Source organism: Lissotriton helveticus, chromosome 10 (genome assembly GCF_964261635.1).
Source record: "Lissotriton helveticus chromosome 10, aLisHel1.1, whole genome shotgun sequence".
Taxonomy (NCBI): Eukaryota; Metazoa; Chordata; class Amphibia; order Caudata; family Salamandridae; genus Lissotriton; species Lissotriton helveticus.
In genome coordinates this window covers 12,058,341-12,201,682 of record NC_136071.1, presented here as the reverse complement: position 1 = coordinate 12,201,682, position 143,342 = coordinate 12,058,341, and the positions used below count along the sequence as shown (strand labels likewise).

General features: G+C 50.7%; 1 protein-coding gene across 2 annotated transcripts; it reads left to right on the top strand.

Moving 5' to 3' along the window:
- The first annotated feature begins 47,332 nt into the window (after window positions 1-47,332).
- PHF8 (PHD finger protein 8) lies at window positions 47,333-138,072 on the top strand. Of its 2 annotated transcripts, none has more exons than XM_078664563.1 (21): window positions 47,333-47,914; window positions 60,314-60,399; window positions 61,312-61,432; window positions 61,528-61,688; window positions 62,733-62,874; window positions 63,160-63,346; window positions 63,439-63,601; window positions 64,240-64,327; window positions 64,743-64,849; window positions 70,061-70,152; window positions 85,263-85,352; window positions 92,867-93,130; window positions 96,585-96,694; window positions 99,668-99,849; window positions 100,907-100,992; window positions 104,799-104,932; window positions 124,444-124,772; window positions 124,957-125,052; window positions 125,246-125,355; window positions 125,685-126,021; window positions 133,743-138,072. In XM_078664563.1, the coding sequence occupies exons 1-21, from the start codon at window positions 47,817-47,819 to the stop codon at window positions 133,829-133,831; spliced, it is 3,072 nt and encodes a 1,023-aa protein (XP_078520689.1). In that variant the 5' UTR covers window positions 47,333-47,816; the 3' UTR covers window positions 133,832-138,072. The 2 variants fall into 2 exon arrangements, with proteins under 2 accessions (XP_078520689.1, XP_078520688.1); XM_078664562.1 differs by having other exon boundaries at window positions 47,667-47,914; window positions 60,314-60,400; window positions 61,307-61,432.
- Window positions 138,073-143,342: the final 5,270 nt, after the last annotated feature.

The following is a 143,342-nucleotide window of genomic DNA, read 5'->3' as shown; positions in this document are numbered from 1 at the left end:
GGCACTGCTTCTGGACAGCTTGTGTGAAATCCGGAAAGAATGTAAGAGTGGTATTTTCTTATTTCAGGGCCCCCCCCCAACCTGGAAGCCTGCAGGATAGCGTATCTGTCCCTGAAGTTAAGCACCCTTGCGATCATCGGATGAGGGGGGGCTGCAGGCCTTGGCCTCCCCCCGGGATCCTGTGCGCCCGCTCGATCGTGAAGAAGTTACTCAGCCCCTTGGGCTTGAGATGATTGAGGATAATGTCTTCGACTAACAGGTCTGGGGCCGGGCCTTCGGCTTTCTCCGGGACACCAAAAATACGAACGTTGTCCGTCTGGCTCTTTCTTTGTAGTCATCCAGCTTTCGATTCGTGAGGACACTAGTTGCCTTGAGATCACGAACCTCCTGCTGAAGCAGTGCCACGTCGTCTGTTAGGCTAGCAGTATTGATGTCTAGCGACTTGACTTTTTCCCTGGCTTTGGTAAGGTCGGCACGGATGAGATTGACCTCGATGGTTACCGTATCCAGTTTATTGTCCAGCGACTCCATCTTTTGTCCGAGGGATGATTTGACACCATCAATGTCCGCCATCACGTCGAACAATGTTGGCTCCGGTGGAGGTCCAGTGGAATCCCCTCCTGCCCCTTGAACTCTCTTTGACTCCGGCAGAGACCCTCTGGGCATCATGTAATGGTCAAGCTTGTTGGTCTGGATGGGACAAGACCCCCTGGAAGATTTGGAGTGCTGCTTATCACCCTCGGATTTAGTCACCATCTGCTAATCTCTTCTCCGGCCCCCTGGCCTCCCAGTTCCACCGGGTGTGGCGATGCCGCACCAGTTACCCCCGAGTGACACTGGGTGGCCTGACCGCACTCCCACTCAGCCAACGTACCCGAACGTGGGCCCAACAACAATCAACACAGAGATCGCAGTCCAGTGGAGAAGAGGGTCCACCGGGGAACAGCCGGGCTAGAACAGAATAGTCTTAGGGCCAGGAGATCTCAGCCAGCCAACGACCATATAGCCGCCCCAATGAAGGGGGAGGTGGAGACGTAGGTCAAAGCGGCTCCTGTCCCACTCACTTGGGTCCACTGGAATCGGTCCCCAGCGTCGAGCCAGTGCTCGATTCTAGCTTGCCAGTAGGGATCCCTGACAGAGCTAGTTGTCGGTGTAGCTGTGGCCTCAATACAAGCCTCCCGCCAGGGGTACACTCCCCACTGCGCAAGGTGCTGATAACAGAAGGCAAGGCGGATGTCACACCTCCGAAGGGTCCGCCGCCGGGGAACCCGTCCTTGTCTTTGCCGCCGCCTGCGTCACTCCGCAGTCGCCTCCACAGTGGTTCTCACATGGGCACCCGGCTGGGTTTTCGGCCCGGGGGCTGTGCCATCATACAGAGCGGGAGTCCCAGCACCCACCAGGCAGCAGGCAATCCACTCTTGCCCTGATGGCACATACACTCAGTCTGGGCACCCCGCCTCCAACTATTCGCCCTCTGCCGCCCACCGGGGGTGCGCTCCCCACTGAGCAAGGTACAGATAACAGAACGCAAGGCGGATGTCACACCTCCGAAGGGTCCGCCACCGGGGAGACCCCTTCGCTGTTGCCACTGTCCGCGGCACTCCTCTGTCTCCTCCACAGTGATCCTCATATGGGCACCCGGCTGGGTATTTTGCCCAGGGGCTGCGCCCTCAGAGTCCCAGCCCACACCAGGCAGCAGGCGATCCACTTTTGCCTCTGTGGCTCATCCACGCAGTCCGGGCACCCGGCATCCAACCATTCACTCTCCGCCTCTGCAGAGGGCTCTCCAGCAAGTTCCGGGGGGGCCCTGGGCGAGCCAACCGTCCCCCCCTCGACACAGGCAGGCCCCAAACAATCCAATACCCCCTGTAGGGGCAATCCGTGCGCCAAAGTGCTGTCGACCACCCTCGGGGTCTTCTCCTCACCTCCTCCGCCGGTACAGTGCCTTCCAAGGAGCTCTCCCGATTTCTGCAGGCGGGGGGGCTCTCGCAAAGGCCCGCTCCCCCGCCGCAACACTTCCTCCCTCAACGCGGATGAAATCGAGTTAACACCCGGTCTCGACCAGCGACTTCCGGTCTCGGCCCCGGGTGTTGAACAACTTGCAGCCGGACCCTTGGTGCACTCGAGTCCCCGGCTCCAGCTGGGTGAGCAGTCCCGGACCGTCGCAATGTGTATCTCCAGCCCCCGATGTCGCAGCGGGGCCGGAGTTTCTTGAACCTTCCGACAACAGGCGGCAGGGTCAGCGCATCAGGATGTAGGTCAGAATAGTGGGATAGGGGGCCGGGGCCGGCGGAGCTGCGCACCTACTCGGCCATCTTGGACGCGCGCGTGGCTCCTCACATTTATTTACTTTTAAGAACCCTTGCCCAGCGGCTGCTGGCGGTCCCCCCCCCGAGGAGTCACTGCTCCAGCATCAGGTGCACAACCGGTTGTATGTACTGACATCACAAGAGCGGGTCACAACAATTGGTCTCAGCCCCATCATTCCCCGGGGCACCCAGTGCACACAGTGCACACAGACTCTTGTGCTCTGCTCCAGGACTCTGCATCTGACATTAGGTGATGGGGCTGGAGCATTCTAGCACATGCTGTTCCTGCTGACACCGGTTCAAGTGCACCGAGCCTGAAGCCACGCCTGCTCCCCGTGTGCACACATACACCGAGTGAACATGTGCAGCACAGTACTCTTCATGTGCAGAGCCAGCCCCTCAAAATAACTTTATTTCACTCACCAGGGCCATTAAAGTGCAAATGCACATAAAATACATAATAAATAGATAACAAGCATTGGCATAGCCAATAGGTCTCGCCTTTGGGACCCTATAGGTGTTTAGCCATGCAACTGTTGATGTTGTTGCACCAAGGATATTGTGCTGCATAACTAAATACTTATAAGGTCTCTAAGGCGAGACCTATTGGCTATGCCAATGCCTGTTTTTAAGGCAGCCTGCACCAAAGTTAGCAATACAATGTAATCATACAGGTGTGTTTCTATACATTTCTTACACGTCAACATTACACACACATATGCATGGCACATTGATATGATATTGCTTGTGGGAGAGATTTAAAAATGCACAAGTCCATTGCAAATGTTAACAGACAAGTCGAAAGGTAAGAGGTAAAAATGGAGCTTACCTTCGATTCCAGTCACAACGGGGTTGATTTGCTTCACGGTCAGGCAGCAGCAGCACAGGCAGCACTTGTATGATTAGATCCATGACAGTAAAGGAAGTGTGTAAAAGAAAGAAGGTAGGTTTCTGCCTTATACCGTTCCAATACGCCAACTCAAGTGTGGATGTTTAGCTACCACATCACGTCGGCAGGAAGGCACAACGTGATTGGCCCGGTGGACAGTGGCTGCACTCCCTCTGACAGCCACTTTTGCCTATGGTGCCGTCGACACAGGTGAACATACCTGGCGGAGTCTGTGACACTCCTTTGGTCTTTCGTCCATAGACCCACCAGCATCTAAATAGAGCGGGGGACCACCTAGTAGACGGACGGGGAACCCAACGGAAAAGCAACGGCAAGACCGTTACCGCCAAGATCTAAATCAGAACCTATGTCTTAGCCACCCAGGGTGCTTTACTGAGTCCAGTGCAGCAGTGGTGAACTGTGTCCTGCAGCTACATATCTATGGAATGTGTTCCCTAACAACACGACCATCACAGAGAGGTTGCACCACCAACAACCACAACAGCATTAAGTGGTGTTTGCAGTTCAGTAAGCTTGCATTAGCAACTGGTTCCTGTGATTTCAGAGTGCGGCACTACCCGTGAGTCACACATGGCCAGGGGAACACAAAACCCACTCCACTTTCTTATGTACGACGATACTAAATTCTAAACATGTTGAAACATATCTAAAACATATCTACACATGAAGTGTGAAAAACCCACCCGAAATACATAAAAATGCATTGGTAACGGTTGTACACAAAAATAAGCATAGGTGCTGTACGCATTTAAAGCAATGTTTCATTCGAAGCATAGTCGTTGACATTTGAATGCTAACTGAATGAATCACGAAAATATACATTAATGAAAGGGTTCATAAATACAGAAGAAAAAGGTGCTAAAACCATTTCATGTTAGATTACATTAAACTGTTTGTATGTGGACAAGGTCAAATATTGTCTCTGGAAGTACTCATAGAAATATTTTTCTCTATGAATAGTTCTACTATAAGATACTTGCATACAGCAAGTGACCCTGGCTGACACAGTTACTAGATATGGCATGCCTGGCAACATGCCACAGCAGGCGTGATCATTCAACATGAGGTAACTCCCATTCGAGAGCTGTCCAAAAACTAGATCAATCACTGCAGCTGGTGAACCTTGCAGGTAGCAGGATAAATTGTTCTAGGAACCATCACAGGCCCCGTGTAAGTTTATACCCTGACAAAGGAGAGAACCGCTTAGTGCGTTTTCACATTTTTTTCCGCTAATAAACACTTTACGTCCCCCACTCCAAAATCTATGAGTGTACGGTAATTCCCAGGTTGTATTGATGTATTCTTTACCCAACCTTTCATATGTGCCTGCTGGTATATGTTTTAGGCAATACTGAAAATGGAAAATTGTAGCAGGCAGAGTGATTATTACATGTATTATCCATTCAATAGCTGGTTTTTCTGCTACCGTAAATGGCAATCTTTCCAGTTTTTCAATGCTCAGCACCGTATAGTCTGCTCCCCTTTGTGCCAGTTTGATCTGTTTATCAGGGAGATTGAATTCTGAAAACAGTGACATGGTATTGATTAAACGCCAAGGCACAGAGCCTGAACAAAGGTTTTGCAACGTCCAGCCTAATAGCATGATAGAACGTAGTTGCGACTGACCATGTTGCAGCATGACCAAATCCTGTTCCATGATGTCTCTGGCAGAAGACACTATGCTGTCCAATGAGTATATCCTGGACGACAGAGTTGTTAACCCATTGTCAAACACAGAGAGTTTTCTCTAAATTAATATGATCAGTTTCTCGTAATCTTTCTGCAGTCTCTGCTTGCGTAATCTTCCATGCTTCATTATAAGCAGCATAGATACCGGCATATATAAAACATTTATGACGCGGTGTTCTTGGTCCTAGCAAGACTTCCCTTCGGTCTGTGCCATCTTTAAGTAAAGATAAGTGTTGTTTTACACCCTTAAGTGTAGATCTATGTAGCCAATCAAGGCACAGCTTCCCTACACTGTTTGTTGTTACTATTCCAGGATGCTGTCTTTAAACATATCTTGGGTCTGGCCTATTGAATGTGAAACCCTGTGTTTTGTTCCGGAATCTATCTTGACAGTTGTTTGTGTCTGTGGGCCAGATCAACCATTTATTCCAATTTGGATTTGTTTTGTTGTGAAGCACAATAGTATGTACGTCAACCTCCCCCTCTGAAGTGTTATTGCTCTCAGGTGTAGGTGTTGGTATGGACAGTTTGTTCATGTCTTTGATCTTGGCTAACCCAAAGCAAGACGTCTGTTGGACAGTGTCATTCAAAAACATAATTTGCTCTGGGTGATACAGGCTCTAAACATAGCTTCTATACCCTGTACCTGCCAATCTTTTGTGCCCCAGACAGTTTTTGTCTCAATATTGTCTTTGAAAAATCGAAACCTAGTTTAGACAGTTGGGCATAAAAGGCTGCAGAATAAATCTGTTTGGTATCTGTTAACATACTTTTCATTCCTGTTTTGTTTACATTTTTAAAGAAAAATTATTCTGGATTGGATACATTGAACCCTAAAAAGTACAAAAATGTCATTGCAAATGTTTTAGAGCTACCCTTTGGTGGCGTAGGACAATCTTCCCATTGGTTATACATTGATACATTTCTAGGATTTGCAGATTTGTGCAAGAAATGATGACCATAATGATTATAACAATACATTTGTTCATAGTCTGATGAACCTTCTAAATATTCATGATTTGTAAATACTGCAGACATTTCTAGGTCTAACATCATATTATTAACAGTCTCGAAGTCCCAATCATCAGAAATGGTACTATATTAAACAAAGTCACTTAATGAAATCTTGAATAAGTGTGGAATCTTCAACAGCTCCGACGGGCCAAAAATGTCATAATCCGTTTTGTCCCAAGCTATACCACCAGGTATAGGAAAGGCTGTGATATTCACTGATGACAAGTCTCTTTGTTCACGATGGGACGATTTGTGTGGCTTGAGTAGTAAGTTGACGTTCTTACTTGCTGTGTCCATTTTGACATATCTTCCATTTATCAGCACACCCAGAGTTATTACCAGAGTCAACCAAAGTAGAAGAAAAAATATACCCAACACAATCCAAAGTTCAATCCATGGTGAGATCAGATAAGTCTCTTCCTGGGGATGAAAAAGGTCTGTTGCTTGTTCTTTCAAAGTTATTTTCGCTGGCGTTGATTCAGGTTCACTGGGATCCTCAGAAAACGTATCAAAGTTAATGAAATATTCAGAGGCAGTTCTGTCAATTGTAGGGATTGCATCAGGATTCGTTGAAATCGCTGGAACCACAGGATCACTTGTTACGTTTGTGTAAACAGATGCTACTTCGTTGTAGACAGGTGTTTCTTGACAAACTGTTATTTGGGTTTCAAGAGATACTAGTTCCATAGCTTTGTTGCTTAGTCCTTCATTTCGCACTGCAGATTCTTCAAAGGTGATGAGTCTCTCAGTTTGAACCTCTTGGATAGTAGCTAGAGCAGGGCGTCTGCTACATTGGTGGAGTCCACTTGACCTACTGCTTATTATCGGCCACATAATGTGGTTTGACCAGGTCGAGAGACACAAACCTGTTCTCCTTTTTACCAGCAAGGGGCGGCAGTAATACTGTTCTTGATCCGTGGATTGCTAGGACAGGTACTGGTTGTCTGTAAGAAGGCCCAATTCCTTCTTGTCCGCGATCTTTTCTCTGACTAGATCACCAAGCTTTGGGATCCAGACAGGCCATGCTGGGACGGTCGAATTTCCTCAGAGGTGGTTGGTTTCAGGAGCACGTTGCTTTGTTTCGTTCTTATTTAATTTAAGTTCTGTAAAACAGCCAAACGATCTTTGATATCATAATCTTTTTGGTTCACCACTGATGTCTGACAATCAAGGTCTGCAACCAGCATTCTTGTCCCAAAAAGGACCTCATATGGAGTGATACCCCCTAGAGAACTTCTTGGCAAGTTGTTAAGACTGCGTTGGACACTTATTAGATGTTTAACCCACCCGTCACCCAAACCTAAAACCCTAGCTGTTATAGATTGCTTTATGTCCTGTTTTTTTCTCTCCACTACCAAATTTCCCTCAGGATGGAATGGACTAGAGTACCACAATGCAACTCACAATTTGGCCATGGCCTCCTTGTAAGCTTGAGAGCTAAACTTAGGACCCTGGTTAGAATGTAGCGTGCCGACTGCGTATATGCCGATAAAGACTCGCAAATCTTTTATAACAGTTCGAGCGTCAGCCGAGCGCTGAGGCCACATCCAAATGAACCTTGAACATGAATCCACTGCGACCATGATATAATTATAGTTACCATCCCTTTGTAAGGGACCGCAGTGGTCCAGGTAAACGCAAGCTAATGGTTTATCTGCAATAAACAGGGGCGCCTGCGCAGGACATTTCACAGTAGAGACTTTTATCTTTTGGCATATTTCACATTACAAAATATAGTTTCTGGTTTGTTTCCGCATGCGTGGCCACCAGTATCTCTGTTTTAATAATGATACTGTGGCGGAAACACCTGCATGAGCAGAGGTGAGCCCTTCATGTGCTGCTAAAATTAGTCCTAATCTATGTTCCATGTTTGGAATAACTCTATCCCCCACTCCAGGCATTGGAGCAAACTGAACATTATTTGCATCAGTTATATAGGAGTATTTGAGTGGAAACCCTTTAGGTAACGTTTTACCACTGTCTTTGCTAGAAGCATTGACAGCCAGCATTATTTCACTGTCTATTTTCGTTTTTGAACGAGTGATTGCAGCTAAGGAAGCCGTTTGTACAGCTGCCTTCACAGCTTCATCAGCCAATGAATTCCCTTCAACGTGAACACCATCACGTTGATGACTCAGCGTGTGTATCACGTGAGTGTTTTGTAGTCCTTGACGTAACTGAACTACTTGTTCCCAAAGCGTTTTATGTTTGATTGTGCCACCTTTTGCATCTTTGTAACCGTTTTGCAAATATTCATTGTAAGATTGCACATAATAATATGAATTGCACACTATGAGTGTGGGGAATTCGCGGTCCGTATTCTCAAGTGCCATCTTGAATGCTTGTAGTTCAGTTCACTGAGCTGTACAATCTCCTAAGGATTGACTTTTAGTGACCATTGATCTAAATTTGCCATTGTGCCAACGACCTTTATCGATTGCGCATGCCACACTATAGGCTTGTTTACACCATGTAGCGGGTTGAGCTGACCCGTCAGTATAAATTATACATTTATACTGCTCTAGAGGCAGAATTTCAGTAGGCAGAGGACATTCTTGTTCGTATTGTACAAATGCTTGTATTTTCAAATAAGGGTCAAACACGTATTCAACATCAGTTGCAGCTAAAGAATGAACCCATTGTATCCATCTCGAATGTAAAGCTTTAGCATTTGGAATGCTCGCTTTTGTCACTGCCTCTAAGGCAGGTACAGGTGTAACAACCATAATGCGCTTACCCTGTGCGAGGGCTCTCTCTTTTGCTACAGCAATTTGAACAGCTGTCAGAATTTTTCCTGTTGAGGTAAATTTCATTTCTGCTTGTTTGTATAAGTGTGATTCGTCAGCTACAGGTACTCTTTCACCTTCGTTAAAAGTTAAGTATGTGAATCTGCATTGTCCTGGAATGATTTGGATCACTAAGTTGCATACGTTTACGCGGGTTTGCAAATATTTAGTTGCTAACATGTCTGTTTGGAGTGAACGCAAAATTTATGTGTGTTTTAGAGTCCAATTTACTGTTTAAAATCAGGTTTAATTAATTCGTAGAGAGGTTTAACCCTTTCTGCGTAATTTAGAATGTAAGTTTTTCCGAAATTCAGGGAACCTAGAATTGACTGTAGGTTTCTCAGCGTCTTTGGTGGTTGGAGCAGCGCATATTTTTCTAAAAAGTTTGCTGCCAGGCTTTTGCCTTCACTTGAAAATTCATATCCTAGGAAAAGGACGTTGAGCTGGGCAATTCATGATTTCTTAAAATTGAATTTGTACCCCTCAGAGGCGAACCCAAGTATTATGGTGTTTACCCTGGTCAAGTGCCTATCCAAGTCATTGTCTGTCAGATGTATATCATCGACATATGACAATGCCTCGTCATTATAAATTTGTATTAACTCTGTTACCCTTGCTGAGAATAACCCAGGACTATTCTTGAATCCTTGAGGGAGACGACAGAAGTGACTGTGTGTCCCCATTATCGAGAAAGTGGTCAAATACCTACTTTCTGGTGCAATGTTTTGACAAAAGAAACCATTTGATATGTGTGGCGGGGAGTCAGTAATGGGCTGGGAACGAGATTTAGGTAAAGCGGGTTTTATTTTCATATACAACTTCTTTTTACGAAATGTCAGTCTTTCTTTGGCGAACTCGGCTGAATCCGTGGTGCCTCTTTGGAATAATGCTGCTTAGGAGACAGTCTCGCCCCTGGTTTGGGCTCTTCGGGGTTGCACGTCTCTCTCGTGGTGACCGGAAAGAAAATAAACAACAAAAGGTCCGATTACAGTCTGACCTCGTTTTGCTTTAATTCCCAAGGGAACCGTGGAAGTGAGGGGACACCTCATGTGTGGCGCTTTACCGCTGCTGTGTCTCGTTGTGAAGGGGAGGGAAGCTATAAGGACGAGGAAGGTGAGGGACGCTAAGGAAAAGGGTGAACTCGCTAACGTGGGAATACACCCCGACGTCCCACCCAACTTGCGAACTTGTCCCGTACCTGTCTGAGCCACACTCCTCCCTCGGGAGTGTGGCACGGCGCAGCGCGGTCCCGTTGGCCTCCTGGCTCGTCTGCTTCGCCTTGCGGCGCGTCTGCTTCTCTTCCTTGTTCTGCGTCCTCGGACCCTCGTTCTCTCCGGCTCTCCTTCTCGAACTCCTCTCCTCTCCGCTCTCCGCTTCCGGTGATGTCACACGCTATTCCCGGGATGTCCGGGTTCTTAACCAATGTCCCGAAGCAGACGTCATCGTGGGAGGGGCCTTCGTCTGAGACATACGACCAGTTAAGGGAGCCATGCACATTTCCTCCTGTCGTCGCGTGCCAGGGAACCTGTTCGTCCTGTGTGGAAGGAGTAAGGGAATCCTCGTCATTAGGAGTCCACCAGTCCTCTGCATGTTCCATCCCTTGTATACTGGGTGCCGTGGGTGCCGTGTTACACTCCTCCCCCCCTGGCTTCTCCCGATCGGGGAGAGAAGGAGACCTAGACAAAAAGTCTGCATTACCATTGTCCCGTCCTTTTCGGTGTTTCACCACAAAGGAAAAGGGTTGTAGGAATAAAAACCATCTGAGGACCCGGGGATTTTGTGAGCTGTTCTGTGCATCCATTGTAAAGGAGCATGGTCCGTAAACAAAACAAACGGACGTCCCTCTAAATAGTACCTCAGTTTATCAACGGCCCATCGAATGGCCAGGCATTCTCTTTCTATGGTTGGGTACTTTCGTTCACGGGAATGCAATTTGCGGCTAAGGAACAAAATGGGATGTTCCTTTCCATCTTCCCCCTCCTGTGACAACACGGCCACCAGTCCTGTATTCGAGGCATCTGTGGCTAACGAAAAGGGTTTTTCGAAGTTGGGGGGTATCAGAACGGGACTCGTTGTTATAGCCCTTTTGAGGGTTTCAAAGGCCTGCTTAGCTTCGAAGGAAGGTTGACTCAAGTGAGTGGATTTCATCGTTTTCTTCAATAGGTCGGTCAGTGGACTTGCAGTCACCGCAAAGTTCTCGATAAATCGCCTATAGTACCCTATGAGACCAAGGAAACCTCTCAGCTCTCTTTTGGTGGTTGGAAAAGGGGTTTGCACAATGGCTTTCACTTTTTCCTCCTGGGGGGCTATTACGCCCTCACCGAGTAAGAATCCAAGATATTTTACCCTGGGAAATGCAGCCCTTGATTTTTTTGCATTTATATGCAGACCTGCTTTTTCGAGTGCTTGCAATACGTTCTGAATGTGGGCTAGATGTTCCTCCCACGTTTTGCTAAAGATAACAATATCGTCCAGATAAACGGAACAATATCTGTTGTGATTTGTTAGGACGTTGTTCATTAATCTTTGGAACGTGGCCGGGGCCCCGTGCAGTCAAAATGGAAGAACATTGAACTCATAAAGTCCTTCTTCTGTGGCGAACGCGGTCTTTTTCCTGTCCTCTTCTCTCAGGGGCACTTGCCAGTATCCTTTGGTTAGATCTAGCGTTGTTATATACTTTGCCTCCCCTATTCTCTCCACTAGCTCGTCCACCCGTGGTATAGGGTATGCATCGAAGGCCGATATGGCGTTCAATGCCCTAAAGTCCATGCAAAAACGCGTGGACCCATCTGGTTTTGGAATCATAACTATAGGGGACGACCAGTTACTGTGGGAGGGTCTAATTACACCTAGTTTGAGCATGTCCTGCACTAATCTTTTAACGTCTGCTCTCCTAGCAGCAGGAATTCTGTATGGTCGTTGTTTGATTATTTGGCCTTCCTCTGTTTGAATTCTGTGTTCCGTCAAATGAGTCAGTCCTGGAGTATCAGAAATTAGAAGAAAAAGGACCGATTGCCTTCATCAGGTCGTCTTTCTCCTTCACTGACAAATCAGGGTTAATCGGTAAATGCTCTATTGTGGTTGTATTCTTGTTTACTGGCAGACCAAAGTGTGCCGACTGAGCAGGGAGCCCTATCCATTTTTTTAGAAGATTGACGTGAAATGACTGATGTCTGGTTGGTGATAGTTGTACTCTATATGTTGTGTTGCCAATCGTTTCCACCACGGGATAGGGGCCTAACCATTCGCTTTTGAATTTTTGAGAGGAAGAAGGTAGCAAGACCAATACCCAATCACCCTTTTCTAGTCTTCGCCATTTCATCCCTTTATCGTAATGATGCTTCTGTTTACGTTGGCTTTGTTCCAAATGGGAATAAGCCAGATCTCTCAGTTTACCCAACTTGGACCTTAGTTGTTGGGTGTAATCCAAAAGAGAGCGTTTATCCTCGGAATCCTCCTGTTCCCATGCCTCTTTGGTTATCTCTAGTAGCGACCGAGGTTGCCTACCATACAATAGCTCAAAAGGAGAACATCCTATGCTACTCTGTACTTGTGCCCGCAGAACATAAAGGGCCAGGGGTAGGACCTTATCCCAATCCTTGTTTTCTACTGTTAGCATTTTTTTCAAAGTAGTTTTCAAGGTGCGGTTGTATCTCTCAACGAGACCATCCGTTTGAGGGTGATATGCAGAGGTTCTGATTTGGCATAAATCCAACATCTTACATACCTCTTTCATCATTTTCGACACAAAAGGAGTACCTTGGTCTGTGAGTATCTCCTTGGGGAAACCTACCCTAGAAAACAACTCAACCATTTTATCTGCTACATTCTTTGTGGTGGGTGCTCTCAGGGCAAACGCCTCAGGGAACCTGGTGTGGTAGTCCACTATGACTAAGGCGTAGGTGTGTCCCCTCGAGGAACGGGGTAAGGGTCCTATAAGGTCCATCCCAACCCTTTCGAATGGTTTACCAATGAGTGGCATGGGTTGGAGGGGAATGGCTTGGGGTCGCGTCATGTTTTTCTTTTGACAGATCTCACATTTCATACAGAACATTTCGGCCTCCTTGTAAATGCCGGGCCAATAAAAATGTCTTGTTATGTTTTGGGTATTTTTTTCCGCCCCTGAGTGGCCTGCTGTGAGATGGGAGTGTGCATAATACAAGATCTGTTCCCTGAAATCAGAGGGCACTACCAATTGTGGGGAATCTCCCATTTTTCCTTCCCTATAGAGTAGGTCATTCTTTATCAGAAATCTGTGGTAGGTGATGGATGTGGCTGTCTGGCCGGCATGTGCAGATTCCCAAGCATTAAAGAGAGTAGTGTTGTTGGCCTGTGCGAACCTAAAACTTCTATCCAGGACCCAAGGCTCCATGGCTAACAATGCTGGGACCTGTTTGGAGGGACTCTGGAACCTGTCTCCAAATAAAGACATGAATTCAGGATTATCTACTCCTAATATGAGGTCTTCTGGCAAGGAGTCTATTACACCCACTCTGACCATGACGGGGGTTCTGTTTTGGGGTTCTATAACCAACTGGGCTACTGGATACGGTTTTACATCCCCATGTACGCACCTAATGTGCACCTGCTCCTTGGGTATAATCTGAGAAGGCAACACCAACTTCTCTTGAACCACGGACTGGCGGCATCCTGAGTCCAACAACCCCATTATGTACCTCTCGTTTATTAGTATACGTACATAGAAAGAAGGGCCCATCTCTGCGGTATACATGACAGCCCTGGGGATGTATCCAACCTCCATTGGTTCTTCTGGAGGTTTCCGTTTTGGGCACATCCGGGCTATGTGGCCCCAGTCCCCACAGTCGAAACACTGGGGGCCTTTGAACGGCATACTGTCCATCTTTTGTTGTCGTGGTTTCAGGGGAGGAAGCGGGTCTGGTTTCTTTTTGTCTACAGTTTGTGATATGGGTGCCTTGGTGTTCTTATCGGAATCCCATGCAAATGTCCTAGGTTGGGCTCGGGAGTAGTTTGTGGCCATCTCTATGGCTTGTGCCACTATCAGACCTGAATGTTGGCGCAGCCATCTTTGCGTCCCATACGGCAACGCTTCCATGAACTGTTCTAGGATGATATTGTCCATAATCTCCTCCTTGCTTCTTTGATTCGGTTTTAACCATTTCTCGGCTGCCATCTTCAGTCTTAGATACAGAGTTTTGGGGTTTTCTCCCGTTATGCCTCTTTCTTTTCGAAACCGGACCCGATAAGCTTCAGGGTCCAACCCAAGGTGGTCGAGGATAACCTCTTTGATTTCTGCATACGGGGTGTTCCCTGCATGATTGGCTACTTGGTATGCTGCTTGAGCCTCTCCAGTCAATAGCGGAGCTAAAAAGAACGGCCACTTCTCTGGCGGCCAGCCGCAGGCTTGTGCTGCTCTCTCGAAATTGGAGAGGAAAGCGTCTGGGTCTTCCCCTGATACATACTTTTGTAGTGCAACTCCCGAGGGGTGGGGAACAACTGCTTTGCGCTCTGCGCTGGGGCCAGGTAATTGTGCAACTTTCTGGATGCTGTCTATTTGGGCACTGATAGCGTTTTTGAAGAGTTCTCTATCTGCATCCGCTGTAGAGATCTGGGATTTTATGGCCCACTCTAATTTGTCTTGTCCTTCTATCAGGTGTTGAATTACTTGTTCCATCAGTGGTTGCTGGTGGGGGTCAGGTAATCCCACTTCTGACACCAGTTGTGGCGGTGAGTCAGTAATGGGCTGGGAACGAGATTTAGGTATAGCGGGTTTTATTTTCATATAAAACTTCTTTTTACGAAATGTCAGTCTTTCTTTGGCGAACTCGGCTGAATCAGTGGTGCCTCTTTGGAATAATACTGCTTAGGAGACAGTCTCGCCCCTGGTTTGGGCTCTTCGGGGTTGCACGTCTCTCTCGTGGTGACCGGAAAGAAAATAAACAACAAAAGGTCCGATTACAATCTGACCTCGTTTTGCTTTAATTCCCAAGGGAACCGGGGAAGTGAGGGGACACCTCGTGTGTGGAGCTTTACCGCTGCTGTGTCTCGTTGTGAAGGGGAGGCAAGCTATAAGGACGAGGAAGGTGAGGGATGCTAAGGAAAAGGGTGAACTCGCTAACGCGGGAATACATCCCGACGTCCCACCCAACTTGCGAACTTGTCCCGTACCTGTCTGAGCCACACTCCTCCCTCTGGAGTGTGGCACGGCGCAGCGCGGTCCCGTTGGCCTCCTGGCTCGTCTGCTTCGCCTTGCTTCTCTTCCTCGTTCGGCGTCCTCGGACCCTCGTTCTCTCCGGCTCTCCTTCTCAAACTCCTCTCCTCTCCGCTCTACGCTTCCGGTGATGTCACACGCTATTCCGGGGATGTCCGGGTTCTTAACCAATGTCCGAAGCAGACATCATCGTGGGAGGGGCCTTCGTCTGAGACATACGACCAGTTAAGGGAGCCGTGCACATTTCCTTCTGTCGTCGCGTGCCAGGGAACCTGTTCGTCCTGTGTGGAGGGAGTAAGGGAAACCTCGTCATTAGGAGTCCACCAGTCCTCTGCATGTTCCATCCCTTGTATACTGGGTGCCGTGGGTGCCGTGTCACAATATGTTTAATGTGGTTTTATATTTTTTATGCACAATGTTATTCATTAATGCTGTACTGTGAGCATTTTGCACTGCAAATGTTTTGCAACAAGAGTTTAGATGTCTGTAATCCAAAACTAGACGATATGTATTGTCTGGTTTGGAGACAGGAAACAAAGGATTGTTCATTGATGAGGTGCATGTTTCAATCACCCCTTGGTATTCAAGTTGATCTAATATCTCCCTGACCTGTTTCTTAGCTTCAAGCTTAACTGAGTACTGCCTTTGTGCATTGGTTGATTTTTTAACTAGATTGTATGGTGAGGAGAATCCTCAACCCATCCTACATGATTTTTGTATAATGCTGGGGCTTGGGGAACTGCCCATTTCCTGACATAAGTATATTTTAAATGAATTGGAATATGATTGGAGAAGGCTGGCATAATGATGTCTTCTCCATGTGGGCACTCCCTGACAAATTCTGCTGGCCAGTCTTGTTCAGCGAGAAGAATGTCATAATCCTTAGAAAGTCACTCCCAAAAGAGTGCTCTCACTTTTCTTGGTATGTCTCCCCCCATCCGGAGTGTTATTTCATATAACTTATGTGGAGAACTAACCCAGGTATCTGCAGTTTCAACTTGAATGAATTCATTTAAGTCTACTGTCTCCAGATGATCCTTCAGGTTCTGGCAAGCTATTGTGATCTCTGCTGCACTGTCCAACATTGTCTGAGCCCATTCTCCATTCTTGAGTTGTGTCCTCAAGATCCTCGGCATGTCTGATTTTTAGACCTGCTACCTTCTTTTTGGTGAATTGAGTTTTCTTGTTTTTCTGAACGTGTTGATCATCTTTGGACTTCACGTGTTCTTCCTTGTTTTCTGACCGTCCTCTTCTTTTGGATTTCTGTGACGAAGTTTGAAAGTTACGAGAGAAACGTGTATCAGTATCTTGATATTTATCAGGTTTTCTCAAATTATCCCTATTCCTGAGGTTATACCTCCTTTCAGAGGGCTCCTTTTGAGGAGACCTACCTCTGGAATGAAAACGCTTCTCTTTAGAAGTTTGTTTGCTATTTTCCCGCTTCTTTTTAGAAAGAGTAGGAGTGTTTTTAGTAAGGACCTTTTCAGGACTTTCAGACAGTTGGGGTTTCACTGGTTTCCCACCCAGACTGTCTCTACCTAATTCTTCATAGGATTTTTCATTCATTCTGGGTAGTTCTTGTGGTTGCTCAGTTACATCAAATTCCCTTAACTTCTGGCGGATCGCTACTGAAGCTGCTTCACCTTTATTATTAGCTACTATTATTGCTGAGACCTGTTTGAAATCTTTCAGTAATTTCATACCCAAATTTAAAGCAGGCTCTGCCCCGTATTCATTTTGAATCTGTTTCAGGAAGTCTGGTATTACCGCCATAGACGGAACACTGTGTGTTTTAGTGTAAATAGCTGCAAAGACTGTACCCCAAGTGGTGCAGTCCTCCAGATGTGGTGTGATCCCCTTTGGTAAACAGATTGTTAAAATTCTGTGTTTCTCATGAGGGCTAGTATTAGGAAATACAGCTTTGATGTGAGTAATTTTTTGAGCTATCCAGAATGGAATTTGTTCCCGTTTTGCAGGTAATTTACCAATGAGTGTAGAGTCTGTGGTGTAAATGTTAGTATATTCCCCTGGTGAGAGGTTTGTTGTGGAATTACTATTACAGATTGGACTGTGAGAGTCTGCATGACATATTGAACCAATTGTCTATAAATTTTGATTAACTCTTTGAGTTGAGCTAGTAAGTTTACATCTGACATTTCATTAATGCCAGGATGTGGTGTATAGCTGGCCAAGACTGGCCATGTAGCTCCTGGTCTACCTAGTGGACCGAGCCTGGTAATGTGATTTAAATGTTCTAGGGCGCCTTTAAACGAGCGCTCATGCTCCTGGTGTATGAGTGGAATTGCAATATCCTCGAAAAGAATGTATTCCTCTGGTGGATCATCTTCTTTGTAGAAGTGAAACACAGGTGTTATTGGATTTGCTTCAGGGAAGACTATCCATAAATTAAATACCTCTGTCTAGTGATATTTATGTGCCTCTATCACAAAAAACTGCTCTATCACCTCTCGATGTTAGGCCATGTTTTATACGTTTTATAGTGATGGCTTTCCTTAAATTTAGAGGAATGCATATAGCATCCTCGTCGGTTTCTTGGAAATCTGTGAAGTTAAAAGCTGCATCGGCTTGGTCAGCCGTAGCTCCACCGGCTTCGGTGTTGTTGCCGTTATTCGACATTGTTTAATGAAAATTGCAGAGCAAGTTTCAAGGAAACAAAGATAAGGTTTTAGAAGACGGTATCCTTCAACGTTGAACAAACTAAAAAGCTAATACATAGGATTTTTTGTCCTACTCAGCTATGGCGGATATTATCCTTTTACCCACTCCAGACGTCTATTGGAGTTTTATGACCAGGGGTCTCTGAGAAAAGCACGACTGAGTTACTCCAGTATCTAGCGTTAAGTTAGTGCTTTACCAAACTGTTGGGCGCCATGTAGTGTAGTTCCTATATTCCCAATAGGCTCTGCGTATTGGAATAATATACACTATAGATTTGACATAGGACTGAGGTCTGTATGGCTCTATCGAGTATACTAAACTTTACTGTGTGTGCCAGCTAACTCAGAGGTCACTAGAAACTTCCTGAGTAAATAAGAAGGGATTCGTTTCTGACAACCGCATAAACATGACAACTTTGTTTCCCCTAGAATCAAAACATATTGTATTGTATTGTAATTGCATTTATATAGCGCTTTTATATAGCGCTTACTACCCCGGACGAGGCGACAAAGCGCTTTTTCGGCGAGTAGCACGCTACTCCGGGACCCATAGAGGATTTGTGTTGAATTAGTATAGTGAAACATGCAAGTACATTTTAAGTGGTGGATATGTTAGTCAGTTATTTGGATTTGGAATGATTGCAGAAGGATAGGAGGACGACAAAGGCTTTGTATTTATATAGCGCTTGTTGACGCACGCTATTCAGGAAGCCTTCAAAGGATTAGTGGTGAATTAATATGGTGAAATATGACGTAATTTCAGTGGTGGATATTAGTCAGTTACTTGGAGTGAGAAGGATAGCGGAGGGATAAAAGTGGAAGAAAGATTTGCATTCATATAGCACTTGTTACCCTTGATGGGTGTTGAAGCGCTTTTCTGGCGAGTAGCACGCCACTCCGGAACCCATAAAGGATTACTGTTGAAAATTATTATAGTAAAATATTAAGAAATATGAGTAGTGGATATGTTATTCAGTTATTTGGGTAGTATATTAGTATAGTTTAACCCCTTCAGTGCTCCCATCGGCCGTTGGCCGACGGGAGCCCTCCCTCCCCAGTGCTGCCAACGCAGCCCCGCCCACCCTTTAGAACGCCCGCACCGCAGCAGAAAAACCGCAGCAGTTAAGGTGTTAAAATGGAATTTGAGAAGTGAACATGTTAGTCTGTTAACTTTTATTGAAAAGGACAGTGGAGGGATAAAAGAGGTCTTAGCAGTAGGAGGAGGCTTTTGGATGAGTAAAAAGGAGTTTTGGAGGCGAGGACTCAGAGGGAAGAGTTTAGAAAGGTTTGTTTTAGGGGATCGGTATAGTAAAAGAGGTGTCAGATGATGCAAGGAGGGGTAGAGTAGGAGAGAGTCTAGAAAGGGTTAGTTTGGCAATCATAGTAGTGGTATGGGGTTTGGGATGAATGAGAGAGTGGATGTAGAGGATATATTGATATATGTATAGGATGAGAGATAGGGTAGTGCATTGGAAGGAGTAGTAGAAAGAAGTTTGAGATGAGTCAGAAGGTTGGGCTAGAAGATATATTGAGCGAAGTATAGGCTGAGAAATATTGGAAATGCTAAATTATAAGAGAGTGATAAATATATAGATCCATAATTACATTGAAAGTATATAGATACATAAAGGAGGTAAGTATATGTAGATTAAAGATATTGATAGAGGCACCGGATGAAAAATAGGGTAGTGCATTGGATATGCTTTTTCAGGAGAAAAGTAACAGACACACAGATCCAATTACATGGAAGGTACATCGATGCACAATTGAAGTATGTACATGTAGACCAAAGATGATTTTTATTTATTTATTATAATTTTTTCTCTCAACAACATAATTATTTTACATGTTTATACAAAGTAATACACAAAGATAGGTACATATCTATAGTGAAAACAAATGCTTGTATACAAAGGGATATGCTGTAAACTTCTGTTTGCGTATTGTGCTTATGTGGGGAAGAGACAAATCTTGAGTAGTTTTCTGAAGATAAGGTGGTTGCCGGTGGACCTTATGTTGGGGGGTAAAGAGTTCCATAGTTTGGCTGCTTGAACAGAGAAGGATGTGCCACCTATGGTTTTTTTCTTGTATGGTGGGATTTTGAGGCGAGATGCTCCTTTAGAGCGGAGGTTCCTTTGTTGAATGTGTTTGGTGAATCTATTCCTGATGAAGAGTGGTCACATTCCATGAATTGCTTTGTGGGTGATACAAAGCAGCTTGAACGTGGATCTTCTGGCAACCGGTAACCAATGCAGGGCTTTCAAGGCAGGGGAGATGTGGTCTTGTGGTTTGATATGCAGGAGTAGTCTGGCAGCTATATTCTGAATCCGTTGTAGTCTTTTCATGGTCGTTAAAGGTGATCCGTGGTAGAGGCAATTGGCGTAATCGAGTTTGGACAGAACAAGGGAGATGGTAGCTTGGACCTTGTGTGGAAATCCCAAATGAGGGAAAATTTGTCTCAGCGTTTTTATAGTAGCAAAGCTTGATCTTGCTAGTTTATCCACTTGGGCATTCATCGACAGCTTGGAGTCCATGGTCATTCCGAGGTTTCTTACTTTCTTTGATACTTTAGGCAGTGATCCCAGTTCATAAGGCCATGCGGCAAGCGGGTTGTGATGTTTCCAATCGCCACACGTGAGTATTTCAGTTTTTGAAGCATTTAATTTGAGATGGCTCCAGGTCATCCACTGATCCATGTCTTTGAGACAGCTGAAAATTTGTGATTTTCCAATGTCTTTGGGGAATTCCAGTTGAAGGAGTATTTGCGTGTCATCTGCATAGTTATAGCACGTGGGGTGAAATTTATTGATCAGTACTGGTAATGACTTTGTGTAGATGTTGAAAAGCATGGGCGAGATGATAGAACCTTGAGGGACCCCTGCTTTTGTGGAGTACGGTTTGGACGAGAAAGGTGGGGTATGGATGACATTAGTTCTGTTTCGAAGGTAGGACGCGATCCAGTCTAGAGCAGTTCCCTCTATGCCGTCTTCATAAAGTCTTTGTTTCAGAGTGTCATGGTCAACCGTGTCAAAGGCAGCTGAGAGGTCCAAGAGGAGTAGCGCAGCAACCCCGTTGCGGTCAACTGTATTCTTTAGGTCATCCCAGATGGCAAGGAGGGCAGATTCAGTGCCTCTTCCTGGACTGAATCCTGTTTGGAAATCTGAAGAATGTCATTCTCTCAGGGCTCGACAAATCTAAAAAATCTTACTTGACCTGCAGGTCGAGTAAGTAGACTTTTCTAATCGACCTAACATCGGGGGCCGATTAACATCAATTGCACTCGACCCACAAATTGGCACCTGGCACTGCAACTGCAGATTTTACTCGCCAGCCCGGTCAACTAGGCCTGAAAATTGTCTCGCCCTTGAAGAAATTCACTCGCATTTGCGAGCGGTCGAGCACATTTGTCGAGCCCTGTCTCTTCAATGAATTGTGACATCTGGGTGAACGCTGCTCTTTCTATCAGTTTGCCCAGGAAAGGTCCATTTGTGATGGGTCTGTAGTTGTCGGGGTTCAGCGGGTCCAAGTTTGTTTTCTTCAGTAAAGGGAGTATGTATGACTTTTTTGAGTTCTTCTGGAAATATTCCAGTAGTTAAGGAATCGTTGATGATTCTTCTTACTGGAGTGGCAGCAGAGGTTGTTAAAAGAATTGTCTTGAAAGTTTGCAGTGGACATGGGTCAGAAGGGCTGCTGGCAGACCTGCTTGCTTTGACCAGGTCCATAAATTCCTTGTGTGAGATGTGTTGAAAGGAACGGAGAGGCTTGGTTAGAGCATTCTTGGATTGTTGGTTTGTACAAGGGTTAGTGCTGGTGCTTTGTTTCTGTTTTAAGTACGATTCCAACGTGTCTGCTTTGTCCGTGTAATGATTTGCCCATTTGTCTGTGAAATCTTGAGTAACAGGATGAGTTCCTTCTAGGCAATTTGGTTTGCGAAATTCATTGAGTATTTTATAGACTTCTTTCTTTGCACATTTAGGGCCAGATGTAGGTAATCTCGATTAACCTACTCTTAAATACCGAATCATACCGATTCGATATTTAAGAGTAGGTAAATGGGATGTAGGTAATTTCTCTTTTTTATTTACCGAATCGGTAAGATTTGGTAATTACCAAATCGGTATTTACCGATTCGGTAATTGCCATTCATTCCTACGGGCCTGGAGGCCCATAGGAATGAATGTCAATTACTGAATCGGTAAATACCGATTCGGTAATTGGGGGAAACAGTGAAGGGTGGCAGGGTGTCACTTTGACACCCTGTTGCACCCCTCAATCGTGTATGGGTGCACATGTTGCAGACATACATGCCCTAAGGGCATGTATGTCTGCAACATGTGCCCTAAGGGCATGTATGTCTGCAACATGGCAGCGTTTGATAAGCACAAAAAATGCTTTTTCAAGGCTTTTCATTATTTACCACCAACTTCTAGTTGGTGGTAAATAACGAATTCTTAAAGCCCTGTAGCACTGTGCTACCTACATCTCATATTACAGATTCAGTAATTTTTCCGAATCTGTAAAATTACCGAATCGGTAAAATTACCGAATCAGTATTTTAGGTGGCCCTACATCTCAGTATCCAAATACCGGTCGGAAATTCGGTATTTTTGACCGTTACCGACCTGTATTTCGATACCTACATCTGGCCCTCAGCGTTTTGAATTCTGTCTGAATAGTATCTTTTCTTAGCTTTTTTGATAGCCGACTGGGAAAATAAAATCATGGGAGAGAACATTAATTTGAATATATGAATGAAGTAACCTCATAACTGGTATGGTGTGATGACCTCTCCTCATCTTTTGACCAATCAAATTGAGGGAATACACAAACTTGCAACATTGGGGGGTGGTACACTGCCCTGGAAAATGGTATATCTAAGGTAGGCTTAGCTAGTTAGATTGTCCGACTTGTCCGAATAGCTGACCTGTCACTGACCCAACATACTCAATAGGCGATCGAGAGCAGAGGTGCTGGCGGAGCACTCTGTCAGAAGAATCGATAACCCAATCGGGGTTCTGGAAAGAAGATTCGATAACCCAATCGGGGTTTTGGGAAGGAGTTCGATAACCCAATCGGGGTCCGACTGTTAGTTGCAGAGAGGGTGTGACGCTGGCGTTGCACTTTAGCTGTGGGTGCCGGTCCTGGCCTGCGGTGGTCCTGTCCTGATCCAATTTGGTCCGTACTTGTCCTGATTCTGGTCTGCAACTGTACTGTCCTGTTGGCACCTGAACTATCGAGGGTCCTGTCCTTTATCCCAGTCTGTGGCTAGGGTTGGTCTTCACACCATTCTAGGTAAATATACATTTGTGTGGGTATGTTATTGTGCTGTTTCCTTTTTCTTACTCTTCCTAGGTTTCAATGCTTAAGGAAAGTCTCGTAATATTTTCACCTCATCTTGCTTTGATTATATTCTTCCTAATTGAACGAGCTTTAATTGAATTGGTATGGACTCTGACATTTAGGAATTTACATAGATAAAGTGTTTACATCTTACCCGAGTCTGTGGTTATTTAGGAGTGTAAATGTTATTTACTGCCTATTATGCTAACTCCCTTGATCCCTTAGGACTCTAGGTACCGATGACTGAAATTGGTAAGTCAAGGGTATAGGTCCTAAATGGTTAATTAAAATTCTGGTTGAGCATAGGTTTACCTGTTAAATTAGACAAATTGCTTGCTGGAAATGTGGGGTTAGATCGATTAAATACATTCAGTGAAGATGAAGTGTTGTTTATATGTCGGAATATAACTCAAAATACAAAAACTTTCCGTGAAAAATTTATGAATTTGGCTTTGGAAATGGGACTTGATATTGGAAAATCTAAAGTTTTGCAGATACCTTATTGAGCTGAATTTTCTGACAAAGATTTAGAAAACATGAATGTGTCAGGACATAAAGTGCAAATAAAGGAGCAGCTACTGTCACTGTTGCAAAAGTGGGGTGATTTAGATAAGTGGAAAGCTAGATGGACAAAGAAAAAGGAGGAAGCTAAGCGAAAAGTACTGCAAATGAATATTTATTAAAAGTTTTACTCAGTCAATCGTGCATGCTTCGTTTCTACAAAGATTTTTTTTTTTGTTTGAATTTGTTTATTGGGTTTTAGGTTGCATTTACATGAACAATACGACGTTGATCAATCAAGACAAACGAGCATTACAAAATAAGGTCATAGAGATACAATTGTAGGCGTAGACTCTGTTTGGAACTTCCCGGTTCGGGGTTGTTATCTGTCGATCGCCCCTATCTGTGTGCTTGGTAGCATGTATCACGTGGCGTCCCACCATAGCGTATGCGCCCCCGCGGGATGGGACCGTCTTGATCATGTTAGTCTGTCAACTGCACCCGTGGGGGGGTGAACTCGTGTTGTGCCAGGCGCTGTGGGGGCGGTGCTAAGGGCACCGACTACGTGGGCGTGTTTCGCAATAACATGTGGCATCGTGGTGTCCCCATTCGTGAGGTCAATCAGTGAATAATATATACGGGTAGCACTCTGTCTAAATAGAGCTTGCCTTTGTAGGAGAGTAGGGTCTGCAATCCTATGATCACCCAGATTTTTGCTTTTTGCTTCACTGGTTTACGACTTTCCCTGGCTGTGGGCCTGCTAATCAGACCCACAGCCTAGCTGTTCTCTCTATTCCAAATTGTACCCAGGTACTGAATTGGCACTGGGCCCTCTCCAAGTTCCTGTACCCAGGGCAGAGGTGCACCCAGAAGTCTCCCAGGAGCTGCAGCATGTATTATGCCACCCCGGGGCTGACTAACTAAACAGACACAACTGGCTGCTTGACAGCTGGGAGCGAGGTGGTGTAATCACCCCTTGCTTTAGATATAGTATACCTATATCTAAAACCTAGAATGGGCACACAGATCTCCTATCAGTCACTCCTATGGCAGGCCTTAACAATCCTGAAGGCAGAGTGCTTGGAATCGTGTGAGATGGTGCTCTGGCATGAGCTGAGCCTGTCTGCGGCTTTCGGGATCTATCCCTTAGCCGTTTCCATGATAGCGTCAGACCATATACTCTTAAGTGCCTTATAATCCTCGCGGTTATGGTAACTTTGGTCTGACATTATCTAAACATGTCGTGTAAGGTGTCATACGCTTTGGAATACTACCCCCTCGCCAGTTCTGGCGACGGGGGTAGCATTCCACCCCTCTAGAGGGAGAAGACATGTTGGTAGCCTGTAACCCCGGTTAAAGTTGAACATAGCCTCAGCTCCACAAAATGGATGCTGCCAGCGAGACACAAGTCTGACCTCCTGCTGCTGGGAGTCCTTCCAGCGAGGAGTGCTTGGACAAAGGGTTTCCTGTCAGGGGCGGTGCTAGCACCATCCCAGACAGGGTTTTGTGTATCCCAGGTAGGCAGGGCTATAGAGGAAGGTGACTGCAAGTGGCACCCCAGTGCTCACTGTGCATAGGCCGGCTCAAACCAGTTCCTGGGGCACACCAGCCCCTGAGCTGGGGAGAGACCGGACAAAGGAGAGGGGTGTAACCACCCCCCTCCTAGTCCCACCCATAGGGCAGGACTTAGTCGCGTGCCAGCCCCTTTTCTTAGTATAAAGATAGGAGCAGGCCCCCTTCCCAAATTAGATAATTCTGAATCTTGACTACTTTCCACGAAAGGACTCTTGAACTACTTCTGAAGACTCTCCCTTGTGGCTAAGGAGTAGCCACCCTGCACCCGCAGGCACCATCCAAGCATCGCGGTTTGCTGTAAGTCTCTCCTCCGGATCAAGACTGCCCAGCTCGACGAGAACCGGCTTCCCTGGCACCTCTGACCTCTACCTGCATCATCAGCCCAGCTGAGATTCGTGGGTGTGACGAGACCTCGAGGGACCGGCCATCTTCAAGACTGCACGACGCTTGCCCAGCACGACCGCCGAGGGATCCTTGAGTGAGTGCTTTGGGGTTTGAGAAGCCCCAACCCTGAGCAGCTCCAGCACCGAAGTCCTGCCCTCCAGCATCCACGAGATCTGCGTGGGGCCCTTCTGCTCTTTGCTGCTCACTGCGTTGTCCAGGTCACTTGCCCGTTGGCTAGTGGCCCTTCTGACGACGAACCACGACGACAACACCGCTGGTCTGGTTGCTCCAGACTGGCCCTTGCTCCCCTCCAACAGAGGAGCACCCCGGACCCTCCTGGTCCACTCCAGACGCCATTTTGAGTCCACCGTGTGGGCTTGCATTTGCCAAGAGTTGTTGCCCCAATCCTGGGTCCAGCGACGTCGACAGCAGATACCTTCGTGGGACAGCTCGCCCCTCCATCCTGGTCGCCGACAACGCCTCCTGGTCAGAGAGACTGCAGAGCCCAGCGTCGCCCACTCACCTGGTCGAGGTGACTTCGTCCGGTGCCATCCTGGTGCCCACCTAATCACTGGCTAGTGATTCATTACTTGGTCCCCTCTGCTTACAGGTATCCATCTTCATCGATCCAGGCTTGGATCACATCGAACTTCATCACTGGTCGCCTGCCAGCAACTTCTTCTTTCAGGCTCCATAGACTGCAACGAGGATTCCCGACGTCTTTTCAGACCTATGAAGCCGCAGCCCCTGGGCTAGGTAACCTGAGCATTTCGGTGCTCCAGCATAGCTTAACTATCTAAGTGTCCAGATCCTTTTTCGTTTTCAGCCTATCTAGTCGGATTCGTCTGATAACTGTAACTTTGCATTTACTAGCCTCCATAGACTGTGTTCCGCATCCCGTGTGAGAGTGCACACTCTGCACCCGATCTCCCTAGGCCTCCTGCTCGTAATCTAAAGGTTCAGTAGTCTAGCCCTAGCGATCCCAAAGCCTCTGAGAATAGTTACTTACCTGCTAGTAATTCGCATTACACTTTTGTAGTATATGGTTTTTCGTGCCCCTCGGGCATTTGTGTAAATTGTGCAACTTAAAGTGTTTTCTTAAGAGTTTTGTATTGTGCTTAGCTCCCTGACTCAAAGTTCAGGGTAGTCTTGTTATAAATAAATATACTTTATTTTCATAACAACTTGTGTGGTGTCCTTTCACTTGGTGTTCAAGGGGTAAATGTGATGGTAAAACAGCTGGCTTAACACGCCCTCTAGAGTTTAGCCTAAAGACTGCTCTTGTCCATGCTACTAGGATAGCTGGTCTATCAGGTTGACTTACAACCAATCATCAATAAGGGTTGTTTGGACTGATACATAGTGATCACTAGAATAGTGAGCACTGCATATCAGGCCAACTTCTCACAGCCTTCTTACCCAGGAACTATGGGGGTGAACCGATTAACTTGGGAGAGGGGTGGAAGTAAGGGAAAAGGCGGGAGGGAGGGGTTCTAGGTCACCGTGTCCAAGCACAGAGTGCATATTCTCAGGTCGTTTGGTGTAAGCATATAGCGAGCGTCGTTAATTTGTGTCCGGGTGTCGGAGGGTCGCTGAGTGTGGTCGCTCACGACAGGTATGTAGAAGCCGTGAGATGTTTATGTATGCGTGGGGGTCGGTGTTGTCGGTCGTACCTGGGATTGCGAGGTTGTGGGTGACTCCTGAGGGCGTGTCGCCTGTGTGAAGGTATATAGTAGTTGAGCCCACTCCAGGGATATGGGATGTTTGCGGTGTCCCCGTACCTCCTCATCCCGGAGTATCTCCTCCTCCGCCTTACCCCATTTATTTACCGCGCCGATCCATGCTGCCTCCGGTGGTCCCGTGGGGGCCCTCCAGTGCATGGCGATACCACGCTTTGCCAGGAGGATTGCTAGTGATTGGAATCGGCATTGCGTTTTCTCAGTTTTCCGTTTGCGGAAAATTCCAAGTGCGCATCCCTCCCATGTGTTCATGGTGGCAATGGTCGTGACCTCTTCCAGGGTTCGGTGGACCGTGTCCCAGTACCGGCGGAGGGTGGGGCAATCCCAGAACATGTGCCTGAAGTCTGCCCCCGGGGTTCGACATCGGGGACATTCGAAGTGAGTGTCCGGGAAAAATCGTTGGAGGCGGCCCGGTGTGAGATAGGCCCTATGGAGGACGTTAAATTGTATGTTGCGGAACCTTGCGTTTCTGGAGACTTTTTTGGGAAATTCCAGGGCTGACCTCCATTCCCCGTCATGGACCTCTCTGCCGAAGTCTGTCTCCCACTTCTGGCGTAGAGACTGGAGGGATGGGAGGAGTAAAGAGCGCACCGCCCTGTAGAGCCATGTGACCAAGTGTCTCCCCACCCCCATGTGCATGATCGCGTGAATCACTGGATGTGTCGCGGGTTCACCGGCCTCTGGGTTCCAGTGCGTACTGCTACTATCTAGTAATTGCCTATGGAGCAAAAACTGTCCCGGGGGTAGGTCGTATCGATCCATCATCTGCGCAAACGTCTGTAACTGTCCGTCTTCAAACAGAGATCCGACCGCCGTGACCGCCAGCTCTGTCCAGACCCAAAGCGTGCCCGGGGAATAATATGAATGCCTGCGAGGGAAGCCCACCAGTGGCAACAAAGGTGAATACGGTGGCAGTGTTTTGGACATGCAGTGTATACGCATCATGCACGTTCGGGCGACGGACACTTGCAGGGGTCGGGTCCGTAAGGGTTTAGTGCCTGGCAACAAAAGTCTGACGATCGCGGCTTGCGAGAGAGGACCAGTAGCTGTGATGGTTTCCCCTGTGTGGCTTCCCGCCGTCCAGTAGGACAGCCACTGGAGCTGGGCCGCTAGAAAGTATGCCTCAAAGGCCGGCGCTCCCAGTCCTCCCTCCGTGGTGGGCAGGTAGAGCGTGGATAGCGCCACCCGTCTTCGACCCCCTCCCCATATCAGGTCTATCAGGAGAGTGTTCAGTTCTCCGAAGAATGATCGAAGCGGGATCACTGGGAGATTCGCGAAGCTATACAACAGGCGGGGGACCATAATCATTATTGCCAGGGCCACTCGACCTATAGGCGCCAGTGGGAGTGTCTTCCAGAAGTTGACCGCTGATCGAAGAGCAGCCAACGTCCTACGATGATTCTCTATGTACAAGTCCTCCGGGGTGTGGTACAATCGTACTCCCAGGTATCTGGGGGCGTCGGCATTCCAGGCGAGTGATTGGGTACCCATTCGAATTTCGAAGGGGGCCACATGGGGGCTCAGCGGGTATATGGAGGATTTCCCCCAGTTGACCCTTAGGCCCGACACATTCGCAAACTCCTCCAGCGTCCTCCAAATGCATGTCAGGTCGCTCGTGGCATCTCTAACATAAATCAGGAGGTCATCTGCGTACAGAGATACGCAGTGCCATGAGTGTGCTAGGGGGATACCCCAGTCTTCACCCTCTCGTCTTAGGCGTATCGCCAGGGGTTCGACCGCCAAGGCAAACAAGAGGGGTGACAACGGGCATCCTTGTCTAGTCCCTCTGTCCACGGTGAATTCCGAGGAGATATAGGTGCCAATCCGGACCCTGGATTTGAGTTGTGTGTAAAGGAGCTTGGTGTAAGCGATTAGGCGGGAGCCGAAGTCGTTCTTAGCGATGACTTCGAACAAATATGGCCATAGGAGGGTGTCAAATGCCTTCTCGAGGTCTAATATGAGGCATGCTGCATTCGGGAACTGGGCTCGAGTTATGTCTTGGACGTGGAAGAGCCTACGGAGATTTTGGGATGTGTTGCGGTGTGGCACGAATCCGTTTTGGTCAGGATGGACCAATTGGGGCACGACCTGGGCATACCTCATCGCTAACAGTTTACCTAGGATTTTACAGTCTGAGTTGAGTAATGTGATTGGCCTGTAGGATGATGGGAGCTGGGGATCCCTGTGTGGTTTTAGGAACGACACTATTAATGATTCTCTGAGGGAACGTGGGAGGACTCCCGCTTTGAGTGCGTCTTCGAACATAGTCGTTAAACGTGGGGGGAGGTGAGCTAAGAAAGTCTGGTAATATTCGAGGGGGAAGCCGTCCATGCCTGGGGCCTTGTTTCTGGTAAGCGTCCCTATCGCTGCCTTAATCTCGGTCTGTGTTATTTTCCTGTCTAGGTCCTTCCGGATCGCTGGCGAGACTTGGGGGATAGGCAACGGGAGGAGGAAGCTGGACACCGCAAGGGGGTCGTCTTGGCTGGAAGTCTGGTATATGTGTGAGTAATATGTGTAAAAAACTTGCATTATCGCTATCTGGGATGTTTGGAGGTGACCGGCCCGGTCCGTGATTTCCGTGATAGGTTTCAAGTCGGGGTCCTGTCGAACTAACCATGCTAAGAGTGTGCCGCCCCTGTTGCCCTCCCGATGTACCCTACTGGCGTATTTTCTGAAGTTATATTTACGTAGGTCCCGCAGTGTCTCAGCGTATTTTGTCTTAGCCTCTGCTATTTGCAGCTGGGTTACCTCGCCGCGGTCATCCGCTTGCAGCATGGTTGCCAGCTCCTGTTCTGAAGTGTGTAATGCGCGTTCTAGTACCATTCGTACCCCTAGCACTTGCTGAATGCAGTGTCCCCTCGCCGTCGCTTTGTGTGCATCCCACTCCCCAAGACTGGAGGACGCCGAGCCCGCATTGAGCCTGAAGTGTTCCTGCAGGTGTTCCCCGTGATCATGTGTGAATGCCTGGTCTGTGAGGCCCTCCCGAGGGAGATTCCAGGTCGGTACTGGGGGGTGGGGCGGTTTCCATCGGAGGGTCAGGGCATGGGCGTCGTGATCCGATAGTACTCTGCCTAGGTAGTCTGTGTGTCTAGCTTTGGCGTGTATAGCAGGTGAGCATAGAAATCTATCAAGTCTCACACGAAGGTCGTGCGGAATGGAATGAAATGAGTATAGTTTCGTCGTGGGGTTCAGCGCTCTTCACGTGTCCGTCAGTGTCCAGTGTCGAACCCACTCATTGAAGAGCTCCGTCTGTCTGTATATTGGTGACCGTGGTGGCGGGGGGTGGGATCGGTCGAGGGTCGTGTCTAAGATACTGTTATAATCCCCTCCCAGTAGCCAAGGGGTGTGGGTGTGGTGTGCCAGCGTGTTCGTGAGGCGAGACCAAAAGGCGTCCTGCTCCACGTTGGGGGCATAGATACTGCCTATCAGGATAGGCTGTCCATCCAGTTGTCCTTCCAGTAGTACATAGCGTCCCTCCTTATCCACCACCCTGGACTGTTCACGGAAGGGAACTCCCGGTCTGACCCAAATCAGTGTGCCCCTGGCGAATGCGGAGTACCCCGTGGCACAGATCATGCCCCTCCACTTCCTCTGTAACTTGCCCGCTTCCGCTGTCGTCAAGTGAGTCTCTTGTAAGAGGGCGATATGGGCCTGCTGTCTCTTTAGATAGGCATAAACTGCATAACGTTTGCTCGCCGTGTGCAGCCCTCTGACATTTAGGGTGATAAAGGTAACGTCCGTGTTAGGGGGTTTTGTCATGTGAGAGTGTCAGTTGTGTTGGTCGGTGCACCCGCCACCCTCCGTCTATACCCAGAGTCACTCTTGCTCGCATTACTCCCCTCCATACATGGTTCCACTGTGACCAAATGACCATCTCCCGTGTAGGTATCAGGGTTAAAAGGGAAGGGGCGTAACATGAAAACAACATACGGGAAACAGTCCCAACGGAAGGGGCCCATTGCAAGGCACAATAAGCCCAAACTGTACATCTCGTACTGTCTCTAGTTCGTTTGGTGTGAGGGGGTTGTGCAGCGGTGGAGCCCTGATCGCAGGTCAAGGCCACCCGCCGCATTGTGTCTCTGCGTGTGTGTATGCTACCACCCATACCTTAGGCGCGTCCTCTCGGCATCCCGCGTCGGCCAGCTTGCCCCGTCATCTCAATCTTACCGCTGGTTGCGTCAGCCGCCATCAGATGAGTGTATCCGCCGTCTGTGGGGTCACCAGTGGCGGGGAGGCGGAACCGTCTCTGGAGGTGCGGACGTCACTCTGACCCTCGTCCTCGGATGTAAAGATGTGGGGGCCTCGATCCATCTCCTGTTCAGTGTCCAGTTGCCCGACCTCCGCCGCTGCCTGAATGGCTCTCCGTCGGTCTGCTATGATTTGTTCCAAGTCCGGGACACGTTTGATGCTGGGCGACGGTGGTCGGTTCATCTGTGTGAGAGTGACCTTTCTGGATCGGAGTCGCCTCCGTTTGTTGGACGCAGAGCTCGGCGGTGTATCTTCGCGGTCTGATCGGGGCTGATTGCGATGATCCAACCAGTGTCTCGCCTCCGCGGGGTCCGTGAAGAAGTGTATCGAATATTCATAGATGATCTTGAGGCGGGCCGGGAATAGGAGGGCATATTGTATCTTATGTTGGCGCAGGGTTTGCTTTACTGCCAGAAACGTGGCGCGTTGGCGTTGTACTGCTTGAGAATAGTCCGGGAACACCATCACATTTTTGTCTTCCACCCTGAGGACTTTCGCTTGCCTGGCCGCTCGTAGGATCGTGTCTCGGTCCTGATAGTGCAGAAGCTTCAGCAGGAATGGTCTGGGCGGGAGGCCAGCCTGAGGTCGTCCAGTCGGGACCCTGTGTGCTCTTTCTACGGAGAAGAACGGCGTAAGGTCTTGTGTCCGGGTGAACGTTTTTATCCAAGTCTCTATGTTGTGAATGGGGTCTTCCTTCTCCACTCCCTCCGGCAGGTTGATCAGACGTATGTTGCTCCGGCGGGAGCGTCCCTCCAAATCGTCCGCCTTGCGTTCCAGGAAATTGACCTTCTCTTGTAGGTCCTTGATGGCTTTTTGATTGAGCTGGACCTGAGGTTTCAGTTCATGGAGCATGTGACTCTCTTGCTTCACCTTATCTGCCAACTTCCTATGGTCGTCGCGTAGTAGGGTGATGTCCGAGGCCAGTTCCCCGAATTTGGTTTCCATGGACACTCGTGAGTGCTCGATGGCCGCCAGGACTTTGTCCAGCTTTGTGGACATGTCCGATTCCTGCGGAGGTCCTCCGGTCTTCGAGCCGCGTGAGGGGCCCGGGGAGAGTGAACGTCTCTGGGCTGGCGCCGGCGCCGCGGGCATCTTCCGCTGTGATCGCCCCATGGGTGGCGTGGATGACCTATCTGTCCGATACGGGCTGCCAGAAGTGATTCAAACCCCCGCCTGCGGCGCCGCTGGGTAGACAGGGCTTCTGAGGTCTCCTCCGTGTAGTGTCGCTCCACCAGGCGGGTCTATCGTCACCCGATCGTGGGGGGTCTGTGGTGTGCCCTCGTCAGGGGAGCTGGGAGGCTCTCTGTGTGGACGTACCTCTCACTTTCTGCTTCTCTGCTGCACTGCCGGAGTGGCCTGGGCGCTCCCCCCACTGTCACTCGTTACTCCCGGTCCCGCCGCTGCCCATGAGGGCAGTTATATCAGGTCAGTGATCCCCAGTGGGCCTCAGACAGGTCGCCGGGGGCCCCGAGTCGGGCACTGAAGCGTGGGGTACCCCCACCTCGGGGCGCACGGGTAGTTGCTCCCTGGCAACTATGGTGTTGGCTCTGGTCGTCAGTCTCAAGGGTCCCTGTAGGTCGCAAGTGCCGTCCTGCACGTCTTTCTCGCTGAATCAATCAGGCGGCGCCATTTTAGGTTGGGGAATTCCTAGGGTCATCTGTTCAGTGCCTCACCGGTGTCCAGCGCTGATCGTCCGGGTCCGCACCGGCATACGCGTGCATCTGCCACGATAGGTCGCAAGGGGGCCGCCCCCGTCTAGGCCCCCGGTGGCGGTGAGGGCACGCGTAGCTCCAGTCCGTTGTGTCTTCTCGGCAGGCTGGGGGACCACGATTCCTCCGAGGATACCGCTGCGTCCGGTGTTTGCCAGCGCACTCCGAATGTGGCGGATGGCCGACGAGATGTGCAGAGCGCTCCCTATCTCGGCAGGTAGAGGGATCGCGCCGGTCACTCGGGACCTCCCGTGTTAGTCCCTGGGCGCCGCCATTTTGGGGGAGGTTCGGCTGAGATCGTCCGGGGCCAGTGTGGACGCGTCGCGGACACACCGTCACTCTCCGAGGCTCCCTGGGTGGTCTCGGGAGCCCCTCACAGCAGCTGGAGGTGACATAGGTACGCGGTGGCAGTTTTCATCGTTGGCGTGGCGGGCAGCCGACCGGAGCTCTAAGGAAGCCCGTCCGCCATCTTGGCCAGCTTAGCCACGCCCCTTCCGTTTCTACAGAGATACATAAAAATAGAGAGACGGGTGTTTCAATAAAAGGGTTTATTGAACAGTCTTCTTTCTCATGCAAGAGAGGTGAACTGCTACAATTGTTAGACCAAATGTGAAGTATAATGCGTACAGCGTAAACAGTAATATAAAATAATACTGTGATAGCATTGTCTGGTGCTATGCCATATAAAAATACATAAATAACATAGGATAAAATACTCAACTGGTGCTTCTAAAATACACCTACCCCAGTGTACCTAACCTAGGTCTAGTACGAGGGAAGAAGTAGGTGCTGTCTTTAGCATAGGTTTAGTTTTGCCAAGAATTGCCAAAGGTTTTTCTAGGTTCTAATCCGCTCCATACCTTAGAATGAGAGAGGTTGGTATCTCTTTCACGGACTTGATTTCCCAACACCCCGCAAGGGGAGTCAGAAACACTGGAGCTGGATTCTCGGCAGGAGGATGACAGCTTCTGGTCAGTGCGTCAGCTGGAGAGTTGGCTTCCTTCGGCACTTGCTGTAGTGAGCTGCGTCGTGCAAGTAGGTAGTTGAACTGCACTGAACCACACCATGCTTTGCTATAGCAAGTTACGGTATTATCCTGAAGAGACTGTCCGTATGGGCTGAAGAGAAAAAGATCATCTCTGACATCCAATACGGGTTCCGTAGAGGGCATTCCACCATGGCTCAGTGCCTTAACCGCTACCTACTCCTGGGAAAATATACCATTGCACGTCCAGGTACAGTCTACATGGCCTTCATGGACCTCTCCTCAGCCTTTGACTGTGTTAACAGGGGAAGGCTGTGGCGGTCCATGGAGGCCATGGGGGTAGAGCAACATCTTGTGAACTTCCTAAGGGACCTACACAGGGACACCAAGGATAATGTCAGATACACCAGGGACCTTAAGGTCACACAAAGTGTTAGCACTAGTCACAAGGCAGAGAAATAATAATACATTGTCATGGGTCCATGCGGGCAGAGCTCAAGGGTAAGACCAATACAGTACAGTCGAATAAGGCAGGGGTAGGGGCAGGCCAGGAGACAAGCGACATAAATATCAGTAATAATGAGTGAATGCCAATTAGGGGGACAAAGACACATCAGTGGTAAAATCGTGAGGGGGAGTACATATATTGCCCCGATATGCATTCCATTGGGACCAAATTCGACCCCATTTCTTGGGACGTCCCCGGGAAAGGTACACAGTCTTCTCCCGGAACATACACCAGTCCATATTGTCTTTCCACGTGGACAGGGTAGGTGGTCTATGTGAACCCCAGAGCTGGGCAATATCCCTCTTAGCGACCATGTTGCCAAGGGTCGCCCACGTAATTTGCGCGGAATTATAGTCGTTAGGCTCCCAAACATTCAACAGACAACGCCTGGCCACGGGCAGCAGGGACACACCCGTAACACTTTTCATGACGTCATGTACTCGAACCCAGAACCTGACCATCTCCGGGCAGTCCCACAATATGTGTAGAAAGGAACCAGACATACCACAGCCACGCTTGCATAGCTCATCCAAGGAAAACCCCATTTGAACCAAGCAAGGCCCAGTGACATACACTCTGTGAAGTATCTTCAGTTGGACGAACCGCAAGCGAGCAGGAATAGCGACCTTCTTAGGCGAGGACAAAGCCGATTGCCAGTCCTCGTCATCTAATTCCAAATCGTCCGCGCACCACGCAGCTCGGAGGCGGATCAGCAAGTCAGCTCTGTTAATAATGAGTTTTTTATAAATTAGGGAGATCGTGCTGTCGGGCATATGGCCATCCAGAATGCGGTCCTCCAAAGGGGAAGACTCGGGAATGTCGGTGCCCGCTGTTAACACCGACAACAAGGCGTGGCGGATCTGGGCATACCGAAAGAATTCAGTGTCACCAAGTTCATACTCCATACGCAGCACGTCGAATGACTTAACAGTACCCTTCGACCACAAATCACCCACTCTACTAATACCAATCATGTCCCATTTACCAAAGCCTTTCGTCTTCCACAGATGGCCCAAGCATTCCGAGTCATACAAGGGGGTGGCCTGAGTAAATCTACCACACCAACCGAAGGCCGCAGTCGCATCACGCCACACTCTCACAGCAATCTTAGTGGGACCGGTCAGCGCTCCGCAGCGATCACTGGAGTACAACGCTCTGCCAAAGGACCCCCCTGGAAGGATAAACCTATCCATGGAGAACGCCGGGGCGGGGCCCGGTGCGTAAGTTGCATGGTTAATCGCACTTAGCTGGGATGCCCAGTAATAACGTCTGATGTCCGGGAGGGCTATACCGCCATCGTACCACGGAAGTGTGAGTTTGGAAAGGGCGATACGGGCGCGCCCATCCCAGACAAGTTGTCTCTGCAGGTTTTCCACTTCACGGAAATAGCCGGAAGCAATCGGATCGAAGGAATTTTGAAGTGCGTACAAAAAGCGGGGCAAAGACATCATTTTAAAGAGCGCCACTCTACCGAGGGGCGATAGCGGCAACTTACGCCAGCGAGCTACATCAAGTTTAAGCCGCTGAAGGGGGGGTAACAAGTTAAGCTCATAGCGCCTGGAGGGGTCCAAGGAACTATAAATCCCCAAGTACTTGAAACCGGTCTCCGTCACTTGAATCGGAAATCTACGTGGCAGTGGAGGGAGATCTCCTGCCAAAACGTATATGCAGGATTTAGCCCAATTAATAACAAGACCGGAGTTCTTGCCGAAGGAAGCAAGTACGTCAAAAAGCACATTGAGGGACTTTTTGGGGGAGGTGAGATATAGGAGGATATCGTCTGCATATAGCGAGACTCGATCCTCAAAGTCAGGGGACCATCGGATGCCCCGCATAGAAGGTTCCCAACGGAGCCACTCCGCCAGTGGTTCAAGAGCGAGAGCAAAAAGCAAGGGGGACAGCGGACAGCCCTGCCGGGTGCCCAGTCCAAGCACAAAAATGCAAGAAACTCGTCCGTTAACCACTACCTGGGCTAGGGGACTCTCATAGAGAAGCTTCACCCAGGCTATAAAGCCTGGCCCAAACCCGAATTTCGAGAGGGCCGCCCATAGGTAGGGCCACTCGATGGTGTCGAAGGCCATGGTAGCGTCGGGAGAAGCCAAAATGGCCGGTTCAGTAAGCGTCTCAGCTCTCGCGAGAGCCCCGTGGAGTCTACGCAGGTTTAAAGCAGTGTTGCGGTGCGGGATGAAACCGGATTGATCCGGATGGATCAGGTCCCCGATCACAGTAACCAAGCGATTCGCCAGAGTTTTAGCCAAGATTTTGGGTTCGGCGTTAAGCAAGGAGATGGGCCTATAGGAAGTACAATGATCTCGAGGCTTACCCTCTTTAGGAATAACAACAATGGTAGCGAGTCGTTGGTCAGGAGGGAGGGAGCCTGACTCCAGGGCCTCGAGAAACATGTCTCGCAAATAGGGCGCCATTTTGTCGGGTCGCAGCTTGTACAGTTCAATGGGCAAACCATTGGGGCCCAACGCCTTGCCCGATCGGAGGGAGCGGATAGCTAATGCGATTTCATCCACTGCGAGCGGGGCGTCCAAGAGGTCTCTATCAGAGTCAGAGAGGCGAGGCAAAGCGATGTCTCGCAACAGCGAACAGGAGTCATCCTCATCCCTGTCACAGACGGAGGTGTACACAGTCTCAAAGTGATCCGCAAAGCACTGAACGATCCCATCAGGGTCCGTGACACACTCACCATCAAGCCTCTCAACAACGGGGACCACACGATTCACTCTCTCCTTCTTATCCAACCACGCTAGCAACTTACCCGCTTTATCACCCACATCATACAGTCGTCCCTGCTGCTCCCTGTACATCACTTTCGCCGCATCTGTAACAAGAGCCTTATAATCCGCCTGTTTCAAAGCAAGGGAGTGCAGATTGGCGCTGGATACACCAAGGCGGAGATCGTCCTCCAAATCAGCGATCTCGGATTTCATGCGCACAACCTCCACAGTGGTAGCCTTTTTAGCAGCAACTATAAGGGATAAAGACTGACCACGTATAACAGTTTTAAACGCTTCCCACAACGAAACAGCAGAGGAGACAGACCCCACATTTTCATCAAAATAGTTCTCGATGGCTTTGACAAGGCCGGAGCGGGTCTTGGGATTATGGAAGTACCACGGGTTAATAGGAGCTACTCTACCCTCAACTCCCACCCCGACCTCATACCGGAGCCACAGTGGGGAGTGATCTGAAATTCCCCTAGGGAGTTGACGAATTTCTCTGATAGAGGAAGACTGGACTGCTGGCATTAAAAAATAGTCCAATCTGGACAGACTGCCATGCGCCCCAGAGTGGAAGGTGTACTGCAACTGTGTAGGGTGCAGCAGCCTCCAGGCATCAACAAGCCCAAAAGTCTCTAACAAATCGCTCAGCCACCTTTGCGCCCGGGGTAGGTCCCTGGGTGTATGTCGATCAGAGGTGCCAGAGAAAACTGAATTAAAATCCCCACCCAAGATCAGAAGCCCTTCAGGAAGATCTAAGAGGATGCTACACAGGTCAGTGTTGGTTAAAGTCTGCAGGCCAGGGGGAACATAAACCGAAAGTATGGACAAGGTCTTCCCCTCCCACCTGCCAGTGAGTACCGCATAGCGCCCCCTATCATCAAGTTTAACCTCGTCAACTGCGAAAGGGAGAGAGGACCGAATAAGAATACCAGCCCCCCTAGACCCAGAAGTAAACCCCGCGTGGGCCACTAGTCGGTAACCACGTCTATTAAGCGCCAGACAAGCGTTGCCTATCAAATGCGTCTCTTGTTGGAGGACAATATCGGGGGAATGACGCCTAAGGAATCGCAAAACACTACCCCGCTTAATCCTGTCCCCTAATCCATTGACATTCCAGGATAAAATTCTCAACTCGCCGCCCCCCATCCCCGATGCATAGAAAGAGCAGGAACCACATAGAACACCACAATCAATACAAATAGAAAAAACAATACGATGCCTCGTGAATTAACAAAAACACACAAACACCTCCCCACCCCCCAACTTACCCATGTTACTCCCCCCACCCTGCACCCCTGCGTAAGACTAAGAAGCCACCCCAACTTGCAGTGTGCCTGTCGCCCCATAACTAAACTAAGCTACGCAAAGAACCCAGGAGGAGGAAGAGTCCCCATTCACCCCCCGCCACCCCCGGGCAGATCAAGGCCTAAGAAAGACCCAAGTCCAAACTCAGCTGATGCAGCAAAAAAGTTCAGGTGCCGGGATCCACAAGCGAAGTCCTCATTCAGCCGCACCTCCGTCAGCGCCTCCAGGGTGCCCGGTACGGTCATGTCTCATAGGCAGGGAGTCGAGCCAGTCACTAACATTGTCAGGGCGGTCAAAAAAGAATGCACGTTCCTGATATTCAATCCTCAGCCTGGTTGGGAACAATAAGGAGTATTTAAGACCCAAGTCTCGCAATCGCCTCTTGACTCCCTGAAAGCCAAGTCTTTGCTTCTGGACAAGTGGCGAAAAGTCAGGATAAAAGGAAACAGAAGCATTTTCAAAGTTAACTGGGCCTTTATCCCGCGAAGCCTGTAGTACTGCGTCCCGGTCTCGAAAATGGAACAACCTGGCAATAATGGGTCTCGGAGGAGCACCCGGCTTAGCCTTTCCGCCGGGAACGCGATGAGCACGTTCAACCGCAAAGAACTTACTGAGTCCCGCGGGAGACGGATGGTTGGCAATCAGGGCCTCAACCAGGAGGTCAGCCCCCGCAGTCTCGGAATCCTCCGGGACACCAATAAGGCGCACATTGTTGCGGCGGGCCCTATTTTCGTAGTCCTCGAGACGACGAGCCATTTGGTCATGCGAGGATCGTAGATTGCCGATCTCAGCTTGGGCATCCGTGACATCAGCGACAAGACTAGTAGTCTTCAAGCCCAGTGACTCAACTCTTTCATTAGTCTTCGAGAGATCCGCTCTAATCAGCTGATATCGATGGCCACCGTGTCAATCTTAGAAGCTAAAGCCTCGTACTGCTGTCCCATGGAGGCCTGCAAGTTGGCTATGGCTCCCATGACGTCTTGCAAGGATGGGTCCGAGGACGCCGGAAAGAGGGTCTTAGCAGTGTCCGAAACACGGCCCACAGCGCCAGGCGACCCCTTGACTTGTGAATAGTGGTCCATAATGTTGGTCTGGTTTTGGCCACCACGGAGAGGTGCCTTAGTCTTCCGCTTCTCGAGAGGCTGCCCGGTAGCCATCTTGCAAAAGGGACCCCGAAGGGGTCTCTGCGACCTGGTGAAAATGGCCGGGAGCAAGTGTCCAGACAATCAACAAGACCAAATGCAAGCGTTACGGGCACAAAGAGGCCGAGTCGTAGACAGGTAGCCAGGCAGCACCAGGCAGGAGGGAGAGCAACGGGCCAGCCGAAGGTGGTGAAAGGCTGCACCCCTGCCAGTCAGAGCCGGGAGCAAAATCGAAACCGAAAGTCAGAAGGGGTCGACCGGGAGGGGACCCTCGCAGCCGTTGTTGATCAACTACTCCACGGCCTGCTCAGCAACCGAGCCCCCGGTCTGCCTCGGGGTGGGCCTCAAAATGTAGAGACGATGTAAAAGTGGACCCCGGCGTCCAAATTCGAATTTTCAAAGTATTTGATGATCAGCGAAGATATGCGAACAAAAGCCCGTCCTCGAAATCAGGATGCTGCCAGGATAATCGTGAGGGGTGGCACGGGTCCGGGGAGCTCTGTGCTCACGCGACCATCTTGGATGCCCGCGAAGCTCCTCCCTCTCCGCCCCCTTTCTTTTTAACCTCTATATCAACGACCTAGAAGATCACCTGGTTAAGACGGGGGCCGATTATCTATATGTGGGTCGACGGGGCCTACCCGTCTTACTATATGCCGACGACGCCGTCTTGTTAGCTCGTACCCCCAAAGGGCTTCAAACATTACTGGACGCCTTTTATGAATTTATGTTAATACGAGACCTGCACATAAATAACACTAAATCTTATGTATTGCAGGTAGGGAAGGCAGCTAGAAAACAACACTTATTTAAGGGCAATGGTAGCAGGGTACCAACATGCACCTCATTCTCCTATCTTGGGGTACTTTTAGATAAAAAACTGAACTGGGTTGCCTGTATGAACAGGAAAAGGGGTGAAGTAGCTAGGGCTAACGCCGCGCTCTTCGGCTTTGCAGCCAGAATGGGTAATAGACCAGTGGCAGCCATGCTGAAAGTGTACAGGTCTAAGAGCATTGCTATAGCTTCCTATGGGAGTGAACTCTGTGGCTATAGAAATCATGGGTGCTTACAAACAGCGGAAAATTATTTAAAAATGACTATGTGCCCCACAGGGAACCCCTAACCTAACCATACATGAAGAAACTGGCATGCCTTTTTTAGGTGATATTCTATCCTTGCGTCCTCTTTTGCTCTGGATGCAATGTTGGCTTAACAAACACCTAGGACTAACACATAGCTTGCTAACAGAATCTCTTAGCCTAGACAACATGTCTAAAATCCCTTGGCTGAGTTATCTCAAAGATACTTTTTGTAAAGAGGGCAGATTAGACCTTTTCTTAAATCCGGAAAGTATAACAGTTAAAGATCCTATACTGATAAAAGAGTCATTTATCACCCGCAAAAAGATGGATAGAGAGGGTACGGAGTTACTGAAGCCCAGTGTGCGCCTCCACCTTATGCTTAAAACGTCACCTGAGGAGGAGCAATATCTTCTCTGGCCTATATCAGCATATGATCGTTTTCTTTTAATCAGGTTCAGGTTTAACTTGTTTCATCTTTTATTGGCAGTCCCTAGGGGTTGCCACAAGGGAATGGTGTTAGCAACCTGTGGCTGCGACCTTCAGTCTCCACAGGATATGCTTCACTTTATGTTTTTTTGTAAATACTATGAATTCCCCAGAAATATCTATTTAAAACCTATTTTAACAAGCATTTACAATGCAATGGTTTCGCCTTTTGAAAAGTTTGAGCTATTGGCATTGTAAATGACAACATTTGTATTTATGTGTGGGTTTTGAAAACATAAATAAATGGCATTGTCATTTACAATGCCAATAGTTTAATCTCTGCCAAATGCCACACAAAAACACACAGACCCACCCACACACACAGACCCACACACACCAACAGAGCCCCACACACACACTTTTACACTTTGTGTAACTACCCATTCCACCCCGCCCACACACACATAGTACATCTGTGTGACTACCACACAAACACATAGTACACTTATGTGACTACACATTCCACCCCCGCCCACATACATATTATAATTTGTGTGATTACCCATTCCACCCTCGCGCACACACACACAAATATTACACTTTGTATGTATTTTTTCCAATCCACTTTGAGCGCACTGAAATATATTATTACATATATACCCTTCGACCCTCAGTGCGTAAATGAAAAAAAGCAGCAATATGTACACGCCAACCCACACCAACACAGAGAAACACACCAAACACAAAACACAAAAAATAAATACTGGCATGGACACAATACCACACAGATGCATATACACCCAAGCATACAGAAATACAAACTGAAAGAGAAACACGTGCGTAGAAATATACGCAGGTGAAGAGAAAACGCACAAAACGAGACACACAAATATAACACTGACTTCAAACGTAGGCAGCCCGCGATTAAAAAATAAAAGCAGAGAAGTACACACACGGGTCCATTTAACTTGCATGTCCAACTCTTTGCGTAGCCAACTTCCTGTCAGAGCCTTCACCGGCGAGGGGAAGTGGGTTCCACCCCTACAGGACACTGGCTCTTCTCAAATGAGCCTAACTTTTATGGCCGATTAACAAAGGAAAACTGCATCTTGTATTGTTCTGTTGAGTCTTTTAAACATCCACATTTATACAGAAATAAAAGTGACTCAACCTTTTGGCATTAACTTGAAACTCCCCCTGGCCTGGGAGGGATACAGCGCTCACAGCCACTAACTTCGTGGCCGTGAAATGTCTGGGTAAACACTGAAAACACTTCCTCGGGGCAGCGTCTCCCGCCACCAGTCCAAATCGAAACTAAAAGTGCAGAACGGGCTAATTTCAGTGTTTGAACTTGTAAATCTTCGGAGGAACGCGCTGGATGGGCTGGTTAGGCCCCGTTACCAGCTCACATCACACGCCGCTCGGTGAACACAACGAAGTAAGGAACGCGGCCATATTACAGCTGGTGCCATTTTCAGGCAGTATCTAATAACGGGTCGATATTGTTTCTGAAGCAGCAAAGGGGAGCGATTATCGATGAACTGACGGAGGGGGGCCCTCTGCTTTACACTACTAGCGGGAGGGGGACGGGCACACGGACAGCGGGATGGTGGACGGGCTCACGGACAGCGGGAGGGGGACAGGCTCACGGACAGCGGGAGGGGGACGCGCTCACGGACAGCCGGAGAGTGGGATGGGCACACGGATAGGGAGGGGGGCGGGAACGGGAGTAAAATATGCCGCTTACCTGCTAGCAACTCGAAATCGCGCAGCCCACCCCTGCAAGGCACACTTTGGTAATGAAACCAACATGCCGATACGAAGGGAAAAAAAAGCACCGCCCACCGCCGCATGACGTGGGCAAAATGCGAAAAACTGTCATGAACGCCCACTAATCTGGTCCGGCCATGACGAACAGATCTCTGTTCCAATGGCTAGCCTCCATTTATGGAGCTAGCCAATGGAACAGAGAGGCGGCACAAACATCCATACTGTAACTCATAAGATTTCGCCTGCGCGAAAGTCTGCTGCGCAGCTTTCGGCGAGGCGAAACCTAAAAAGGATGAACCTTGTACAAGCCCGGCCTGCACTATATCATTTACTAATGCTGAATCCAGAAAACATACCCCACGTGGCGGGCTTTTTAAAATGTACTATGAAGTATAGGAAATGTTTGGATCTGTAAGAATCTTTTAGAGTTAATTCACCTATTGCTTTGTTTCTTTTATTAGTGCAAGAGTAGAACACTGTATGTAATGAATTAAGGGTTCCCTGTATAATGTATTTTATCTATAAGCTTTTTAACAGTAGCACGGAATGCTATTTTTATTGTATTGTGAACTTTTATGGTTTTGTTTTGTCAAAAACCGAATAAAGTAATTTTGAATTGAATTGAAAAGTGAAGGTATATTTATACCTTGGAAGTGTTTAGGAATGCCAGCTTTGACGTAAAGTCGGGCATATGAATGTCATGAATGAGCCCCTAAGGAATAAGTGTTCATGCATAATAAATGATTTCTTGGAGAAATCAATATTCAAGCAAGGGGAAGTCCCTAGCGGCTTAAGAGTCTGGTTTTCCAAGAATTCGTTGTGACGTCGATGAACGGATGGAAGTAGCCATGCCTGTATTTGGGCAGCATGGGCTATGCCTAAATAAGCGGTACAAAAGGGGGTGGTGATGGACGTAGCATCTGAATCAATCAAACACTCACACCCAGTCAAAAGATCTGGGTTTAATCCATCACCGTTCTTTAGCCCACTCTGCCACCCCAGTTCAGACATGGCTATATGCAAATCAGTCTGACCCTGTGCCTCATGGGAACAGTCCAGCCCGAACTGCCAAGCCATGCCTTCCCTGGACCGGAAACAAGCTATGCCTAAATAAGGACTGGATTTCTATGCCTATATAAGGGCAATGTCAATTGTACCTATTTAAGGGCATTAATCTGGAAATTCATTCGGAATCTAAAATCAAACACAACACAGGGACTGACCAGTGAACACAGACGGGACCCCTGCAGCCTCATTTATCCACTACCATCAGCGAGGCCCAGGGCCCTCGGTGCTTCAAGTGAGCAAGGGGGTGGGGGTGTTTGTATTGAGTGGCTGAGCCCTGCTCATCCAGGGACTGACCAGTGAAGACAGAAGGGCCCCTGCAGTCTCATGTATCCACTACCATCAGCCAGGCCCAGGGCCCTCTGTGCTTCAGGGGAGCTGGGGGGGAGGCCCGGGGGTGTTTGTATTCAGTGGCCGGGCCCTGCTCATCAAGGGACCCCAGGCCCAGGGCCCTCTGTGCTTCAGGGGAGCTGGGGGCCCGGGGTGTTTGTATTCAGGGGCCAGGCCTTCATCCAGGGACTCCAGGGCCCTCTGTGCTTCAGGGGAGCTGGGGGGGCCCAGGGGTGTTTGTATTCAGGGGCCGGGCCCTGCTCATCCAGGGACCCCAGGCCCAGGGCCCTCTGTGCTTCAGGGGAGCTGGGGGCCCAGGGGTGTTTGTATTCAGGGGCCGGGCCCTGCTCATCCAGGGACCCCAGGCCCAGGGCCCTCTGTGCTTCAGGGAGCTGGGGGGTCCGGGGGTGTTTGTATTCAGGGGCCAGGCCCTGCTCATCCAGGGACCCCAGGCCCAGGGCCCTCTGTGCTTCAGGGGAGCTGGGGGGCTGGGGGTGTTTGTATTCAGGGGCCAGGCCCTGCTCATCCAGGGACCCCAGGGCCCTCTGTGCTTCAGGGGAGCTGGGGGCCCAGGGGTGTTTGTATTCAGGGGCCGGGCCCTGCTCATCCAGGGACCCCAGGCCCAGGGCCCTCGGTGCTTCAGGGAGCTGGGGGGGTCCGGGGGTGTTTGTATTCAGGGGCCGGGCCCTGCTCATCCAGGGACCCCAGGCCCAGGGCCCTCTGGGCTTCAGGGGAGCTGGGGGGCCGGGGGTGTTTGTATTCAGGGGCCGGGCCCTGCTCATCCAGGGACCCCAGGCCCAGGGCCCTCTGTGCTTCAGGGGAGCTGGGGGGCCCGGGGGTGTTTGTATTCAGGGGCCAGGCCCTGCTCATCCAGGGACCCCAGGGCCCTTGGTGCTACAGGGGGGGCCGGGGGTGTTGAGGGCCCAGGTCCTGCTCACCCAGGGTCTGACAGTGAACACAGAAGGCCCCCTGCAGCCTCATGTATCCACTCCCATCAGCCGGGGCGCCCTGTCTCTCCGCCCAGGGAGCTCGGGCTGCTCTGAGCCTCTGCTCCCTGGGGTCCTCGCCGCCTTTAGTGGTAGATGAACCTTTTCTATGTGTTGTGGTCGTTGGGCCCTTCTTTGTGCCCCCCCCCCCGTCTTGGCACTGCTGTGTTTTATAATGAATGCGGGGGGGGGGGGCTGGCATGGTATTATCGCCCCCTTTAATGTCCATTCATTGTTATTGATAGGTTCTGCCGGTTATAAAGGCGGGTCTTTCCCTCACCCAACATGGCGGCCCGCGCCGCACGCAGCACTCGAAGTCAGCGCTCTAGCCTTTCAAGACCTTTCATTGTTTATTGCTACCTTCTGCTTTTTACAGACGGCCTGTACGCGTCATGGGCGGGTCTTTGCCTCACCCATCATGGCGCCGCACGCAGTTTGTGAGGTCAGCGCTCTAGCCTTTCTCTGTTTCCGCCCGTCTCCCAGCTGCCCCACTTCCGCCCCCTCCGTCGGGCCCACTTCCGGTCCGCGCGTCACTTCCGCCGTGAGTTCCGGGGCCTCTTCACCCAGCTTTATTGTTCCCGAGCGGCGCAGCGGAGACAGGAGCGGCCGAGGCCCGGGGCGCGGAGCCGGAGCCCGGGGAGGGACGGACGGCGGCCGGCAGCGAGGCCCGGGAGAGAGGGGCGGGACACCGAGGCGCTCCAGGCCCCACCGGGACCGGGCGGCGGACCGGGGGTGGAGACCCGGGCCCCTGCAGCCCGAGAGCGGCGGACCCCCCACTGCAGCCCCTGGGGCGTCCAGCAGACTCAGAGCGAGGCCTTCCGAGCCTCGGGTGAGCCATCAGCGCTCACTGTAAACACCACCGGGCACTAACGGGACGTTAATGCCCAGGAGGAGGCCGAGCAGACTGCAGGATCCTGGGGTTACCCCCCTTGAACGTCACCGGTCAGTTATTGGTCGTTAATGCCCAGGAGGGGGCGAGCTGTCTGCAGGGGCCAGCCTCTCATTGTAAACATCACTGGGCAGTTATTGGTCGTTAATGCCCAGGAGGGGGCGAGCTGTCTGCAGGGGCCAGCCTCTCATTGTAAACATCACTGGGCAGTTATTGGTCGTTAATGCCCAGTACGGAGCTGAACTGTCTGCAGGGGTTCAACCCATTATTGAACATCACTGGGCAGTTATTGATCGTTAATGCCCAGCAGGGAACCGTCTGTCTGAAAGATCCTGCGGTTGTCCCACCCTTGAACATCACCGGTCAGCTACTAGTCGTTAATGCCTAGCAGGGTCCAGGGATCCCGCAGCCCATCACCTATTCGTGTCCAGACTACTGCTGATGAAAGCCGAGCCTAAAGCACCAGCAACAAAGGGTTAATCCCAGGCAGCCGTCGGGCGGATAAACACTGCTGAGCACTGTCTGCGCGCCAGCGAGCCTTAATCTCATATTAACGGCCCTGCTGGAAACTCGCCTGTCACCAGGAGCCACCGGGGGATCATCTCCTGTCAGCTCTCGACTGAGTGACGAGCATCCCTGGTCTGACGTCCCCGGCCTGGCATCCCTGGTCTGGCTTCCCCGGTCTGGCATCCCTGGCCTGGTGTTCTTGCTGGCAGGACAGTGACTGGGTTTCAAGAGCTCGGTGGGACGTCGCCTGGAGGCTGCCGATGAGTGTGGCTGCATTATGAGGCATCAGGACCCTGGCTGACGAGCAGCCGGCCGGGGGAGGCCTGTGCACTCTGCACCTTCTACCTTCTGTCTAGATTAAGCAGCAGTCCCCCCCAGTACTTCAAGAACAAGCCCCTGTGCATCCATCACCAGGCCTGGCCACCAGCAGAAGGGCTGCCTAGTTAATCCAGCCACCAGCCAGTCCACATTGCTCATTGATGTTCTGTTTTGTGGTTTCTTGCTTCGCTGTCACCCAGTTGAGAAGTTGAGCGTGGGTGAACCATCACCGACCCAGTACCTGTCCTCGATCAGACTTTAATCATGTACATCACCGACTGACTGCAGAAACCCTGCCTGCTTGATCTGTTGCCTGTTAACCCAGCCCATAGCTTCTAGTGGGATTACTCCATGCATGTCAGCTCGCCCAGTGACTAGGAGAATTAACCCGGAGCAGGAGGTGTTGAGGCCTCTGTGGGTTGAGGATCACAGCTGATCAGCCTCGGTCGGGGTGAAGTTAATTGTCATCATCTGTTGTTACCAGAAGTGCCCGGCTCAACCTGAGAAAAGAGCCGCGCGGTGACCCTCGCCCTCTGCCTGGTGGATGACAGACCCCGGGGGCTGCAGGGCCATGCTGGGCTGGGCCCAAGAGCTGCTGCTGTGGGTGTGATCTGGAGCCCCCTCTCTGCACCCATGCCCACCCCCCGTCTCTTGCACGAGGCTCGCTCTGGGTAGACAGGACTCCCACCCGCCCCCAGCATGGCATCGGTGCCCGTCTACTGCCTCTGCCGCCTGCCTTACGATGTCACCCGCTTCATGATCGAGTGCGACGCCTGCCAGGACTGGTTTCATGGCAGGTGAGTGGTTGAGCCTTCCTCGAGCCCTCTGGTGTGATAGCCTCTGTGCCACAAACTGTTTGCAAAGTGAATCTTGTCAGCATTAAATAACGTCTCTTCTCTGTGTAACTGGTTAACAGTATTGTCAAAGTATTTTTTCCTTTTCCTTGGTACTTACGTTCGTCATAAGTGGGATTTTTTTTTTTTTTTTAAACCTTACCTCGTAAGTCACGTCTCTAGGATTCTCTGTAAGTTCCACCTGGTTTTCGTGACACCTTTCAGTTGTCCTTCCCATGAGGTGGCTGTGTCCAGGCCAGATTGAAGACTTGTGAATGCCTTGAAAGCCTTAGAAGGAATGAAGCTTGTATCATGGGAAGTGGTGAAAACAGCTGACACAAGATGGGGTTACTTGGTAGAAACTCAACACTCGTGAAGCTTATATGTAAACTCAATACTGCTCAGCAGGAACTAGTCGGGCAAAGGGAGAGAGATCACATCTGGTAATGTGGCTGACACACCGGCAGTAGGAAGCTCTACCGTGGGAGTGGTAGATGTGCTCGTACATTCTCTCCCTACCACCCCCATGATCTGCTTTGCCTGTGCTGCCTGACATGCCCTGCTGAACTGCAGCCGAAGGGTCCTGGGTGATCTCTGTTGATTGAGTCGGTGGAGGTTCCAAAGGAAGTCCCAGGCTACAGCGGCACCTGAGTGCCTGGCGGGAGCTCCTGGTGTGGCGTGCCACTATGCGCTGTTAGAATAAAACACAACAAGAGCATGGAGGGATGAATCATTCATTTATTTACTTCCGTCTAAGGCACCATCAATTACCCTGACCATCTCAATAGTTTATATTGCTACACATACTATTGATTCAATTAGATACACATACCGTTGGGCAGGTCTCCAGCACATCAAATGATAGAACATAAATAAATCGCAAGAACACAAATGAGAATCCATATATACATTTCACAAACCAACATACAAATGTACATATACACAATATCTACAGTACCCTGACAATTACACGTACTCGTGTGCACTCATAAACCTGAGTGTTACACCAAGAGGTAGTCCTCTTCGCACGTGAGGTATCTCACCTCTCTATCATTTAATTATGTGCGCATATAATATTTTAACCATGCTCAAACTGATTGGACTCCTCAATTATAGCGGTCGACGGGGTCACGTTTCACTCCTCAATTCCTTCCGGCTTCCTCAGGACAAGGGTATAAAATATCAACAATAATAATGGAAGCTTCCAATGACATATATGCACATTATTTATGCACTTGCACCAAATCAAATAAAATGAATAGTGAGGAAGGGGGTGCAGGTAATTATGTGTGTGGATCTCGTGCATTAATAGACGCTAGAGTATTTAGCCGGTTCCAAGGAGAGTCCATTTTTGACTCCTGTCGGCCCACATTGTACTTATAGGTTTCTAGATTGACCATGGAACCTGATTATGTGGAGGGCGTACCCCCTCAGTAGTGGATTGGTGTCGACCCCGAGAGCTGAGATAAGATTCTAGGTATTTAGATGGTAGGTGATTAGCTACTCCTGGGGAGCACTGATGTAGTGACCTTTAGAGGGGTTGTTTGATTTTGTGCACCCCCTTCCTCACTTTTCATTTTATTTGATGCAGGTGGTTCTGCGTTTTGGGTGTTTCCATCACCACCTCGGAGTACTGTGTGGGCGAATATGGGATATGTTAAAGATATGTATAAATAATGTGTGTGTGTGTATGTATGTATATGTGTGTGTGTGTATATATATATATATGTATATATATATATATATATATATATAAATTGGAAGCTTCTATTATTATCGTAGATATTTTGTACCTTTGTCCTGAGGAAGTCGGAAGAAATTGACAGCTGAAACGCGACCGCGTCGACCGCTATAATTGAGGAGTCCAATCAGTTTGAGCATGGTTAAAATGTTATATGCGCACATAATTAGATGATAGAGAGGTGAGATACCTCCTGTGTGAAGAGGACTACCTCTTAGTGTAACACTCAGGTTTATGAGTGCACACGAGTACGTGTAATTGTCAGGGTACTGTAGATATTGTGTATATTTACATTTTTATGTTGGTTTGTCAAATTTATATATGTATTATCATTTGTGATTTGTTATATGATTTGATGTGCCGGAGACCTGCCCAATGGTATGTGTATCTAATTGAATCATTAGTATGTGGAGCAATATAAACTATTGAGAGCGTCGGGATAATTGATGGTGCCTTAGACGGAAATAAATGAATGATTCATCCCTCCATACTCTTGTTGTTTTTCATTCTTGAGATGTTCCATGCCCACGTATAGGAGGGTGATTTGGGCAGACCCCTTTTGTTGTACATTATGCGCTGTTAGGTCACAAGTTGAGCGGGGCGATGGCCCCAGGACAAGAGAATAGAGGTGAAAAGCCAGATTGGCCTCATGCTGGCATTGACTCCGGATGTGGACCTGAAATATAAATGTAGCCTTGGTGCCCAGCTCAAGTTAAAACTGTAGATGTCCTACAGGTACATTGAAGAGCTGTTCTTTAGGGTCTGCCAACCTGACCGATGGTCTCTGCTGCAGATCCTTGGGTTAGGCCACTGGGGCGCTGAGCAGGTAAGTGGGGATTCTCATAGATATCAGAAGGCATTAAATATAATAATTGTGCTTAGTGAAGCCTTCAATGTCACCATATGTTGGCGAGCTGGCAAATAATGTTTAGCGTACAGTGAATAGAACAGCTGAATTGATTATCAACAGCGGTAAATTTTGCCAGCCCAATCTTTGCTCTATTTCTTCTCAGCTTAGGAGTGACGTTCTCTTCTCCGGCTCTTACTTCTGGCCCCAATCTCTTGTCAGTGAGGGGTCAAGACAGGTGTGTGGAATTTTATATAGAATATCTACTTGTCAATGGGGCAGGTTGCTTCATAAATCGACTTGTCCTGTAACAAAATCCACTGTCTGTTAATTTAGCTGTCACACTGTACCAGGGCTGGGACAGTCCAGGCCCACTGAACAAAGGAGACAGCGGAGCCAGCAGAGAAGGGGTTCCCTCTTGAAGTTTTGGTGGGAAAGTCTGTGGCAGTGATGTCAAGTAGGAGTAGAGCTAGGGCCCTCAAAGAAGCTGTGCACATAGTCCACTTGAAGGCGCCATATTGGATTGTCTGATAATACTCTCCAGGGGGGTTGTAGGAGTGATGTGGCATCCTAGAATTTGCCTGGGGTGCCTGGCAACTAGAACCTTTCGCCCACACTTTTAGACTCATGCGCGAGGAAGAGATGGGGTCCAGGACCCTGGTCTTGGACAGCAACGACAGCTGGAAGGGCAAACCCCCTGATGAACTAAGCACTCTGTCTGCAGCTGACCACAGGGCCAGTGGGGACCACTTTGGGGAAGACCTGGGCTTGTGCATCCCTGCTACAGGCGAGGAACACCCGGCAAGCAAAGGAGAAAAGCTGGCGCAGGGACCCAGTGAAACCAGCTCTAAGTAGAGGAGGCCTTCTGAAAATGTTCTAGGTGGTTGGGGCTCACCACCAGGAGGATTATGGGGGTCATGACCTATTAGGGGTCAGATTAGATTTTAGAATGTCCGTAAAGGTATTTCCTCTCGTGTGTATTTGTAAATTGGTTTGTAGTATTTAGTAGTTTGTGTGTAATCAATGTACTTTTCCCTTTTCAAAGAAAAAGAAGAGGCAGGCCAATCAATTATTGAGTTTTGTTATTGCATGCCTGCTCTGCTTTACTACCCTGGGAGTCTGGCTTTTACAATTGGGTGCTTTGTTCCTAGTGAGGAGATAATTGTGGACTGATTCCTTGTGCTGGCCTCACATCCTGCACAACGAATAACCCAATTTCTTACTCCTCCTATCTTGTAGTTTGTGCATTAAGCTGTTTGTCATTGAAGCGATCGAACTGTCAGACCCAATTCCTGTTCACTCTCAAAAATTGCCAGAATTATAAATTATCGCGCAAGCTTCGAGGGTGATCACTCAAATTTAGGATGCAGGAACCGCTCGTGTTTCAGTACCCAGTGCTTTTAGGATTTAATGCATTCTACTAGAGAAGGCCGTGTACCCTACTGAGCCTGTTAATCCTTTATTACTAGGTTAGAAATTTGACTTTTGTCCAGTGGAGTCTCGTGCAGATTTTTGTCAATCCCCTAATTCTCCAATAGGGGAACAGGACATGCCATAATGCTTTAGAAGCGTACCTCTGAACCAATCTGTTGGTCCTATGCCATTTCTTGTTCTTCAAAAGATGCCTCCTCCGAGGATAATAAGTGAAAGGCCCCTCCTAGTGGCCAATCTCCATAGTTAGTGGACAGTGGAACCTGAGTGTGCAACAAGCACAGTAGTGTGAAAGAGGAGGGATGTAACTTGTACTTCATCTCCATTTCTTCCAGAGGTCAAGGATCCCCTCCCGCCTGACTGCTAGTTAAGCAGCAGAAGCTTCTCCGAAGAAGTGATCTGTTTTCCTTAGCTAGGACCTCCACCCAGGGGAGGTAAATGAGACTCGCCAGCCTCCTTATAGAGGGCTCCTGCGCCGGACCCACTTACAGTGCGTTCGCTATCAATGCTTCATACGTTGCTGTGACGGCTGGTAGCCCGCCTTATGTCAAGCCAGGCACATGTTAATAGTGCCCGCTCTGTAAGCTGGGCTGTTTCATTTGAAAAATAGCATGTGGGGGCAGCCGGTGCAAACGTCCAGTGTGGCCCAAAGCAGAAGTATGAGATCACTCCATGGCCACTTTTTCTTTTAATGTGTGTTTTGTTGAGTTCTGCATACCACCTGGAAAGTAGTACATTTGGGCGGGCGAAATGCATAACCTAAAACTGGAAAAGTGAAGTTCAGATCAGAGTATAGTTTCTGAAGTGGACGTGTGGAATAAGGCGGCAGGAGGTTAGCATCTAAATGTTCATAACTCAGCGTAAACCATACAGCAGACGGCAGGATGAAGAAGCCTTACATTACTTCCAGGGCTTAGGGAACAGCCTAAAGAGATCTGATTTCTTACAGGTGAATGTAAGAGTAAGCTGGAGGCAGTGGTAAGATCATTTCTGTTTAGTGCTTGGTGGAAAATGTAGGCCAGTCGCATGAAAGTAGCGCAAGGTTTTGTAGACCTTCTAAAGTTCTCTTCAAGTTTCAAGGTGAGGGGTAATGAGTGCAGAAGGGTCGCCCCTGAAAGTTGCAGTGTTGTAGAACCAGTTCGTTTTTTAGGTCTCGCGTGGCGTACTGTGCACATGCGTAGTCGAGCTCGCAAGATTTTATGTTTTAGAGTGTACTTCACTAGCGAGGGTTAAGCCCCGCCCCTCTTGTCCATTGGCGGGCCTCCTAAACGGTTGCCAGCTATTGGAAAAGAGGTCCTAGTGACGTTCTCCTTTCTCTCTAAGCCCCATCCTTTTCAGACAGGGCTCCTGGACTTACTGCTGGCATAAAAGCTTTTTATCTTCTTTATGGGGTCAACAGATCCCTGCACACATTTACATTTTGCAGTGATATTGCGAGTGCGGCCTGCGTGCGTGATGGGGCTCACCATGCACGATTTAATAACCTGAGTGCACGATTAATGGATAAATAAGAGCCGCGAAGGGCTGGAGTTATGAATGGCTTGATAACCCCCGCAGAGCCGGGGTAATGGGGAGTTAAGTTGTCGATGGAGTAAGGTTACGCAGAAGGATAATCGGGGAGGGGGCGCAACAGTGTGCAAGAAATTCATTGCACGTGACCCGGAGCAGAGAGGTGGCACAGGTGTGCATTACAACCTAGTGCCTAGAGGCACGCTTAAGATCCTTCCCTCTGTGTGCGCCCTGGTAGAAGGCGTCACGGCATGTTGTGTTATGCATTTGTTAAGCTGTGTCACGCCATTTTGTCGTATGGCATGTCTAGTTATGTTGTTCGGTGTCATGCCACGTTGTCTTATGCCATGCCCTGATATGTTCTGATTAATTCCATTTGCTACATGACCTGAAAAGGATTCTGAATTGCCATGCAGTGCTGTGATGCACGCATTAGACAACATATAAAACACACGAAACAGAGCACGCCTGAACTGCTACCTCACTAAATACTCGTGTTGGCAGTAAAAATATTTTACACAACACGCTGAAGTGAGCCACACGCATGCCTATGATTAGCTAGTTGTGAGAAGTTGGCCTGATGTGCAGTGTTCACTATTCTAGTGATCACTATATATCAGTCCAAACAACCCTTATTGATGATTGGTTGTAAGTCAACCTTATAGACCAGCTATCCTAGTAGCATGGATACGAGCAGTCTAAGGCTAAGACTCTAGAGGGCGTGTTAAGCCAGCTGTTTTACCATCACATTACCCCTTGAACACCCAGTGAAAGGACACCACACAAGTGTTATGAAAATAAACAGTGTATTTATTAGAATCACAACAACCCTGTACTCTTTATGAGGACAGGGTGCTAGGCACACAACAAAACTCTTACGAAAATACTTAAGTTAGCACGTTATACACAAATGCCCGAGGTACTTTAAAAGTGGAATGCGAAATTACTAGCAGGTAAGTACAGTACTAATAGGCTTTGGAATCGCTAGGACTTGACTATAGAATCGTTAGATTACTTCTAGGAGACCTAGGGGACTCGGGTGCAGAGTGTGCACTCTCACGCGGGATGCGGGACAAAGTCTATGGAAGCTAGTAAAGGCAAAGTTAGTGTTCACGGGCGAACCCGACCTGGTAGGAAGAAAACGACAGTGGATCCTGACCCTAGGATAGTGAGGCTATGCTGGGACACCGAAGTGCCGAAGTTACCTAGCCCAGGGGCTGCAGCTGCATAGGTCTGAAAAGACGTCGGGGATCTCGTTGCCGGACCAGGAGCCTGGAAGGAAGAAGTTGCTGGCAGGCGACCAGTGAAGAAAAGTTTGATGGATCCAAGCCTGGATCAAGGAAGAAGAAAACCTGAAAGCAGAGGGGACCAAGTTCTTGAATCACTAGCCAGTGATTAAGTGGGCACCAGGATGGCACCGGGCGAAGTCACCGCAGTCAGGTGAGTGGGCGCTGCTGGGCTCTGCAGTCTCTCGGACCAGGAGGCGTTGTCGGCGACCAGGATGGAGGTGCGAGCTGTCCCACGAAGGTTCTTGCTGTCGACGTCGCTGGACCCAGGGTTGGGCAACAAGTCTTGGCAAATGCAAGGCCCACGCGGTGGACCTAAAATGGCGTCTTGGGTGGACCAGGAGGGTCCAGGGTACTTCTCCGATGGAGGGAAGCAAGGGCCAGTCTGGAGCAACCAGACCAGCAGCAGAAATGTCATCGGGCGTCGTCAGGAAGGCCACAAGCCAGCGGGCTAGTAGCCAAACAACGCGGTGAGCAGCCAAAAGCAGAAGGGCCCCACGCAGATCGTGGAGATGCTGGGGGGCTGCACTTCGGTGCTGGAGCTGCTCAGGGTCGGGGCTTCTCGGACCCCAAAGCACTCACCAGGAATTCACTCGGCGGGCTTACTGGAAAGAAGTCGTGCAGTCTTGCAGATGGCCGGTCCCTTGAGGTCTCGTCGCACCCACGGTTCTCAGCTGGGCTGTAGAGGTGGGTAGAGGTCAGAGGTGCCAGGGAAGCCGGTTCTCGTCGAGCTGGGCAGTCGGATTCCGGAGGAAGGACTTGCAGCAGACCGCAGTGTTCTTAGATGGTGCCTGCGGATGCAGGGTGACTACTCCTTAGTCACAAGGGAGAAATCTTAGGAAGAAGTCTTGAGTTCCTTTCGTGGAAAGTAGTTTCAGGATTCAAAGATGATCTGATTTGGAAGGGGGCCAGTTCCTACCTTTATCCTGTAAAAAGGGGCTGGCACGCGACTAAGTCCTGCCCTAGGGGTGGGACTAGGAGGGGTGGTTACACCCACTTCCTTGGCGGGCTTTTCCCCAGCACAGGGTCTGGAGTGACCCTGGAACTGGTTCCAGCCAGCCTATGCACAGTGAGCACCGGGGTGCCACGTGCAGTCACCTTCCTCTAAAGCCCTGCCTACCTACAATACACAAAACCCTGTCTGGGACGGTGCTGGCACCGCCCCTGGCAGGAAACCCTTTGTCCTTATCTCCTGCTCTGGGAGGACTCCCAGCAGCAGGAGGGCAGACTTGTGTCTCGGTGGCAGCATCCATTTTGTGGATGCTAAGGCTCTGTCTGACTTTAACCGGGGTTACATACATGTCGTGTCCCTCTAGAAGGGTGGAATGCTAACCCCGTCGCCAGAATTGGCGAGGGGTTAGTATTCCAATTCGTATGACACCTTACTCGACATGTTTTGATAAAGCGATACCAGAGTTGGCATTTAACCGCGAGGATTATAATGCACTTAAGAGTATATGGTATGCGATATCATGGAAACGGCTAAGGGATAGATCCCGAAAGCCGCAGACAGGCTCAGCTCATGCCAGAGCACCATCTCACACGATTCCAAGCACTCTGCCTTCAGGATTGTTAAGGCCTGCCATAGGAGTGACTGATAGGAGATCTGTGTGTCCATTTTTAGGGTTAGATATAGGTATACTATATCTAAAGCAAAGGGTGATTACACCACCTTGCCCCAGCTGTCAAGCAGCCAGTTGTGTCAGATTTGGATGGCCAGCCAGGGGTGGCATAATACATGCTGCAGCCCCTGGTAGGCCCTGGGTACACCTATGCCCTGGGTACCTAAGGTACACTGTACAGGGACTGATAAGGTGACTCAGTATCCAATTTAGATATGTACCTAAGGTACATGGAATCCATTTTACAGAGAGAGCAGTAGGCCTGGGGCCCTGAATAGCAGGGTCCCAGGTCAACTAAGTCAGAAAACCAGCAAAACACCAGGCAAAAAGTTGGGGGCAACCATAGTCGGGGATCTACCTTCCTACACTAGTCCATACAACAGACCCAATGTTTTCCGTCTTGTTATGACCATGCTTGTATTCCTACAAACATCGTGGTTTTCAATGGTGTGTGTGAATTTAACCTTTAATGGCCATTTTTTAAACATCTAGCGCCCAGTCGCTCGCTAACTATAGTAGAAATTATATCACAGCATCTAGGCAGCAAGCTCATTTTCTTCTTCCCTGCTAATTTGTCATGTAGTCCGCAAAGGAAATGTGACTGTCTTTAAATCCGGCTTCGAATGTTAGTCATGCCTCTCTTTCAGGTTCGAATGGGAAAGGGTCAGCCTATAGTGGGATTTTGAGTCACTGACACAGGATAGATGAGGTATTCACATACCCTCTGCTGCAGTGAGGGGTCGGAATTATTAAAATTAAACCCTTATAAAGGGGGGGTACTCAGTTTTTTTTGTAGTTTATGCTGTGTGTGTGGCTCTGTGTGTGTATCTCTGTGTGGGGGGGCTCTGTGTGTGTGTGGGGGCTCTGTGTGGGGGGGCTCTGTGTGTGTGGGGGGGGGGCTCTGTGTGTGTGTGTGTGTGGGGGGGGGGCTCTGTGTGTGTGTGGGGGGGGCTCTGTGTGTGTGGGGGTGGGCTCTGTGTGTGTGTGTGGGGGGGGCTCTGTGTGTGTGGGGGGGCTCTGTGTGTGTGTGTGTGGGGCTCTGTGTGTGTGTGGGGGGGGACTCTGTGTGTGTGTGTGTGTGTGTGTGGCTCTGTGTGTGTGTGTGTGGCTCTGTGTGTGTGTGGGGCTGTGTGTGTGTGTGTGAGGCTGTGTGTGTGTGTGTGGGGCTGTGTGTGTGTGGGGCTGTGTGTGTGTGTGGGGCTGTGTGTGTGTGTGGGGCTCTGTGTGTGTGTGTGGGGCTCTGTGTGTGTGTGTGGCAGTGTGTGTGTGTGGGGGGGCTCTGTGTGTGTGTGGGGGGGGGCTCTGTGTGTGTGTGGGGGGGGCTCTGTGTGTGTGTGGGGGGGGCTCTGTGTGTGTGTGGGGGGGGCTCTGTGTGTGTGTGGGGGGGGCTCTGTGTGTGTGTGGGGGGCTCTGTGTGTGGGGGGGCTCTGTGTGTGGGGGGGGCTCTGTGTGTGGGGGGGGCTCTGTGTGTGGGGGGCTGTTTGTGTGTGTGGGGGGGGCTCTGTGTGTGGGGGGGGCTCTGTGTGTGTGTGTGGGGGGGCTCTGTGTGTGTGTGTGGGGGGGCTCTGTGTGTGGGGGGCTCTGTGTGTGTGTGGGGCTCTGTGTGTGTGGGGGGGGCTCTGTGTGTGTGTGTGGGGGGGGCTCTGTGTGTGTGTGGGGCTCTGTGTATGTGTGGGGGACTCTGTGTGTGGCTCTGTGTGTGTGGGGGGGGCTGTGTGTGTGTGGGGCTCTGTGTGTGTGTGTGTGTGTGTGTGGCAGTGTGTGTGGGGGGCTGTGTGTGTGGGGGGCTGTGTGTGTGGGGGGCTGTGTGTGTGTGGGGCTCTGTGTGTGTGTGGCTATGTGTGTGGCTCTGTGTGTGTGGCTCAGTTTGCATGGGCAATTATTTTTATTTTCTTAGCCGTAGTATGCAAATGTGAATCAGGTGCAAAATCTCAGTTTTTGCATTGTCGTCTTTCTGCCTGCAGCAGACTAGAAAATGAATGAATTGTACGCTGCATTTCTTCAGTGATTCATTGACTGCCTCAAAATTACTGCCCAGGCATGTCAACTTGCAGATACATTTTACAATGGGGAGAGGGGGTTTGGGGGAGGATCTTATAGGAGATTTGCCTATAAAGAGACAAAATCATAAGCCAATTGCGTTTACGAGGCATGAGGGCACAAGGTCATGAAGAGGGGTCGGGGCTTTGGGCTGAGATCTGCCCCCCAACACCCCTCCTCCCAAAACAAAAGCTTCTGAAGCTACCACTAATGCCCTGGGGAGTATGTAAAAAAAAAAATACCCATGAAACGTAGCAGCGCCCACCCTCCAGATATGAGCCGGACACCCACATCTGTAGTGTGAGAGACAGCAGTGTGTATGAGAGACAGCAGTGTGTGAGACATTTTATTTATGTTTTGGTTTTTGAAACAAATAAAACGCGTTATTTGCAATGTCAATAGATCAAACTTGCGTAAATACGCGACCTATTACAATGCAATAGCTCTCGCATTTGCGAGAGATTAAGCTATTGGCATTGTAAATGACAATGCCATTTATTTATCTGTTTGCAAAACCAACACATAAATAAAAAAATTGTCATTTACAATGCCAATAGCTCTAACTTTTGCAAAGGCGAGACCGTTGCTTTGTCAATGCTTGTTAAGCCTTGTTGGCTAAAATGAAAGCCAGTTAAAGGAAGCCAATCTCTACTTGTGCGCTCTAAGGAATGGTTTTCATCATGGAACCAATTTTTAGTCCTCTTTTGACTCTTTTTCAGATGGAGCATTTGTAAAAGGGAGTTTGGATTTGATAAAATTCAGTTCCTGTTGATGTCGATTAACAACGTAAGGTGTTTTGATGTGATTCAGTGTGAAGTTAATTCTAGCCTGGCCTTGAGAACTGGAAGTAGTCTAGTATTTGGAGATATGGAATGATTTGCCGCAGTAAATGCAACATGTGGAAGTGGGCTGTTTGTCTCAACTGGTGGAAGCCCAAGTTATATGTTCCTTCTAGAACTCGCCGCCCAAATGGAATTCTTCCAAAGCAGGGTGATTAATACACTGCGGTAGACGGGTGACCTCTTTTTAGCCTTGAGCCCGGTATCCAGTGTTCTGTTGGAGCATTCCGCGCTAGGAATGTGAGGTTTAATTCCCACACATGCATCCTTCGCAGTTGGTACTTGTAGTAGGTGGGCTCCAAACTCTCTCGTTGTGACCATATGTTTGACCTCCAACAGAGTAAAACGCTCAAACTCATCTCTACGCCATGGCATGTCTTTGGTTCTTAGGTATCCAAACGGCCTCTCCCACACCCCCACCGAAGGGGTTTGCATTACAGGTTGTTCGAGAATATTTTATATATATATATATATATATATATATATATACACATACACACATACACAATTTCCCCTAAAAGGTACTCTAGCTTGTTGACAGAAAGGTTTTGGTGGGACAAGACAGACTTGTGAGTAAATAAGAGTAATGTTTTAGAACATATTATTGGCTCAGAAGTCCATGGTTAATAAAGTGAGCCAGGTGACTACTGCAGAGAGAAGAAAATTGCTTGTCCATTCCTTCCTCCTTCTCCATTATGGAGAGTCCTTTTGAGCTGAACATATTTCATAAACATGTTTAACTTTTTACACTTGTTGAAGAGTTCACAGCACTCATGATAATGCCAAACTGTCCATTTTGTCCATGGAGTTCAAACTGTTGGTTTCACGTCAGCTGGTACCCTGGGAGGAATTAGGCTGGTTTCTAAGCATCAGCAGGCAAAGTGATCCTACAGCACTTAGGACCCTCCAGGGTTGTACAGTGCACCCTCACATGGCCACGTTACCCTTGCACCCTGTCAACTGGGGACTGCGCCACGAGTGGGCTGGAGTGGGGGTTGTGAGAGTGGTTCAATGGTATCCTTCATGAAAACTTTTGTTTTTCCTGTAGCTGTGTCGGGGTGGAGGAGGAGAAGGCGACTGACATAGACCTGTACCACTGTCCAAACTGCGAGATTGCACATGGACCGTCTGTTAGTAAGTACAACTTTCTACTCAGCAGGGTACCTGCCAGCCTCTAGATTGTACTCCAAGCTGCATTATCCCAGATGGTGGACAGTGTCACCTAGATGCACTCAATAAAGAAATTTCAATAATGGTAAACCACAGTTTTTGATCTTGATATTTTCATTTTATTTTCTTCAAACTTCTTTTGTCAAAATAATAATCAATTCATCATAGTTCTCAATAGCATGCCCAATGCATTTCGAGCATTCTGCCCTTCATCAGGGGAGTTAATTTCTGTAAAAAATACACAGCGTTTTATTGTTTGGTAACACATCACAATATCACTGTTTCATGGTGTTTGAGGCAGTATTAGCATAAGCACCTTATATCCCAAAGGGGTAGTCTTGGGTTTGTTCAGACGTTTAATACCTTCTATATGAAAGTGGTTAGGGATAATTACATGCACAATGATTTTGAGCCCTGGTATCACTCGGGGGGGGGGGGGGGGTGTGCCCTGTGTGAACGCGAAGTACTGTGCGGTGTGATAGACAAAGACTCAAATGAAGAACCCAACTCGTAATAAGACGCAAAAAAAGAAAAGGTGTTACGGGTTTCAGTTAACCAGAACCCTACACAATATTCTAAAATGCACTTACATTCAGTCGATACTTTGTACGTTTATTGTAGCCTCTAGATTGCTCACCACCAGCATGAGTATTCGTATTTCTCTTCTCACATCGCGGTCTGTTAGTTGAGAAACTATCTGCCAAGAAAGAATGCTCTTCAGATCGGCTGATAGCAATCTTCCAATAGATCATGCTTTGAGGCATGGATGTGGAAGCTAGTTGTTGCTTCCAGCAACACATTTTGATTTAGCTTTTCTTTCTTGTTCTTCAAAATGTTACCCCCCTTCTTTTTCTTTCTCGCCTTCTCCGGGATCAGTGAAAAAACGTCGTGGTGGTCAGAAAGTGCAGGATCCACAGGTGGCCAAGGAGGTGGCCAAGCCAGTTCAGACCGGCACCCAACTCTTCATCAAGGAGCTGCGAGGTCGGACGTTCCCCAGGTAACTTACCGCAGCGTCCTTGTTCACAGCGGAGGTCTGCCACTTTTGTTTTCCTGCATGATCTTGTGGGTAACGCAAGATATTTTTGTGTCCAGTGCAGACGAGGTGATTCTCAAACCGTCTGGGGTGCAGCTGACTGTGGAGTACCTGGAGGAGAATAGCTTCAGCGTCCCTATCCTTGTGGTGAAGAAAGATGGTCTAGGCATGACCCTGCCTGATGCCTCCTTCACTGTCTCCGATGTGGAGTACTATGTGGGTAAGGAGCTCCGCACGGTTATACAGGTTAGATCTCACTTTTGCCAAGTGACGGAACCTAGTAAGTGCTGGTTCTTTAGAGTAGATATCCTCGTGATGTGGCACTTAATATCTAGGATGTGATATTTTGCATCACATAGGAGAACTAATGCAGCTTGTAGAGAGCGGCCCTTCTCAAGCGCCAGTTTAAAAAAAAGCACCATGCTTTGTGTTACATTCCAACAGGAACACCGAGAATATAAGTGTGAAATCCAGGGGTTTACTGGCCTTAAGCCCACCCCCCTCCGGACTGTCATCATAAATATCCATTTGTAAGTCCAGTACCTTTTTAGCGTGCAATGATAGCATCACAGGCAGTTCGAGCAGATTGTATGCAGAGAGAGGCCAAACAGTCCTGGAGGGATCAGGGATTGTGCCTGGCTGACCTTGGTAGCACGAGCCCAGATGCATCCATGTGAATCCGTGTTTGGGTCTCCTCCGAAGGCCAGTTTGCAAGGGCTTTGGCCAGTATGTTTGTCTTTACGTTAAGGGTGGAAAAGGTTCCCTAGGAGGAACTCTTGTAGCAACTGGCCAAGAGCCAATCATGGTTTGTCCTTTGACACTGTCATTAGCATTCATAATGTTCTTCCGCTCTCCGCAACCCGACGTCCATGGTGTGCAAAGTGAAGGACTTCTGGTCAGGCAACTAAAACATTCTAAAACAATTGGCAACCATGTTGCGCCGTTGTAAAATATTGGAAACAAGCCCATAACGGTCATAAAATGTTGTAAAGGCAGCATGGTGTAGACGGAGGAGGTTGCGAAGGAGAGCCGTTCACGGGTGTTGAACTTGACATGTTGTTCAGTCATCACCATTAACTATTCGATACAAAGATGTGAACCAAGTGGCCGAGCTGTGGTCTGGGTTCTGTTGGTGCAGTTTCTATGCAGAGGCTTGATCAGAATATCTGCATCACGTCTAGGTCCTATCTATGTAGTCTCATGCTAATGTCTGAGTCTTGCTACATCTCATTGGTTGATTTGTCCTTCACGTTACGCTACCCAGGATCGGACCGAGAGATCGACGTGATTGATGTGACGCGGCAGGCGGACTGCAAGATGAAACTGGGCGACTTTGTGAAGTACTACAACAGCCCCAACCGAGAGAAAGTGCTGAACGTCATCAGCTTGGAGTTCTCCGAAACGAGGTATTGCCTCTCCCAGCTCCCTTCTTGTAGTGGAGTGAGTTGCAATGGAGTGGGACTGTTGGGCCCTTCAAGTTGAAGGCAGGGTGGTTGGTTTGTGCGGGATTTTGAATACGGAGCCATTCTTGGAATTGATGTTGCTTTGGCTTGTTTAAGGGATTGTCTTCAATTGTATACTTCTCACTCCAGAAACAGTCTCTTGGTGCTGGTCCTTTGATTGTTTAGGTAATAGACTAATGTAATTTTCTCTTTTGCAACTTTCTTTCTTTATCGCTCGATAACCTGCAGACTGACCAATCTGGTGGAAACCCCAAAGATAGTTCGGAAACTCTCTTGGGTGGAGAACCTTTGGCCTGAGGAGTCTGTGTTTGAGAGGCCAAACGTGCAAAAGTACTGCCTGATGGGGGTGAAGGACAGCTACACAGACTTCCACATTGACTTTGGGGGGACCTCCGTCTGGTACCACGTGCTAAAGGTAGCTGCTGCAATGTATTTTAATCTTTGAGGGTTGTCTGAGGTGAACATCTGTCTCACTGCTGATCTTTGGCATCCCTTTCTCTGTTTCAGGGCGAGAAGATCTTTTACCTCATCCGTCCCACAGCAGCCAACCTGGCCCTGTTTGAATGTTGGAGCAGCTCCTCCAACCAGAATGAGATGTTCTTTGGTGATCAGGTGGACAAGTGCTACAAGTGCTCTGTGAAGCAGGGTCAAACGCTCTTTATCCCCACAGGTGTGTGAGCTGTGCTTTGTGCTGCTGGAAATTTGTGATCAGGGTGCCGTTAGGGTTGGTGACACTAGAAAGCAGTGGCAGATGCGTTTCAAACCCACAAGTATGTGGCCTGAGGCATGTTTGTTGATGGTGAAACTACAAGGGTGGTGGACCTATGGAACTCGTGAAGCAGTGTGGGGTCCTCTGACCGCTGCTTCTGAGCTCGAGCAGCTTCTACGGGTTGTGTTTTGCGAAGGATGTCATTTTTCTCGCTTTCAGTCTTTAGTCTGATTTCCAGACCAAGGGAACAACATCCAATTCAAAAGATCTCTGGGAGAGATGAAGACGCTCAAGATCTTACTTATATGGGCAGCCATACTTTTGCTTCGAGCCCGCTAGACCCAATAACCAAGAAACCTCAGAAGAGGATTGCCCCCTCCTCCCCAGACCTCCATCCCTCAAGATTCATCGGCTCATGTAAAAGTGAGGGAGGCTTCCTGGAAAGAGCGCTTTGTTGTGTGTAGGAAATCTGCCCAGTAGAAAAGCTGAGACTTTTTTGTTTTTTGAGAAAGCATGTGGCTAGCCCATTTATTTATTTTTTTTAATGCCTGCTCCAGATATCTTTGTGCGTGAATAATTCCTCCCTTATTGATTCTTAGGTTGGATTCATGCTGTGCTAACACCGGTTGAGTGTCTGGCTTTCGGAGGCAACTTTCTGCACAGCCTCAACATCGACATGCAACTTAAGTGAGTATTGTGAGGCTTGGAGGGTCGAGGTTTCTGAAAGCTACCCGCATTCATGGATGCTGCCATGTCGGCGTCTTTGGTTAGGAGGCTACAACGAGAGCTAAAGGATATTATTGCTGCCTCTCACCTCCTTCTGAGGTGTAAAGTTCGGATTGTGAATGTAGGATGATGGTATGCTGCATTCTCTGAAATTAAACAAAGGGGGGGCCTTTTGGACTGCCCAGTGATCTATTTATGTTCTGTGAAGTTGTGTGTTTCTTCTCCTGTCCTTTATTGCCCAGCATCATGTGCCCATCACCACTGCTTGTGTCCCGAAGTCACTTGTCCACTGAGTCCATACATGACCCACCGACTCCGTATGTGCTGCTTGTCCCTGTATTGGCGTCTGATCTGCTTTTCTCCTTCTCTCCTGCAGAGCCTACGAGATTGAGAAGAGACTGCATACAGCTGAGCTCTTCAAATTCCCCAATTTTGAGACCATCTGTTGGTATGTGGGCAAGCACTTACTGGACACTTTCAGAGGTGGGAGCTCTTTCTGCGTCTCTCTCTTTTACCTTGCATGTCTTTCCTAGTATTCACCTGCTCCAAGCTTCTGCACTGGAATTAGTTGCACTAATACGTTTCTTGGGTGAAATTTGTTTGTGTGCCATAAAGCCTTTCTTTTGACAGCCGTTCGATGCCAGTGAATGATCCCTCTGATGAGCTAATTGTGAAAAGCCACAAAAGGCCTGTCCTGAATCTCAGGTTGGAGAGGAGTGTGGATGGCTCATACTTCCAGCCATGACTCTGCAACCAAAGCCTTTACATAGCATTTTTATCCACCTCTCGTCTGTAGGAATAGAACTGAACTCCTAACCCCTTCCTACCCAGAGATACGACCACAAAAACTTGTAACATGGGCTGATACAGAAGTTTTCTGTTCTTATGGCTGAAATCTAGGGTTTGTGGTTCACTTTTAAAGTTACTGACTTTGCTGCTGTAACCCCCAGCCACTAAGAGGGGCAGAGATGCCACTTGCAGAGATCCAGTGCATCATGTTGAATGTTAAATGTTTGTCCTAGGTTTACGGTGGTCTTAGATGTCGGGTAAGTCCTCTCAGGGTGTTTGATCCTTCCTGTGTGTTTCATTTTTCACAGAAAACGGTCAAACATAAAAAAAATCCCTTGCACCGGAACGGGGTTCCCATCAAAATCTCAAAATAGTTTACACCCCTCTGTGTTAGGCCTAAGCCTGCTCGCCCACACTACCACTAATAGAGCACTTTGGGTTTTGCATTGAGCCCGGTACACTTTAGAGGAACCCCTGGACTCTGCGCACGGTATAAGCACCTAGTAGCGTCCCATATGCAGAGCCAGCTTCCTCCACACACATCAGTGCGTAATCAAAAGCAACCGAAACCTTTGTAAGCAATCAGTTGACAGTAACTCCTTATTACACATGTAGTTGCTATAACACTTTGCCCACTTTGCAGGTGTGGAGGCCGGCTGCACGACCAGGGAGATGGCAAATGACACTATTGTTGCGGTCTGAACAGGAGCCAGTCTTAGCTCCCTCGTAGCACCTGCCAACGTAAACCTGCGCAATAGAATGTTTAGGTCGATCTGTGCAAAGGAAAAACGGAATCGAGAAACGAGACCTGCTTCAGCGGTGCACTAAAAAAAGTTTCCGCAACTATGCTGACATATATGAAACTACTCGCATTCAAATGTAATTCAGAACCATGTCTTTATTAAAAAAAAAAAAGTTGAACACTGTGTTGATCAGTACGCTAAGGCTCATAAGCCGAAAGCTGGCTCTTTATGCGATCTATCAATAAGTTGATATACTTTGTAAAGAGTCCAGGGGTTTCCCTATGAGTCGCCACTGGCTTTGCTCTGTTATGCCAAAGTGCTCTATTAGGGGGTAGTGTGGTTGAGGAGCCTTCGGCCTAACACAGAGGAGTACAAGACCTTTACAAATGCACACAATGATCAATAAATAACAGCATGACCGAAGTAGCAAGTGTATTTATATATGTTTAGGTATCGGAGAAAAATCGTTCGGGTAAGTACGTTTTTAAATATAAATTCTGTTCACTTTAAAAAGTGGACACTGCAATTCCTGAATTCTGCAATTTTATCCCGTGGAGGGAAAACAAGTTCTGCAAACAGTTACAGTACATCGACTTACAGGACCTATCTCCAGGAGTTACGGTGAGTGATGGTTAAAGTGTAAGGTAGCACGAACAGTACACCACCAGCTGCACGAGGGTGGCCAGATGCATGGTGCAGTTCAGCGTCGGGAGCCCAATGCGTTTGAATCGGGATTGGTCACTGTAAAAAGTAGCTGCGTCGTGGACTGCCCTAGTCTGCACCACCGCAACAGCTGCGTCGTGGACTGCGATTAGCAGCAGTGTCATGGACTGCCCTGGTCTGCAACTCCACTGCAGCACTGTCATGGACTGCCCTGGTCTGCACCTCTGCAGTAGCAGCGTCGTGGACTGCCCTGGTCTGCACCACCGCAGCAACAGTGTCGTGGACTGCGATTAGCAGCAGTGTCATGGACTGCCCTGGTCTGCAACTCCACTGCAGCACTGTCATGGACTGCCCTGGTCTGCACCTCTGCAGTAGCACAGTCGTGGACTGCCCTGGCCTGCACCTCCGCAGCAGCAACAGCGTCGTGGACTGCCCTGGTCTGCGCCTCCTGCAGCAGCAGCGTCGTGGACTGCCCTGGTCTGCTCCGCCCGCAGCAGCAGCGTCGTGGACTGCCCTGGTCTGCACCTCTGCAGTAGCACAGTCGTGGACTGCCCTGGTCTGCACCTCTGCAGTAGCACAGTCGTGGACTGCCCTGGTCTGCACCTCTGCAGTAGCACAGTCGTGGACTGCCCTGGCCTGCACCTCCGCAGCAGCAACAACGTCGTGGACTGCCGTGGTCTGCACCTCCCGCAGCAGCATCGTCGTGGACTGCCGTGGTCTGCATCTCTGCAGCAGCAGCGTCGTGGACTGCCCTGGTCTGCACCTCCCGCAGCAGCAGCGTCGTGGACTGCCGTGGATGGCCCTGGCCTGCACCTCCCGCAGCAACATAGTCGTGGACGGCCCTGGCCTGCACCTCCCGCAGCAGCAGCATCTTGGACTGCCCTGGTCTGCACCTCCGCGGCAGCAGTGTCGTGGACTGCGATTAGCAGCAGTGTCATGGACTGCCCTGGTCTGCACCTCTGCAGTAGCACGGTCGTGGACTGCCCTGGTCTGCACCACCGCAGCAGCAGTGTCGTGGACTGCGATCAGCAGCAGTGTCATGGACTGCCCTGGTCTGCACCTCTGCAGTAGCACAGTCGTGGACTGCCCTGGTCTGCACCTCTGCAGTAGCACAGTCGTGGACTGCCCTGGCCTGCACCTCCGCAGCAGCAACAGCGTCGTGGACTGCCCTGGTCTGCGCCTCCTGCAGCAGCAGCGTCGTGGACTGCCCTGGTCTGCTCCGCCCGCAGCAGCAGCGTCGTGGACTGCCCTGGTCTGCACCTCTGCAGTAGCACAGTCGTGGACTGCCCTGGTCTGCACCTCTGCAGTAGCACAGTCGTGGACTGCCCTGGTCTGCACCTCTGCAGTAGCACAGTCGTGGACTGCCCTGGTCTGCACCTCTGCAGTAGCACAGTCGTGGACTGCCCTGGTCTGCACCTCTGCAGTAGCACAGTCGTGGACTGCCCTGGCCTGCACCTCCGCAGCAGCAACAGCGTCGTGGACTGCCGTGGTCTGCACCTCCCGCAGCAGCATCGTCGTGGACTGCCGTGGTCTGCATCTCTGCAGCAGCAGCGTCGTGGACTGCCCTGGTCTGCACCTCCCGCAGCAGCAGCGTCGTGGACTGCCGTGGATGGCCCTGGCCTGCACCTCCCGCAGCAACATAGTCGTGGACGGCCCTGGCCTGCACCTCCCGCAGCAGCAGCATCTTGGACTGCCCTGGTCTGCACCTCCGCGGCAGCAGTGTCGTGGACTGCGATTAGCAGCAGTGTCATGGACTGCCCTGGTCTGCACCTCTGCAGTAGCACGGTCGTGGACTGCCCTGGTCTGCACCACCGCAGCAGCAGTGTCGTGGACTGCGATCAGCAGCAGTGTCATGGACTGCCCTGGTCTGCACCTCTGCAGTAGCACAGTCGTGGACTGCCCTGGTCTGCGCCTCCGCAACAGCATCGTGGACTGCCGTGGTCTACACCTCCCGCAGCAGCATCGTCGTGGACTGCCGTGGTCTGCATCTCTGCAGCAGCAGCGTCGTGGACTGCCCTGGTCTGCACCTCCCGCAGCAGCAGCGTCGTGGACTGCCGTGGATGGCCCTGGCCTGCACCTCCCGCAGCAACATAGTCGTGGACGGCCCTGGCCTGCACCTCCCGCAGCAGCAGCATCTTGGACTGCCCTGGTCTGCACCTCCGCGGCAGCAGTGTCGTGGACTGCCCTGGTCTGCACCACCGCAGCAACAGTGTCGTGGACTGCGATTAGCAGCAGTGTCATGGACTGCCCTGGTCTGCACCTCTGCAGTAGCACAGTCGTGGACTGCCCTGGTCTGCACCACCGCAGCAGCAGTGTTGTGGACTGCGATCAGCAGCAGTGTCATGGACTGCCCTGGTCTGCACCTCTGCAGTAGCACAGTCGTGGACTGCCCTGGTCTGCGCCTCCGCAACAGCATCGTGGACTGCCGTGGTCTACACCTCCCGCAGCAGCATCGTCGTGGACTGCCGTGGTCTGCATCTCTGCAGCAGCAGCGTCGTGGACTGCCCTGGCCTGCACCTCCCGCAGCAGCAGCAGCGTCGTGGACTGCCCTGGTCTGCACCTCCCGCAGCAGCGTCGTGGACTGCCGTGGTCTGCATCTCTGCAGCAGCAGCGTCGTGGATTGCCCTGGTCTGCACCTCCCGCAGCAGCAGCGTCGTGGACTGCCGTGGATGGCCCTGGCCTGCACCTCCCGCAGCAGCATCGTCGTGGACGGCCCTGGCCTGCACCTCCCGCAGCAGCATCGTCGTGGACGGCCCTGGCCTGCACCTCCTGCAGCAGCAGCGTCGTGGACTGCCGTGGTCTGCATCTCTGCAGCAGCAGCGTCGTGGACTGCCCTGGTCTGCACCTCCCGCAGCAGCAGCGTCGTGGACTGCCGTGGATGGCCCTGGCCTGCACCTCCCGCAGCAGCATCGTCGTGGACGGCCCTGGCCTGCACCTCCCGCAGCAGCATCGTCGTGGACGGCCCTGGCCTGCACCTCCTGCAGCAGCAGCGTCGTGGACTGCCCTGGTCTGCACCACCTAGGAGCAGTTGGTTGGTATCCACACACACTACACCACAAGATTGTTGTCAGTTAGTCAAGCCGTAGATCCATAGTTGGCCAGGAAATATTCTATTCACTCCTCTTATTCGGGCTTTCGGAAAACCCCTGGGTACGAAATATTATTAGATCGCGATTTCCTGCAATCCTGTTGCTCTCATTGGTTGTCTAAGTGTATAGTTGGACAATATTTCCTGACCTGTACTTTTCGAAGATGTCTTGAACCAAAAGGGTAGTTATTGACAAGTAAAACATTCTGATCTTAATACAAAGTGTTCATTACTCCTGAGTTTGCCAACAGTTTCCTACTGCCTCAGTTTTAAACACACGTATGTGATGGTACAATTCTCCTGTGAATGCAAGACTGCACGAATACAAATGTTCCTTGCTTGTCCCCCTTTCTCCCCCTTTACTTATTCTGTTGTGGAATGTCATTCATCTCACTACTCTCCATTTTTTAGGCTTGCGCGAGAACCGGAGACACCCCGCGTCATACCTGGTGCACGGAGCGAAGGCTCTGAACATGGCCTTCAGAGCCTGGACTAAGAAAGAGGTGAGTGCTCCCTGATGGCTTTTCACGTATGTTAGCCACGGTTTCACCCAAGTCTACAGAGACTGTCTACCTCAGAACTATACAGGTGCATTGATCGACAATCGCACCCTTGACTAGAGAGCCAAGGCTGGAAGAAACCGTATCGCCTCATCGGAGGGGTCTTTATCTTCCTCAGCGCTTGCATCTTTAGAACCTGGGTGTGGATAGGGCTGTTCACAGAGGTGTATTTAACTAGGAATATATCCGTCTGGACAGCAGATTGCCACTGCTCCAAGAAAAAGCTAAAGATCCTGTGCTTCTAAAAGACCTGCTTTCCTTTCTTCATTCTTTTGATGGCATGTACCAATGATTGTTTTCTAGTGACAGGATACCCTGTGTCTTGGGCAGCAGTGACCTTTACATATATTTTAACCAGAGCTCCCAGTTTTCCATTTTAACTAATTTTTTTTTACAGGTAAACACATTAGAAATAACAATTAAATTTTTCTTATTTTGTTGTTCCCACGACTGTCTGATGTGTGGCAGGTCAGCAGGTGAGAGAATTGACAGGGGATTAAAAAAAAAACAAGCATTGGAAATGCAATAGGTCTCGCATTAGAAAAGTTGGAGCTATTGGTCTTGTAAATGACAAATATTTTATTTATGTGTTGGTTTTTAAAATAGCTAAATGGATAGCTTTGTCATTTACAATGCCAATAGTTATAACTTTCGCGAATGTGACACCTATAGCATTTGTAATGCAACATGTTTTGTATATACGTGACTTAGATGGCAGCTCTGGTCGTTAGGCCACATCTCTAGAGAGATGTACAAAGTACTGAGGAAGACAAGATAAACTGCACTTCAATAATGTCAAAATTAAGTTAGTACCTCTTTGATCGTTTTACTGCAAAATTGTGAAAATTATGAGACTCTAGTTCAGAACAGTTCGAATTCGAGTTCGTGATCAACAGGGAGGCGACGAAAGGCAGCAACACGGAGAAGTGGTAGGTTGGAGATGAAAGAAGAAATGTGAGCAACTTTCTTTATTAGCTACTGAAAACACGAGCGCCACAAACAAAACATTTAAAGTAAATTTTAAAAAAATCATAAATCAGTGTGAACATATGAATAATAGTTAGAACGACAGGCAGGAGGTGGTCAGTGAAATGAAGGCATGCGTTCTGGCAAGACAGATTGGGAAACTCCATACTTGGGTTTCAAACATACAAGCACAACAATGTTCATAAATAAAACGCCGAAAGGAGCCTACCTTTTAAACCAGCGTTAACGGTGGGGAGAGGTGTGGGGCGGGGGCAGCAAGAAAGAAACATGCTGGGTGGGAGGAGAAAGGGAGCGAATGAAAGCACGAGGACAGAATCCTCCTGAGGCGAAAAGCCGGGAGAACGATAGCTCCGCTTTTAAAAATTGTAATTGTGAAATACTTGCTTTTTAATCTCACCGATCTCCTGGGCATCTGAATCTTTGGTTTCAGGCATCCTCGCACAGCGGATTTCTCGCTGCCGCGGGTGAGTTGTTTACTTATTGCCGCCATTTCCTGGTTACCACTGACACGCCCTCTTGTGCTGGCCACGCCCCCTTTCACCTGGCTATTTAATGCGCGCTGAATACTAGCGCTGCACTTAACAGAATCCTCCTGAGGCGAAAAGCCGGGAGAACGATAGCTCCGCTTTTAAAAATTGTAATTGTGAAATACTTGCTTTTTAATCTCACCGATCTCCTAGGCATCTGAATCTTTGGTTTCAGGCATCCCCGCACAGTGGATTTCTCGCTGCCGCGGGTGAGTTGTTTACTTATTGCCGCCATTTCCTGGTTACCACTGACACGCCCTCTTGTGCTGGCCACGCCCCCCCTTCCTATTCCATCTCCACTTAGATAAAGCATGTACACTCACCGGAAGTGCAGCGGACGAGCGCAGCGGGCGCGACGAATGCGCGCCGAAGGCGCACTTAAGGCAAGCTTGTCTGCGCTCGTCCGCGCCGAGTCCAGCCCTAGGGCCACCCCCCCTTGCCCGGCCGCTTCACGGTCTTCTCCAACTCCGACATTACTCAGGTACACCTCCTTTCAACTGCGGAAGTTGAGGCCCCCGGCTAACCTTACGCATCCCGTACCCTATCTGTTACACACGGACCCCATGGTAGGCCCTCACAAATGTTCTACTTGCACTACCCCTACCCTTCCTGATATCAACCCCCCTACAAGTCTCAGAAGCACTTATCAATGCACGCTCCGTTCCTAAACACAAAACTGAAATCTTAGAATTTATTCAGTCGCATAATCTCGATCTTTTATTCATCACCGAGACTTGGGGTGATGACTCCTCCGGTCCTGATTTCAAGGCGGCCATCCCCGAAAATTATTGCGTGCACAGATTAGACAGAATCAAAAAGAAAGGTGGGGGTCTAGCCATCTATAGGAATCGCCTCAAAGTCAAAACCACCAATCTTAATCACATGGATTGCAAAGCTTTTTCCTTCTCCATCAGCCTCTCTGATAACCAATCTTTCGTAGGCATACTACTCTACCGCCCGCCGGGGTACAGATCTAAATTCCTCAACAATCTCAACAACTTAATTGAGGTTACAGCTGGAGCTCCACATTTCACTATTTTGGGAGACTTCAATTTCCACCTTTACTCCACATGTGACCCTGACACCACCGCTCTGATTAACAAACTATCTGCAGCAGGCCTTCAGCAAAAGGTCAATCAGCCTACACACAAGGCAGGCCATATCCTAGACGGGATATTCACTAGTAATCCCTATATTTCAATTTCAGATGTGATCCCTCTTTTCTGGACTGATCATTCGGCAGTCTGTTTCTCCTTAAAACTCAAACCCCTTCCATCTTCAACCGGCTCTTCTTCTCCTATCTCCTCCAGAGACGGGAAAAACATCAATAGCTCCCATCTTGCTTTGATGCTGACCGAGAGTATCAACACCACTGAACTCAATCCGTCACTTGCCTCCAGTAACTATCTCAGTAGCTTAGACACGGCCTGTTCCAAACTTGCACCGTTATGGACTATCCAACGCAACAGAAAGTCTCCTTCTGCCCCTTGGTTCACGGAATCCCTACGTCTTCAGAGACAACATTGCCGAAATCTGGAAAGGCACTGGCGCCGCTTTTACAATCCCACTGACAAAATCGCTTACAAAAGCGCTCTCTCCAAATATAAAGACCTCATCACCTCTGAAAAAACCTTGTATTACACCTTTCAAATCAACCTAGCAAAAAATTCTGCAAGAGAATTGTTTCAAGTGGTCAACCAATTCTCAAACCCCCCTGCCCCTCGCCCTGACGTATCTCAATCCCTCTGTAACTCCCTTGCTAATTACTTTCAAGATAAAGTCACTACCATTTTTTCAGCCTTCAATCATAAATCTCCTTCTACCTCCACTATCAACCTACCTCCTCCCACGAATACTCCCACCTTTCCCGCTTTCCAAGCAGTCACTGAAGAACAAGTCCTCTGCCTAATCTCCAGCACTAAATCAGGATCTCCCTTAGATCCGTGCCCTCCCGCTATTCTCAATCTCATCCCAAAAGCCATTTCCCCCGCTTTAATGAACATTTGCAATGCCATGTTCACCACTGGTTCATATCCCTCAGTTTGGAAAGAGGCTATCATTAAACCACTCCTAAAAAAACTTACTCTTGATCCTCTTCTCCCATCCAGTTACAGACCTATCGCATGCCTCCCTTTCCCAGCAAAAGTATTTGAAAAAGCTATGAATATACAACTTTCGAAATTCATAGACAAAAATAACTTACTGGACGAAACCCAATTTGGATTTAGACAGGGACACGGAACTGAAACCGCTCTAATAAAAGCGTCAGACGAAATAAGGATGACATTGGACAAAGGAGGAGCAGCAGTATTAATACTGCTAGATCTCTCGGCAGCCTTTGACACGGTCGATTACGCCACTCTGATCGACCGTGTCTCAGCAATAGGCATTCAGAACAAGGCCAAAGAACTCCTCGCCTCCTTCTTAGCTAACGGCACTCAGGCAGTAAAAATGGGCCCTTTCACCTCCCATACCTTCACCCTTCCGTGCGGCGTACCACAGGGCTCCTCGCTAAGTCCGACACGGTTCAACATATATGTGTCGGACTTGGCGAGGGTGATAAAATCTTACGGCATTGCCCTCACGACCTACGCCCACGACACCCAATTGGTGTTATCGGTACACAACGACGGTGAGACAGTTGCCGCGAACTTCCAATTTGGAATGCTGGCAATCAGTTCCTGGATGTCAGCAAACTGTCTCAAATTAAACTCTGACAAGACAGAGATAATGACATTCGGGAAACTGGAACCTACTTGGTCCCCTCAATGGTGGCCAACTGAGATGGGACCTCCACCTGAACCTGTCACCAAGGTTCGTAACCTCGGAGTAATGTTCGACAACAAACTAACCTTCAACCACCATGTCAACTCCGTAGTCTCCGCTTCCTTCCTTCCCCTGAAAAAAATCAATAAATTGCTACCCAACCTTTCCATTTCAGCCGGTAAAACCCTGATCAGCACTTTGGTCTTCGCCAAAACAGACTATTGTAACGCCCTTCTCCTTTACGCTCAGGAAAAAGTCCATAACAGGCTTCAACTAGTACAGAATGCCTCAGCCAGAGTTCTACTGGGCATTCCTAAGTTCTCCTCCATCTCTCCTTACATCCAACAGCTGCACTGGCTCCCAGTTAGGAGCCGTACAAAATTCAAGGCATTATGTATAGCCTACAAAGCCATTAACAACTTAGGCCCACAGTTCCTCAAGGATGCCCTCTGCCCGCTAGAAATACAAGAACGCTCCGCTCTTCCTCAGCTCATTTGCTCAAAATTCATCGAACTAAAAAGACCAATTGGGGTGACAGATGTTTCGTGATCTCCACAGCCAAACTTTGGAACACTCTCCCCCTTCACATCAAAATGGCCCCTACCCTCATTAGCTTTAGGAAGAAACTAAAAACTTGGTTTTCCCACATACATTTTCTGCCATAGCTGTGTTCTGTTACTGAGCGCCGAGACACCTCCGGGTAGTTGCGCGCTATAAAAATTGCAAAAAACATAAACATAAACGAGTCCAGTGGTGACGGTATGGAGGGGTGTGGGGCGGGGGCAGCAAAGGAAGTGTTTAAAGATGGAGGAGGGGTGGGGACAAGCTCTCGGCATTGCGTGGTGCGTGAGCAACAGGGAGGCGACGAAAGGCAGCAACACGGAGAAGTGGTAGGTTGGAGATGAAAGAAGAAATGTGAGCAACTTTCTTTATTAGCTACTGAAAACACGAGCGCCAAAAACAAAACATTTCAAGTAAATTTAAAAAAAATCGTAAATCAGTGTGAACATATGAATATCAGAGCGACGGGCGGGAGGTAGTGGTTGAAATGAAGGCATGCGTTCTGGCAAGACAGATTGGCAAACTCCATACTTGAGTTAAAACCAAGCATTGCCGAAATGATATAATTAAAAGCAAGCTCTCGGCATTGTGTGTGTGTGTGTGTGGGGGGGGGGGTTGGGGAAGCTGGAGCAGGGGAGCGGCGACGGATTAACAAGTTAAACAAGTTAAATGGCGTGAAACTGAAAGCACAGGCGGCCGGCCGTGAAAGCTTTTGATCAGGCAGGGGGTGGAGCGGCACCAAGCTGGGCAACAGATGGCTGGCGATTTGATGCTGTGCACGCGCATTTTAGCGCACGGGCACAGCATCAAATCGCCAGTCTAGGTAAGGTCTGCTTTGCTTAAGCCCCTATAGTCTCGCTCCGCTCAATGCGCATTGAGAGGCGAGACCTAAAAAGGAAAACGATTTCTTAATGAAACTTAGATAAGTGCAAATATAAAGCTGTTCATATTCTGGAAAGCCAATGTTTTTAGATGACTGTATTGTACCAGAAACAGCTAAAGCCTCGGACATTGAAATTTGAGTATATTTGTATCCGTTACAGAAGTGTGAAAATATGCTCTATGTGGGTTAATTTATACACTAAACACCAAATAAAAATGGATAAATACAGACGGAAATGTAATAATAAATATCATTAAACCAGGAGGCCTAATTATAGCCTCACAGATGTCTCTCGAGCCTTGACCAGACGAAGGGATTTTTCCCTCTCAAGGGCTCTACAGGTGTCGATCTACAGATGCGTCCGTGTATCTGCAGCCTTGATGGGTGAGAGGAATGCTTCTGAACATTTCCCGTTTATGTACACATGGACTTTTGAGAGATCCTGCCAGTGACTTAGTTTTTAATGTCCCATCATAATCATGCTACTGCAGTGGCTGTTGTAAAGTTCTGCTGAGGAACGTTGCCGTCGCATGCATATACATGGGATTTACAGTGCGTGCTCCCCTGGGAGCTGCTCACAAATCCACCATTTTTATGTGATCAATGTGCCTCGTACACTGTCCTACTGAGTGTTATATCTGTTCCTACACCTCTCGTTCACAGTCCTGCTGAGTCAATGAATCGGGGATTTATAAAGCGCGCTACTCACCCATGAGGGTCTTAAGGCGCTGGGGGGTGGGGAGGGTGGGTTTTGAGCAGCTGTGGTCTTTCGAAGAACCAGGTCTTGAGATCCTTTCTGAAAAGGTGCAGTGTCGGGCTTCCTCTGATGCAGAGGGGGAGTTCATTCCAGGTCTTGGCCGTGATGTAGGAGAACGATCTACCACCTGCTCTGGTCCTTTGGATGCGGAGGACCGTAGCTAGGGCTAGGTCGGCAGGGCGGAGGTTTCTCTTGGGGGTGTGGAAGAACATTCTTTTGTTGAGGTATTGGTCTCCGGTGTAGTGGGGGCTTTGAGGCGTGGGTGAGCAGTTTGAAGGTTATTCTTTTTTTGACTGGTAGCCAGTGTAGGTCGCAGAGGTGTTTGGTGATGTGGTCACGTTGTGGTATGTTGAGGACGAGTCTGGCTGTGGTGTTCTGGACGGTCTGGAGTTTGTGGAGCAGAGTTTTGTTGATTCCGGCGTATAGCATGTGTTCGAGGCATGTGGGCTGCTAAATTCATATCTTAGCATTAGATCGCCGCCTAGTGTTGGGCTCGGATGATTGCACATTGTTGTCCTGGAAGAGTCTTCGAAGTATCCTGAGATAGGTGGCTCCTCCCCTGGACTACAGTGCGCATGGGCATCGGCTCCATCCCCAGATTGTTTTTTTCCGCCATTGGGTTCGGATGTGGTTTCGACGTCTTACTGTCGGGACCAAGTTAAACTATCTTTTACCGGCCAAAAGGCCTCGATTTTCTTGCGTCGGTATTGTCTGCGCTCGGTCTCGAGTCTTCCGTCTCTTGTAGCCGGAATAAGCGGAGTTTTCTTCGCTTTCTAAACTTTGAGGCCTTCTCATCGCGACACGACAGCAAGCCTTTACGGACATGGAGCGGAGCCCGTTCAAGTACTGCCCGCTCTGTGGGTCTAAGTACCCACACATCGATCTACACCCTGTGTGTAACAAGTGCCTTTCACCGGACCACGACGACGGCAAGTGCAAGGCCTGTGCACAGTTCCGCTCCAAGAAAACTCTCAAGCTTCGGCGCGCGGTGCGCTTGGAAGCTAGGCAAGCGGCCCCGGATCCGGAGAACATCTTCGGCGACCCGGAAGAAGAGGTCCAGGGTCACCTTCTACAAATCTCCCCCTCACGGTCGGAGGTCGAGGCGGATCCGGGAGACGACGACGGAGTCACGGGTCAGGTCCTCGAATACGTCGAAGAGGTAGGAGACGACGATGAAATTTATGGGGCCGCGGCGGACAGCTCTGCGGACGAGCTCTGCCCCGAAAGTTTCGAGGACGACCGGGACACGGGATCGCCTGTCGGCCTTACCCTGGACCCGTTGCCGCAAGCCACAGCCCCGCCTTCGGGCCCGGCTTCGGACTCACTTGCTGGGCACGATGTTTCGAAACCGAAACTGAAACCGTCGGGGTCGTCAACACCTAAAATGGCCGACCCGAAATCGAAACTGAAACCTAAGGACTCGAGTGTTCCTAAAATGGCTGCCGTGCCTGTGAAGAAGTCGGTGCCCGTCACCCCGTCGGCTCCGTCGACCTCCGGTCCGCAGAAGCCGAGGAAGTCGGTCGATTCCGATGCTCCGAAATCGAAGCCGACGCCCGAGGAAAGGGCCCCCAAGAAAGATGGTCGGCTCGGATCAACGGCTCCGGCGCCGTCCAAGCCCGCCAAGGTCGGCTCCAAAGAGGCTACGCCCAAGAAGTCGGCGCCCCGGCCTCAAGATTCGGAGGACCCGAAGAAGGTTTCCGCGCCCAAACCGCACAAGGCCCGCGAGGACGTCGGATCCGAGGGACCGCTCAAAGCATCCTTGTCGGCGACGAAACCCACTGGCAGTGTACCGTCCCCCATTGCGGAGTCACTGCAGAGAATCAGGGAGAAGGCCCTTGCTCCATCGGCTCCGATGTCATCACCGCAGCCGCAAAAGGACGCTCCGGCTAAGCCTTCGGGGAAACTCCTTTTTCTCTTGCCACCTAAGGAGGCGCCGAAAGCGTTTTCGACGAAATCGGCTCCGAAGCAGGTTTCCTCACTGCCAGACCCTCTTCCACGTCGTGTACTCGACTCGGTGGACGATTCAGAGCATTTCATCGATGCTGCCACCGGCAAGCTGACCCTCTATAAACGGAAGATCACTTCGGAGCCGGTGGACCCCTACGTCATCCCGTTGAAGAAGAAGAGGGTGCCCCTTGACGCCTTAGGCCTCACGGAGCCGATTCAGCCTCCTCCTAGACGGAGCCCTACTCCCTCCCCAGAACACTCTGTGGGTGAGGAAGATGATGAGGATGAACAGTACAATTTCCCCATCGATGACCCTGATGTACAACCAGATTCATACGACGACTCTGGTGACCAAAACACCCAGGGTGCGGGCCAAGACCCGCAAACCTTTAACGCACGTGCATCCCCGACTGAGGACTCAGCAGGATTTCATGCACTAATTGAACGGGCGGCGGCCAATCATGATGTGGACATGCATGCCGACCCGGTTGAGGAAGACTTCCTTTTTGACACCTTTGCCATATCTGAGAGGACAGTAAAGACACTTCCTATGCTGAAAGGTGTTCTCAAACATGCTGGAGACATTTTTAAGGAGCCTACGAGGGCTAGAGTGGTCAACCCTCGCATTGAAAAGAAGTACAGGCCTGCTCCTGCGGACCCCGTCTACATCCGGGGACAGTTGCCACTGGACTCTCTTGTGGTTGCCAATGCCAGGAAACGTGCCAACTCCCAGACAACGGGTGAAGCTCCTCCCCCGGACAAGGAGTCCAAAGTGCTTGAGGCAGGAGGCAAAAGAGTGGCTGCACAGGCGGCAAACTTTTGGCGCATCGCAAATACACAGGCGCTCCTGGCGCGTTATGATAGGGCGCACTACGACACCCTAGAACAGGTTATACAACACCTGCCCCCACAGTTCCAAGAAGGCACCAAGATGCTTATTGAGGAAGGAAAGCTAATATCAAACGCAGCCATCAAGTGTGCACTTGACGCTGCGGACACAGCTGCTAGGGCTATCAACACTAGCGTTATGCTGAGAAGACAAGCCTGGCTCCGCATCTCAGGGTTCAAGCAGGATATTCAGACGACAATTCTGAATCAGCCAGTCAATCCTGATAGCCTGTTTGGTCCGGATGTTGACACCACCTTAGAGAAGATAAAGAAGGACACGGAAACTGCTAAATCTATGGGGGCCCTGCAGTCCCAACAGTTTCGTGGCGGCAATTTTCGTCGCTCAGGTGCACGTGGAGTCACCAGAGGACAGATGGGTCAACAATCCCAGTTCTCCAAAGGTGGGGCGCAAGCCTCGTTCACTAAGCAGAACAAGGGAGGTTATAGGAACAACAGCAACAGAGGTCGCGGCAGAGGAAACAACAGCTCCCGCACCTCTACTCCAAGCAAACAGTGACTCTCTGTCACTGCCCCCCGACCACCTAACACCTGTCGGGGGGAGACTGCAGCAGTTCCTGCCCGTCTGGAGAAACATCACCACAGACAGGTGGGTGCGACAATTAGTTCAGTATGGTTATTGCCTAGAGTTGAAATCCACTCCACCCAACATCCCACCAAGGCAAAGGCCTATGTCCGCAGAGCACTTGCACTTATTGCAGCAGGAAGTAGAGGCGATGCTGCAAAAAGGCGCAATCGAGCTCGTGCCGGTGGGGGAGGAAGGCACAGGGGTATATTCCCTGTACTTCCTTATTCCAAAGAAGGACGGTTCTCTCAGGCCCATTCTCGATCTACGTCCCCTCAACCTGTACATACTATCGGAACATTTCCACATGCTTACACTGCAGCAGATTCTTCCATTGCTAAACCAGGGAGACTTCTTAGCAACCTTAGATCTCAAGGATGCTTATTTCCATATTCCACTACACCCGTCACACCGGAAATATCTCAGGTTCACTATTCAAGGCAGGCACTACCAGTTCAAAGTCCTACCCTTCGGAGTCACAACAGCCCCGAGGGTGTTCACCAAGTGTCTAGCGACAGTGGCGGCGCACCTCAGGAGGCAGAATATCCATGTCTACCCCTACCTAGACGACTGGCTCGTACAAGCCAAGTCGGAGCAACAGTGCGCCGCAGACATGTCGACTACAATTCGCCTGCTTCACGATCTGGGTTTCTCCCTGAACTACCCAAAATCGCATCTTCAGCCGGCACATGTCCGGCAGTTCCTGGGTGCTACGATCAACACCCTGACAGCCATGGCTCAGCCAAACCAAGTCAGAATCGACAGCATTCAGTCGCTGATCCAACGATTCAGACCACGACACTCCCTGCCAGCGAGAGTGTTCATGCAGTTGATAGGCATGATGGCCTCCTGCATCTTCATAGTCCCTCACGCACGGTTGCATATGCGCCCGCTCCAGGAGTGCTTAGCGAATCAGTGGACACAGGCTCGTGGGCAATTGACAGACCTAGTGTTGGTTACCAGTCGGGCATACGACTCTCTGCATTGGTGGACTCCATACAACCTTTGCAAGGGCCGACTGTTCCAAGAGCCTGTGCCGCAGATTATCCTGACAACGGACGCGTCTCTCCAGGGATGGGGAGCTCATGTGCTCACTTACACAGTGCAGGGACTATGGACGACGCAGCAACAGAAGATGCACATCAACTATCTGGAACTGATGGCAATCTTCATGGCGCTCAAGTCCTTCATTGTACATCTGAGCAACAAGGTCGTGCTAGTCCGGACGGACAACATGACCGCGATGTACTACATTCAAAAGCAGGGAGGCACCCACTCGCCACAGCTGTCTCATCTGGCTCAGAGCATGTGGAAGTGGGCCATTCAGAGGAACATCTTCCTCATGGCAGAACACCTCCCGGGCAAGGACAATCAGATGGCGGATCTGCTCAGCAGATACAGCCATCAGATGCACGAGTGGGAGATACACCCTTCTGTTCTCCACCCGTTCTTCCAACAGTGGGGTCATCCGGAGATAGACCTGTTCGCAACAAAGGAGAACGCAAAATGCCGACTCTTTGCCGCCAGGTTCCCTCACCCACAGTCGCAGGGGAATGCGATATGGATGAACTGGTCAGGCAAATTTGCATACGCTTTTCCGCCAGCCCCTCTAATACCGCTGGTCGCAAGAAAGCTAAGGCAGCACTCCATGACACTCGTCCTGGTTGCTCCAACGTGGGCGCGCCAGGCTTGGTACACCACGTTCCTCGAACTCTCGGTGGTGCCGCATCAAAGACTGCGCCTCACACCCAGTCTTTTGACGCAGAACCATGGAGACATTCAGCATCCAGATCCACGACAGCTCAACCTGGCGATCTGGCTCCTGAAGTCCTAGAGTTTGGATACCTTAACCTACCTCCCGAATGCATGAGTATCATCAAGGAGGCAAGGAAACCTACTACTAGAGCATGCTATGCTGCTAAGTGGAAGCGTTTTGTCATCTACTGTACGTCCAATGACATCAACCCGCTAGATGCATCTATTCCCAACATCATCTGTTATCTGTTACATCTCTACAAGTGCAATCTGGCGTACACTTCCATTAGGATACATCTCTCAGCCATAGCGGCTTATCTTCAGAACAGGCAGCACCTCTCTGTCTTCAGGGTGCCCGCCATTAAAGCCTTCCTTGAAGGTCTGAAGAGAGTCATTCCCCCAAGAACTCCACCAGCTCCGGTGTGGAACCTCAACGTCGTTCTCACCAGACTGATGGGGCCACCATTTGAGCCACTGCACTCGTGTGAGCTCCAATTCCTTACGTGGAAAGTGGCCTTTCTGATAGCTATTACGTCTCTGAGGCGTGTCAGTGAGCTGCAAGCGCTCACCATACAAGAGCCGTTCATTCAAATTCACCCAAATAGGGTGGTGCTACGCACTAACCCTAAATTCCTTCCTAAGGTGGTGTCACAGTTTCATCTTAATCAAACTATTGACTTGCCAGCATTCTTTCAAAACCCGCAAACGGTGGCGGAAAGAATGCTCCATACCTTAGATGTACGGAGGGCGTTGATGTACTACATAGACAGAACACAACCCTTTAGAAAGACGAAACAACTCTTTGTTGCCTTCGCACCACAACACAAAGGCAACCCAATTTCCAAAGCAGGGATAGCCAGGTGGATTGTTAAGTGCATCCAGATATGTTATCAAAAAGCCAAGCGCACTTTAACAATACCCCCCAGAGCGCACTCCACACGCAAACTGGGGGCATCCATGGCTTTCCTAGGGAACATTCCTTTAGAGGATATTTGCAGAGCAGCCACGTGGGTCACACCACATACCTTCACAAAGCACTACTGTGTTGATGTGCATTCCAAGCAGCAAGCAGCTGTAGGACAGGCTGTTCTAAAGACACTTTTTCAGGTTTCTGCAGCTGGCACGGGCAACCGCCGCTGATGGAGGGACTGCTATGTATTCTATGCTAAGATATGAATTTAGCAGCCCACATGCCTCGAACTGAATATGCTACTTACCAGTATGCATCTGTTCTTGGCATGTAGGGCTGCTAACATTCATATCGCCCGCCCTCCTCCCCGGTGCCTGTCGCAGCTGCAGATATACTATTGTATTTATTCATTAGCATGGACATCCTTTACACTTTCACTCCATCTCCTGCCACAATGGCGAAAAACAATCTGGGGATGGAGCCGATGCCCATGCGCACTGTAGTCCAGGGGAGGAGCCACCTATCTCAGGATACTTCGAAGACTCTTCCAGGACAACAATGTGCAATCATCCGAGCCCAACACTAGGCGGCGATCTAATGCTAAGATATGAATGTTAGCAGCCCTACATGCCAAGAACAGATGCATACTGGTAAGTAGCATATTCATTCCGTTGTCCACTCTGCTGGTGATGAGTGCATGGGTGATGGTCTTCCTGGATTCTGGAGGGTGAGATCCATTTGAAGGTCTTGCGGAGGGTGTTGAAGCATGTGGAGGACACAGCGTTGATCTGGCGGTTCATGGTGAATGACATCTAGTATGATGCTGAGGTTTCGCGCGTGGTCCGTATATGGGCCACCAAGGACGGGGGGGGGGGGGGGCCACCAGGTGTTGTCCCATGCGGAGGGGGTGTATCCGAAGATGAGGACTTATGTTTTCTCTGAGTTGAGCTTCATGCAGCTGCTACTCATCCAGGATGCGATGCCCTTCATCCCTCTTGGAAGCTGTGCCTGCTGATGTCTGATTCCTTGGTGAGGTGTTGTCGGCATATGAGACTATGTTGACTCCTTGTTTTCTATCGATATGTTACAAGGTGAGCCTTGCAGATGTTTAAGAGCGTGGGGCTATGGGAGGATCCTTGTGGTACTCCGCGTCTGATCTCTGTAGATTCTGAGATGAAGGGCGAAAGTCTTATTCTTTGTGTTCTGCCTGAGAGTAAAGATTGAATCCAGTTCCCTGGATGCCGGTGTTGTGGAGTCTGGTGCCTAGTGTGCTGGGGGAGACTGTGTCGAAGGCTGCTGACCGGTCTAGGAGGATGAGGGCTGCAGTGTGGCCTTGGTCGAGGAAGGCGCTTTATGTCATCAGTGGTGGCTTTGAGGGCGGTCTCGGTGCTGTGGTTGCTGCGGAATCCAGACTGAGAGGAGTCGAGGATGTTTTTGGTCTCTATGAGAGCACTAGCTGGGTGTTGACTACTTTTTCAGTGACTTTGGCTGCGAAGGGGAGAAGAGAGATTGGCCTGAAGTTCTTGAGGTCTGTTGGGTCTGTGGAGGGCTTCTTGAGAAGGGGGTTGACTTTGGCACGTTTCCAGTTATCGGGAATGTGGCTGTCTCGAGGGAGCAGTTGATCGTTCGTTGTAGTTCAGGTTCGATGGTGGTGGCGGCCCTATGGAAGATGTGCGGTGGGTAGGGGTCAATGGGTGCTCCGTAGTGGATGGTTTTCATAGTCTGTGCGCTGTCTTCTGTGGTGAGAGTGGTCCAGGTGAGGAGGGTCGGCTGGATGGCGTAGCTGGTTGGGTGTGTTGTGCTAGTGCCGTGGTCTAGGTCTTCGAAGTTGTTGTAGAGCGTCTTGATCTTGTAGTGGAAGAAGGAGCTGAGTTTGTTGCAGAGGTCTTGGGAGGGAGGGACGTCAGTAGTTTTGATGTTCGGTCTGGTGAATTGTTGTATGATGGCGGAGTGTTCTTTGGAGTTGTGGGCGTTTGAGAGGATTCTGCCTTGGACAAATTTTCTCTTGGTGATTTGATGAGTTGGTGGTGTGCCGTGGTTGTGGCCTTGTAGGCTGAGCGTGCTTCTGGGGTTTTTCAGTTTTTCCATGTTTTCTCTAGTCGTCGGCAAGAGCGGTTGGATTCTCAGAGGTCTGTGTTGAACTACCTGGCTTTCGCGTTGTCGCCTGGTGGAGTTCTGAAGGGGACAAGATTGTTGGCACAGTTGGTGGTCCATTGGTGAAGGTTGTTTGCTGCTGTGTTGGCATCCGTCGTGGTGGGGGGAGGAGTAGCTGAGGGCGGGGGCGGAGGTGAGGTGTTCTTGTGTGTTATGTCTACTCCTACACATGCCTCGTTCACAGTCCTGCTGAGTGTTACGTCTGCTCCTGAACGCTTGTGCAGGGGTTTAGATAAATCTTTCCCCTCACAGGGGCTCACAAGCCCCATCATTTCAGATTGTCTTATGTTCCGAGTTGAAAGTGGTGCTAAACGTAATGTCTGTTGCGTTCCCAGGCAATAGTGGACCATGAAGAAGAGATCCCGGAGACGATAACAACCGTGCAGCTCATCAAAGACCTCGCCAAGGAAATCCGCCTGGTGGAAGTAAGTGACCTGCGCATATGGACACAGCCGTGGAATGGATGGGTGAGCAGCAGGGGCTCAGAGTGGGGAGGCCGTGGCACAGCAACTCATGGCCAGACCTTCATGCCACGGTTCAGCGTATCAGCAGGAATGCCCACAGATAATTTGCATGTGGCCGTGCAATCTGTATTTGTTTTATTAACCATCCCCTGCAGATTTTGCATTATACAGGTGTCCATGGAGAAGGAATTGAATACTCTCTCTGATGGTAACTGCACCCTCTGAGGTGCAGATTCTTCCTTCACTGAGCTAGAAAAAACATAAATATACGTCTGGTTATTGTTCATGTGCATTTAAGAATATTTATTTTGCTGTTTTTGCCATAACGTCTCAGATACATGCTAAATGACCAATCTAAACAGAATATGTAAAAAAAAACATATCATCTATCTCAGGGCCAGCTCTCCCCTTTGCACATCGATTTGATCAATAGCAGAATAGTAAAATAAAAAGAAACTGTTTGTATGTTAATGTTATTAAACATTTATTATGCATATTCAGCAATCGTATGCTTGACTGATCATCTTACTAATTCTTAATCTCAAAAGTGGAACATCAAAACATGAAAAAACAGTTTTGTTTCCTTGCAAAAGAGCAGCCAAATGGAAGCTTTGACAAAAGAACAACCCAGTATCTTAAAGGCATTTCTGTCCTGGCGAGAAGCCCTTTGATTCCAGATAGTGAACCTTGTATAGACCAGCAACTGCCATGAATGAGAGTGGGCTCTCGGAAATGACTAAATGTCATATAGTTGTTGTAAATATGTCTGCTTGCTTGGCAACAAGCCCATGTGACCCAGACACCACTGCGCTCCTTGGAGCACTTTTGCACACCCTACATGTTAACTCTGTAGTAAGTAAGTGGGCAGTTTTAAGTGTGTTGCAGAGTAGCTGGGTGTGATGTTGTCTTTGTGTGAAGTTGTACAAGTCATTACTAGGAGTTGTGTGGCACGCTTTATACACTCCTGATCTTTCCACCTGAGAACCCTGTGGAACATTTGATTGTAGTATTGAGTTCCAACTCCTGCTGGCCTAATGGGGGGCTCTCTTCACTGACCCCTGCATCTGTAAGCAGCACGTAACAATGCTAGTTTGATAAATACTCAGTATAGGACTACATATTCGTTTTGTCTCTTAAGTGTTCGTTAATACCTCCATGAGACACTGATAAAGCTGGCATGCTGCCTGCAGCGTGCCACTTTAATACATTATTCTGTTCGAAGAAATATTTTCTGACATTTTTCTTCCTGTTTGAATGTGTCACTATTTACAATATTAAATATTCTCCCTCAGGGAAGCAGGGAGTGCAGGAAGTTTACGCTCTGTGTCCTTTGTAGGAAGCTGGCCTGTTTTATGTAGTGTGCTACCAAGAGGTACACTACATAGAAAGTCCCGACTACCTGTATTGGCTTGTATTGCTTAACTTAATAATCCGAAATGCTCGGTTTTGTGGTGGTGTGGACGAGCAGTTTAAGCTTATCGGAGGGTAGTTTTAAGCATTTGTTTTACACAAAGAAGCAATAAATGAGACACAAACTCTGCGCCTCCTGGCCTGGTCACCCCACGCTCCTGTGCCTGCCTGCTCAGCCCCAGCCACCGAGGGCCGCCGAGCACTCCAGCCTCCCGCCACCCCAGCCACCCGAGGGCCGCCGAGCCCACCAGCCTCCCGCCACCCGAGGCCCGCCGAGGCCGCGCCAGATTTTCCCGCCGCCCTAGCCCGCGGCCCTGCCCCCCCGCCAGCCGATTGGCTCCCCCTCCCGCAGACCCTCCCGACCGGCTCCCTTTTTATGACGCCCCCAGAGCGACCGCGCAGCGGACGCGTGCAGCGGGAGCACCGACTGAGCGCCAAAGGTAAGCCCGTCTGCGCCCGTCCGTGCCTGGACCGCGCCCAGGGCCAAGACCCCTGGCCCCCGCCGGACGTACGACACCGCCACCCTCAACGCACTCAACACCGGCCGAATCCCGGGATGCTACCGAGCCACCCCGAGACGAACCCACGGACCCTTCAGCTGCCACGCCTGCAAGTTCACCTGCATCCGGACATGCCCCGCACCAGCGCCCGCCAAGCCGAACACCAGCAGCAACCACCTCAAGTGCATCCTACTCAACACCCGCTCCGTCCACAGACACGCCATCGAACTCTGGAACCTCCTCGACACCACAGCTCCTGACGTCGCCTTCCTCACGGAAACCTGGATGAACGACTCCTCAGCGCCCGACATCGCCATCGCCATCCCAGAGGGCTACAAGATCACCCGAAGAGACCGCGGCAACCAGACTGGAGGAGGCATCGCCATCATCCACAGAGACACCATCCGCATCGCGACCAACACCGACGACACCCTGACAACCGCCGAACACCTGCACTTCCAGATCCACACGGACCCCAAAACCACCCTCAGAGGCACCCTCATCTACCGACCCCCGGGACCACGCACACAATTCAGCGAAGACATCGCCGACTTCATCAGCCCGCACGCCCTCCCCTCCGCTGACTTCATCCTCCTGGGGGACATCAACTTCCACCTGGAGAACAACAACGACCGCAACACCACCACCCTGCTTGACAACCTCGCCATCCTCGGACTCAAGCAGCTGGTGACCACCCCCACCCACCTCGCCGGACACACACTCGACGCTGTCTTCTCTTCTAGCAAGGACATCGTCTTCAGCCACGCCACCGGACTCCACTGGACGGACCACAGCTGCGTCCACTTCACCTTCAGAAGATCCACGATCCACCACCACCAGCAACAGGTTGCTCGAAGAAACTGGAACAAGATCACAGCAAACCAGCTCGCCACTTCCCTGAGCCAACACCCTCCCGCCAGCTCAGCGAACCCCAGCCAGGCCGCCGACAACCTCACGAAGTGGATCAGCAACTGCGCAGACTACCTCGCCCCACTGAGGACCCCGCCTAGCAGACCCGGCAGCAAGAAGGCCCCATGGTTCACCGACGAACTCAAGAGCTCCAAGAAGAACTGCCGAGCCCTCGAGAAAGCCTGGAGAAGGGAGCCAACACCGGACAACATGACCACCCTCAAGCTCGCCACCCGGAAGCACCATCAACTGATCCACGCCACCAAGAAATCAGCATTCAAGGACCGGCTGGACAACAACGCACACAACTGCAAGGAACTCTTCAACATCGTGAAAGAGCTCTCCAACCCCAACGCCGGAATCAACGACATCACCCCGTCGCAAGACCTCTGCAACTCCCTCGCCTCCTACTTCCACAACAAGATCGCTGACATACACAACAGCTTCAGCCCACAAACAACGCTCCCCACGACCGCACCAACGCCCCCCACCACCACCCTCAGCGCCTGGACCCAGATCAACACAGAAGACACCATCTGCACGATGAACTCTATCCACTCCGGATCTCCGACAGACCCCTGCCCTCACCACGTCTTCAACAAGGCCGACGCTGTCATCGCACCCCACCTGCGGGACATCATCAACACCTCCTTCGACACCGCCACCTTCCCTGAGAGCTGGAAGCACGCCGAAATCAGCGCTCTACTAAAGAAACCAACAGCGGACCCCACCGAACTCAAGAATTACCGCCCCATCTCGCGCCTCCCGTTTCCAGCCAAAGTCATCGAGAAGACCGTCAACAAGCAGCTGGCCGCCTTCCTCTAGACAAATGGATCCCTCGACCCCTCACAGTCTGGCTTCCGAGCCAACCACAGCACCGAGACCGCCCTCATCGCTGCCACCGATGACATCCGAGCCCTGCTGGACAACGGTGAAACAGCAGCCCTCATCCTCCTAGAACTCTCCGCGGCGTTCGACACTGTTTGCCACCGCACCCTAGTGCAGCGCCTCAGCAACATCGGAATCCAGGAAAAGGCTCTGGAGTGGCTCATCTCCTTCCTCGCTGGAAGGACACAGAGAGTACGCCTGCCACCGTTCAGATCTGCAGCCACGGAAGTCATCTGCGGCGTTCCTCAGGGCTCCTCGCTCAGCCCCACCCTCTTCAACGTCTACATGAGCCCCCTTGCGGTCATCGCACGCCAACACAACCTCAACATCATCTCCTACGCCGACGACACCCAGCTGATCCTCTCCCTGACCAACGACCCCGCCGCCGCCAGAACCAACCTCCACGAAGGGATGAAAGACGTAGCCGAGTGGATGACGACCAGCCGCCTGAAACTGAACTCAGACAAGACGGAAGTCCTCATCCTAGGCTCCTCGCCCTTCGCCTGGGACGACTCCTCCGCCTGGGACGACTCCTGGTGGCCCCCCGCCCTGGGCACCGCACCCAAACCGACAGACCACGCACGCAACCTGGGCTTCATCCTGGACTCCTCCCTCTCCATGACCAGACAAGTCAACTCCGTCTCCGCGTCCTGTTTCAACATCCTGCGCATGCTACGGAAGATCTTCCGGTGGATCCCCACCGAGACCAGGAAGACGGTCACCCAGGCCCTCGTCACCAGCCGACTGGACTACGGCAACGCCCTCTACGCCGGAACCACCGCCAAGCTCCAGAAGAGACTCCAGCGGATCCAGAACGCCTCAGCCAGACTCATCCTCGACATCCCCCGACGCAGCCACATCTCCGGACATCTGAGAGACCTGCACTGGCTCCCCGTCAACAAGAGAATCACCTTCCGTCTCCTCACCCACGCACACCAAGCCCTACATGACCATGGCCCGAGCTACCTCAACAACCGCCTCAACTTCTACGCTCCCAAACGCCACCTCCGATCGACCAACCACGCCCTCGCCGCCGTCCCCCGCATCCGAAGAGCGACAACAGGAGGAAGGTCCTTCTCCTACCTGGCCGCCAAGACCTGGAACACCCTCCCGACCGACCTTCGCCTGACCCAAGACCACCTCTCCTTCAGGAAGAAGCTCAAGACCTGGCTGTTCGAGCAGTAGCGGCACCCCCCCCCCCCCCAAGCGCCTTGAGACCCTCCGGGTGAGTAGTGCGCTCTATAAATGCCTTGATTGATTGATTGAAACTCTAGAAGAAACTTGAGACCAATTTAGAAAAATATCAGGTTTTTATATTATTTTAGACACCATGATCTTCGGAATTAGTAAGTACTTTTTGAGTTATCAATTTTTACAGCCAAGCAAAAATGTCACACTAATGCGCTTTTGTGCATTAATGCTGTCCTATGGCGAAATAAACATATACTGCGTACAATTATTTGCAATCGTATTTCGGGGGTTCCCTTTTGGGAACTAGGAGGTAAAGGTCACAAGATTCACTAGCGTTTCGGATTTACCTGCCTTGGAGTGTCCGAGTGCAGAGGTGCTGAATGGATTGGTAGCCGTGCACTAACCGTTGAGAAAGGAGTGGCCACCGAAAAAACAGGCTGCAGAGGGGGACTTTGGTACAACTCCAGAAGCTTCCAACCGGGCGCTCAGTTTGTGAGGGTCTTTGGAGCAGGGGGTCACAGTCTGTATTCGTGGACCCTTGCAGGGGAGTTCGGGAGCAGGGGGCTGTGGTCGGCTGTTCCTGTGTGTCGAAGGTGCTCACCGCTCTTGGTCAGACCTTCATAGGGGGACAAAACAGGACAGCAGGGCCATGCTCGGTAAAGGCCTCCCTGGTGCAGGAGTCCCACGTCTGCAGGTCAGTTTAAACGGTGTTGGTGTCCGGGCTAGAATCTAAACATGCCTGGATTGCTGCAATAGGTCTGCTACCCCGAGTAGTGGTGCAGGGTGGCTCCTGTGGTCCTGGCATCTACAAACTTGGTGGGGAAACTGATCTGACCCTCTGGAGCTCACTGACCTCCTTCCGGTTGACTGCTGCGTCGGTGGACCCAGTGGTCAGCATATCGGTTAACCGGACGTTGCGATCGGTGCCTGCAGGTTGCAGGGAAGTGGTTCCTCCACTTCAGGGGGGATGCTGACTGTTTAGCAAAGTGCTGGCAGCACTTTTGATGCCTTAGAGGATGCACAGCTGCAGGACGAGTCTAGTATTTGCAATTGTATGGACAAAACCAGTCTGGCAGAGTTTGGCACCAAGTCCACAAATAGTCTTCAGTTGTTGTGTTCTGCGGCTCTTCTTTGGCCTTCCTTTTGGGTCAGGTGAATCAGAGTTCCTGGTGTCAAGGGGCCACCTAAATGCTGGATTTAGGGGTGTTCAGGGAAGTGAAGGGTAGTAGCCAATGGGGTACTTACCCAAGATGTGCATTGTTTCTGTTTCTGGTCCCAGAGAGCAGAGGCTATCGACCTAGGTGTCCAGAAATATGTCCGGTGGTGGTAGGCAGCCTAAAGCCAGTCTGCGGCCACACCAGGGTTGGTAGGTTTTAAGGGGGCACCTGTGAGGCGCCCTCTGAGTACAGGTTCCAATAAATTCCACACTGGTATCCGTGTGGGTTTATTGACGGGGGTAGTTTGGTACCAGACATTCCTGGGTTCAGAGAAGCCATCATGGTTTCCAGCCTATGTACTCTCTATGGCTTCACTGGCCCTTAGAATATCTAAGAATGGGCGTAAATATTGGAAGGCTCACGCAGATATGCCCACACCTGTGGTATCATGCACCGTGCCTTAGGGCTGTAGGACCTGTAGAAGTGGTAGTTGAAATGGCACCACAGGCAGCGTGCCCTGTCAACTTTGTCTTTTGTCTTTTGTCTGCACCAGACCATGCATGCTGCAGTGGCAGTCTGCATGGCCTGGGTGAGGGGTCCCTAGGGGACCCTCTTCGGTCCCAGTGCCCTTGGTACCCAGGTACCATTTTCTAGGGGCTTATGGGGGGCTGAAGGCCAAACTGTGGGATCGTTTTTAGGGAAAGACGACCATTACTGGGAACCTGGAAAGCAGGGTCCCAGTACGCTTCAGTCAAAGTTGCCTCACAAGCCAGGCAAAAATGGTGTGTTTTGCACACCTGCATATTGCTGATTGTGTGTACTCCCATAGGATAACATTGTACTGATTGCTAAATGTTCAAGTGTTCACTTTTTACATTGAAAACCAGTGATATTGCAAAACGTATTTTAATGCAACTAAGTAATATTTTTACAAACCATTGGTCCCGGATTCAGACTTTGTGTGTGTAATTATTAATTGCCTGTTTGTGTACAACAGATGCTTAGCACTGCCCTCCGATAAGCCGAACTGCTCGCCCACACTACCACTAAAGAGAGCATTAGCCTTAGCTACTTGAGCCTCTGTAAAGCCTCTAGGGATCCACTGGACTCTGTGCACGCTCTACCTTACTTTGGTGAAGTATATGCAGAGCCAGCTTCCTACAACCACACTTTTTATCCTCTCCTCAGCCCAACCTAATCTCTGATCGTTTTCTTTAGACTGATTAGGGGTGTGAGTGCTCTGACACAAAGCAAGATATATTGTGCCTGATGAGGGGTTGGGCTTTGGGTGCTGCATCCTGTCTGGCACAGCGGGAGAGGGGGCTATGGAGCAGACCGGGATCAGTGGTAACCGGCAGTGGGGAGATAGTTGCTTTGCAAGACGAACATGTGACTGAACTAAAGCGTTCTCTTTTTGCAGGATATCTTTCAGCAGAACATTGGGAAGACTGGCAGCCCCTTCGGGTTTAAGAGGAGCCCGACATCCAGTGTTGTCTCGCCATCCAAGCCAGTGCTGCTGTTGGCTGCGTCGAGCAGCAAGAGTCAGGTGTTGATGTCCAAGGAGCTGAAGCGTGGGCGAAAGTCCCGGGAGGGAACGTCTTTGATCCCCAAGAGACTTGATCTGGAGCTCCTCAGCCCCTTCGAGCTGCAGGCCCTGAAGGAAAGTGGCTCCCTGAAGAAGGAGGTTTGTGGATTCCCTGATGAAAAGCATTAGTGATCTTTGTGCTATGAACCTGAGCCACCTAGTAATCCAGGCCCTATCCTGCGTTAGCCCCCCCCTCCACCTGTCTCCTGTACCTGGCCATACTCCCAGGGACTTATCCGGCCTGTGCACCCCCTTCTCAGAAATCAAACCCCTGGTGCTCCAGGAGATCCTGCATAAGTGACTTGTGCCACGGCATCTATCTGTAGTGGGTGTTCCGACTATCCCCCCAACCCCCCACCCCCCCACTGCTAAATCCCACCGGTTTCTCCCATTCAGCCATAGCCTCTCTCCATTGATCCGCAATCGGGCGCATTCTCACTCCCTTGGCTTCCTCCCATACTAGTGCTCTGCCCCAGCCCGTGCAACAACATCCCTGTTCTGCAACCTGTGGCCTCTATATTTCAACCGGGTGTTCCTGGAGACCTTCCACGAATAGTGCAAAACCGTACGCCACTCAGTCGGTAAGGACTCTGCCCCCACGCACTCGCAATCCATTCAGGGGGCCTGTGGAAGCCTCCACTAATGCGACATAGAGCCATTTCACCAGCTGGCTTGCGGTGCCAAGGGTGAACAAGCATGGAGGACAGGGTGCGTATCGGGTTCCTCACTCCCAGAGCCCCATAAATACGAAGACCAATCTTAGACCGCAAACCTCTGAACCACTAGATCCTATCAGAACACTTTCATATAGTCCCTACGGGATGTCATTCCACTTGTACAACAGGGTGACTTCATGGCAACACTAGACGTAAGGATGCTTAATTTCATATACCCATACATCCTGCTCAACACGAAGTACAACAGGGCGACTTTATGGCAACACTAGACCTAAAGATGCTTAATTTCATATACCCACACATCCTGCTCAACACGAAGTACAACAGGGCGACTTTATGGCAACATTAGACCTAAGGATGCTTAATTTCATATACCCCATACATCCTGCTCAACACGAAGTACAACAGGGCGACTTTATGGCAACACTAGACCTAAGGATGTTTAATTTCATATACCCACACATCCTGCTCAACACGAAGTACAACAGGGCGACTTTATGGCAACACTAGACCTAAGGATGCTTAATTTCATATACCCACACATCCTGCTCAACACGAAGTACAACAGGGCGACTTTATGGCAACACTAGACCTAAGGATGCTTAATTTCATATACCCACACATCCTGCTCAACGCGAAGTACAACAGGGCGACTTTATGGCAACATTAGACCTAAGGATGCTTAATTTCATATACCCACACATCCTGCTCAACGCGAAGTACAACAGGGCGACTTTATGGCAACATTAGACCTAAGGATGCTTAATTTCATATACCCACACATCCTGCTCAACACGAAGTACAACAGGGCGACTTTATGGCAACACTAGACCTAAAGATGTTTAATTTCATATACCCACACATCCTGCTCAACACTAATGCCTCAGGTTTTTCATAGGAGGAAAACATGACCAATTCAAAGTTCTTCCGTTTGGGGTCACTACAGCACCCCAAGTTTTCACGAAGTGCTTGGCAGTGGGTGCAGCACATCTATGACGACCAAACATTCACGTGTTCCCATACCTGTACGATTGGCTCTTCAGAGTCAGCACACTGCAGCACAGCCAACAACACATTCGTTGACCGCGGATCTGCTCCACAATTTGGGGTTCACCATCAATGTCCCCAAATCTCACCTTCAGCCTTTTCAATTTCAAACATTCTTAGGAGCAATCCTTAACACACAGTCAAGTTTAGCGTTCCCCAATCCCGCTCAAATATTAAATGTTCAAATAATTCTACCTCAATTCCAGCCAAACAAAAAATGTGCAGTTTGGACTGTCCTGTGTCTACTGGGAATGATGGCGTCTTGCATTTCCATAGTTTGCCACGCAAGGCTACACATGTTCCCACTACAGCAAAGTCTGTCTCGCCAGTGGCCTCAATTACAGGGTCACCTTGAGGTTCATGTATTCATAGACCACCACACTCGCCGTTCTCTGCAATGGTGGAACTCCAACGATCTGTTGAAAGGGGGCCTTTACCTCACATCACTCTTACAACAGATGGTTCAGAGTGGTTTGGTGCGCACTTACAAGACTCGACAATACAAGGGCTTTGAGATCTCTGCACATCAGCTACGTGGAGCTTCAAGCGATCTTCCTAGCACTGGAAGCTTTCCTTCCTTATCCATCCTACAAGGTTGTCCCAGTCCGGGCGGACAATATGACAGCCGTGTACTATCTAGAAAAACAGGGGAGGACACAATCCTCTCAGCTGTAACAACCCTGGGCTCTTACCATCACATTCATCTGTTGGCAGAGTATCTGCCAACGATGGACTGCAATCTTTCAGACCTGCTCAGCAGGACGCCCCAGCAGACCCACGAATGGGAACTCCACCCACAAGTTCTCCTTTCTTACTTTTAAAAGTTGGAGTTTCCTCTGATCGACCTGTTCGCCATAGTCAACAAAGAAAAATGCTCAGGCTTCTCCTCCAGGTACCCACACCCACTATCCAAGGGCAATGCACTTTGTATATGTTGCTCAGGGATATTTGCCTACACTTTTCCACCTCTCTCTCTCATTCCATTCCTAGTTCAGAAACTCAAGCAACCATAGCCAGGAAACTTATGGTGTCCAGAAAACTTATGGTGTCAGTGTGCTTTACAAATTTGTATTAACATTAACATATCTCACCAAGATTCTTGTAGCTTTAGCAAGCCGGTGTAGGTCAGGCAGTGCTACGTACCCATTTTCAATCTACTGCAACTCCCACAGGCTAGCCACCACTTGTAAGGAGGAACTGCTTTACAGTCTTTGCAGAGCATGTGTATCTACAGCCACACATTCCAGTTAACGGATTATGTTACTTACCCTAGAAGCATCTGTTCTCGGCATGTAATGCTGTAGATTCAGAGAAGGCCTCCCACCTCCCCGGACGCCTGTAGCTGATGTAGTTACATTCCATACATCACTCATGCATTTACATTTAGCGTGGACATCCTTATTCTTGCACTCCTTTCTCACCCGCCTGCGAGAAAACAATCTAACAAAGGAGTCTGTCCCTGCGCAGTATCATTGAGAGGAGGTGACACTCGGTCTCAAGGCTCGAAAGATTTCTTTGAAGAAAACCAACTTGCACAACTGAAGGCCCAACACTAGACGGTAGGAGTATACGGAGCTTGTGAATCTACAGCACTACATGCCACAAACAGATGCTTACAGGGTAAGTAACATAGTCCTTCCGCCGTTTCCCCCCACAGTACACTTTCTGAAAAGCATTGATGATTGGTTTGCTGCTCCAGATTCTCACACTCCCCTACTCTGGACTGTTGGATTCTGACCCCTCTGTGTTCACTTTTAGTCCTACTGATGGGTAGTGGTTCGATGCAACTCTTGAGCGCCCTCTTACTGGAGTTTCTCTGCTCTTTACAGTACGACCTCCCCAGCTCTTTCCTGGAAGGCATAGACGACAACTTTGACCTGGATCCCAGCTTGGCCGAGAGCCGGCTGAAGCTTGTTCTTTCTAATGGCAAGTCTGCCGGGTAAGTGGAGCCCAGATGATTGTCTTGTTAAGGGCCACTGGAATTATGAGGCAGGGGAGGACCAAACTATGCGGGAGGGTTGAGTAAATTATGAGGCAAGAAAAGGCAAATTGTGCAGAATAATGCAACATATTTTGTGATGGTATTACTTTCTTTTGTGATTTTTACTCATGGTAACACGTTCTTGCAAATATTTCACCTAATCCGTACTAGTTTAACAACCAAATACAGCAATAAGTAACTGAAATATGACCAGTCCGCTTTTGCAAAGAGCCCCCGCTGCGCGACAACTGGGGTTGCAAAATGTTTTGTAACTTTTAATCCTTTTATTGTACGGAGCTTTATATAGCACAAACTTGACCCGAAGGTATTGAGTATCCGAGCTCTTTAGATAACACCAGTTGTGTTATATGAGGACTCATTCATTTTTGTTAGGCACAGGAGATTAAGTGATCGACCCAGAACGACAGGATGTTCAGCGTCAATGCCGAGACTCAAACCCAGTTCCCCAGATTCGAGCTCACCCGCCCTAGCCATTAGGCCAACTCCTCTCACCTTTTGAGGGGTGTTAGGAATGGGTTCGCCCATTTAGCATGACATGATTTTTTGCATTGGATTTCCCAGTTTTTGGACCTCCTTTGTAGGTGAGTCTCCCTAAAGAAGTCTCACCCCCAGAAATGTCATAGTAAATTGGGTTGAGGGTGTGAACCACCAGGGTCCTCTTTTAAGATACGGCTGCTGCGATGTAGGTAGGGTAAGGACACTTGTTTGGTTATACGTGAAGAGTTGAAACCTGGGACCTGTGCATGGGTAACCTACTTGTGTTAGTTTAAAGCTGCAAATTTGACATGTCAAAGTACCCCTTTTGATAGGCATAAACCTTCCTTTTAAATATGAAGTCGCCCATATCTAGGCCGAGGTTCCCATAAAGACAGGGTTCCGATATTTCAAAGCAGGATGTGCAGACAGTAATGTTGATTATGGCCTCGCAGTGGAACATTCCCCAAAATGATTTCCAATGTAGCAAGGCTAGCTGCGGCCATGGGGAATCATTGGGCTACATGTATTATTACATTTATTAAATGCTAAATTTAGATTGTTGGCGGCTAGAAAAATATTTCTTTCACTCGTTTGAATTGTAATTTAAGGTCCTCTTTAATGTTTAAATTATTACTTTAGAAATGCCACTTCTAGTGAAGTATACAGAAAGTGATTGATGCAGTTCTTGAATCAATCTCAGTTACTGGTAACTACTCAGTCTGTTTCCCAGTCCATCATTTTTTGCCCAAATGCCACCTCCGTTTGGATCCGTTTGGAGCCATATGCAGATCAGTCTTGATGCAGCTCCTCCTGGGAACAGCCCAGCCCGAACGCCAGGCCAGGTCCTCCTGGGGACGGCCCGGCCCGAACGCCAGGCCAGGTCCTCCTTTGAACCGAAGGACAAGCTGCCTAGGACCAGTTTTGTCCAAGTTAGGGGTCTTCAGCCAGGTATAAAGCTGAGACTGCAATGGGCCTACTTCCAGGCAACATGTGAAAAAAGCGTATCCGTCTGTTCTTCGGGAGGAGATTTGACCTACTTTTTTTATATTAACCATAAAAGTTGAGCAACTACATAACTGTGGCATTTATTAATCCTCCTACAGATAGTAGTCCTCAGTTATACGTTTATAGCTCCCAGTGGCAGATGGATACAGCCAGGTCATTGGTTTTGTGCCCATGACAAAAAGGGGTTTCATGTAAGCCCAATATTCAGCCTATCCACCATGAGCTTAGTATATGGGCCGTTCCAGGATTTTTCCTGCACGTCTGCTTTCCACTTGGAGTACCTCCGAGCTGTTCCACCCCTCTGTTGTTAGGGTACATCCTTCTCGTTAATGGCAGGACCCAAACCCACAGATACTCCGTCATAACAAGCTAGATCATCAAGAGTGTTGAAGTGCTTGCGAGGGAGTTGGAGCACTTGAGTAACCTATGGCGTCTTACAGAACACTTCCCACCGCCACCCTAAAGCCCTTCATGAACCTAAAGCTTCATAGTATGTGGAGAAAGTGTACCTCTTCCGTGTGGCATATCGGGCATAGGGAGTGGAGAAGTCTTCCCAGTGTCCAGTCATGCTCTGGTGAAGTATACATATATTGAAGATAGTTCAGTTGACGGAGTGTGAGTCGAAGAGACATCAATTTCCTTTAGGGCTGTCGGTGCCAACTGTGAATTTGCATCTTCCGTAGAGCCAAGACCTGCCTCCCCGGAGGGCGCCAAAGACATTTGGAGCACGTTTATTTAAGGTCTATATTTAAGGTATATTTTCTTGTCTGGAAAGGCTGGACCTGTATGGCTTTCTTTTAAAAGATTGATCCCCAGGAATTGAAGAGTTAAGTCAGGAGACGGTGCATGGTGGAGATGTAGATTTAGCAAGGACTTGGACTGGGGGAAGCCACATTCTTTATGTTGGTCTTCAAAGAATGTGATATAATTATTCGTGTTGGGTAATTGCTTCTACCATAGACCCACCAGCTGCGTCCTACTCACGGAACCCCTCTAGTGCCACAGCTAAAACGTTCCACCCCAAAAGGGGAGGGAGGGGGTCTCCATTGCCTTTTTAATTGCACCAACCATCATGTTGAGGGATACCTTCCATGCCACAATCACTGCATTAGTGGCCGAAGGGGCCCACACACCCCATGGAGGAAATGAATTGGTCGTATTGGCTGGGTTTGTTCCGTCCGTCATTGATGAACCCTAGTTGGGAAGCCCAATAGTAGATCATGGCTTTTACCTCCTTCATGCTCTTGTGATCTGAATCATTTTAGAGGCTAGCACCAGGATACCAGTTGATGATGGAACACTTTATAAATTCTATAAATGCAAATAAATAAATGTACTCTTTGTGGATTGTGCAGAGTTCAAGGGCTGGGCCTGTAGTTGTTGCTGCTTAGGGAGGAAAGTTTCACTTCCTTTATTTTTCGTTTTCAGTAATAAGAGGACCCTCATTTCTTCCAAACGCCAAAAGACCAAGCACTCGCACAAGGCCAAGCTCCTTCAGCATAGCGCCTGCTTTGTGGATGGCATTGACCTGGATTCTGAGGAGGACCTTCAAATCGACGAGACACCACGGAAGGAGAAGAAGGTCCTATCCCCAAGGAAGAAGCTTCCAAGTATGTGTAGATTGTCCTATCCGATGTGTTTTTTTGTTCTTGCCTAAGTTTAGAATGAACCTGCTAACCACATGGTGATCAGATGTGTGCGGAATGAGCCTGGAGAGATCGCTTTCTAGTATGAACCTTCAATATCTTCTTCCACAGCTTCCTCCAACCTATTTTTTTTTTTTTTTATCCAACTCCACCCCCTGGAAATGCAGTCCTCTACATTCTGTGCCCCTTAACTGCTACACTGTCTCCTATAAATAACCAGATTCTCAAGAAGAAGCTGGTGGGACGGTGAGGCTCCATAGCGGGGATAAGATCAGACACACAATAGCATAGGGACTCCCTGGGTGGTCTTCTCTCCCCTCCAGTCCCGTCCCCCCCACCCCCACCCCCCCCAGGCCCGGTAGATATATACGACATATATGCAGATACATATAGGGCATAATCATGCGAGAATGATAGTGCGGACAACGGACACAACTACTCCCCACAGGGAACCTTGACACAGGAGGAACATGTCAGTAACAGTTGCCAAACAGAGGGGCGGCAATTGCCCAAGGGAATGTTGTTTGTTGGAGGTGGACTTTCGGAGAATGATTATTGTTTTGCTTAAATGCCAAAGAATACCATATTGACGATATCAACTCTGAAGAATGTGTTCCTGTTATTGATGTAAAAATGTACAGATTGTACCAAAGATAATTTTACAAATGGCAATAAAAACTAAATTAAAAAAAAAGCTGCTGATGGGGGAAGGACTCTCTATGGGAGGTGTTGAGACACATTGGGAGAAGTCCTGTTTGAATATTGGGTATGGGGACTGCTAAACAGTCGTACTAGAAGGGATTATGGAGGGACCACGGAGGTTCGACCCCCCTCCCCCAAACTTAAAGCCTGTAAATGACAAACGTTGCAGAAACAGCTGCTGAGGGCCAAAGTTTTCAAAATACCGGTCATCCTGCGAAAACTCCAAAATGTCCCAGAATCCCACCTCTCAAAGTTGGTTTTTGTACTGTATGGCATGTCTAACATTTCCTTTTCTGATATTTGTCCTTTTTCTTTGCAGAGTTCCCACGAAAACTGCCGCGTGCTAAACCGTGCTCTGATCCCAACCGGATCCGTGAGCCCGGTGAACTGGAGTTCGACGTTGAGGTAGGAGCATGTGCGTGTGTGGACTTTCTTTTCTTCAGGCTAAAATCATCTTTAAAATGTATGATAATTCTTTAATGCCGTGAGCGATGAATGACATTCTTATCTATAATTTTCACTTTTGTAACTTCAAAGTCATTCAGTCTACCAAGTGTGGTGATGTGGATTGCCTCTTGAAATGTTTTGTGCATTGTTTGGGTTTCTCGGTTATGAGAAAGTGCCTCTTTTGACATGGTTAGCCCCCCACTTTTTTCCTGGACATTGATGTGCTTTTGATTGTAGTGCACAGGGGCCCTGCCAATCAGGTCTTCTGTGCCAGTGCTTCTTCCCTAAAATCTATTCCCCAATTGGCCTTTCAGGGCCCCTTAAGTCCCTAGTAAAAGTTACCTGGGTACCAAGGGCACTTGGACTGAAGAGGGTCCCTTAGGGACCCCTCACCTAGGCCATGCTGACTGCCACGGCAACATGCGTGGTCTGGTGCAGACAAAACGACAAATTCGACATGGCACACTGTGAGCCATACTTGCTAGCATTGCCTAAGGCAGGGTGCACTATATCCCAGGTGTGGACAGATCTACGTGAGCAGAAATGCACCTACAATATTTGGGTCTATTCCTTAATGTTGTGAGTGCCAGGGAAGCCAGAAAGTACTTGGGCTGGAAACCCAGCAACTCGAGTTCCTAAGCACCATGATGGCTTCACTGAACACAGGAGTGTTTGGTACCAAACTACTCCTCAAATTAAGCCCACACTGATGGCTGTGTGGAATTTATTCTAACATATACTCAGAGGGCACCTCCGAGGTGCCCCCTGAAAACCTACCAACCCTGGTGTGGTCACAGGCTGGCTTCAGGCAGCCTGCCACCACCTGACATGTTTCTGGACCCCTGGGTGGAGAGCCTCTGTGCGCGCTGGGACCAGAAACAATTCAAATCCTGGGCAGAGATGTCACACCTCCTCTCCCAGGATGGGGCCAGTGCTCAAAAGCAGTGCTCAAGTGTAATGAAACCCCCAGCCTCTGCTGCTGCTAGCAGCAGGTGGCAGCCCCTAGTTTACACCCCCAATTTGGCGGGAAACCTTAGAAAAAGGCTAGGATTGGTTCCCACCTCGCAGGTGGAGGAGGCAAAGTTATGCACACTTTTCAGTCCCCTCCATCTTAAAGATGAGGGGACTCCTCCTGGCAATACCTGCTACTAACCTAAAACGCCCCCTAAATTTCGTATTTAGGTGGCTTCCCCCAGACCTTGAAACTAGTTACCTGCAACTTAAGTAGGACGAGGAAGACGCCGTGCAGTGAAGCTTGAAGACGATGACTCAATTGGCCCCAGCCCTACCCGTCTGTCTCTAGCTTCCAAGACCCTGTAAGAAGACACTGCCTGCCCTGCAGCCAGCGACTTCCAGAAACCCGAGAAAGACTACCTGAACTATGAAGAAGTTTGGAACTCCAAAGGACAGCAGTTCTGTCGCCAAGAATCCAGTACAAAGGACTCCAGTGTCCTGCAGATCCTAGAATCCTGCCCACTCTGCACCTGACACCTCCGGCCCATGTGCAGGGGAACCACCGACCCAGAACAGATTTCCCAGCTATCCTGACCTCAAGTCCAGCGTTGGCAGACCCCTCATGGACTCAACGACAACAGCTGCAGCCTGAATCAAGAGGCGCCCCCTGACCTCGACCGGCTCTGTTAAGAAGACTGACATCCAAAGATACCCCTGAACCTGGCGCCCCTGGACCTTGGTGAGCTGACTCTATGGTGTTCCTGTGACCCCTACATCTCTACTTACCTCTGCTGTCATTGATCTCCCTCCTGCTACCTCCAGTGCGACGCCTGAAACCTGTTTGTTGAAAACAGAATCTCCATTGAAAGCATTGGGCGCCTGATTCTGAATGTGCACCCTGCACCGGCCACCCCTGTGCTGGTGGTGTATACATGGTGCTGCTTTGTGCTACCGTCGAGCTTGACCTAACCACCAAAGGTTGGCCCCTGCGACTGATTTACTTACCTGCAAGTAGTGTAGCTCCGAGCACCCCCAGTCACCATTGAAGCGCATTGGACCCACCTCCGATTTTGACCTCTGCACCCTGCCGCCCCTGTGCCGCTCGTGGTGCACGTTTGGTACTCACCTAACCCTTGCCCCTTGTTGACCTTCGGTCCTGAAGACTTGTACAGTAAGGTGTGAGCCTACCTGTTCACCGCATTACTATTTTCCTCCATAGGATAACATTGAGCTTTTCAGCAATTGCAAAAAGTGTTTACTTTTGAAAGTGGAAAATATTTTTAATTAAAAACATACTTCACTTATTGCAAAGATCTTGGTCTTAAAAGAAATTACAAACAAAACTTGTTTTTCTAAAATGTATATGGATCTCCTTCTTTAGTAAAGTAAAAGTAAAGTCCACATTTGTAAAGCGCACAATCACCCGTAAGGGTCTCTAGGCGCTGGGGGGCCGTCGGGAAGATTAAGCGAGCTATTGCCCAGAGTCACATGGTGCTGGGCTAACCTGCCGCCGGAGCCGGGGATCGAACCGTGGTCCCCAGATTCCAGCGTCAGTCGCCCTGGCCGCGGCGCCACACCTCTTCCGTGTGTCGCGTGTGCATTATGGATCACTGTTGTGCAATAAAAGTGTTACATTCCTCTGTGTTCGGCCTAAGGCTGCTCGCCCACACTATCACTGATAGAGCACTTTGGGTGTTACCTTGAGCCCGGTACACTTTCGGGGAGCGCTTGGACTTTGTGCAGCCTACCCGTGGAACTTAAACCGCCCCATCACTATCAGTTTTCATAAAATCTCTGAAAACGTGGCTTTCGTACAGTAATAGGAGGTGTGTTTTCTTTATGGATTATCACTACCCATCAAGAGGACCCCAGAATTTTAACCTTCATGTCTCTTCAGCCCCAAAGACTCCTCCGGGCAGGAGTATGTGCTTAATAAATCCTTCATTCATTTGTTCACAGTATAACCACCTAGGGGTACACCATATACACAGCGGGCTTCCTACATTGGTGGTGCAGCAAACAATTATTGAACCAGTGTTCGGGCCTTGGCTAATCCCCCCCCCCTCCCCCCAGCTTCTGTTAAAAAAATTCAAATGTCTGTTCAGTAGTTAGGCCTTAGTATTCCTTTTGCATATTTTTAAATCTCTAAAAAGACCCCAACTACTTTCAAAACCATGTCTGAAACTCCAGGGACCAGCCAGGAGCTCAACCTGACCCGCTATGCACTTCTGTAAGTTTCCCAACTTTAAGATTTGTGCAAAGCAAGGAAAAGTGCCCTGGGCCCCAAACCCACAACAGGCAGTCTCCTGAAGTTGCTGGCAGAAAATGACACGGCCATGGCAAATCAAACGTTTCCCAATGGGGAGGAGGAGGAGGAGGAGTCCCAAGAAGTAGAGGAAAGGGTCTCTGAGTCCATGACTACCCCATGAAGCCACCGAATTGCACGCAGGATTACTGCTGGTAACGTTTCCAGATCCAGTCTGCTGCAGTCATATAGAGTATACACTGGAAAGAACATTTCCGAAGGTAAGTAACTTGTTCTTTGGGTTTGCTGCCTTAGGGTGAGGGACATTGAAGACGGGCAGAGAGAGTTGTGTATAAGCCCTGGATCCCAGTACTCTCTTAGTATTGTATGTTTTCCTGTTTCATTTCTGCTGTCTGATGGGGAGTAGCTGTGAATTTGTAAAGGCGGGGCTATTTCTGGCAAAATAATGGGTGGTTTTGGTGCATACCTTCGATTCCACAGTATCTTCCCCTTGCTTATGTTGTATTTCCATGTTTCAAATTTTACCTTGTTTCTTGTCTTTCAGGAGGACTACACCACCGATGAGGAACTGGACAACATGATGAGCCAGAAACTGGGCGCCAGCTCTGGCGCTGGCGGGATCCTCGATCTGCTCAAGGCCAGCCGGCAGGTGGGCGGCCCGGATTACGCAGCGCTGGGGTAAGCGGAGGCTTGGAGATTGTTTTGTCTGTTATGGTTTTTCCTGTCCCATAATCCTGTGCTTAAGCTTTTCATTCCAAGCCACTTTCCATGTTCTTTGTTTCTGTAACCTGGTTGTCTACTTTTCTGCTCTTTCACACAGCAGAGTATTCAGTATGCATTTATCCGCCCCTAAACATCACGTTGTTAAATCAAACGTCGATGCCCCTATGCCTCGGCATTGGATGCAAGTCTATAGCCTAAAGTACCTGCTTCCTTTCTTATGAAACTATTTTTGTTAAGATCTTGTATAGGGGTTGTAGGAAGCTGGCACTCTATATAGGGCACCAAAACGAAGCATGCTGGGTAGAGTCCAGGCAACCCTTATTGTTTGACAGATGCTAAAATTATAACACTAAATGCCCTGTTTGTGGTAAAGCGGGTGAGCAGTTAGGCTTATTAGAGGGTAGTGCTAAGCATTTGTTCTACACAGAGGCAATAAAGGAGGCACACACACAAGAAATCCGAGACCAATTTAGAAAAGTAACTTGTCTTTTTACATATATTTTTATAGCAAGAAGATCGTTATCAGTTAAATACTTTTTTAAATATTGATTTTTGCATGTTTGTAAAATGTTCATTTTAATGCGTCTTTGCTCAGCCATGCTTACCCATGGTGAAAAAAGGCATGTTTTGCATACAGGTATTTACAGTCTGTTTCCGGGCGTCTTTCAGGGTTGCAGTGGGCCAAGGTCCAAAGTACCACCAGCAGTTACTCGTTACCTGCCCCGGGGCATCCGGTTGCAGGGGTGCTGGTCGGGTTGGTAGCCTTACGCGCTACACCGGAGGCGAGAATGAGGGGCCAACCTAAAAACCGGCTGCACAGGGGGACTTGGAGACAAGTCTGGGAACTCCCATTGGGGTGCCTGGTTCACAAGCGTCCTGGGAGCAAGGCAGAACAGTCAGTTCTCGGTAACCTGGGCCGGGGTGCTCTGGTGCAGAGGGGTTTGGTCGGCTGGGCTGGTGTGTAGCAGGGCCTTGTGGTTGACTGGAAAAATCAGGACAGCTGGGACACTCTGGAAGTGGGTCTCTATGGTGCTGACGTCTCATCGGCTGCTCCGTCTTGGTGCGGTTGGAGTCCCATCTGGACTTAAACAGGACTCGGTGTCTGCAAGAGGTCAAAAGGGTAGTGGTGCTGTGCAGCTCCAGTTAGTCCTGGCGTCTTCCCACTTGATGAGGAGACTGTGCTGAACTTCTGGGGCATGAAGACCTCTTCCTTGGCGACTGCTGGCTTAGTACGACCGGAGAGTGCCCATATGGTAAGCCAGATTTTGCTTTTTGGTGCCTGCAGACTGCAGGGGAATAGCTTCTCTACTCTAAGGAAGATTGCAGGTAATTTGTGAAGGTCTGGCAGTCTACCGGGGTTCTTGGTAGGGGCTCAGCTGCCGGATGAACTGGTTTATTCACGATTGTCCAGACTGGTGCATGTAGGAAGGGTTTGACACCAAAAGCCCACAAGTCTTCAGTTCTCGTGGCTCTTCTTTGTCGTCTTATTTTGGATCTGTCTAATATGAATTCCTGCCACATTAATGTTCAATTTAGGGGGCATTAAGAGGAGTAACAGGTAGTTGCCAATGAGCTTCTTACCTTTAGGGTGACTACTCCCCCCCCCCCTATATGACCACTTCCTGGGGGAAGTGGTCATAACCCTGCCCCGGGGTGCCTAATTCCATCAAAAACTAGGATGGTGGAATTCTAGTTTTCGTGTTAACATCAGGTAGTCAACCTTAGGGGCGTGTTGGTGTAGTAAGCTGGCTCTGTTTATACTGTACCAAAGTGAGGTATAGTGTGCACAGTTGTAAGAAAATGGCTCTGTATATACTGGACCAAAGTAAAGTACAGTGTGCACAGAGTCCACAATCCCCAGAGGTTTGGCAGAGGTTAAAGTTAGATATAACCTTACTCTCTAAAGTGGTAGCTTGGTCGAGCAGTAAGGCAGTATCCGAGGACAGTGTAAAGCATTTGTTGTACACACTAAGTCAGCAAATGGTCTCACACACTCACAAAAAAAGCGAAAAGGAGGTGTGGCAAAAGGACATCCCATCTCCTGAGTTATTCAGGTAGTTCCATGAGCATACTCTTCATGGTTTTGTTGAAAATCTTAACTAAACCGTTAGTTAGTGGGTGATATGGTAAACATGTAGGTCACCCCACACTCAATGTACATGGCTTTTAGGTAGCCAGACATGAAGTTGGTACCTCGGTGTTAGACGGGGACCTGGAGGGTCGGCCGAGCACAAGGGGAGAGGCCTCCGGTGAGGGCCGTCTCCAGCGTGCGTACAGACAAGTAACTTCCCCCCCACAGATGGACACCACACGAAGATCAGCTTAACACCTTTTATAGGCAATTCTTTGAGTAAGGTGGTACGATACAAGGAGATCAGGACACGATGATCCTCTCAATTCTAGTCTCTATTAGGGGAAGGGGGTAGCGGGACAGTCTTGGTACCTACAGGTACTGAGGTGAAACGGTGGTAGCTCACAATCCTCGAGCTCGGCGTTCGGACGGGTCAGACCGCGGCAGCAGGTCCCGAAGAGGTCGTAGGTGGCAACGGGCCGCGGCAGCGCCAGCAGGTCCCGAAGAGGTCGTAGGTGGCAACGGGCCGCGGCAGCGCCAGCAGGTCCCAACGAGGATGACGGTTACAACGGGCCGCGGCAGCGCCAGCAGGTCCCAACGAGGATGACGGTTACAACGGGCCGCGGCAGCGCCAGCAGGTCCCAACGAGGATGACGGTTACAACGGGCCGCGGCAGCGCCAGCAGGTCCCACGAGGATGAACGGTGCAGAAGGCCGCGGCAGCGCCAGCAGGCAGGACAATAGTTCACAAGGCAGGGCTGCGGCAGCGCCAGCAGTCCGTCATGGATGAGTTCTTCTCGGTGTCTCTCGACTCCAGGATACAACTGCCTTCCTGCTCTGGGGCTGCCTCAGTTATAAGTCTGGTGCCCTTTGATGTCCGGACCCTCGCACTGGGAGGTCGGGAGGTCCGGGATGAGGGAGTCCAGACACCCAGCAGGGGGGTGGAGCCAGCACCCGGGGAGGCTGGGGGCGATCGGCACCTGGCGGGGGAGAGCCATCGACACTTCTTTCTCCCATCAACCTGCCAAGTGGTCCGTTCACCTCCTGGATGGATGGTGGTGCCGGGATGTCGGGGCCCGGCCAGGCCCAGGGTTGGGGTCGAGCCGAGGCCACGCGGCCGCGTGGTGCAGTGTCCAAGATGGCGGCTGGGCCGGGCAATGGGGTTGACGGGGGCCTGGGCCCGTGGCACAGAGATATCCGGGAGCAGGCGTCCCGGAGGGGGACGGGTTGCGGGTTGTTTCTGCGGGTAGCACCCGGAGAGCCGATGTCTGGGCCCTGTCACGCGGGGAGGGAGCGAGCCCTTCGTGGGGCCTGTCCAACATGCGTCCCCCCCCCAGCTGAAGGCGGGGAGAGTCACCCATCCTCTTGGGGACTCTCCTCGTCGAGGCGGAAAAAGCATGGACAGGCCGTCCGCGTTGGCGTGGTCTTGGCCAGGGCGATGCTCCACAGTGAAGTCCATCCCCTGCAGGGAGATGGACCATCGCAATAGTTTGGGGTTCTCTCCCTGCATTTGCATTAGCCATTGCAGTGGCCGATGATCTGTTTGTACCCGGAAGTGGGTTCCGAAGAGGTAAGGCCGGAGCTTCTTGAGGGCCCATACTACTGCGAAGGCCTCTCGCTCAATGGTGCTCCAGCGCTGTTCTCGGGGCAGGAGGCGTCTGCTGAGGAAGGCCACTGGTTGGTCGACTCCCTCGGGGTTCAGTTGGGAGAGGACGGCCCCGATGCCCTGGTCTGAGGCATCCGTCTGGACGATGAACTCACGGCTGTAGTCGGGGGCCTGGAGCACAGGAGCGGTGCACATGGCGGCTTTCAGCCTCTCGAAGGCCGCTTGACAGTCGTGAGTCCAGTTGACGGTTTTTGGGTTGGTCTTGGATGTGAGTTCCGTGAGGGGCCGAACAATGCTGCCATAGTCCTTCACGAACCGCCGATAGTATCCGGTGAGCCCCAAGAAGGCTCGGACCTCGGTTTGAGTTACGGGGGGCCGCCAGGACTGGATGGCAGCGATCTTGAGCTGGAGGGGGGCCACCAGACCGCTCCCCACTTGGTGTCCGAGGTAGGTCACGGACCCCTGGCCTATTTGGCACTTGCTGGCCTTGATTGTGAGGCCGGCCTGTTGGAGGGCCTGCAGGACCCCTCGGAGGTGGCGGAGATGGTCTGACCAGTGGCGGCTATACACCGCGATGTCGTCCAGGTAGGCGGCGCTGAACTCCTCGAGGCCCGCCAATACCTGGTTCACAAGTCGCTGAAACGTGGCTGGAGCGTTTTTCATGCCGAAGGGCATCACTCTGAAATGGTAGTGTCCATCCGGGGTGGAGAAAGCGGATCGTTCTTGTGCCTTGGGGGTGAGGCCGATCTGCCAGTAGCCCGCCGTCAGGTCGAAGATGCTTAGGTAGCGGGCCGCCCCCATGCGGTCAACTAACTCGTCGGCTCGGGGGATGGGGTGAGCGTCGGTTCGGGTGACAGCGTTCAGACCCCGATAGTCGACGCAGAACCGGAGCTCGGGTGTGGTGCCCGGGGCCGCCGCTTTGGGGACCAGTACAACCGGGCTGGCCCAGGGGCTGTCCGAGGGTTCGATGACTCCGAGGGTGAGCATCTTGGAGACTTCGTCTTGGATGCAGGTGCGTACCCGATCTGGTACTCGGTACGGCCGGTGTCGGATAGGACTGTCGCCGGTGTCCACGTCGTGCAGGCACCAGGGGGTGACCCCGGGTGTGAGGGAGAATAGGCGTGCAAATTGTAGCAGGAGGGCCCGACAGTCTTGGCGCTGCTCCGGGGTCAGGGCCTCGGAGAGTTGGACCCCGTCCACTGAACCATCTTTTTCCCCGGTCCCCAGCAGGTCAGGGAGGGGCTCGGAGTCCTCTTCAGCTCCACTGTCTGTGGCCATCAGCAGGCTGAGCTCCGAGCGCACGAAGTGGGGTTTGAGTCTGTTGGCGTGGAGGACCCGGAGGGGGTTCCGGGGGGATTCCATGTCGATGAGGTAGGTGACGCGGCTCTTACGCTCGATCACCTTGAAGGGCCCCGTCCACTTGTCCTGTAAGGCACAGGGTTCGATGGGGGACATCACCCACACCTGCTGGCCAGGCTCGAATTCGATGGAGGAGGCATGTTGATCGTACCACTTCTTCATGTCCTCCTGACTGGCCTCAAGATTGGCTTTGGCGAGCTCTCTGAATCGCCGGGTCTGATTACGGAGGGTCAGGAGGTACTTGTAGACGTCTGGAGGGGTCTTCAGGGGGGCCATTTCCCACTCCTCCTTAACTAGGCTGAGAGGCCCGCGAACAGGGTGTCCGTACAGGAGTTCGAAGGGGCTGAAGCCGAGGGACTTCTGGGGGACTTCTCGGTAGGCGAAGAGGAGGCACGGTAGTAGCACGTCCCACTGGCGGCGTAGGGGTTCTTCCAGCCCCATGATCATCCCCTTGAGAGTGCGGTTGAATCGCTCGACCAGTCCGTTTCCTTGCGGGTGATAGGGGGTTGTGAATCGGTAGGTGACTCCGCACTGTTGCCATAGGGATTTCATATATTTTGAAATAAAGTTCGTGCCCCTGTCACTGACGACCTCCCTGGGGAAGCCCACTCGAGAGAAGATCCCCATTAAGGCTCGCCCTACCACTGGTGCTGTTACAGTTCGAAGGGGAACCGCCTCAGGATAGCGGGTGGCGTGGTCGACCAGGATGAAGCGATGCCCTTGTGCTGTTCGGGGGTCCAGGGGCCCCACAATGTCTATTCCCACCCTTTCGAACGGGGTGGTCACCACGGGGAATGGTTGCAGGGGGGCCTTGAGTTTGCGGCCGCTCTTCCCGCTGGCCTGGCAGGTCGGGCAGGACCGGCAGTGGGTCGAGACGTCATTTCTCATCCTAGGCCAGTAAAAGTGAGTCACCAGGCGGTTGTATGTTTTGTCTTGCCCCAAGTGTCCAGCCAGGGGGACATCATGGGCCAGGTTCAAAAGGAAGTCTCTGAAGCGGAGGGGCACCACCAGCACTCGACTGGTCCCCAGCTCCGCTACTCTTTGTTCGCTGTACAGCAGGTCATTGTCCCAATAGATCCAGTGGGCCCCTGCGGTGTCTCCTGCGCTCTGGGCGAGCGCTTGCTGTCGCAGTCCCTCGAGGGAGGGACAGGTCTTTTGCTCTTGCCGGAATTGTTCTTGGGTGGGCCCCCCTTCCTGACGCCACTGAGCCAGGTCCGGAAGGTCTTGGGGTTGAGCGGGCTCTTCTTGGGGCTGTTCCGGGGTGTCGGTAGGGATGGAGTCTCCCTCCGGAGCGATCGGGGGAGGAGGTGCTGGCCATGCGGGTTCTTCAGATCTAGGGATGGTGTCGGCGGCCATGGACCGGGTTGTTACGCACGCCCAGCCCGGGAGGCCTAACATCCCCAGGTGCTCTCTTCTTTCAACGGCTGCCCACGGGGAACTCTCGAGATCGTTCCCCAGGAGGCAGTCCACGGGGGCATCGTCGCGGACAGTCACTTTTAGCATCCCGGACACTCCTCCCCATTCGAAGGGGACGCAGGCCATCCGACACAGGCTCTCCGAATTGTCGGCCGATCGGACGGGGCAAAGAACATTTGGCAGGATTTGTTCTGGGGTCACCAGGTGACAACGGACGGCCGTCACACTGGCCCCTGTGTCACGCAGGGCTTCGGCCTTACGCCCATTTATGTTCACCCACTGGCTGTACTTCCTGGTGTTGGCTGGTAGGGGAGCCCGCGGGATCAGGTCTCTCCCCCCTAGGCAGGCCAGGGTCATGGCGGCAGGTTCCCACTCGGGCTGCTCCTGCTCGTAATCTTCAGGCTCCTCGGAGACTTGCTCTTCTCCTAGGGCGGCGGCAGCCACCTGGCGGGGCCCGGGGGTCTGGTTCTTTGGGCAGGTCGGGTCACTGGCATAGTGGCCGACTCGCTGGCATCGATGACACGTAATGTTGGCTCGGAACCCCGGGCGCATCGGGGGGTTGCCCCGGCCGGCCGGGGGCGGGGTGTAGTTCGTGGGAGCGGCCGGGACGGCGTCTCTGCCCCGGCCCGGGCCTCCTCCTCCTCCTCGGGGACGATGATGACCTTGGTTGGGTCTGTTCTGCTCATTGGGCCCACTTCGGGCCACTCGGGTGCTCTCCCATCGGTCAGCCTCGGCGGCGAGCTGCCGTGGGTCAGTCAATTTACTGTCGAGGAGGTGCTGCCTGAGCTCGACGAAGCAGTTGTTGGAGAGGTGCTCCCACACAATGAGGTTGAAGAGCTGTTCGTAGGTGGTTACGTTGCTACCCTTGATCCATCCCTCGAAAGCTCGGCTGAAATAGTTCACATATTCTATCCAGGTTGTACCCGGGATGCGGGTGCAGTTGCGGAACCTCTGGCGGTACATCTCGGACGTCAGCCCATATCGACTGAGGAGGGCGGCCTTCATGTGGTCATAGGACGTCATTTGATGGTCCGGAAGCTGCAGCAGGGCATCACGGCCTTCATTGACGAATCTCCCCCATAGACCGGCCCCCCAGTCACTTCGAGCGATCCGGTGGGCAGTCATGGCGATCTCGTAGGCCTTGAACCACTGCTGTATGTCGTCGTTCCGGACATATTCCCGGACCACATCTTTGGGGGTGTGGACCTTCTGTTCGGTAGTACCTGGGGGGCGCGGTTGCTCGGGCACCCCTAGGTCTTAGTTCTGTTTGCGCATCTCTATCTCCGCTAGCTTGCACTCGTGTTCGTATGTCAGTCTTTTTTCTTCGAGTTCTCTCTGTCTCTGCTTCTCCTCTCGCTCTTCTTGGAGCCGTAAGTGTTCTAAGTTCATCTTTTGTTCTGCCAGTTTCAATTCTCCGTCTAATTTGAGCCGTGCCAGCTCTAACTCGTGAAGTCTATTTTTCTCTCGTTCTCGGATCTCTTCCCGGGAGAGATCCGTTCTCCTTTCTTCTGTCAGGGTGGTGTTTGTTTCCGGGGCTTCGAGGTCCCGGGGTCCGGCGGTATTTGTCTCTGCCCAGGATTCTAGGGCGTGTTTGAAGTCCTCTTTCGTGCTCAGACCGGTGGTAGCAATGCCTAGTTCTATGCAAAATTGTTTTAGCTCTCGGTGGTTGTACTCTTCCAGTTTTTCCATCTGGAATTTCTCTGCAGATCCGCTCTCTCTGGTCGTCATTGTGGATTAGTCGTAGGGTGAGTTACTCTCTGTACGGTACGCGTTGGTTCGGATCCCGCCGCTGCCACCAATGTTAGACGGGGACCTGGAGGGTCGGCCGAGCACAAGGGGAGAGGCCTCCGGTGAGGGCCGTCTCCAGCGTGCGTACAGACAAGTAACTTCCCCCCCACAGATGGACACCACACGAAGATCAGCTTAACACCTTTTATAGGCAATTCTTTGAGTAAGGTGGTACGATACAAGGAGATCAGGACACGATGATCCTCTCAATTCTAGTCTCTATTAGGGGAAGGGGGTAGCGGGACAGTCTTGGTACCTACAGGTACTGAGGTGAAACGGTGGTAGCTCACAATCCTCGAGCTCGGCGTTCGGACGGGTCAGACCGCGGCAGCGCCAGCAGGTCCCGAAGAGGTCGTAGGTGGCAACGGGCCGCGGCAGCGCCAGCAGGTCCCGAAGAGGTCGTAGGTGGCAACGGGCCGCGGCAGCGCCAGCAGGTCCCAACGAGGATGACGGTTACAACGGGCCGCGGCAGCGCCACCAGGTCCCAACGAGGATGACGGTTACAACGGGCCGCGGCAGCGCCAGCAGGTCCCAACGAGGATGACGGTTACAACGGGCCGCGGCAGCGCCAGCAGGTCCCACGAGGATGAACGGTGCAGAAGGCCGCGGCAGCGCCAGCAGGCAGGACAATAGTTCACAAGGCAGGGCTGCGGCACCGCCAGCAGTCCGTCAAGGATGAGTTCTTCTCGGTGTCTCTCGACTCCAGGATACAACTGCCTTCCTGCTCTGGGGCTGCCTCAGTTATAAGTCTGGCGCCCTTTGATGTCCGGACCCTCGCACTGGGAGGTCGGGAGGTCCGGGATGAGGGAGTCCAGACACCCAGCAGGGGGGTGGAGCCAGCACCCGGGGAGGCTGGGGGCGATCGGCACCTGGCGGGGGAGAGCCATCGACACTTCTTTCTCCCATTAACCTGCCAAGTGGTCCGTTCACCTCCTGGATGGATGGTGGTGCCGGGATGTCGGGGCCCGGCCAGGCCCAGGGTTGGGGTTGAGCCGAGGCCACGCGGCCGCGTGGTGCAGTGTCCAAGATGGCGGCTGGGCCGGGCAATGGGGTTGACGGGGGCCTGGGCCCGTGGCACAGAGATATCCGGGAGCAGGCGTCCCGGAGGGGGACGGGTTGCGGGTTGTTTCTGCGGGTAGCACCCGGAGAGCCGATGTCTGGGCCCTGTCACGCGGGGAGGGAGCGAGCCCTTCGTGGGGCCTGTCCAACATTCGGTCTGACACCACCTCCTTAGGAAAGCCACTCTAGTAAAGATACCGATGAATACCTTATCCACTGCAGAAGCATTGACCTTTTTAGGTGGTATAGCTTCAGGATACCTGGAGGCATGAATCAGTTACCAGAGGCAGTTGGAGAGTCAAGGGGACCAACAATGTTGGCCCCTACCCTATCAAAGGAAGCCACAAAGTGGAATTAAGGGGTCCTTTGGCTTGCTACCTGCCTTGCCAATGGTTTGACAGGTAACACAGGAGTTACAAATGTCCTTTACCTTTTGGGACATATTTGGCCAGTAGAAGTGGGTGACTAGCCTACTCCACACTTGCTTTGGCCAAGGAGCCCAGCTAGGCAGATGCCATGGGCCAATAAGAGTAAGAACTCTGGATTGCTGAGGCACTACCCCCTCTCTTAGTGGCACCAGGTTTGGGGGGGGGGGGGGTCTCTGTCCTCGGTATAAAGGAGCCCTCCTCCCAGCAGGTGCTGTGGGAGCCACTGCCCTCTCCCTTCTCCTGATCAGCAGCTGGCTGTCTCAGGCTTTAAAGAGTAGATGAGGTCCTCTGTCCTTGGCACAGCTCTTACTTAGAGGGTCCCACTGAACCAAGGAGCTCTGCCAGGTAAGGCCCACGTTCCTAGGGCTCAGTTCCCTCTGGGGTTAAGAGGTCTTATCCCAGAGGAGAGGGGACTTGAGCTCCTACAGATCAGCTACCGAACTGCAGAAAGCTGGCTCTGTGCATGGTATGCCACTAGGAGGTAATACTGTGCACAGAGTCCATGGGTTCCCCAAAAGTGTACCGGGCGCAATGCAAAACGCAGTCAGGGGGAGCTTCTGGATTTACACTGCAGGTGCAGTCATGGAGGGTAGGAGAGGTTAACTAACACTGGACACAAGGTCAGGATAGCCGGGGAAACTTCACTGCACAGGTGAGCCGCTCCGACTCGGGCCGTGGGCGTCGGGTGCAGAGTGGGCAGGAAACGTGCCTGTACCGGGGTCCGGAGTCATTGGAGTAGGCTTCTTCAGGACAGGTCTGCTGTCCACGGGAGATTGGAGTATTTTTCGAAGGTAGCAGTCCTCCCAGGATTTCTTAGATCACAGGCTGCAAGACTGATCGCAGGTTTGCAGAAGCTGGAGACAGGCCGGTAGGGTTGGAGGCAAGGCAGTCATCGTCTTCAGTCTTCTCTGCAGGATCTGTGTCTTTGTTCTTATTTTGTCACAAATCTGATTTTTAGGTCTGGGAGGACACCTAAATACTATATTTAGACCCAGCCCTTATTGGAGGGATCTCTGCATCTTCAAGATGGCGGGACTGAAAGTTGTGCTTCACCTCTCATTCCCCACCTCAGGGTTGGGGATGGCAGAGGTGGGCCCACCTCCTATTCCTTTGAGTCTATCCCGCTGTTTTTCCTGCCCAAAACGGGGGTGTAAGTCAGGGGCTGACATTTGCTGCTAGCAGCAGAGGCTGGAGGTTGCCTTACAAAGACAGCAGGCCTTTGAAGCTTCCCTCTTCGAGCACTGGCCCATCCAGGGGAGGAGGCATGACACCTCTGACCAGGTTGTACATTGTTTCCGGTCTCAGAGAGCAGGGGCTCTGTTTCCAGAGGTCCAGAAACATGTCTGGTGGTGGCAGGCTGCCTACAGTCGGTCAGAGACCTCACCAGGGTTGGTAGGGGTTCAGGGGGCACCTCTGAGGGGCATTCTGAGTACATGTTACAGTAAATCCGACACTGGCATCAGTGTGGATTTATTGTAAGGAGTAGTTTGGTACCAAATTCTCCTGGGTTTAGTTAAGTCATCATGGTGTCGTGTTCCTAGCCTATGTACTCTCTATGGCTTGCCTGGCACTTAAACTTTTAGGAAGATGTACCCCAGTATTGTAGGGGCACATCTGCTGATGCAGATACACCCTCACCTGTGGTATAGTGCATCCTGCCTTAGGGCTGGGAGGCCTGCCAGAGGGTTAACTTACTTGTGCCTACAGGCAGTGCTGGTTGCCATGGCACCCAGACAGGGTGCCATGTCTCCTGTCGTTTTCTCACTCAAAGGGGCATGCGAGCTGCAAGGCAGTGGCATGGGCCCAGTGAGTGGGGTCTTGGGGGCCCTCCTTAGCTCCCAGACCCTAGGTACCCAGGGTACCAGTTACTAGGGACTTTCAGGGGGCAGAAGTACCAATTGGAAGTTTGTTTTTAGGGAAGGAGCATTGGCACAGGGCACCTGGTTGGCAGGAACCCTGTGCACTAAACCACATCAAAACCAGGCAAACATTGGGGGGCTAACCATGTACAAAAAGGTGCTTTCTCACACCAACCTTGATCTAGACAGGTGTGTAGTCTGAGCTTCATAAACTAAAGCATCTGCGCCTCTCACCTTTCATTTACCCAAAGGGCCCCGGAGTTCTTGTAGGGCAATGGAGGAGGAAAGTCCAGGGATTCATGATGGTTCCTCTGGTTGCTGGTTGCTCTTCGATCCGTATGGATGATATATAAAGAGAAAAAAAACCTTTGAAACTGACTTGTTAATACTATTTTGCTCATGTGAAAAACTCAGAACCAAAACACTGAACCCATCCTTGAATATCTTTGCTTGGGAAAATGTTTATCACATTTGGTGTTTAAAACCCAGTCTGCAGAGGATGCCAGTTTGTTCAGCTTGTAATTGGGACTTAGATGTGTATGGTGGGAGGGTCCTCGGTGAGGGTGGTGGGGATCAGTGTGGGTGGTGGGCGGGGTCTCAGTGTGGGTGGTGGGGCGGGGCCTCAGTGTGGGTGGTGGGGTTGGGGCCTCAGTGTGGGTGGTGGGGTTGGGGCCTCAGTGTGGGTGGTGGGGTTGGGGCCTCAGTGTGGGTGGTGGGGTTGGGGCCTCTGTGGGTGGTGGGCGGGGCCTCAGTGTGGGTGGTGGGGTTGGGGCCTCAGTGTGGGTGGTGGGGTTGGGGCCTCTGTGGGTGGTGGGCGGGGCCTCAGTGTGGGTGGTGGGGCGGGGCCTCAGTGTGGGTGGTGGGGCGGGGCCTCAGTGTGGGTGGTGGGTGGGTCCTCAGTGTGGGTGGTGGGTGGGTCCTCGGTGAGGGTGGTGGGGCGGGGCCTCAGTGTGGGTGGTGGGGCGGGGTCTCAGTGTGGGTGGTGGGTTGGGGCCTCAGTGTGGGTGGTGGGCGGGGCCTCAGTGTGGGTGGTGGGGCGGGGTCTCAGTGTGGGTGGTGGGGCGGGGTCTCAGTGTGGGTGGTGGGGCGAGGTCTCAGTGTGGGTGGTGGGGCGGGGCCTCAGTGTGGGTGGTGGGTGGGTCCTCAGTGTGGGTGGTGGGTTGGGGCCTCAGTGTGGGTGGTGGGCGGGGCCTCAGTGTGGGTGGTGGGGCGGGGTCTCAGTGTGGGTGGTGGGGCGGGGTCTCAGTGTGGGTGGTGGGGCGGGTCCTCAGTGTGGGTGGTGGGGCGGGGCCTCAGTGTGGGTGGTGGGGCGGGGTCTCAGTGTGGGTGGTGGGGCGGGGTCTCAGTGTGGGTGGTGGGGTTGGGGCCTCAGTGTGGGTGGTGGGCGGAGTCTCAGTGTGGGTGGTGGGGCGGGGTCTCAGTGTGGGTGGTGGGGTTGGGGCCTCAGTGTGGGTGGTGGGTGGGTCCTCGGTGTGGGTGGTGGGAGGGTCCTCGGTGTGGGTGGTGGGTGGGTCCTCAGTGTGGGTGGTGGGTGGGTCCTCAGTGTGGGTGGTGGGCGGGGTCTGTGTGGGTGGTGGGCGGGGTCTTAGTGTGGGTGGTGGGGTTGGGGCCTCGGTGTGGGTGGTGGGGCGGGCCCTCGGTGTGGGTGGTGGGGCCTCGGTGTGGGTGGTGGGGCGGGGCCTCGGTGTGGGTGGTGGGGCGGGGCCTCGGTGTGGGTGGTGGGGCGGGGCCTCGGTGTGGGTGGTGGGGCGGGGCCTCAGTGTGGGTGGCGGGGCGGGCCTTAGTGTGGGTGGTGGGTGGGTCCTCTGTGTGGGTGGTGGGTGGTGGGTGGGTCCTCGGTGTGGGTGGGCCCTCTGTGAGGGTGGTGGGGTCAGGGCCTCAGTGTGGGTGGTGGGGCGGGGCCTCAGTGTGGGTGGTGGGGCGGGGCCTTAGTGTGGGTGGTGGGGCGGGGCCTCAGTGTGGGTGGTGGGGCGGGGCCTTAGTGTGGGTGGTGGGGCGGGGCCTTAGTGTGGGTGGTGGGGCGGGGCCTTAGTGTGGGTGGTGGGGCGGGGCCTCAGTGTGGGTGGTGGGGCGGGGCCTCGGTGTGGGTGGTGGGGTTGGGGCCTCGGTGTGGGTGGTGGGGGCGGGGCCTCAGTGTGGGTGGTGGGGTCGGGGCCTCAGTGTGGGTGGTGGGGTTGGGGCCTCAGTGTGGGTGGTGGGGTTGGGGCCTCAGTGTGGGTGGTGGGCGGGGTCTCAGTGTGGGTGGTGGGGTTGGGGCCTCAGTGTGGGTGGTGGGCGGGGTCTCAGTGTGGGTGGTGGGGTTGGGCGGGGTCTCAGTGTGGGTGGTGGGGTCGGGGCCTCGGTGTGGGTGGTGGGGTTGGGGCCTCAGTGTGGGTGGTGGGAGGGTCCTCGGTGTGGGTGGTGGGAGGGTCCTCGGTGTGGGCGGGGCCTCGGTGTGGGTGGTGGGGCGGGGCCTCGGTGTGGGTGGTGGGAGGGTCCTCGGTGTGGGTGGGTCCTCGGTGTGGGTGGTGGGCGGGGCCTCGGTGTGGGTGGTGGGCGGGGCCTCGGTGTGGGTGGTGGGGCGGGGCCTCGGTGTGGGTGGTGGGGCGGGGCCTCGGTGTGGGTGGTGTGAGGGTCCTCGGTGTGGGTGGTGGATTGGTCCTCGGTGTGGGTGGTGGGAGGGTCCTCGGTGTGGGTGGTGGGGCGGGTCCTCTGTGTGGGCCGTGGGTGGGCCCTCTGTGTGGGCCGTGGGTGGGCCCTCTGTGCGTGGTGGGGTCGGGGCCTCGGTGTGGGTGGTGGGGTCGGGACCTCGGTGTGGGTGGTGGGGTTGGGGCCTCGGTGTGGGTGGTGGGGTCGGGGCCTCGGTGTGGGTGGTGGGGTCGGGACCTCGGTGTGGGTGGTGGGGTTGGGGCCTCGGTGTGGGTGGTGGGAGGGTCCTTGGTGTGGGTGGTGGGGTTGGGCGGGGCCTCGGTGTGGGTGGTGGGGTCGGGGCCTCGGTGTGGGTGGTGGGGTTGGGGCCTCAGTGTGGGTGGTGGGAGGGTCCTTGGTGTGGGTGGTGGGAGGGTCCTTGGTGTGGGTGGTGGGGTTGGGCGGGGCCTCGGTGTGGGTGGTGGGGTTGGGGCCTCAGTGTGGGTGGTGGGCGGGGCCTCAGTGTGGGTGGTGGGCGGGGCCTCAGTGTGGGTGGTGGGTGGGTCCTCGGTGTGGGTGGTGGGCGGGGTCTCAGTGTGGGTGGTGGGGTGGGGCCTCAGTGTGGGTGGTGGGCGGGGCCTCAGTGTGGGTGGTGGGCGGGGTCTCAGTGTGGGTGGTGGGTTGGTCCTCGGTGTGGGTGGTGGGCGGGGCCTCAGTGTGGGTGGTGGGGTGGGGCCTCAGTGTGGGTGGTGGGCGGGGCCTCAGTGTGGGTGGTGGGCGGGGCCTCAGTGTGGGTGGTGGGCGGTGGGCGGGGCCTCAGTGTGGGTGGTGGGCGGGGTCTCAGTGTGGGTGGTGGGTTGGTCCTCGGTGTGGGTGGTGGGCGGGGCCTCAGTGTGGGTGGTGGGCGGGGCCTCAGTGTGGGTGGTGGGCGGGGCCTCAGTGTGGGTGGTGGGGTTGGGGCCTCGGTGTGGGTGGTGGGGTTGGGGTCTCAGTGTGGGTGGTGGGCGGGGTCTCAGTGTGGGTGGTGGGCGGGGCCTCAGTGTGGGTGGTGGGGTTGGGGCCTCGGTGTGGGTGGTGGGGTTGGGGTCTCAGTGTGGGTGGTGGGCGGGGTCTGTGTGGGTGGTGGGCGGTGGGCGGGGCCTCAGTGTGGGTGGTGGGCGGGGCCTCAGTGTGGGTGGTGGGCGGGGCCTCAGTGTGGGTGGTGGGCGGGGTCTCAGTGTGGGTGGTGGGTTGGTCCTCGGTGTGGGTGGTGGGGCGGGGCCTCAGTGTGGATGGTGGGCGGTGGGCGGGACCTCAGTGTGGGTGGTGGGCGGGGTCTCAGTGTGGGTGGTGGGTTGGTCCTCAGTGTGGGTGGTGGGTTGGTCCTCGGTGTGGGTGGTGGGCGGGGCCTCAGTGTGGGTGGTGGGCGGGGCCTCAGTGTGGGTGGTGGGCGGGGCCTCAGTGTGGGTGGTGGGCGGGGTCTCAGTGTGGGTGGTGGGTTGGTCCTCGGTGTGGGTGGTGGGGCGGGGCCTCAGTGTGGATGGTGGGCGGTGGGCGGGACCTCAGTGTGGGTGGTGGGCGGGGTCTCAGTGTGGGTGGTGGGTTGGTCCTCGGTGTGGGTGGTGGGCGGGGCCTCAGTGTGGGTGGTGGGCGGGGCCTCAGTGTGGGTGGTGGGGTGGGGCCTCAGTGTGGGTGGTGGGGCGGGGCCTCAGTGTGGGTGGTGGGCGGGGCCTCAGTGTGGGTGGTGGGCGGTGGGCGGGGCCTCAGTGTGGGTGGTGGGCGGGGTCTCAGTGTGGGTGGTGGGTTGGTCCTCGGTGTGGGTGGTGGGGCGGGGCCTCAGTGTGGATGGTGGGCGGTGGGCGGGACCTCAGTGTGGGTGGTGGGCGGGGTCTCAGTGTGGGTGGTGGGTTGGTCCTCGGTGTGGGTGGTGGGCGGGGCCTCAGTGTGGGTGGTGGGCGGGGCCTCAGTGTGGGTGGTGGGGTGGGGCCTCAGTGTGGGTGGTGGGCGGGGTCTCAGTGTGGGTGGTGGGTGGTGGGCGGGGCCTCAGTGTGGGTGGTGGGCGGGGTCTCAGTGTGGGTGGTGGGTTGGTCCTCGGTGTGGGTGGTGGGCGGGGCCTCAGTGTGGGTGGTGGGCGGGGCCTCAGTGTGGGTGGTGGGCGGGGCCTCAGTGTGGGTGGTGGGGTTGGGGCCTCGGTGTGGGTGGTGGGGTTGGGGTCTCAGTGTGGGTGGTGGGCGGGGTCTCAGTGTGGGTGGTGGGCGGTGGGCGGGGCCTCAGTGTGGGTGGTGGGGTTGGGGCCTCGGTGTGGGTGGTGGGGTTGGGGTCTCAGTGTGGGTGGTGGGCGGGGTCTGTGTGGGTGGTGGGCGGTGGGCGGGGCCTCAGTGTGGGTGGTGGGCGGGGCCTCAGTGTGGGTGGTGGGCGGGGCCTCAGTGTGGGTGGTGGGCGGGGTCTCAGTGTGGGTGGTGGGTTGGTCCTCGGTGTGGGTGGTGGGGCGGGGCCTCAGTGTGGATGGTGGGCGGTGGGCGGGACCTCAGTGTGGGTGGTGGGCGGGGTCTCAGTGTGGGTGGTGGGTTGGTCCTCAGTGTGGGTGGTGGGTTGGTCCTCGGTGTGGGTGGTGGGCGGGGCCTCAGTGTGGGTGGTGGGCGGGGCCTCAGTGTGGGTGGTGGGCGGGGCCTCAGTGTGGGTGGTGGGCGGGGTCTCAGTGTGGGTGGTGGGTTGGTCCTCGGTGTGGGTGGTGGGGCGGGGCCTCAGTGTGGATGGTGGGCGGTGGGCGGGACCTCAGTGTGGGTGGTGGGCGGGGTCTCAGTGTGGGTGGTGGGTTGGTCCTCGGTGTGGGTGGTGGGCGGGGCCTCAGTGTGGGTGGTGGGCGGGGCCTCAGTGTGGGTGGTGGGGTGGGGCCTCAGTGTGGGTGGTGGGGCGGGGCCTCAGTGTGGGTGGTGGGCGGGGCCTCAGTGTGGGTGGTGGGCGGTGGGCGGGGCCTCAGTGTGGGTGGTGGGCGGGGTCTCAGTGTGGGTGGTGGGTTGGTCCTCGGTGTGGGTGGTGGGGCGGGGCCTCAGTGTGGATGGTGGGCGGTGGGCGGGACCTCAGTGTGGGTGGTGGGCGGGGTCTCAGTGTGGGTGGTGGGTTGGTCCTCGGTGTGGGTGGTGGGCGGGGCCTCAGTGTGGGTGGTGGGCGGGGCCTCAGTGTGGGTGGTGGGGTGGGGCCTCAGTGTGGGTGGTGGGCGGGGTCTCAGTGTGGGTGGTGGGTGGTGGGCGGGGCCTCAGTGTGGGTGGTGGGCGGGGTCTCAGTGTGGGTGGTGGGTTGGTCCTCGGTGTGGGTGGTGGGCGGGGCCTCAGTGTGGGTGGTGGGCGGGGCCTCAGTGTGGGTGGTGGGCGGGGCCTCAGTGTGGGTGGTGGGGTTGGGGCCTCGGTGTGGGTGGTGGGGTTGGGGTCTCAGTGTGGGTGGTGGGCGGGGTCTCAGTGTGGGTGGTGGGCGGTGGGCGGGGCCTCAGTGTGGGTGGTGGGGTTGGGGCCTCGGTGTGGGTGGTGGGGTTGGGGTCTCAGTGTGGGTGGTGGGCGGGGTCTGTGTGGGTGGTGGGCGGTGGGCGGGGCCTCAGTGTGGGTGGTGGGCGGGGTCTTAGTGTGGGTGGTGGGGTCAGGGCCTCAGTGTGGGTGGTGGGGCGGGGCCTCAGTGTGGGTGGTGGGGTGGGGCCTTAGTGTGGGTGGTGGGTGGGTCCTCGGTGTGGGTGGTGGGAGGGTCCTCTGTGTGGGCGGGCCCTCTGTGCGTGGTGGGGTCAGGGCCTCGGTGTGGGTGGTGGGGTCGGGACCTCGGTGTGGGTGGTGGGGTTGGGGCCTCGGTGTGGGTGGTGGGAGGGTCCTTAGTGTGGGTGGTGGGGTTGGGGCCTCGGTGTGGGTGGTGGATGGGTCCTCGGTGTGGGTGGTGGATGGGTCCTCGGTGTGGGTGATGGATTGGTCCTCGGTGTGGGTGGTGGGGCGGGTCCTCTGTGTGGGCGGTGGGTGGGCCCTCTGTGCGTGGTGGGGTCAGGGCCTCGGTGTGGGTGGTGGGGTTGGGGCCTCGGTGTGGGTGGTGGTGTTGGGGCCTCGGTGTGGGTGGTGGGGTCGGGACCTCGGTGTGGGTGGTGGTGTTGGGGCCTCGGTGTGGGTGGTGGTGTTGGGGCCTCGGTGTGGGTGGTGGGGTTGGGACCTCGGTGTGGGTGGTGGGGTTGGGACCTCGGTGTGGGTGGTGGGGTTGGGGCCTCAGTGTGGGCGGTGGGCGGGGCCTCAGTGTGGGCGGTGGGCGGGGCCTCAGTGTGGGTGGTGGGCGGGGTCTCAGTGTGGGTGGTGGGTTGGTCCTCGGTGTGGGTGGTGGGGCGGGGCCTCAGTGTGGATGGTGGGTCCCCCTCGATCCTCTTTTTTTCCTTGTACAGCGCACATCCCCAGTACAGCCTTATGATCTTGTACATTCTTCATCTATGCTGGAAACGGAGCACTATGGGAATGAGTGTCTGTAATGTTACAGTATTTTACAGTTTGCCCTATGGCAATTTGACTACTAAATGTTAGACCCAGCTTGTTTCCTCGTTCCCCTGTTGGTCTGGTTATATTGTGGACAAATGAGACTGGGCAAGACCACACAGATCGTGGCTGATGCATGCATCTATTCTGTCTAGATGCTGCACAACAATGGCCCAGTCTGTTTAAACATCGTAGAATCCGCGTGCTGCAGCAGTCCCTACACAGCGCCTTTTCAATCATCCCTCTAGTCTGAGTAAATTATATAAAAGGTTACTCTTGAGAGAAATACCGGTTGGACCTCTTTCTTTCTGTGGCATTTCAAAAGTGAGGCTGCTCGACCCTGTGTGGATGCAGTCCGCCCGGTGACCGGTGTGTCCACCAGACTCTGCCCATCTCATGGCCGATCCATCAAACCACCATAGTCCCAATCAGCAATCTCGTGCCCACAAATGATCAGTCTTGTGATGGGTGTTAACGCCTGGCTCTAAATTTCACAATGCGTATTTGACCCACAACCAGAATAAAAACTAACAGACGGAAGTCTCATATACCATGTGTCCTCTGTGATGTAACATTCTTCTTCGATATCGTGGAGGGCATCGAATTGGGTGTTTTCCACCTGTTCTATGGTTCACGAGCAAGCTTCCATTTGAGAGTACTGGGCTTTATGATTATGGTACCTGATGTGCAAGACTGTCTTTGTGTCCCCCATGAGTACGTGGGGATTTTTTATGAATACCTACATTTTGTCAGGTGTTTGCTAAGCAATCTGCAGTTGACTACTCTTTCGTCTGTCGTCCCCTAGTGAAGCTCCTGCCTCCCCCAGCACACAAGAAGCCATTCAGGGGATGCTGTGCATGGCCAACCTCCAGTCCTCGTCGTCCTCTCCCGCAGCCTCTAGCCTCCAGGCCTGGTGGGCCGCCGGGCAAGAACGCAGCGGGGTTGGCAGTGCTGGTGGCAGTGGCCCCCTTGGCACTCCAACGAAGACTAAATCTGGCAGCAGGAAGGTAATAGAGAGGCCTGGAAAGAGGCCGGTGAAGCGGCCAGCCCACCACAGCATGGATAGCGATGAAGAGGAAGGCAGTATAGATGAGCATGAGACTCTCGGAACCTGTTTTAGAGATGCAGAATATGGTGAGTAGTGAGCCTCAGCGTTGCCTATCATGTCTGCCTCACTGTGTCTTAAATGCTATCTTTTGCAAAAACCTCACTCTCCTCCCTCCTAAAGCATGTGAGTAGGATAGAGGTGCTTACGGATACCCTCTCTCTCACAGAAGGTGGACCACTCTTGTAATTGCTTGTTGTACATCCTTTGCAGTTTACCCCTCCCTGGAATCAGACGAGGACGACCCGGCCCTCAGATCTCGGCCAAAGAAAAAGAAGGCAACTGACGATGCTCCTTGGAATCCTAAAGGTAAGGGCTGCAACATCCATCTCTCAGAACCCTCTTGCGGCGTGCCATTGCCCCCGCCTCTGACGGCGGGCCACTGCCTCACACTTGCTAGTTGATGTGTGGAGCCTGCACGCTTCCCCCTCATGTATCTAAAAGAGCCAAGTAGGCAAAGCCTCTCATTGCTAACCTTTTGAACTTTTTTTTTTGTTTCAAGCCCGTGTAACTCCAACGCTTCCGAAGCAGGAACGTCCAGTGCGGGAGGGGACCCGCGTGGCCTCGGTGGAGACAGGGTTAGCAGCAGCAGCTGCTAAACTTTCACAACAGGTACTTCTGCTGGGACACCACAAGGGAAATTGGTCTCATTTCAGGGGAAGGGGTAAAACACAACACCGTGTGATGCTGTCCCCTAAGCTCTGGTCCTAGTTTGTTCATGTATCGGTTCTGTTGCACCCAGCGCATGTTGTCTTATGCTACTTTCTGAGCTTTCAGTGGGGAACTTGAAGAGGGCTCCTTTTTGAGGAATGGTGATCCTTTGCTTTTGAATCCTGCCCTGAAGGTTGATTGTGCTAGTGAGGGTAACACTTGCTGATAATCTGCTTATATTTGGCTCTTTCCTTGTGTAATGTGCCTGTTGTCTCTGCTTTTCATCACAGGAGCTGCTGAGATCGGAGCAGCGGAAGCTTGTCCAGAAGAAGCCCGCAATCGTGGAAGCTGAACAGCTTCTGGAGGTGGAGGAAGAGGTTGAAACCGTGCTTGAGGAAGAGGATGAGGATGTGGAGGAAGAGGAGCAGACCACTCCTTTGCCAGCGGTGGTGCCAGAGTCTCCGCAGGAGGTGTTTGCTGGCAGTTTGGCTGATCACGAGTACACTGCTGGACCTAACATTTTTGGAATGGCACAAGTGAACCGTGGCACGACACCCATGGCCCCGGGTGTGTTTTTGACTCATCGGCGGCCATCGTCGTCCTCCCAGATCAGCCAGTCGACACTGGGTGAGTATGGCAATGGCAGGCGAATCCCAAGCTGAGCTCATCTCCCCCTGTATTCCGTTATCAGTCACCAGTAAGCATCACTGTAAGTTTAGTACTCATCCTTCTGCACCACTGCTAGATCACCGTTCACCGTTGAGCTTTACTAGCGAGAGTCATTGCTCGCCCTAAGGCATGACATACCAGGCTTCAATACTCCCTCTTAGGAAGGACTGCCTGGGTTCAGTACTAACCCTTGGGTACAATTGCTCATGTTCAGGACTGACCTTTGGGTACAACTGCCCAGGTACAGTACTGACCTTTAAGTACGACCGCCTGGTTTTAGTACTGACTTTTAGGTAGAGCTGCGCAGGTTCCATACCAACACTGGGTAGGATTGCCCAGGTTCAGTTCTGACCCTTGGCTTGGAGCTTCTTTCGATGCAGCCCACGAGTGGTGTTTTCTTGTTGGCTTGTTTTTGCTGTTTATAGCATCTGAGTGCAGCCTTGTAGGTAGTTCTGTCGCTGGTTTTGTGGTTGGCTCTCCATTTCTTTTCTAGCGTTTTACAGTTTTGTTAGGCTAGCTGGTACACAAGGCATCCAAGATTCCAGTTTGTATGATCGACTATGCTTGTTGGGTACGAGGAAGTCCGCGCGGTTCTTGATCCAGGTTGTCTGTGGTGTAGGTTGATCCGTGCTAGGGGTGCTGAGCCAGTCGGCTTCTGTGATGTTGCCCCAGCTGCAGCCTGGACCGCTGAACCTGTATGGGTGTTGACTTAAGGTGTGTTCATTTCGAAGTGGAAGCTGGAATGGTCGGTCCATATGAGCAGTGGGATGAAGATGGGGTCCAGTGGGATGAAGATGGGGTCCAGTGTGATGAAGATGGGGTCCAGTGTGATGAAGATGGGGTCCAGTCTGATGAAGATGGGGTCCAGTCTGATGAAGATGGGGTCCAGTGTGATGAAGATGGGGTCCAGTCTGATGAAGATGGGGTCCAGTCTGATGAAGATGGGGTCCAGTCTGATGAAGATGGGGTCCAGTCTGATGAAGATGGGGTCCAGTGTGATGAAGATGGGGTCCAGTGGGATGAAGATGGGGTCCAGTGTGTATCCTGTGGTGTGAGTTGATTCTGGGACGGGCTGGGTGTGTTCGATGTTGCTCAAGCTATGAAGGAGTGCTGTGGAATAATGGTCGTTCCAGGTGGGAGTTGAAGTCGCTGAAGAGAATGGAGGTAGCCGTGTCCATGGTGAGCGGAGCGACAACGTTGATGATGAGGTTGGTAAAAGGGGCTTGTTGTCTGGAGCCGATGAGGGGTTGATGTGCAAGAAAAAGAGAAACCACTCGCTTCCAACACAGTGCTCTTTTTAAAGAGTCCAATACTGAAATTAATAATACAAGAAAGCTTTTTATATGTAGAATAAATCGTATACTTGTTGTTATTTATAAACTCAACACTGTAATCAATTTTTTTAGAACATAGTAACTTATACATAATCATTGTGCAAAAGAGAACCATCTCACCCTCAGGAACTAAATCTCATCGCACTCACCAACTTCATACATACCACTCACACATCTTCCAACAGTTTATTAAAACTATACTGTACCATGCTTCTTTGACGTAGAACAAACCTGAATCAAATGAAAATGAATTATAAAATACAATGCCTAATAAAGGAATAATCTTGATATATTTTGGAAGGCTATTAGCCAGAAACCATTTACAGGTCACAGTCAGGCATATCTTCATACAATTTAAAGTATTCATACAATTTATGACATATGATTTTGTAGTCTTGATCATTAGTATTCCAATGCCATTTTAGAGATGCAGAAACGCAGGTGCCAACTTATGTTTCGGTGTACCATGGCCAGCCAACAGCAACCTTCTTCAGGGCATAGGCTGGAAGTTCCAACCAAGATAAAGAGGGCGAGAGGGAAAACATACTGCCCACCGGTTCTCTAAAATTAGAAATCGCTATTTTAATAACTAAACAACAAAGGAAGGCCTCCATGCATACATAGGTACCTCAGAGGTAATTCCCAAGAGCGAAGACAAAGTGAAATAGAAGATAGAGTAACCATATACTTACCCTAAATTATATCCTTAATCCATACACCCAAAGAGTGCACCAATTAGAAAACAAGTCAGGGAAACATAAGCAACCATCACCAAGCCAAGTGACAAATAATGCACCCCATCATCAACCGCAATTGGTGTGGATCACATTAGACTGATATGTCAAAAAGTTGCGGCAACGCCTTCTAATCCTATTATTAGTGATCTGATATGTATGTAAATGTACACCTGTTTTCACAGGGATAGACCAACACTGTCTTCAATAGCTGCTGTCAGGAAAGTGTAGATGAAGTAGGTATTTCCAAAACAGTCCCAGGGCTCCTCCTAAACTCCTACCAAGAAGAATCGATAAAGTAAAATATATCGAAAGATTGGGTCATTAAGAATCTAGAAGGCAGGCAGTCTTCCAAGTTACCAAAGAATATGGAAAAAAAGAATATACCGATAGTGGCTATTCCCAGTTACCGTTTATATTTCTACACATAGATGTAAACCTCACAAGGGCCTCACAATGAAGAAAACGGGATGGAAAACAATCCCCTCTAGAAAGAAAATGACATAGGAAACAAGCATCCTAAGTTGGATAGTCAACGAGCGATGTCCATGCCCCTGTGTGCCACTTCATTGCGGGGTGAGGGAAGGCAAGTGAAAGCCACATGTCTACTTGCTCCAGAGAGAGGTTCCGATCGAATACCACAAGAGCAGGGAGACACCGCGCCGTGGCGAATGCTCGCTCCACTGTCCAACTTGCTCAAACAATGGGTGTGCAGTTGCTTTGGTTATAAACCCCGCCTAAACACCTTCATACCGAAGGAGGACGTGGGACCTCCCCTAATGCACATGGACGCGTTGCACCTGGGTCAAGGTGGTATCAGAAAAAAAATGGCGGCCATCTTCAGAGAGAGTGCCCATCAAACAAGAAATAACTGAAACTTCACTGTGCACAAATTACTAAACCAACAGATTTGCAATCAAAGCCCAGGAGATGACTATTAGAAAACATTCCATTGAAGAAAGGGAAAGCCTCCAAACCCTTTCTCTGCAATGGACAAAGCTGCACCAACCGTACGCCACCAGCGGCCCAGGGACGGTCAGGTGCCAATTCGATATCTGGCGCCCAATGCTTTCCAGCAAGGATTTTCCTGACGGCGAAGAGGCTGTAGGTGTGGCACCAGAGGTTGCAGGAGGAAGACCAGTGACAGCAGAAGTTAGTTAGGATGTAGGGGGTTCAGCCGGTTCAGCTCACCAAGGCCATGGGGCTTTGGGTACAGAGGTGCCTATCAACGTCTGAGTCTTCTTACTGGAGCTGGTCGCAGTCAGGGGGGAGCCTCTGGATTCACACTGTGCCGTCATAAAGGGCAGGAGAGGTCAGCCAACACTGGACACAAGGTCCGGATCACCGGAGAGACTTCACTGCACAGATGAGCCGCACAGGCCGTGGGCGTCGGGTGCAGATTGGGCTAGGGACGCGGATCTGCCTGGATCCAGAGTCTTTGGATTCGGTTTATTCTGGACAGCTCCGCTGTCCTCAGGAGATTTGAATCTTTATTGAAAGCAACAGTCCTCCTGGGGGTTTTGGAGGTTGTTGTTACAGGACAGGTTACGTTCAAGCTGGAGACCAGCAAGTAGGGCTGGGGCCAAGGCAGTTATCATCTTTTGGCTTCGGCTGCAGACTGCCTTCTTTCCTCTTAAGTAGTCGCAGAGCTGGGTTCCAGGTCTAGGGGTCCACGTCTGGGGGAGCCTCCTAAGTACTGAATTTGGGAGGTGTTTAGGGGAGTGGAAGATAGGGCAAATGAGCACCTCACCTGGGGAGATTACACCCTCTATTATGCCACCCTCCTGCAGGAGGGGGCATAGACCTGGCTCTGATTAGAGGGGTCCCCACATCCTCAAGATGGTGAAGACTGAAAAGTGTGCTTCACCACCCTTCCAACCTCCTTAGGGTAGGGTGGCAGAGGTGGGTACACCTATCTTTTTTTAATTTTCCAGCCGGTTTTCCTGCCCAAAATCAAGGTTTAAACTAGGGGCTGCATCTTCTGCTAGCAGCAGAGTCTGAGTGTTGCATTTCAAAGGCGGGAGCCTCCCTCTTCGAGTACTGGCCCTTCCTGGGGACGGAGGTATGACACCTCTGCTCAGGATGTACATTGTTTCTGGTCCCAGAGAGCAGAGGATCTCCACCCAGGGGTCCAGAAATCTGTCTGATGGCCATTCAGAGTCCACACCAGGGTAGGTGGGGATTCAGGGAGCACCTCTGAGGTGCCCTCTGGGTACATGGCACAATAAATGCCAAACTGGCATCAGTGTGTATTTATTGAAAGGCGTTGTTTGGTACCAAGCACTCCTATATTCATTAAAGCCATCATGGTGCCGTGGAACTCGGGTTGTCGAGTTGCCAGCCCATGTACTCCCTAGGGCTTCACTGACACAATTTGGGGAATTGGTGCCTAATACTGTATGGGCATAACTGCTCAGGCAGATGTGCCCCCACACATGATATAGTGCACCCTGCCTTAGAGCTGTGAGGCCTGCTAGAGGGGTCCCTTACTTATGCTTCCAGGCAGTGTTAGCTGGCATGGCATCTAGACAGGGTGCCATGTCGACTTTGTCGTTTTCTCCCTCACAGGGGCATGGAAGCTGCAGTTGCATGGTGCCAGTGAGGGGGAACCCATGGGATCCTCTTCAGCTCGCAGGCCCTAGGTCCCCAGGGCACCAGTTTCTAGCGACTTCCAGGGGCCGAAAGTACTAACCGGGATTTTTTTTTTAGGGAAGGAGCACTGGCACAGGGGACTGTGCACTGCATTTGAAACCACATCAAAACCTGGCAAAAAGTGGTGGGATAACCATGCAAAAGAGGCACTTTCTCACTGCTCCGTTGTCTCGATTATGGATATTGGCTATTTTCTCCAAAATAGTCCACCTTAGGTCCTTTTTCTGTGTCCAAGCTCAAGGCAGTGAGCCACCAAAAGGGCCTGCTCTTTTATTAATTGCAAATAGACGATTTTTGTTAACTGAACCTCATTCTGAACTCTCTTCCTGTCTCACCAACATAGTCTAAATTAATTGGGCAAAAAAAACAATTACGTTGCTCCTTTTTACAGTTTACGGTGGTAGAGCCTGATTCTGGTCTTGCCATAGGTTATATTGTCCGTGAGAGTAGCACGGTCACCGGGGTGGCATTGGCCGCAGCGATGATTCCCTTTGATAGTCACCTGAGAGATACTCCTGGGCAAACGATTACTGATATTTAGTTCTAGCTTTAACCTATTGATCCCTCAGATTCCTGTGCACATGTGGGAACAGCTTAGGGTAACGTTAGGCCATCGTCTGATAGACATCGAGCCGCAGATTCCTTATACCTAGTTTGGACAAAATTGGCTCGAGTAGGTATAAAATCAGAGGGAGGTTTTAAACCAGAGGAGTTTGAATCTGATATCTCTTCCTTATTGAAGGACTTTTTAGGTCTAATACTTCAGAAGAAAGCATGGAAGTCCTTTCCCAATTCAGATGTATCTAATCCTCTGTCTGGGTAAAAAAGAAGGCCCTTTGGCAAGAACCTCATTAGTTGCTGATCCAAGTGTAAAGTTGGTCAAGTTATATATAGGAAGACAATCGGAGGGGTTTATGATCTAGAATATTGCTGCCAGCGGCTCTGCAGATATTGATATCGGACCCCCCTCCCGGGGGTTCTGATATCGTCCCCGGAACCCACCCCGTTTCAGCATAAAATAAAATGCTATTAGCCGCAGTTAGTTGATCTCTCTAAATGAAACGATTATATCTATTAGAACTGCCCTCCCTGCATTCAAGTAAGCAGCCTCTTCCGCGAACTCGGATAAACCTTCAGAAGTCCACCCTGTCCCTGGTCCCGATCCTTAATGACCTCTGGTCATGTGGAATACAGAAGTGAAGTCTTCGATCTAGTAATTATCTTGTAGTGCGTCAGATTCCTTTGACTCTGGGTCCGTTCATTGAGATCGTATAAAATGAGATGTCTCAAAGTCTTGTGCAGTACCTCGTCCCGTACCTCGCTGGGATTTCTCATTACTGTGCAGACTTAGATTGGTCTTGGCAAAGATATCTGTTCTAGCTGCTTGTTGGAGAGGAGCTTGCCAGCCTTCAGGGTTTCTGCCATTAATGAACATCCCGTAATTGAAGAGTGCCCAGGACTGGTTTAAGGAGAACAAGAACCGACAGCAGGAGGTGTTTTGCAGATGTGTGATGTCTTAAAATTGACCAATAGCAGGGCTGCAGAATCAAGAATGATCGAGAAAGTTCTGCTATTCTCCTAAAGAGAACTTCTGGATAAGTCCCTACATTATCACTCTTCTATAAGTGGAGGCTCCAGAACCTTTCTAGAACCCGTCAAGGGTGTTGGAATATAGTAGGGTCAGGTGATAGTTTGCAGCATTCTTTCAGTTCTCCACCTCCAACGGCCTTTAGGGCAGAAGGACAACTCACCTGAGGTCTGGTGTGCCCTCTCGAACGCAGCGTTTTTAGAATGCCTTTCCTTTGGGTCTAAAGTCTTCATGGTGATGCCCCTAGAGGTTTCTCGTAAACTGGACTCTCTTCTGCTGTGTGGGTCTGATCCACTCCAGGCAGCCCCAGGCCCTCCTTGATAGATTCTGCCATCGCAGGAGGAAAGGAGGAGGATCGGGTTCATGGCTGTGAAAGTCCTTCTGATGTGAAAATGTTTGAATGAAGTGTGATCAGAGTGGACATTTCTGTCAGGGACGCTGTGAAGCCTGAGCCCAGTGCTCCCGGATTCGGTTTAGAAGAGCAGAGAGGCCAGCACGTGTCGTGGAGGGACTCTGGGGCTGCTGCCTTCCTTGAAAGTGCAGTGTCGAACTTGGAGCTTCGAAAAGCTGCTTCTGTCTCTGACTCAACTTAGTCTCAGTCCTTTTTAAAAGGATTACTGTTTAGAGAAACAGCAGTCCAAGTCTGTTGCAAATTACTTCAATACTACAATAACAATTATAGCTCAGTTTCTAAATCTTTACAAATTTGGACAAATGTGTAAATTTTTCGGAAAAAATTGAATGCAAGGGTAGCGTAGTTTAAACTAACTCCACGATTCCAGGCGCAGTAGAAAGGAAAATGTTTTTTGGGGGAAAGAGCAGTGATATTTGGTGGCTTTGGGAGCGTTTGACCAGGGCAAGTAGAACGTCTCGGCTTTGGTTGAGCTCTGCCTCAGTTGGTGTCCATTGTTGAATGGCGTGCAAGCCGTCCGTAAATGAACCTTCAAGTGAGGCACGGAGTATGAACAGGAGATAGATTTAGATCTTGACGAACTGTGGGTTTGAGAGGCCAATGACCCTATCGGCAATATAGGTAGCTTGGTGAGGGGGCTAAGAAAGGCAGTACCTTGAGTACCCCTAATGGTAGAGGGAAACATGGTAGCCTGGGAGGTAAAGTAGGAGACCTCTGGCCTGTCTGTTGCAAGCTTGACATGCTTTCCAAGCGCCTGCTGCTGTCGACATTATCAAAGGTGTACAGGGAAGGACTGTGGATCTAGTGGCAGTTGGAGCAGTGGGGTAAGGGTCACAGGAAAAGGCATACAACGCATCTTCTGCCATCACATTCTCCAATTCAGAATGGTACTTGACTCTAAGCTATGCAGTTTGTTTGAGTTATTGCTGTCTTCTAACCTTGTTGTCTGTCTTTAACAGGGAAACGACCCAAGAAAGGTTTGGCCACCGCAAAGCAGCGTCTTGGGAAGATCCTGAAAATCCACAGGAACGGGAAGCTGCTGATGTGAAGCGTCGACCAGCATGTCTGTTCTTCTTGCTGCTTTCCTCCCACACAAAAAGGGTTGACCTTCATTATCCCTGTGAGGGGCTGAGGACGCCGTACTTCTTGCCTCTGGTGTCTCTAGCTTCTGGTTCGAACATTCATCTGGCCACTTCGCACAAAGGACTGAGTAGTTTTCTACAGAAACACACGAACAACTTACAGTGTTAAACTCTTGAGTCAGATCCATGCGGTTCCCTTCACCACAGTACCGTTAAGACAGAGGCTGAGGCGATCGGTGCATTGCCACCAGGTCTGCCCATCATCAGAATCTGGCTATCCGAGGATGCAGTTTGCTTTGGGACTAAAAACAATGCTACACTGCTGTTTTCATCCTGTTCTGACCATTACTGCTTCATTATCTTTGCAGTCTTTACCCTTTCCCCGCCCACCCAACGGATTGCAGGGCTTAATTGGGGGGAGGGGGGTTAAATTTCATATGTTTGTCCTGAATTAGGACAGACAAAACCAAGGAAATTCTTCACATGCAATAGCTCGAGGCTCCCCTTTGCCCTGCTGTGGCATGACAGGTGTCCCCTTTTAGTTAGGGGAGCAGCTGGTCAGCTTCGGGAAGGGTTGTTGGGGTTGAAGCCCTTTGTCACCGAGCACTGAGGCCGGACAGTAGTTAAGGTGGAAGGAGCAATCACCTATGTCCAAATAAAGGGTTCTTAGAGGAGGGTTGAATGGAAATCCTGGGTTACTCTGCATCGTTGGAAAGGTGTGGCGATAGTGGAAGAAGACCTCTCTTTGGAGTATCCCTGCTTGGGATGTAATCCACACATGGCCGGAGCTGGGAGCGTGCCTTCACTTGCCATCTCTGGAGCATGGAAAGGAGTAGTCTGGTTTAGGTGGAGATAAACCTGAACACGGAGTAGACCAAAAATGTGAGGTATCAGCCGGCTGTGGGAGAAGCCACCACGGCCTTGAAACAAATCCTCAGCCAGCTTGGAAAGAGCACCAAAGCATGTGCTTGGGTTGGAGAAGCAGCCCTGGCTGGATCGGAAAGAGCCTGGGAACAGGATGTGAGGGACAGCCCGGGGCTGGGGTAGGAGTTTGAAACCTTACCTGGATTATAAAAGGTGGATTCAGAGTGGGATTTTTAGTGTGGCCTGCGTGGGGTTTAGAGGTCTTTCTTGGAGGAAAAGAAATGGTGGCAAATTGGGCAACACATTGGCTTGGGGCTCAACGTATTAACGGCTGGGGCTTTGCCTGGAAGTCTGAAACCATGATTGCCTGGTGGATATCCAAGGGATGTGATGCAAAGCGCAGAGTGCCTGACAGTTCTGAAACTCCCAAAACTTATTTTGGAAAGCACTTGGAACAAAGGAACAAATGTCATATGGGTGTTTGATGCTGGTGGGCCAGGTTTTGCAGTTCTCCTTACTATGAGGAGCACATGTCTCTTTTTTTAAAGAATGAACAGGGCAGTGGCCCTTTCTCGGTGTTCCTGTGTGTGGGTGAGATATCCGTCCAAAGGGAAGCCATGCCTTCCCCATCTTGTTTAGGTCATCCTGATTCTTGTAGGCAGAGTTGCATCTCCTCTGGTTAGATGGGGGCGGAGGGGGAGCAGGCAGGCACAGCAGGGGACAAGGTGCTGCATCCTGAGATTGGCTGGTCTCCAAAGGACCGGTGTGTAGTTATAAGTAGGTGGGGTGTAAATTTGAAAGCCATTCACCTACACAGAAGGAAAATAAGCTAGGCATGAGGGATGGAAAAAAAAATTCTCCTCGTTTGTCCCCAGATGTGGGAGAAAAACAAAAGTTGAGAGACTGAGACCGCGTTGCATTGTAGTTTGAATGCCAGAACAGTTTCATGGCCATATGCACACACACCACTTAAGTCGTATCAGAGCATGCACAGAATGGTACACCTTGTGAATTGGGTGGAGGTTATTCACCTCCAAGGGTTTTGATTGTGGGATATGAACTTTTAGAGGGTTGGTTAAAGTTTGTGAACTTCCGGCTTGGTTGTGCTTCCTCCATCTCCAGGAGTTTAGCGGTGTTTAGTGCAACGCTAAGGGTTTGTTTGATGATGGCTCATCACGTTCAGCGGTTTGGCTGTGGTTTATCTCAGGATTTAGAGGTTGCGTGTGCGCCTCATAGAGGCTTGTTCTCCTCCTTTGGTTGCAGACCTCCTGGACTTTAATATAGAGTTTGTGCACCTCCGGGGATTGGGTGGTGTTCAATGGCTCTCCATGCAAGACACCTACAGGGATATTGTAGAAAAGGAGTTTAGCTGTGGCTTGTGCTCTTCCATCTGTAAATTGGGAGCATGTGCACTTCCAGGAGTTTGATGGTTGTGTCAATATTTCTGGGAGTTTGTTGGTGGCATGTTGCTCTTCCAAGCGTTTGGTATTAGTTTGAGCACTTTCAGGAGACTTGTTTTTGTTTCTGTACATCCAGGGGTTTGGTTGTATCCTATACAGTAGCCTAGGTTTCATGATTGTTTGAGTGCCTCCAGGGTATTGGTTGCTGAATGAACAACTGATTACGTCAGCTAGGCTCACCACCTTGACATTTTGAATTTTGTCTTTGTGGATCTTTGCAAGTTTTTATTGTGTTTCACTAGTTGTCCTTGGTGAATTTCCAGAATCCTTACTTGCTTACTGTGCTAAGCCTAACCATCACACAGAGAATTTGGAATGTCGCAGTAAAAGATTTGGGTCATCAAATACATCATGTCATTAACCAGATTGTTGCTTTTGTAGAATTATGATCAAGCGCATTTATTTCCCAACTGAGTCAAGTGTGTAGATGTTGCCGGCTTGAAGCTCACCTCACATTAAGTTGCGCTTCTTGGTGTCACTATAGGCCTTTCAGACCACAGCAAAGCTTTTAATACTTGTCATTTCATACCTGGTTTCTAACAATTAATGTGTACTTTTTGGTTGTAGCGAGGAACTGTAGCATGGAGCTCGTGGAGTTTCTGGATGTCCTTATGTGGTTGCTTAAGGTTCAAGGTGTCACCTGGGTGGCAACTGTGAGGAGCCCAGTAAGACGAGGGTTTACACGAGCATTTCTTTTTTGAAGGCCTGCTTTTGATCCAGGACAATGCCAGCAACCATTTAGAGCAACTCCTGTGGTGATCTGTATTAGGCCTGCAATGACAGCCTGGCAAGGGCTGTGTGACTCAAGCAAAACTTATGATGTGGTGCAAAGCAAGCAAGTCTGTGGTGGCATAGAAACAATCTGGGGTGCTATGCAATTAAATGTGTGAACCAACTGGGCTCTACCCCATCCAGCTCCCTCAGAATTGGTGGAACCCATGACTGTCGGCCGTAGTACCGAATGATTCCCCAATACCTACCGTCCGTAAGAACTCCTCGTTTAAGTGGCCAGTATATCTTACTTGTTGGACATGAACATCTTGGGACAAAGCACAACCAAGCCTCACCCTCCAATGAAGACCAAGCTACGAGTGTCTTAGCATAGGAAGATTAGGATAGCTGTGATGATGGAAGCATTCAGACCTCACACTTTGAAGGACTTTATGAGCAGAGTGTTCCCTCGCTTCTGGATCGTCCCCACCAAGGGCATCTTATGACCAGCATCTCATCGATCCTCGATGCTGACTGTTTTTATGAGTAATTTTCCTTTCCGTTAAGGTATTTTTCTTCTTCAGAGTAGATTTATGTCTTCAATTTTTCACTGACTGTGTGGTGTGTAACTCTCTCCCCAGCCACGAGCGCCAGCTGTGGGAGACCCATGATGTTTTATAGTGATTAACTGCTCCTCCGGAGATTTTGGACACACTTTTTGCATTTGTACAAACAGGACTGTTAACATTTCTCTCCTTTGTTTTATTTTTTTAGTGGGGGGGGATATGAAAGAGCACTGAAGGAATATCTATAAATATAAACTTATTTTTTTTACGCAGGGAAAAGGATGCGGTTGTGTTTTTTCTTTTTAACTGTGATTTTTGTTTTTATAAACTAAACCCAAATGGGAAAAGAAACGAGAAAAAAATGTTATGTTCCTCCTGAGAAGGAGGCTGATAAGTTGTAAATGCATTTCTTTGCTTATTGAAGTGTGTAGGGACTGCAGTGTGGGGGGGAGGGGCATCGGCCCCACTGTCTTTGTAGGGAGTGGAGGTTGATCATACTACAGTTCCCACTTGGATTTTGTGTTCTCTGTTCATGATGTAATTTATATTTTTCTAGCGCTTTCTTCTTTCCTAGAAAGATGAAGTAAACCTTACGATCTGGTTTGATTCTTTTGTATTTGTATCCTCTTTCTTTGTGTTTTGTAATGAATGTCGATTTTCCTTGCAATTGTGAATGTTGAGGATACAGGGGCGCACATTCTGCTTCATCTGACTTTACTCTGAGGTACTGGGCAACCTAATTGATCAGTATGTTATCAAAATAAAGTTGTTTACGGAAGAGAACCCTCCGATTCAGACTGACTCCTCATATGGCAGTCACATCTTGTAAGAAGTCCTTTATCAGTGGAGCCGCCTTCGAAGATGTACACTTTTTTACTTTTCCCAGCGAACACCAGAAACCTCCAAGACCACCTGCAGTGCAGTAAGGCAGTGAAAATGTCCCTGTTCCCTAGACAGCCCCACGGGAGCAGACAGAACCACTTGTCATTACCAGGGAGGGCTGAACGAGCGAAATGAGATCAATTCACCCTAAGCATGGCAAGAATAACATCATGCATAGCTGTAGGCACTGCCTCCTCTCGGTTGTACTCCAAGGAGACTTGAAGCTCCACATTCAGCGGCCTCATACAAGAAGCCTCTGCCACACATTCATGACACCAGAACACTGCCCATATAGGCTGTGCTGAATCCAAACATTTGTTTCCATCCAAACACTGTTGATTGAAAAGTGTGTGTCGCGTCTTGCCTTCCTTTTTGCCTCACTGCATGCCAAGTTTCTGCCCCCAAAAAGTAGTGGCAAGACCAGTAGATTTTATGGCTGCTTCTTCCTGCAGATTACTCACCATATGGGTTATTCTTCCAAGCTTTAGATTGGTCCAGAACAATGTTTCCCCCAGCAATAGTTTTCCTGCACCACAAGGTGGCACCTGCCGACGACTCCACCTCTTGACATGTTGACTCAGGAGTGTATTTGATACTAACTAGCGCACTGGTGTAAATTCCTGCTTTTCAACACCCCGACGCAGTTGAGCTTGCTCATGGTGTCTCACAAAATTCTACTTTAACAGCAACTTTGTCCAATATCACCTCTAAATGTATGTTTCTGATGGATACATCTGCCTGTGGTTTCCTCACCTTATGAATATCCCCTGTGCCAGCATTCTGCTGAATTGTTTCTTAGCTCTCTACACCGACGAGGACTTCACAATGCCACGGCTCCACACGTGACTACGCATGACGTCACCGGAGCCATAAGAGAGCCTCGTCGGTATGATGACCTGGGTAGTGGAAATCCTTGTCTGGTGCCCCGTTTTAGTAAACAGTTTGAAAAGGTTACCATTAATTCTTATAAATGCTTTTAGATTCAATTAAAAGGCCAATGTCATTCAAAGGAAATCTTCTCCAGGTCAAATTGGTACTGGAGGTCCTTCAGAAAAGTCCAGAAGACCCGGTCAAAGGCGTTTCCTGTATTTACTGCTATTGCTGCAGCGGGGAATTTATTCCGCTTTACTCCTCTGTAATGCCTGTGACAGTCAAGATAGCTATTCTTCCAAACGCTGCTGTACTGAACCAGTGTTCTTCATCTGTAAGCAACACCATCAGGTGGACACTTTGAGCCAAATGTGTACAAATAAGGAGCACATGATTTGTAAGTTCTAGTTTTCAAAATGGTGACCAAACTGCAATGTAACTGTCGTTTTATTGACACATGGCCATTACAGGTCTCAATGTAAGCAGGGTCACATCCTAATCTTCTCAACACAATTATATGTACTACAAACTAGACAACTACTTATTACCTCCTGAGCGCAGAGGTCAACTGTAACTCCAGGTCCAATTGGGATGAAAAAAGCACCAGGAAAAACATCAAGTTAGCAGGTTAGAACATACCACTCTCTCTCACATCCCTGAATTGCTACCATGCCTGTCCAAATGACTACGGGAACTGCATTATTACACAACCCACAGTCCTCATATGCCTCAGTTACAAGAGTATTACAGTATTTGTGTAAAAATCTGCAGACTACTTACTCTTAAAGCCATAGCTGAAATCAAGGGAAAAGATCAGATGCAGAAGACATCAAAACAGTCCAGGAAAGGGTTAAATCTGATCTACTTCTACCTGACTTGTTCATAAAATCCAATTTGGACCAAACAGCCAATATGAACCCAATCCTTCTGAAACTTTCATCCTATCATAACCTAGGCCACGGTCCAAAAATGAGAACGAATATCACGCAAGCAGATATCTAAGGTATAAGAAAAGACTTTCAAGACTTGGCATTAAGAATTTCCAAAGCAGAATCAAGAATCCGCCATCTCGCAGAGAAAAAAATAAATTCACAAACACTGAAGCTGACAGGATCCTTCTGTAACAAAGTTGCAACCTTGACAAAATAAAAAATTTGATCTTGAAGATCGAACCAAAGAGGACATTAGAGAATATTTGGCCTCCTCGAAGAGTCAGAAAATGTGTCAAACTGTTTTGGAATTCCTAGACTCCTGGATTCCTTAAACCCTGGACCTTTCCATTACAAAGGACTTTGAGAGGGAAAGAGTGCTTAGAATCCCAGCAGGAAAGCTTTCTACGGAGTCACCTAAAGATCTGAAATACCCAAGAGCAATGAACGTAAGTCCTCCAAGATTTAGACATAAAGAAGAAATGCTCAAACACATGAAAGAAGTCAAAAGATCACTTGTAACGGTGCAAAGATTTGAATTGCCCAGTTTAGGAAGCTGGCTCTGTATATACTATACCAAAGTAAGTTTTAGTGTGCACAGTCCAGTGGAACCCCAAATATAGGCAGACGCTAAAGTAGATCATACCTCACTCTCTATTAGTGGTAGTGTGGGCGAGCAGTAAGGCAGTATCCGAAGACAGTGTTACGCATTTGTTGTACACGCTCAAGTTAGCAAATGAATTCACACACTCAAAGACTGAACTTCAGACCAATTGTTTTTGTATAACAATATTCTTTTAAGGCTTTATCAGAGGGTAGTGTAAAGCATTTATTGTACACACTCGGACAAGAAATGATGTCACACACTCATCGACAGAACTCGGACCAATTTTGTTTTGATACAAATATTATATAGTTATTTTTTATAGAACCAAGCCAGACCTAGTACAGGTAAGTAAAACAATACTTTGCAATATTTACGCAGTAAATTACAGTTGACTGCAGGCTCAATGCAGTTGGATGATTTACAGGCAAGTCAACAGTCAAAATTAGTTTCAGTTGCTTTGTTGATTACTGTACGCGTTACTTCTTGGATTACTTTTTAAGTTACTTTTACTAATCCTTGTGAAATACCTAGATATCGCACTGGGACATTTCCTAGACAAAAGGTAAGTCATTCAGTTTTTACACATATGCAGTTAGGGTTTTCATACCTTTGCGTTTTCAGAAGAAGATGTCTCGAAAATGTATGCTTTAATTAATGAGGATACCACTCCCATTCAGAACAAAAGAAACAAAGAGAATAACATCCGACAATTACTATATCTCACCAAACGAGAAATCAATCAACGGCTGCATGCCAGTACACTTATAAAATATCACCGAGCACAGCGGATCCCGAGAGGCCTGAGAGTCCCTCTAAAACCTTTGCTATGCAAAAACAATTCCAAATTTGTTGAACGATGGTATAATATTTTGAACAAGTGTTCGCTTCATTTAATTTTACTAATCATTGAAGAACTCTCCAAAGTATTGGAAGATTTACAAAAGGATATTATTCAAACTAAGGCAGATTTAAAAGAAATGCTGGAGAAAGAAGATTGGCAAAAAGTCCTAGACGACATTCAAATCCAACTTGATAAATATACAGATGAGATCAATGAGCGGAAAATCCGCAAGTACAAAGAGACACAATCGATTACAAGATGGGAGAAGTTTATTCATGGGCAGAAGTATATGCCCGGAGGCGCCAAAATAGACCTCAAACCAATACTACAGAGACAGATACGTCATCCTCAGAGGGAGAGACTAGAAGACCAGCACCAACCAATATCACTGAACAACCTTCGACATCTTCTTTAATCACACCAACCACAGAGATTCCGTTTTTAGGGGTCGGCCAGAGACAACGAAGACCCAGGCGGGGCAAAAGGCGCAGGCCAAGCACCAGCCAAACCAACAATACCAACAGGCAGATGCAACAAAGGGAAAAAAAACTGAATAATCAACAACTGGTCATCAACATATCATCTAAATATAACTATCCAAATTGGAAATTAACACCTTACAAAAAGGGACTTCGTTCGTCCCTACACATCATACCAACAAACTTGAAATTGATATGTTAGTTCAAATTGATGCGCAAGTTGAGATTGCGACACTTTTTTGAAAACATTGTTCAAAGTGAAGAGCGAGACAAAGATGAACAACGCAAAGAGCGAAGACCCACAAGTACTTTTCAAGCACCGATAAGCCACAAAACACTGGATTCTTTTGAAAATCTTGTCCAGAATGAGATCATGAAGTTGGATTTTAAAAAACGTTCGAAATGCCGAAATCTCTCAAAGTTAAATGAATACACTACATAACTTTGCAAACAACAAAGAAACAATTTGCCAACGAGCAGATCAAGGAGGAGCCTTGGTTATAAAGGATGTCGACTTTTACACAAATCGAGTGAATGAGCATGTAAAGGACAGAGAAATGTACCTCCCATTGGGGTATGACGCCACTGAAAACTTTCAAGAATTGTTGCAACAAATCTTGAAGAAAGCTTCCGAAGCAGGAACCATCACAGAAAGGACCAAAAGATTCTTGACACCAGAACATCCCAGAACACCAACCCTTTATATGCTGCCAAAAATTCACAAAGACCTTACAAATCCACCCTTGAGACCCATTGTCACCACCAAAGGCAGTATCCATGCATCGATTGGTAAATGTTTAGACCCTCACCTGCAAGATCTAGTAATCAAGATGAACACTTATGTCAAGGACACAACTGACTTTTTGAAAAAGATTCAACAGGTTCAAATACCAGAGGAACAAGAGATATGGCTATGCACCATTGACATTAAATCCCTCTACACCTCAATCCCGCACAACTTGGAGATTGAAGCAGTGGAAGAAATATTGTTGACTTCAGAACTGGAACTCAATTTTCACGTTTTCCTTATTGGTTACTCATTAAGTTAAATGTTATGTTCATCCTTAGATTTCCCCTGAAGAAGTGCACTGAGATGCACGAAATGCATTGGGAATACTCTTGCTGAAATCATGTGGTTATATTGAATGAATTTGCAAACTTGAAAAAGATAAGACACACCAAAATATTCATGGATTGAATAAACTTTATTTTTTCTTAATTTTTTAATAAACTTGGGGTTTACCTTTGGATTACTATTTAATTTACTA

Bases quoted from the DNA above. Each gene is read 5' to 3' on its own strand.
- PHF8 (XM_078664562.1), top strand. From the start codon at position 47,817: ATGGCATCGGTGCCCGTCTACTGCCTCTGCCGCCTGCCTTACGATGTC. The intron at 61,433-61,527 runs GTAACTTACCGC...TTTTGTGTCCAG, and splicing joins CGAGGTCGGACGTTCCCCAG to TGCAGACGAGGTGATTCTCA. The intron at 70,153-85,262 runs GTGAGTGCTCCC...TTGCGTTCCCAG, and splicing joins GAGCCTGGACTAAGAAAGAG to GCAATAGTGGACCATGAAGA.